Source organism: Haliotis cracherodii, unplaced genomic scaffold, assembly GCF_022045235.1.
Source record: "Haliotis cracherodii isolate W230 unplaced genomic scaffold, xgHalCrac1.p SCAF_6, whole genome shotgun sequence".
Taxonomy (NCBI): Eukaryota; Metazoa; Mollusca; class Gastropoda; order Lepetellida; family Haliotidae; genus Haliotis; species Haliotis cracherodii.
Genome location: NW_027266319.1, coordinates 49473927 through 49590605, shown reverse-complemented (window position 1 = coordinate 49590605; position 116679 = coordinate 49473927). Strand labels below are relative to the sequence as shown.

The 116679-nt window shown below is 40.7% G+C and overlaps 4 protein-coding genes and 1 pseudogene across 4 annotated transcripts; 1 reads left to right on the top strand and 4 right to left on the bottom strand.

Moving 5' to 3' along the window:
* Positions 1–2910: 2910 nt before the first annotated feature.
* On the bottom strand, positions 2911–4752 carry LOC139446475 (uncharacterized). Its single transcript, XM_071227786.1, has one exon. It carries the CDS (start codon positions 4750–4752, stop codon positions 2911–2913), a length of 1842 nt encoding a protein of 613 aa, XP_071083887.1.
* Positions 4753–29705: 24953 nt separating this feature from the next.
* LOC139445067 (PI-PLC X domain-containing protein 3-like) lies at positions 29706–52796 on the bottom strand. The gene is made up of 2 exons (XM_071226146.1): positions 52673–52796; positions 29706–40216 (listed from the first exon to the last, which is right to left on the bottom strand). Exons 1-2 carry the CDS (start codon positions 52794–52796, stop codon positions 39387–39389), a joined length of 954 nt encoding a protein of 317 aa, XP_071082247.1. The 3' UTR covers positions 29706–39386.
* A 1617-nt stretch (positions 52797–54413) lies between these two features.
* On the top strand, positions 54414–90286 carry LOC139446107 (fibropellin-1-like). The gene is made up of 21 exons (XM_071227385.1): positions 54414–54469; positions 56922–56977; positions 57771–57962; positions 61339–61592; positions 64419–64500; positions 66972–67151; positions 68407–68660; positions 70378–70459; positions 70647–70783; positions 73464–73884; positions 75028–75213; positions 78409–78662; positions 78823–78907; positions 79910–80089; positions 81054–81307; positions 82139–82220; positions 83415–83592; positions 85255–85468; positions 87850–88117; positions 88504–88617; positions 90064–90286. Exons 2-21 carry the CDS (start codon positions 56926–56928, stop codon positions 90225–90227), a joined length of 3633 nt encoding a protein of 1210 aa, XP_071083486.1. The 5' UTR covers positions 54414–54469; positions 56922–56925; the 3' UTR covers positions 90228–90286.
* Positions 90287–99048: 8762 nt separating this feature from the next.
* On the bottom strand, positions 99049–102249 carry LOC139446474 (PI-PLC X domain-containing protein 2-like; annotated as a pseudogene).
* Positions 102250–109411: 7162 nt separating this feature from the next.
* On the bottom strand, positions 109412–114874 carry LOC139444720 (PI-PLC X domain-containing protein 3-like). The gene is made up of 2 exons (XM_071225650.1): positions 114790–114874; positions 109412–110322 (listed from the first exon to the last, which is right to left on the bottom strand). The coding sequence occupies exons 1-2, from the start codon at positions 114872–114874 to the stop codon at positions 109412–109414; spliced, it is 996 nt and encodes a 331-aa protein (XP_071081751.1).
* Positions 114875–116679: the final 1805 nt, after the last annotated feature.

The following is a 116679-nucleotide window of genomic DNA, read 5'->3' as shown; positions in this document are numbered from 1 at the left end:
TGTACGATCGACATGGTGCCAGACATCCAGATGTCAGATCGGCATGGTGCCAGTTTGTGTCTGATTTGCATGGTGCCAGATTGTGTCTGACTTGCATGGTGCCAGATTTGCATGGTGCCAGTTTGTGTCAGATTAGCATGGTGCCAGTTTGTGTCTGATTTGCATGGTGCCAGATAGCATAATGTCAGATCGGCATAGTGCCAGACATGCATGATGTCAGATTTGCATGGTGCCAGTTTGTGTCTGATTTGCATGGTGCCAGACTTGCATGGAGCCAGACTTGCATGGTGCCAGATTGTGTCTGATTTGCATGGTGCCAGACTTGCATGGTGCCAGATTGTGTCTGATTTGCATGGTGCCAGATGTGCATGATGTCAGATCGGCATGGTGCCAGTTTTGCATGGTGCCAGACTTGCATGGTGCCAGATTTGCATGGTGTCAGATTTGCAAGGTGCCAGATTGTGTCTGATTTGCATGATGCCAGACATGCATGATGTCAGATTTGCATGGTGCCAGATTGTGTCTGATTTGCATGGTGCCAGATGTGCATGATTTCAGATCGGCATGGTGCCAGATTTGCATGGTGCCAGACATGCATGATGTCAGACTTCAATGGTGCCAGACTTGCATGGTGCCAGACTTGCATGGTGCCAGACTTGCATGGTGTCAGATTTGCATGTTGCAAGACTTGCATGATGTCAGATTTGCATGGTGCCAGACTTGCATGGTACCAGACTTCCATGGTACCAGATTTGCATGGTGCTAGACTTGCATGTTGCCAGACTTGCATGGTGCCAGATTTGCATGGTGCCAGACTTGCATGGTGTCAGACTTGCATGATGTCAGATTTGCTTGATGCCAGATTTGCATGGTGCCAGATTTGCATGGTGCCAGACTTGGATGATGTCAGATTTGCTTGGTGCCAGATTTGCATGGTGCAAGATGTGCATGATGTCAGACTTGCATGATGCCAGACTTGCATGGTGCCAGATTTGCATGGTGCCAGACTTGCATGGTGTCAGACTTGCATGATGTCAGATTTGCATGGTGTCAGACTTGCATGGTGCCAGACTTGCATGGTGCCAGATTTGCATGATGTCAGACTTGCATGATATCAGATTTGCTTGGTGTCAGATTTGCATGGTGCCAGACGTGCATGATGTCACATGTGCATGATGTCAGATTTGCCTGGGCCCACTTGCAGAAAGCAGTCTTAGCGCTAAGATGACCGTAACACCCATACTTTAACATAGGCTTACAATAGTCTTAGTGCTTCTTTGGTTGTGTGGTATCTCCATCCCGCGTTGAATCCATAATGGTTTCATTCTAGTTCTGCCACCTGCACAAGCAGAATCTGCTATCTCCAAAGAAACACAATATTCTATTTGCAAAAACAAAACTGACATCGGCGCAACTCCATATAGAGAAAAGTCGCCTTGGTATGGAGGCATTACCTAAAAAGGAAATGACATTTTTTTCTGATTTAATTTAACTAAGCAATACATCTGCAATGGTAATAACTTAAATAACTTACATATTTCATGCATCTTCAATTCACCCTGGCCAGTTGAAAAAAACTCTTACATCTACCTGTCATTTATTGAAGGCACACCTGAAGCTGAAAGGGATATCATACATTATTTCATATCATTAAACCATAAATTCAATGAAATGAAGACGGACAATAATGTATTTGTCATTTTTTATTCATTGCAAAATTCCTACAGCCTTTCTTACACTGATTTAGATCAATTCCAGCTGCTATCTGAAATAAAACTAGTTTGTGTCTTATGTTTAAAAACTTACGCTATAGTGCAAAGAGTGAAATCCGAGGTATGTGGAAATGAAGTAATAAGCTACTTCTGCGGAAAGGTTATCATATCATTTTGCACTTGTATTGACCCTATATACATGTTAGTACCACTTAGGTTTTGCCACCCCAGGTGGTACCGATATGTGCTCTGGGCCATGGACTAAAGATCGCTTTGTGCAAGTTGGCCCTGATTTGCCTGGTGAATGGTGCCAGAGAACAGGTACACAGAATGATTCATCTATGAATGCCGTACAAATAATCCACAGTATTCCATGTCCTTTTTTGTGTTTATCTACCTTTTGCCTAATGACAAAAAAAAAGTGAATAAGTAAGGATAAGATATTTGATGAACAACTTCTTCACTACAATTAGGAGCGACATTTCGGTGTAGGTTCTAACACCGCTATCAAGCAAGTGAGTGAGTGAGTATGGTTTTACGCCGTTTTTAGCACTATTCCAGCAATATCACGGCGGGGGACACCAGAAATGGGCTTCACACATTGTACCCATGTCGGGAATCGAACCCGGGTCTTCGGCGTGACGAGCGAACGCTTTAACCACTAGGCTACCCGACCGCCCCATCAAGCAAGTGATGTACAGAGAATGGTTGACAAGCATATATATACAGGTATACTCTGTACACTACTTGTTTATTAACAGTGTTAGAACCTACACCCAAACGCCGCTCCTAATTGTAATGAAGGGCTTGTTCATCCATAAATCTTATCCTTACTTACTACTTCAACTTCTTAATGCCTCTCAAAGAAGTTTAAAGTGAATGACTTGTCCATTCAATCCTGTAATGGAGTGTACACCTACTACTACTTTAGTGGTTGTGGACTCTGACTAAAGCAAATGTGGTTCACCATTCCACAAGGGCAACATTTTTTAAGCCTATTCTTGGTGTTTCCCAATTTGTGTGCAGCAACCTGGGGCTTAGTGGAGCCTTGTCACAACCACCTGATCCCAGCTGGGTGATCTATTGTAACACTTGTATGTAAATTGCAAAAGTAGTTCTCAAACAATTGTCTTACAGGATGTGTGCCTTGGAGGGATGGCACCGGCGGAGTCATGATTTGAAAAAAACTTTGCCCGAGTCACAAAATTAACACATGAGTGAATGACACAGGTTGGCAATGAAGGTATAACTTGGTGCGGAGTGGAGAGGAGAGAGAAGTGGTGTGAGGAGAGTGGAGAGGAGAGAGGAGAGTGAAGTGGTGGGAGGAGAGTGGAGAGGAGAGTGAAGTGGTAGGAGGAGAGTCGAGTGAAGTGGTGGGAGGAGAGAGGAGAGTGAAGTGGGAGGAGGAGAGTGGAGAGGAGAGTGAAGTGGTGGGAGGAGAGTGGAGAGAAGTGTGGAGAGTGAAGTGGTGGGAGGAGAGTGGAGTGGAGAGTGAAGTGGTGGGAGGAGAGTGGAGTGGAGAGTGAAGTGGTAGGAGGAGAATGGGGAGGAGAGTGAAGTGGTGGGAGGAGGTGAAGTGGTGGGAGGAAAGTAAAGTGGTCGGAGGAGAGTGGACAGGAGAGTGAAGTGGTGGGAGGAGAGCGGAGAGGAGTGTGGAGAGTGAAGTGGTGGGAGGAGAGTGGAGTGAAGTGGTGGGAGGAAAGTGAAGTGGTGGGAGGAGAGTGGACAGGAGAGTGAAGTGGTGGGAGGAGAGGAGAGTGAAGTGGTGGGAGGAAAGTGAAATGGTGGGAGGAGAGTGGACAGGAGAGCGAAGTGGTGGGAGGAGAGCGGAGAGGAGTGTGGAGAGTGAAGTGGTGGGAGGAGAGTGAAGTGGTGGGAGGAGAGTGGAGAGGAGAGTGAAGTGGTGGGAGGAGAGTGGAGAGGAGAGTGAAGTGGTGGGTGGAGAGTGAAGTGGTGGGAGGAGAGTGGAGAGGAGAGTGAAGTGGTGGGAGGAGAGTGTGGAGTGGTGGGAGGAGAGTGGAGAGGAGAGTGGAGTGGTGGGAGGAGAGTGGAGAGGAGAGTGAAGTGGTGGGAGGAGAGTGGAGAGGAGAGTGAAGTGGTGGGAGGAGAGTGAAGTGGTGGGAGGAGAGTGGAGAGGAGAGTGAAGTGGTGGGAGGAGAGTGGAAAGGAGAGTGAAGAGGTGGGAGGAGAGTGGAGAGTGAAGTGGTGGGAGGAGAGTGTGGAGTGGTGGGAGGAGAGTGGAGAGGAGAGTGAAGTGGTGGGAGGAGAGTGGAGAGGAGAGTGAAGTGGTGGGAGGAGAGTAGAGAGGAGAGTGAAGTGGTGGGAGGAGAGTGGAAAGGAGAGTGAAGAGGTCGGAGGAGAGTGTGCAGTGGTGGGAGGAGAGTGGAGAGGAGTGTGGAGTGGTGGGAGGAGAGTAGAGAGGAGAGTGAAGTGGTGGGAGGAGAGTGAAGAGGTGGGAGGAGAGTGGATAGGAGCGTGGAGAGTGAAGTGGTGGGAGGAGAGTGGAGAGGAGAGTGAAGTGGTGGGAGGAATGTGGAATGTGGAACTGAGAGATATGATGAGAGTGGATTGAAGTGGGGACAGAGGAGTGGAGTAGAGAGGAGCAGAGTGGTGTGCGGAATGGAGCTGAGAGGAGGACGGAGGAGAGTTTGGAATGTAGCTGAGAGGAGCACGGAGGGGAGTTTGGAATGGAGCTGAGAGGAGCACGGAGAGGAGTGTGGAATGGAGCTGAGAGGAGCATGGAGGGGAGTGGGGAATGGAGCTGAGAGGAGCACGGAGGGGAGTGTGGAATGGAGCTGAGAGGAGCACGGAGAGGAGTGTGGAATGGAGCTGAGAGGAGCATGGAGGGGAGTGGGGAATGGAGCTGAGAGGAGCACGGAGGGGAGTGCGGAATGGAGCTGAGAGGAGCACGGAGGGGAGTGCGGAATGGAGCTGAGAGGAGCGCGGAGGGGAGTGTGGAAGAGAGCCGAGCGGAGTAGAGAGAGCGGAGAGGAGCTGAGTGGAGTGTGGAGAGGAGCTGAGTGGAGAGGAGTGAAATCATTTGGCATGTAGGATGAGTGATAATGCACTTAACAATTTCAAAATCTTCTCAAAAATCAAAATAATCATTCCATCAATGTATAGCTTTTTTCAGAATGATAAATTGGACAAGAACTAAAATCTCATGTCCTAAAAAGTTTTTTGCTACTTTATTCCGCTCATGTGGATATATTTGATATAAAAGACACTTTGGTGTCATTCCTTTTTAACACAAAATCCACAGCTGCTTTTAGATCTAAACATCTGTTTGTGTAAATATCATAGAAATATATTCTCCATTTTTACCAGTTCATCACTGACCCCAGAAAAATCAATCAGCATTTAGGCAAACAGCATACCACATCCATTAAAGTATACACTAAATAGGCCTGCTTTGAAGGGCCCAATTGTCTGCTGAGAGTGTCTTTATTTAAGCAAAAACTAGGTCAGCGCTGATCCTAAACTCAAACCAACAATCTAATGATTTGCAGCCATCGGAAATATGCTCAATACGAATACACTCGCGAATGTATCTGGCAAGTACATACGTACCCTGGGTTCACTCACTCTCGTCTATTTTCAGTCGAGCCAGGAACAAGAAAATGAAAATATTGGGCCAAGAGCATTGATCTTGTAGAGGAAAGTATAAATAGCATGGGTTACTTCTTGAGATGGGCGGAACTGTGTACTTACACTGAGTGTAATATATGGGATTTTTAGCTTGGTATGGTTGTATCCACACAGGGAAAATACACAGTGTCACAGTTTGGGTTTTGCATGCTATTTTTTCAAAACCTAGAGTTGTTGGCTGTTAAAGAACATTCTTACATGATCTCTTACAAGAATTGTCCTTTTGGGGAAATAAATGAACGTTAGCTACAAATGTTTTTTCCTTTTCTTTCTGCTTTGAAGTTTTTTTCCAATTCTGAAATTAAAGACTTGGTAGGAAGAAAGAAAAATTATTGTTATTCACAAAATATCTTTCTTCAATATTTCAGAAAAAATTATTTTAAAAGCCATTAAATAAAGTAAGTAATCTGAAAAAAATAAAACTGTGAGTGGAATGTGGAAGTTAGACTCAACATCATACCAATGTTAAACCTTAACTGTCATCCTATTTTTGATGCTGCCACTGCTACTCCAGCTGCTGATATATTCCATGTGTTGCATTATAATCTCAAAACAACCCTGATATTTTAAGTTTGATATATTTTGACTGTCTGAAAATCCAAATAAGAAATCAAGTTGCTGTTTCTAAGATTACAGAAACACTTTAATTAATTTCTCAGGTTTTCACATGATGTTAATACATTAAAGTATTATTTTGTCATTACACATAGCCACAGTTGTCCATTTAAGCCTAATACAAATCTTGACATTACCTGTTGTCTACAAACAAATTCCAAACCACACAATGATAGTTTACTGTACATAAAGAGTCATTTTCTGCAAAGTATAGACTAACAAACACTGGTTTGTGGCATTCCTTTAGCTGCAGATCTGTATGATGTGTAGACATAGATTCTCTTTATGATCTATTCCAATGTATCTATTTTTAGCTGTCAGTCATGTTGGGATTCCCTTTTTTTAATGTCTGAGTAAGTGAGTACGATTTTTACGCCGCTTTTAGCAATATCCTGGCAATGTCATGGTGGGGGACACCAGAAATGGGCTTCACACATTGTACCCATGTCACAGCATGAGGAGCGAACGCTTTTAATGTCTGATAAAGGGCAGGGTAACCTAATGTCAGTTCTATTGGGGCCAAAGTTTAGAAAAGGTTTGAAGCATTCTATTGCTTGTCATAAGAGTGACTTCATTGGACCCGGCAGTCAGGCCTAGTGGCTTGGTTCATTGCCTGTCGTCATAGCCCAAGAGTGTGGGACATTGCTGGTAACACAGATTTGTTTGTTGCCTGGTGATATAGCTGGAATACTGCTGATGTGGCATAAAATAACAAACAAATTAATTACATGATTTATGTAATATTTCAATATTTTCCCCTTTTCAGATAGACCTCACGAAAGAAGCTTATGGAAGGTATCAAGAATTGTTTCTGAGTAACAACCTTTGGCACCTTGGCAACCCTTGCAAGACATTCAGACACCACCTGTTTAAGATTAATTTTATATGTTTTTCAATCCTACAATTAATTATTGTTTGTTTGTTTTTTAATGCCACAATCAGCAATATTCAAGTAATATGACATCGATCTGTTTATAATCGAGTCTTGACCGGACAAGCCCGTGATTGACATCATGAACATCGATCTAGGTAATTGGGATACGATGACATGTATCAACCAAGTCAGCGAGCCTGACCACCCAATGCCGTTAGTCGGTCCTTTAACAAGCATGGGTAGCTGAAAACCAATTCTAACCCGGATCTTCATGGGTAAATTAATTATTACCCTAAGTGTACAGACACATTGTCTCATTTTGACACAAGTCACTAATTACAATATTGAAACCTGGACTTGATAAAAATAGATACCTGACCTAGATAATGACGGAGGCCTGGACTACAGAAGCATGGAGACCTGGACTAGATAAGTACGGAGACCTGCACTAGATAAGTACGGAGACCTGCACTAGATAAGTACGGAGACCTGCACTAGATAAGTATGGAGACCTGCACTAGATAAGTACGGAGACCTGGACTAGATAAGTATGGAAACCTGCACTAGATAAGTACGGAGACCTGCACTAGATATGTATGGAGACCTGCACTAGATAAGGATGGAGGCTTGGACTAGATAAGTATGGAGACCTGCACTAGATAAGTACGGAGACCTGCACTAGATATGTATGGAGACCTGCACTAGATAAGTACGGAGATCTGGACTAGATAAGTATGGAGACCTGCACTAGATAAGTACGGAGACCTGGACTAGATAATTATGGAGACCTGCACTGATAAGTACGGAGACCTGCACTAGATATGTATGGAGACCTGCACTAGATAAGGATGGAGGCCTGCACTAGATAAGTATGGAGAACTGCACTAGATTAGGATGGAGGCCTGCACTAGATAAGTATGGAGAACTGCACTAGATTAGGATGGAGGCCTGGACTAGATAAGTATGGAGACCTGCAATAGATAAGGATGGAGGCTTGGACTAGATAAGTATGGAGACCTGCACTAGATAAGGATGGAGGCTTGGACTAGATAAGTATGGAGAACTGCACTAGATTAGGATGGAGGCCTGGACTAGATAAGGATGGAGACCTGCACTAGATAAGTATGGAGAACTGCACTAGATTAGGATGGAGGCCTGGACTAGATAAAGATAGAGACCTGCACTAGATAAGTATGGAGGACTGCACTAGATAAGTATGGAGAACTGCACTATATTAGGATGGAGAACTGCACTAGATTAGGATGGAGGCCTGGACTAGATAAGGATGGAGGCCTGCACTAGATAAGGATGGAGACCTGCACTAGATAAGTATGGAGACCTGCACTAGATAAGGATGGAGGCTTGGACTAGATAAGTATGGAGAACTGCATGAGATAAGTATGGAGAACTGCACTAGATTAGGATGGAGGCCTGCACTAGATAAGGATAGAGACCTGCACTCAATAAGGATGAGAACTGCACTAGATAAGGATGGAGGCTTGGACTAGATAAGGATGGAGGCTTGGACTAGATAAGTATGGAGAACTGCACTAGATAAGGATGGAGGCTTGGACTAGATAAGTATGGAGACCTGCACTAGATAAGGATGGAGGCTTGGACTAGATAAGTATGGAGAACTGCACGAGATTAGGATGGAGGCTTAGACTAGATAAGTATGGAGAACTGCACTAGATTAGGATAGAGGCCTGGACTAGATAAGGACGGAGGCCTGCACTAGATAAGGATGGAGACCTGCACTAGATAAGGATGGAGGCTTGGACTAGATAAGTATGGAGAACTGCACTAGATTAGGATGGAGGCTTGGACTAGATAAGTATGGAGAACTGCACTAGATTAGGATGGAGGCCTGGACTAGATAAGGATGGAGGCCTGCACTAGATAAGGATGGAGGCTTGGACTAGATAAGGATGGAGACCTGCACTAGATAAGGATGGAGGCTTGGACTAGATAAGTATGGAGAACTGCACTAGATTAAGATGGAAGGCCTGGGCTAGATAAGGATGGAGACCTGCACTAGATTAGGATGGAGGCCTGGACTAGATAAGGATGGAGAACTGCACTAGATTAGGATGGAGGCCTGGACTAGATAAGGATGGAGAACTGCACTAGATAAGGATGGAGGCTTGGACTAGATAAGGATGGAGGCTTAGACTAGATAAGTATGGAGAACTGCACTAGATTAGGATGGAGGCCTGGACTAGATAAGGATGGAGGCCTGCAATAGATAAGTATGGAGGCCTGGACTAGATAAGTATGGAAACCTGCACTAGATAAGGATGGAGGCTTGGACTAGATAAGCATGGAGAACTGCACTAGATTAAGATGGAGGCCTGGGCTAGATAAGTATGAAACCTGGGCTAGATAAGGATGGAGGCCTGGACTAGATAAGTATGGAGGCCTGGGCTAGATAAGAATGGCGGTCTGGACTAGAAAAGTATGGAGACCTGCACTAGATAAGGATGGAGACCTGGACTAGATAAGGATGGAGGCCTAGACTAGATAAGGATGGAGATCTTGACTAGATTAGTATGGAGACCTGGACTAGATAAGGACGGAGATCTTGACTACATAAGTATGGAGGCCTGGACTAGATAAGTATGGAGACCTGGGCTAGATAAGGACAGAGATCTTGACTAGATAAGGATGGAGACCTGTACTAGATAGGTATGGAGACCTGTACTAGATAGGTATAGAGACCTGGACTAGATAAGTATTGAGACCTGGGCTAGATAAGGACAGAGATCTTGACTAGATAAGGATGGAGACCTGTACTAGATAGGTATGGAGACCTGTACTAGATAAGGATGGAGACCTGTACTAGATAGGTATGGAGACCTGGACTAGATAAAGATGGAAAACTGGACTAGATAAGGACGGAGATCTTGACTAGATAAGTATGGAGGCCTGGACTAGATAAGTATGGAGGCCTAGACTAGATAAGTATGGAGACCTGGGCTAGATAAGGACAGATCTTGACTAGATAAGGATGGAGGCCTGGACTAGATAAGTATGGAGACCTGGACTAGATATATATGGATACCTGTACTAGATAGCTATGGAGGCCTGGACTAGATAAGGATGGAAACCTGGGCTAGAAGGACGGAGATCTTGACTAGATAAGGATGGTGGCCTGGACTAGATAAGGATAGTGGTCTGGTCTAGATAAGGACGGCGGTCTGAACTAGATAAAGACGGAGACCTCGACCCTGTTCCACAAAGCTATCTAATAGACTTAGCACTGAGAACTCCCATACATTAACATATTCAATTTCGCTTTGTGGAACGAGGCTCAGGACTAGATAAGGATTGTGTTTGTTTGTTTGTTTGTTTGTTTGTATGTTTGTTTGTTGTGTAACGCTGCACCCAGCAATATTCCAGCCATATGATGGTGGTATGTAAATAATCGGGTCTGGACCAATGTCATGAGCATCGATCCACACAATTGGGATATGATGACATGCTTCAACCAAGTCACCCTTTACGGCAAGCATGGGTTGCTGAAGACCTATTCTTCCCCGGATCTTCACGGGTAGATAAGGATTGTGACTTAGACTAGGTAGGAATGGAGACATAGACTAGATGAATATATAGGGAACAGTTTCAAGGCAGAGAGCCTACAAGACAACAAATCAAAGCTGTAGGTGGAATAACTTTCCTTTCCAAAAGTCCCTTCCATAAAATAATAGCATGGCTTTCTTTAAAGAAACAAGATTTGTTTTTTTGAACATTCCAGAATGGGGGGGGATATGCTTTCAGATGGGAAAATGGGTGGACACGAAAACAAGATTTTAATATTTTTAAGGGGACAGTAAATTGGACCATTGAAAGACAAGAACACTAAAAACAAGGCAGTTTCTGAAATCAAATTTGAGCTTTTTAACATTTTTCAAAGCTCCAGAAAAATTTCAAATTAATCTTTAGGCAACTCAGCATTTCACAAATTCACAAAAAACAAACTGAAACAATAATGGAAAGAAATAGTCCATGGTCTTACAAAAATCTCTAATGCATTCCATTAGCGCCACATGAAAGATCTTCAGGTATTGATCCAACTGGATCATAATTCTTTATTTTATTCTGTTGTTAACCATTTGTGTGAATGTCACTTAATATTTGGCCAAATTATAACATAACATCGCTTCCATCAATCATTCCAGACAGCAACTACAAAAGCAGGAATAATGTTTTAACTGAAATGTCAAATTTGAATTGCCCAGCAAACACTGCCTTGAACCGGAGGAAAGGCCAGCTTCTGTTCCATTACCAACACTCTCAAACATCAGACCAAGCCATTATGCTGCCCTCAAATCAAAGACATGCTCTGGTCATATTCAGCTTTCAAATGCATTTGTTATTCATTTTCTTTTCAAAACAATAATATTAGGAAAATCCCTTGATTGTATTGAAGTACCAAGATGATTTGTTTTAATGTTCATGAGGCATTTATTTTGAGAAAATACAGCATGATTTGATCATGGATTTGTTCTTTTGCAATGTCTTGTGATATGTTAAATATAATGATACTTACTTTGTGATATGATACCTATCATGATACTTACCTTGTGATATGATACTTATAATGATATTTACCTTGTGATATGATACATATCATGATACTTGTGATAAGATACATATCATGATACTTACCTTGTGATATGATACATATCATGAAACTAACCTTGTGATATGATACATATCATGATACTTACCTTGTGATATGATACATATCATGATACTTACCTTGTGATATGATACATATCATGATACTTACCTTGCGATATGATACATATCATGATACTTACCTTGTGATAAGATACATATGATACTTACCTTGTGATATGATACATATCATGATACTTACCTTGTGATATGATACATATCATGATACTTACCTTGTGATATGATACATATTATGATACTTACCTTGTGATATGATACATATCATGATACTTACCTCATGAGCCCCCTGAAGATTCCGGGGTAGAATAGGTCTTCAGCTTGCCTTGAAAGGTGACTATGCTTGTCATAAAAGGCGACTAACGGGATCGGGTGGTCAGGCTTGCTGACTTGGTTGATGCATGTCATCGTATCCCAATTGCGTGAATCGATGCTCAGGATATCAATCTCTGGATTGTCTGGTCCAGACTCGATTATTTACAGACCGCCGTCATATAGCTGGAATATTGTTGAGTGTGGCGTTAAACAACAAACCAATGATACTTACCTTGTGATAAAATACATATCATGATACTTGACAAGGTCCAGTGATATGCTGCACATAAGCTTGTGTTATACTTGCTGATGTGGGGCGGTCGGGTAGCCTAGTGGTTAAAGCGTTCACTTGTCATGCCGAAGACCCCAGTTTGATTCCCGTCATGGGTACATTGTGTGAAGCCCATTTCTGGTGTCCGCCGCCGTGATATTGCTGGAATATTGCTAAAAGCAGCGTAAACCCATACTGACTCACTCACTTGCTGATGTGAATGCAAACCTTCTAACATCTAACAGGTGGTGTGCATCCCAGGAAGTTGAGACTGCCACATCATATCTTAGCAAAACAACATCATACCCATTTTCACTGGTATCTTACAAGTGTCCTATAAGAGAGCTTATTTGGTAAAATGTGGCTTTAGTATAGGTTCTAAATCATGATCAGCGCTTATGTTATATCTTCAAGTATGTCTGACAATATCAAATGGAACACAACCAGCATATTAGGCAGCTGAGTAATTGCCTCTTTCCTCTAATGATAAGATGAAATGGCATGCAACACTTTTAAACTTTAGTGAAAAGTACGAAATACCACTAGGCTAAGACACTAATCAATACAGACTGCAAGCTAAAAGGCTAAGGGCACACTTAAACCGACCATTTGTCTGTTATAAATAAAAAAAAGAATATTTATACTGACAACAGATTTCTAGTTCTTGACGTGTCCTAATCATTGCATGCAAATTGTTCCAAATAATCAATTTCTGTTGGTTCCTTCAGAGGACATTTCTCATGCTGGGACATGAAACCCATGAAAGGTTTTAAAGTTGTACATGTGAGTGACAGCTCTGATTTATCTGTCCCCGTGACGTCAGCTAACCACAACCGGATTGAAACCTATTTTTATAAGGCTTCGGAAATAGCATGACCTAAGTTGTTCAAGTTCTGAAATTCATTACATGAAAAGATTAATGTAATATTGAAATATTACATAAACCAGTCTTAAAAATAGGCATTAACATTAAGGCTGATGTTTATCTTAGAGCTGAAACATTGATATTCTTTAATTGTTAGCTTAAGTGGCATGTTATACTTTCTTTCAATTTCCTGTCATTCTTCATAAAATACCCTTTACAATTCCAGTCTTTCTACATTTCCCTCATCAGCATCAGATGAATTTCATCATATAAAAGTATGGAAGATCACCTGCCCCAAATGTCAGGGAACAGTAAATGTACATTTTTTGAATAGCTTCATGTTAAAGAGACATCTATCAGTATCAAAATAAGGTTGGATATATGAATTGTTTTGTTTTTCATAACATTTCTAAAAACTGACTTGGCTTTGGGGAAAAGAACATCAATATGTATTTATAAGCTTACACATATATACAAGTAAGCTTAATTCTAATACAGCCAAGTGTGATCTCATTTTCCCACATCCCCCCCAGCTCCAATAATGAAGAGTGAGTGAGTGAGTGAGTGAGTGAGTATGATTTTACCCCACTTTTAGCAACATTGCAGCAATAGCACGGCGGGGGACAGCAGAAATGGGCTTCACACATTGTACCCATGTCGGGAATTAAACCCGGGTCTTCGGCGTGACGAGCGAACGCTTTAACCACTAGGCTACCCGACCGCCCCCAATAATGAAGAGATGGGTCTGAAGTCATGGTGACCATGGCTAGGTGTCCCTGAATATCTGACACACTTTGAATGCCTTGAATTTAACTTCTTGGATAGGCATTTAGAAGTTGGAGTTCTAAGTAAGGGGGGCATGGGTGGCCCAGTCGTCTAAGGCGCCGCGATTCGCTGTGCAGAGTTGCGTCCCTTGGACACGCCAGAAACCTATGATTGTGGGTTCGAATCCCGGTTCGCCCCGATTATGTTTCTAGGTTTGTCAGCACCATACCCATGCTCGTGGGTTTCACCGAAGTGGTAAACGTCTTAGACCTGCATCACTTCGGGCTTTCCTCCCACATTAAGCTGACATGCCGTGATATAACTGGAATACTGTTAAAAGCAGCGTTAATCCAAACTCACTCACTCACTCTAAGTAAAGGTAAGAATTTATGGATGAACAACTTCTTTATTACAATTAAGTGCATTAGTACTTTAAGAACTCTTAATTGTAATAAAGAAGTTGTTCATCCATAAATTCTCAACCTTGCTTGTCTTGTATCAGTCTGAATTTGACACACTTTGAATGGCATGTCATGTGCAACAGTTTGAACCTGACACACTTTGAATGTCATGTCATGTGCAACAGTTTGAACCTGACACACTTTGAATGTCATGTCATGTGCAACAGTTTGAACCCTGACACACTTTGAATGGCATGTCACGTGCAACAGTTTGAATCTGACACACTTTGAATGACATGCCATGTGCAACAGTTTGAATCTGACACACTTTGAATCACATGCCATGTGCAACAGATTGAATCTGACACACTTTGAAAGACATGCCATGTGCAACAGTTTGAATTCTGACACACTTTGAATGACATGCCATGTGCAACAGTTTGAATCTGACACACTTTGAATGCCATGCCATGTGCAACAGTTTGAATCTGACACACTTTGAAAGACATGCCATGTGCAACAGTTTGAATCTGACACACTTTGAATGCCATGCCATGTGCAACAGTTTGAATCTGACACACTTTGAATGACATGTCTTGTGCAACAGTTTGAATCTGACACTTTGAATCACATGCCATGTGCAACAGTTTGACTCTCACATACTTTGAAAGACATGTCGTGTGCAACAGTTTGAATCTGACACACTTTGAATGACATGCCATGTGCAACAGTTTGAATCTGACACACTTTGAATGACATGTCATGTGCAACAGTTTGAACCTGACACCTTTTGAATGACATGCCTTGTGCAACAGTTTGAATCTGACATACTTTGAATGTCATGTCGTGTGCAACAGTTTGAACCTGTCACACTTTGAATGACCTGTCTTGTGCAACAGTTTGAATCTGACATATTTTGAATGACATGCCATGTGCAACAATGTGAATCTGACACACTTTGAATGCCATGCCATGTGCAACAGTTTGAATCTGACACACTTTGAATGACATGTCATGTGCAATAGTTTGAACCTGACATATTTTGAATGACATGCCATGTGCAACAGTTTGACTCTGACATACTTTGAAAGACATGTCGTGTGCAACAGTTTGAATCTGACACACATTGAATGCCATGCCTTGTGCAACAGCTTGAATTTGACACACTTTGAATCACATGCCATGTGCAACAGTTTGAATCTGACACACTTTGAATGACATGCCTTGTGTAACAGTTTGAATCTGTCACCCTTATAATGACCTGTCTTGTGCAACAGTTTGAATCTGACACACTTTGAATGGCATGTATTGTGCAACAGTTTGAATCTGACACACTTTGAATGACATGCCTTGTGCAACAGTTTGAATCTGACATACTTTGAATGTCATGTCGTGTGCAACAGTTTGAACCTGTCACACTTTGAATGACCTGTCTTGTGCAGCAGTTTGAATCTGACACACTTTGAATGACATGCCATGTGCAACAGTTTGAACCTGTCACACTTTGAATGACCTGTCTTGTGCAACAGTTTGAATCTGACACACTTTGAATGAGATGTCTTGTGCAACAGTTTGAATCTGACACACTTTGAATGACATGCCTTGTGCAACAGTTTGAATCTGACACACTGTGAAAGATATGTCTTGTGCAACAGTTTGAATCTGAAACTTTGAATGACATGTCTTGTGCAACAGTTTGAATCTGACACACTTAGAATGACATGCCTTGTGCAACAATTTTAATCTGGTGCAAAAATGAAATTTGACGGTGATTAAAACATGGAAACAATTTATTAGGCAATTTATGGGTGGGTGGGTTATGAAAAACTAGTAAACTATTTTGACAAAACTCAATTAGAATGTTGTCATCAACTGTGGCCTAGTGACTTGTAGTGAGATTTATTTATCAATAATGTGGGTGTACAAAATGTTAAATATATTCAAATTCCTGTGATTGACAAAGCATAAGAGTTTGGGGATAAACATTATATGTATTGTGTTGGGGGTCTTGTGTACCTGTTGACGTCAAGGCGGTCTCACAACTGTGAGAGTTCACATAGACAGAGAGCGCTAAGGAAAACTGATATCTTTGTATTCTTACAATGTCGATAAACATGTGTTTTCAGAATTGCAGGTATTAGTGAGAACTTTATGCTTGGATATTGCACACCTGACATCTCCAGCTAAGCCTTCAATTCAAACTATATCTGGAATGCTACAATGGCATGATGGCATGATATGCTTCCATGATAACCGAACCTGCTAGATTTGCAGATAGTGGAGAGGAGAAACAACGAAACTGAAGTTGTTCTCATAAAATATCGATTAAACTATATGAAAAATTAATGGTTATCTGTTTCGGCAAGTCACAAACATAAACTCATAAGAGAATGGAATGTTCATGGATTCAACCCAAACAAACTATTGGGTGGCCACAATATATATATATATATATATATATATATATATATATATATATATATATATATATATATATATATTATTGGTCCACGTAATCAATAAAATACTATGTATCCCGCCTTGAGGGAAATGTAATTCTCAGTGGGAGAATATACGGTACCCATATACCCCACCACGACCAAGTCAGGCTGCACGTGGATTTCTGAGAGGCAGATAGATCCTCTATACCCTGCTTCGAAGCAAAAAGCTGCACGCTTTTTTCCGAGCCAATTGATCAGCTCATTGAACAGTTGTTTTCTATCGATTTTGAATTTGTTTTTTTTAATTCTTTTACAATGTGATATTAAAACATGTCGGTAAGATAAATTCGCACAAGGGTGAAAGCTTGACTTTTATAGACAGTTAACTCCCTTGCCTAGGGAAGATGGTACCGGTGCAACTTCCTTTAAAATATAAGACTTCATATTCAGAATTAACCACTAAATCTGTCCAGGTTACATCAATATAACATATTCTGCAGTTCCCTTTGTTTGATACAAAGACACCAGCTACGCGGGGCCTCGCAGGTGTTATAGTATTGTGTGGTCAATGTGTTTTCGATGAGAATATTACATAAACCTGACCGTCACTGACCTCGTAAATGGGACATAATTAGTATGCTAGCTAGATTGTATAAGCTACCGTGAGTCTCGCTCGGGTGTCATTAGGTATTACATATGCATACACATATAATTTTAATGCAAAGACATTTGGGAAACAGTTTCCAATTTCCGTTTCTTAAGTTTCCATTTGAACATATCACTGCATCTTACAAACTCGTTTTTTGGCTGTGGAGTAGACGAGCAAATGTACTGATTGTTACTTATACAAGAAAGTCGGCAATGTCACTGTCTCTGATACTGATTTAGCCAAATGACTATCGATTGATGTGATATTGAATAAATGTCAAGATGAATTTGTAGAACTATAAATATACAAAAGCAATAATTGTTAGATTCATCCGGTCAATATTCTAAACTACTCGGCAAAGCCTCTCAGGTTTCCTTGTATCCCGGGGGAAATCTTTCCGTTTGCTTGTATTTACAAACCATGAATCAAAATTCAAAATCTTATTTCAAATACATCAACCATTACACTGATAACCATAGCTGAAGAATATTAAACCCTGATATCATTCAACAAATAACAGATGTCTTTATCCCAAATAACACTAAGCACACAAGAAAAAACATCAGTGGGTCTTTAAAACGATTCAAGAATCTGATCCAAAAGTAAACATGTTGACGAAAACCATCCAATCGTTATTCCTCCAATAATAAACACAGCGCAATATTGATGAAGCTATTCCTTTCTGCATGCTCAACCTTGCCTTGCCTCGGGCTCCAGGTTTCTGTCAGTCGGACCGCTCTGTGGTCTCGTGGAAGAGCGTCCGGCCGGTTGAGCAGTAGATTGGAGGTTCGATACCAGACGTTAAAGATGGTACTTGTTGTTACTGGTCGGCTCGGAGTCGGTGTACTTTGTCTGAGAGGGGTATTCATGTTAAACTGCGTCATGGTATCAAAGTGGGCTAGCACTATAAAATCGGCATTAGTCCGGACTAGTACAAGCAGCAACACACACACGCACGCACGCACGCACGCACGCACGCATATCGCTGGAATAATCTTGAACGCGAGGTTAACCCCATTTCACCTCACACAACCTGTCAGTCAAATAACTTCATCATTCAAATTTAAACACAATTTCCTAGCACAATGAAGACACAGAGAAGTGGCAACAGAACAGGCCAACCCAGGCCTAGTGGCTCTAGGGGAACACATTCAACAAGATGAGATTAGTTGCACTAACGTTTATTGGCATCTTGTTTACTTCAACATCGATGCATTATTATTCGTAGAAGGTGAAACAAATTCACAGACTTGATTCCCTGTGATGTCAAATCATTAGAGGTCAACGGACAATTATTACTTGTTGCTATTTCTCTTTTAATTTGTTATTCAACTTAACATTACAAACACAAATAATAATAAAATCAAGACAATGGTTCAAAGTTATTATCCTAGTTCAAACGTTTATAACCTATTTCTGTTCTCTCAACATAAATTTTCGATAGGTCAAAAATTGATTTCTTTGTTGTTAAACGCTGCACTCAGCAATATTCCAGCTATATGACGCCGGACTGTTAATAATTGAGTCTGGACCGGACAATCCAGTGATTGAGCATCCATCATGAGCATCGATCAATTGGGATACAATGACATGCATCAACCAAGTCAGCAAGCCTGACCACCTGATCACGTTAGTCGCTTCTTACGACAAGCATGGGTTGCTGAAGAACCAATTCTATACCGGATTCTTCACGGGTAAAACCATGTGGTGGGCTTCATAATCAGAGTATAAAAAAATGATACAGTCCTCACCAAGTTGGACAGGGTGCATAGTGAATACGGTTTGAGCAAGTTGGACGGACATTCTTCCGTGATGATAAAGAGGGCACTGAACACAATCAGTGTCAGACAAAATAATCCTTTCTGTGAAAAGTTGTTTCTCACAAGAATCTCAGTTGAATATCAGATACCGAATTAATGTCTACATGTTGAAATGAGTCACTTTTATTGCCAAATCCATCATGAGAATCCTGAAGGTCATGTCTGAACTCCAACTTATTGGCTGAATAATAGTCTGTTGGTGCCAGTTGTATTTGGCAGGAACAGTCTGGGCAGAGCTGGGTTCCTATATACACCATGTACATTGGGGTAAGTGAGTATAGTTTTACGCAGGAAACCAAACCAATCAAACTTTAGAGAGCTGAGAAATGCAGAACAACTCAGAACAGAATAGAGCCAAGAAAAGAGCAGAAAAATCAGGGCTAATGGAACAAATTAGAATGAAGAAAAGCAGAGCAGAGAGAAACCGAGAATGGAAATGAGCAAAGTGAAGAAAGGGAAGGCAAATAAAGCATTGCTTCCAAAAGACAGAGCAGCAGGTGAGAAGCTGAACCAAGCAGATGTGAGACACGCAGAGAAAAGCAGATAAAAGCAGAATGATGAAACTACACATCCCTGAAGCTGGCCACAGGTGCAGCAACAGCTCCTTCCCTAGAAGCACTACAAGTAGAAACTGAAGCACTCCCACTGAAACCAAGAAAAGAGCAGACAATATTAGCGTTCTGGAAACAAACAGCAAACCCTATGGGGAAACAAATATGACAAGACAAAAACACCCGAGATGAAGCTCAAGCTCAGAAAAATCTCTCACTAAATCCCAACCCTACTATGACCAGTAGCTATCACTAAAATTCAAACTACCTGGGACAACTGGGCCCAAATTTACACTGATGTGTCCAAGAATCCTATCAACAACAATCCTGGTTACCGGATTCATGTCCACAGTTCCAAACCCCAAGCTTATTTGGCCCCAATGACCTAATGGTCATCATGCACTTAAATTCATCATGTACTTAAACTCATGCCGGAACTACCGGAAGCAAAGGCAGTCATCATATCAGATTTCAAAAGTGCACTACAAGCCATCAGTGGCAGAAACCCAAATTCTAGACCAAACACATTCAATAATATTCTAAACGCATATATTAATTATCGGATCAAGGGAAACAGGTTGATATTCTCATACAGATATTCATGGAAATGATAAAGCAGACACACAGGCAAAGCGGACATGCAGCTTATTCCCTTCAGCAAACAAGAAATCAAAATCAAAATCAAAGCCTCTATAGCCCCAAAATAGCAAGTGCAATGGGACGCAAGTACGATCGGCAGATGGTTATACAAAATTCAACCCAAAATCCACAAAAAGCCATACTCATACTCAAATGGAAGGAAAGCTGAAGGAGCCATCTCATGCATCAGACTCCGTCACACAAAACACTATGACAAGGTGTGTCCATCTAGCAATCCACCGGAATCCATTGCTCACTTGTTACCGGAATGTTAGAGCATGTCCCAGCAAGCGCTCAGTTAAGACAAGAATTGCAGTTACATACGCTATCTGTCGTCGATCTCCAAAAAACAATAGATGCAACAGTGAAGGCCAAACTGACCCTATTTTTCAAAGATGGTCAGCTACTCGAATATATATAAATTGTGAAGCCAAAGAAATTTTATCAATTTCTAAACATGAAAATCAATTATATGAAAATAGAAATCTTATCAAAACAAAAACAGAAATGCCATCTATACTAAAACTCCCAAAGATATAATAGCTTCCTCACACAAAAGAGTCCCAAAGAAGATCCGGGGTAGAATAGGCCTTCAGCAACCCATGCTTGTTGTAAAAGGCGACTGCTTCTCTGGGAGGTGACTAACGGGATCGTGTGGTCAGGCTGGCTGACTTGGTTGATGCACGTCATCGTATCCCAATTGTGTGGACCGATGCTTATGATGTCTATCACAGGATTGTCTGGTCCAGACTCGATTATTTACAGACCGCCGTCACATAGCTGTAATATTGCTGAGTGCGGCGTTAAACAACAAACAAACAAAGAGTCCCAAAGAGTGACAGGTAAGCTGAAATTGCGGAGACAGAAGACGACAGAGGAGAACTATATTCTAACATCTGTCGTTTAAAGAGACTTCAACATATTTAGATTGTTTGACATGTGTACAGTTCGACATTATGGTGAGATCATAACATATTTGTACATGTTTGTGTCACTTATGTTATTACCAACAGGCAATGACAACAACAATTTTGGTTCAAATTCAGATACCCCCTCCCCCACCACTCAAACACTCCCCACCTCCCTCTCCTGAACATGATAAAATCTTGCCACTGACAGAGCATTGCCAATACTTTACTTGTTTGTGTACGACCAAACCTATATAGCTGCTGTTTGTATACACTGAGTTCCTCTATCTTCTATGAACATACATACAGCTGTACCTCTGCTTTGCGGTGTGGTTGCTATTTTAACCAACACATCATGCCCGGTTCCAGAGCGAGGAAAGCCAGTTTGTGCTCAGGCCAATGAGCGTTCACCTTACGCAGACCTTCCAATGACAACTGACAGACTGCAACAGAAAACTGTCATATGCCTACAGTATACAAGGAATTGGCAACATAAAACAAAGAAGAGCGTAACCAAAACTAAGAAACATCATCCTAAATCTGAGAGCACACTGCCGAAAGCATGGAAAAGGCAACACCAAAAGACACAGACCGCAGCCCTCCAAACTGGGCACGCGCAGAACAAGAAAGAATTTGCCCGTCGTGTCTAGAGGATCAACAACCGGCGAGTACCTTTAGATCTTACAGCGGCAATACAACAATACACATCTAGAATATTGGCTCTGTACGATGTACATATACTCGCTGTTTGTTGATCCTATTCATGACAGCTTTCTGTTGCTGTCATTTTTCATTGGTAGGCCGTACATTAGCATATTTCTTGTGCAACGTGTTCCTTGCTGTCATCTACTACACACTGCTTCAATGTCAGGCAACTGTAGGGTGTGCACAATGTCAGGGAACTGTAGGGTTTGCACAATGTCAGGCAACTGTAGGGTGTGCACAGTGTCAGGCAACTGTAGGGTTTGCACAGTGTCAGGCAACTGCAGGGTTTGCACAGTGTCAGGCAACTGCAGGGTTTGCACAGTGTCAGGCAACTGTAGGGTGTGCACAATGTCAGGCAACTGTAGGGTGTGCACAGTGTCAGGCAACTGTAGGGTTTGCACAATGTCAGGCAACTGTAGGGTGTGCACAGTGTCAGGCAACTGTAGGGTTTGCACAATGTCAGGCAACTGTAGGGTGTGCACAGTGTCAGGCAACTGTAGGGTGTGCACAATGTCAGGCAACTGTAGGGTTTGCACAATGTCAGGCAACTGTAGGGTGTGCACAGTGTCAGGCAACTGTAGGGTTTGCACAATGTCAGGCAACTGTAGGGTGTGCACAGTGTCAGGCAACTGTAGGGTGTGCACAGTGTCAGGCAACTGTAGGGTGTGCACAGTGTCAGGCAACTGTAGGGTTTGCACAATGTCAGGCAACTGTAGGGTGTGCACAGTGTCAGGCAACTGTAGGGTGTGCACAGTGTCAGGCAACTGTAGGGTTCCCACAATGTCAGGCAACTGTAGGGTTTGCACAGTGTCAGGCAACTGTAGGCTGTGCACAGTGTCAGGCAACTGTAGGGTTCCCACAATGTCAGGCAACTGTAGGGTGTGCACAGTGTCAGGCAACTGTAGGCTGTGCACAGTGTCAGGCAACTGTAGGGTTCCCACAATGTAAGGCAACTGTAGGGTGTGCACAGTGTCAGGCAACTGTAGGGTGTGCACAGTGTCAGGCAACTGTAGTGTGTGCACAGTGTCAGGCAACTGTAGGGTGTGCACAGTGTCAGGCAACTGTAGGGTGTGCACAGTGTCAGGCAACTGTAGGGTGTGCACAGTGTCAGGCAACTGTAGGGTTCCCACAATGTCAGGCAACTGTAGGGTGTGCACAGTGTCAGGCAACTGTAGTGTGTGCACAGTGTCAGGCAACTGTAGGGTGTGCACAGTGTCAGGCAACTGTAGGGTTCCCACAATGTCAGGCAACTGTAGGGTGTGCACAGTGTCAGGCAACTGTAGGGTGTGCACAGTGTCAGGCAACTGTAGGGTTTGCACAGTGTCAGGCAACTGCAGGGTTTGCACAGTGTCAGGCAACTGTAGGGTTTGCACAATGTCAGGCAACTGTAGGGTGTGCACAGTGTCAGGCAACTGTAGGGTGTGCACAGTGTCAGGCAACTGTAGGGTGTGCACAGTGTCAGGCAACTGTAGGGTTTGCACAATGTAAGGCAACTGTAGGGTGTGCACAGTGTCAGGCAACTGTAGGGTGTGCACAGTGTCAGGCAACTGTAGGGTTCCCACAATGTCAGGCAACTGTAGGGTTTGCACAGTGTCAGGCAACTGTAGGCTGTGCACAGTGTCAGGCAACTGTAGGGTTCCCACAATGTCAGGCAACTGTAGGGTTTGCACAGTGTCAGGCAACTGTAGGCTGTGCACAGTGTCAGGCAACTGTAGGGTTCCCACAATGTAAGGCAACTGTAGGGTGTGCACAGTGTCAGGCAACTGTAGGGTGTGCACAGTGTCAGGCAACTGTAGTGTGTGCACAGTGTCAGGCAACTGTAGGGTGTGCACAGTGTCAGGCAACTGTAGGGTGTGCACAGTGTCAGGCAACTGTAGTGTGTGCACAGTGTCAGGCAACTGTAGGGTGTGCACAGTGTCAGGCAACTGTAGGGTTCCCACAATGTCAGGCAACTGTAGGGTGTGCACAGTGTCAGGCAACTGTAGGCTGTGCACAGTGTCAGGCAACTGTAGGGTTCCCACAATGTAAGGCAACTGTAGGGTGTGCACAGTGTCAGGCAACTGTAGGGTTTGCACAATGTCAGGCAACTGTAGGGTGTGCACAGTGTCAGGCAACTGTAGGGTGTGCACAGTGTCAGGCAACTGTAGGGTTCCCACAATGTCAGGCAACTGTAGGGTTTGCACAGTGTCAGGCAACTGTTGGCTGTGCACAGTGTCAGGCAACTGTAGGGTTCCCACAATGTCAGGCAACTGTAGGGTGTGCACAGTGTCAGGCAACTGTAGGCTGTGCACAGTGTCAGGCAACTGTAGGGTTCCCACAATGTAAGGCAACTGTAGGGTGTGCACAGTGTCAGGCAACTGTAGGGTTCCCACAATGTAAGGCAACTGTAGGGTGTGCACAGTGTCAGGCAACTGTAGGGTGTGCACAGTGTCAGGCAACTGTAGTGTTTGCACAATGTCAGGCAACTGTAGGGTTCCCACAATGTCAGGCAACTGTAGTGTTTGCACAGTGTCAGGCAACTGTTGGGTTCTCACAATGTCAGGCAACTGTAGAGTTTGCACAGTGTCAGGCAACTGCAGGGTTTGCACAGTGTCAGGCAACTGTAGGGTGTGCACAGGGTCAGGCAACTGTAGGGTTCCCACAATGTCAGGCAACTGTAGGGTGTGCACAGTGTCAGGCAACTGTAGGGTTCCCACAATGTAAGGCAACTGTAGGGTGTGCACAGTGTCAGGCAACTGTAGGGTGTGCACAGTGTCAGGCAACTGTAGGGTGTGCACAGTGTCAGGCAACTGTAGGGTGTGCACAGTGTCAGGCAACTGCAGTGTGTGCACAGTGTCAGGCAACTGTAGGGTTCCCACAATGTAAGGCAACTGTAGGGTGTGCACAGGGTCAGGCAACTGTAGGGTTCCCACAATGTAAGGCAACTGTAGGGTTTGCACAGTGTCAGGCGACTGTAGGGTGTGCACAGGGTCAGGCAACTGTAGGGTTCCCACAATGTCAGGCAACTGTAGGGTGTGCACAGTGTCAGGCGACTGTAGGGTGTGCACAGGGTCAGGCAACTGTAGGGTGTGCACAATGTCAGGCAACTGTAGGGTGTGCACAGTGTCAGGCAACTGTAGGGTGTGCACAGTGTCAGGCAACTGTAGGGTGTGCACAGTGTCAGGCAACTGTAGGGTTCCCACAATGTCAGGCAACTGTAGGGTGTGCACAGTGTCAGGCAACTGTAGGGTGTGCACAGGGTCAGGCAACTGTAGGGTTCCCACAATGTCAGGCAACTGTAGGGTGTGCACAGGGTCAGGCAACTGTAGGGTTCCCACAATGTAAGGCAACTGTAGGGTGTGCACAGTGTCAGGCAACTGTAGGGTGTGCAAAGTGTCAGGCAACTGTAGTGTTTGCACAATGTCAGGCAACTGTAGGGTTTGCACAGTGTCAGGCAACTGCAGGGTTCCCACAATGTCAGGCAACTGTAGGGTTCCCACAATGTCAGGCAACTGTAGTGTTTGCACAATGTCAGGCAACTGTAGAGTTTGCACAGTGTCAGGCAACTGTAGGGTTTGCACAATGTAAGGCAACTGCAGGGTTTGCACAATGTCAGGCAACTGTAGGGTTTGCACAGTGTCAGGCAACTGTAGTGTTTGCACAATGTAAGGCAACTGTAGGGTTCCCACAATGTCAGGTAACTTCAGGGTTCCCAGAATGTAAGGCAACTGTAGTGTTTGCACAATGTCAGGCAATTGTAGGGTTTGCACAGTGTCAGGCAACTGTAGTGTTTGCACAATGTCAGGCAACTGTAGGATTTGCACAGTGTCAGGCAACTGTAGTGTTTGCACAATGTAAGGCAACTGTAGGGTTACCACAATGTCAGGCAACTGTAGGGTCCCCAGAATGTAAGGCAACTGTAGTGTTTGCACAATGTCAGGCAACTGTTGGGTTTGCACAATGTCAGGCAACTGTTGGGTTTGCACAATGTCAGGCAACTGTTGGGTTAGCACAGTGTCAGGCAACTGTAGGGTGTGCACAGTGTCAGGGCTCCATGTAAGGAACTTGAATTAACTTGTACCTGGTGCATGTTGACATGAAAACCTAGGTGCAGCAGACAAATCCAGGCTGCACCCTGGTGCCATTAATTCATGTTGTACATAGATGCATTAACTAGTCTAAATAAAACATATCTCAGTTTGACGATGTCAAGCCCAAGATTAGCATGACAAATTACACATAACACAGGGATTACTGATGTAGTATGGTATATATAGTGAAGAGGTATTGAGTGTGTTCCGAGATCAATGTTATGTGGAAAGTAAGGGTTACTCAGATACAAATTTGAATTATTTCTAGTTGTACTTTGTGCATGTAGACATAAATATCAATTAGCATTTTCCAATATTAGGTTGCTCTGGAGCATGCTTTATATAGATAAATCATTCCCTGAATATTCTTTCACTTAGTTGAGTCTAGTCCAATTGACTTCTGTGAGCTATTCACGGCCTTGTGTTATAACTTGACTACTATAAACGTAGACACATGCAACTACTACACTGCATAGCCACTGTATGTACTGACAGAAGATGGAGGAATCCATGTATACAGACCCCAGAAGTATATTGACGATATGTTGGCAGAACTATAGAAAAACATATATCGTATTCAACGTAATTAGCGCCCAGGGTGCTCTCAAAATCAGAAATAGGGGGCTCTTATTAGAATATTATTTTGGTGAAAAAAAGAGAGTTGAAAGATAAATTTCGTGGTTTATGCTGACAGCCTGAAATGTTTATATGCGACAGATATATTTTCCCAAGATCGAATTGCCCATAATTAAGGGTGTATATAACACACGAGTGCATATTATACACGAATAAATAAGTCTTTTGTACATTGATCAATCGGAAGGGGTGCTAATTGGGATTGTTCACTAGCCAATATATTAGTAAATATCGCCGTGGGCGCTTATTAGAGCGGGGCGCTTATTACGTCGAATACGGTACTCTGAATTTATAGATTTTCCTTTTTCAAATGTCCCAAAGATTTGTTTGCATAAGAATTATTACGTTGCTTGTGAGTTTTTGGATATATTTAGTTTGAGTTTGAGTGAGTGGGTGAGTTTTAACGTCGCATTTAACAGTATTCCAGTTATATCACCGCGTGTCAGGTTAATGTGGGAGGAAAGCCCAAAGTGATGCATGTCACAGACGTTTACCATTTCAGTGAAACCCACGAGCACGGGTATGGTGCTGGCAAACCTAGAAACATAATCAAGACAAACCGGGGATTAAAACCAACAATCACAGGTTTCTAGCATGCCCAAGGGATGCAACCCTGCACAGCGAATTGCTTTTGACTGGCAGACAAGAAGAACTACACAGTTTATAAAATAGAACAAAGACATGATGTATGTTCAACAATAATTTATGATATACTATGATATATACATCATAAGACAACAAAGAATATTATATGATTATGTCTCAAGTTAGAGGCAGGTGTTGGTCCTCTTACAGACTTTGACCTACATTTCATTGATATGTACCATCTAAGGTAAAAATCACAACATTTGGCCCATGTCATCAAAATTGATACATACATATATCATAACATTTCAAACTAAACAAATTTGAAAAAGAGGATAAGTGAAAAGACTGACACATTGCAAAAGTTTATTAATATGTCACAATTTTGTCTCAAAGTCTCAACTCAAATGATAAGACAAGAAACATAGAGCTATGTTATATCACATATATACTTAAAGGTGGTCTCTGTGCTAACATTAAAACATGTTCCCTGTCTACAGGTCCATATTGTTCCATGCTTGAAGGAGTTCTTATTGTTGTTAGAGACTGGTCATTTATCATAGGGGGGTGAGGGGGGATGTCCAGAGTTTATCAGGGGATGTCACCTAATAGGACAGTCCCTAGATGAGGGTCATTGAAAATAATACACATATTTGGTTGGGGAGGGTCATGAAAAAAATGGACAGTTTATGATAAAACATAAAGTGTTTTTGTATCTTGTCTTTACATGGAGGGAATTGAAAAAAAGGACAAGGGCATTGGAAGGGTCATCCAAAATATGACATTCATTAGGGGAAGGTAATTTTTTTATGTACATCTGTGCATGGAAAATCTCTGACCCACCCACCCCTGTAATAAATGACCGGTACCTTTAATAGTGTTAGTGGTTAATATTTTCACTTGTCACTCTGACAAAGCTGGTTCAATTCCGCACAAAGTATAACATGCTTCTCTGTTTGCTGTTGTATTCTGCAGTCAGCAACATACAGTTTGTTTGTTTGTTTGTTGTTTAACACTGAACTCAACAATATTCCAGCTATATAATGGCAGTCTGTAAATAATCGTGACTGGACCAGACAATCCTGTGACTGACATCATGAGCAACGATCTACACAATTAAAATATGATATGCATAAAACCAAGTCAACGAGTCAGACAACCCAATCCCGTTAGTCGCCTCTTACAACAAGCATAGTGGCAAGCATGGGTTGCTGATAACCGGTCTGCAAGGGTCAGAGAAACCGATAGTTCATATGATCAGCAACATGATGACACATATTCAACCATGTCACCAAGCCTGTCCACCTATCCAGTGAAGTTGCCGCTGACAGTAGCTAATAAGTGGTGGCACATGGACCTGTGCACAGTGCACAGTGCACAGATCACAAATCAGGTGAAGCTAGGCATCATCAGTCTCAGAGAGTAGTGAGTTGGGTGACCGCATTCAGCAGCGTGACTCCTGAGAGTTTCTAGGGCCTCTGACCTGCAGCACACTGAAGCACATGTACCACATGTGGTGTCTCCTTAGGCGAGTGCCTTTGTTCTAAATGTGCCTCTGTTCACCCAGCAGTGAGTGGGTACCCGGTAGGATGAAATGTTAATTTGGCTGTTAACCTTCTAGTGCCTCACAGGCAGCTTGGGTTGCATATTCCCCAGGGTGCTGAGAAAGAAAATCAAGCGCACACTGATCCATTGACCAGAGTAATAATAGTGTAGTGCTCTGAGCATCCACTTGGTAAATGGAATTTGGCACATCATAAATGCACATGATGGGTGATTCAGGTCATTGTATCCCAATTGCGTAGATCGAAACTCATGATGTCAATCACTGGATTGTCTGTTCCAGACTCGATTATTTACAGACTGCCAACATTTAGCTTAAATATTGCTGAGTGCGGCATTGAACAACAAACACACAAACAAACAAAAAACAAACAAAAAGGGTAAGGATGTAGAAAACATCCATTTAACATACATAAACTCAGAAAGCAACTTGAGGTGACTTGTTTCCTAGGAAACAACATTCTTCTATCTCTCTGCCCTCTCACATACTCCTGTAAAAAGCATTGTTTACAGTTTGTCAGAATGTTCATAAACAAACAGATTGACTTGGAAGGTGTACATTTCAGGCTGGAGGGAAAAGCTTAAAATAACCAGTCACCATTATACATACCACATGTAGCGATGAGCTATATATTGTTATCTTCACATAAATATTTGATGAAGTGATATCTGTTCCTAATGTTACGTATGGATTTCTATTTACTGGGAAGCATGCTTAGGACAAAAACAATAGATGTATAACCTGTACTCATAAATGATACCAAATGATACATTTTCAGAAAAAAAAAAAATGTTTTAAATATGAACCATAGTAACAAACATATCCCAAAAACTGAGTATTGATAAACAGTCAATGAAAAATTGAAAAACTTTCCGAGGAGTGATTTTCAATGAATTTTCCAGAAAATTTGTTTTCGTATCTTATTTTGAACAAATTATTGTATATAGTAGTTTAAATATTATTGACAGTCGAAAGGTTAAATATGCTTTTTAACATCTGACTATGTATTATTCTAATAAAAGAATGACATCACCAAGAGATTTCAAATTGTATGAACACAAACATAATGAGGCAGATATATTTGAAATTTACATAATTTTTGTAATTTTGACTTTATAAAGATTGCATATTAAAAGAGCCTATGGGGCCAATTATCATCCCAAGTTCACACCAGTACAGTGTAAATCCTTCAAGAAGAAGAGATGAGGTTTGTACTCCAGTTTCTGACAGTACAGACAGGATATACCATTAACTCCTTAGTACTTGTGAACAGAGATATCTATAACAAGAGTGAGGGCCTACAGTGACAGTGGCCTTTGTTGCTGTGCAAATTCAAATAATTCTGTTAAATTGCATATTCTTACAGCCTAGGCTGAATAATGAAGAAATATTTTGGCATCGTAATTGAGGTGATTGTCGATAATACCTATTACGTGATTCATATAAAACAAGTGTCAATCTAAAAATATGTCTCTATTAGGTCAATATAAAATAAATTTCCTGAAAATAAAAAAGCTATGATGTAATTTTAGGTGTCAAAATACTTAATGCAAAATGAATACAGTCATTTTGTAGAAAAATAGACACATCTTCATGAACAATATTGGAAATTACAACTGTGTTTGTCAGTATACAAAAATAACATTAGATGTGAAAGACATAGAACTATAGTGTCAGTGAGTGAGTGAGTGAGTGAGTATGGTTTTACGCAGCTTTTAGCAATATTCCAGCAATATCACGGCGGGGGACACCAGAAATGGGCTTCACACATTGTACCCATGTCGGGAATCGAACCCGGGTCTTTGGTGTGACGAGCCAACGCTTTAACCACTAGGCTACCCGACCGCCCCTAGTGTCAGTGTGTATGTTATTACACAACCATACCAAAACTCTATAATTGGTTGAGCTCTCATTAAGATCAGATCTTGTACAACGATACCACCGTCTCTGTATCAAGATACATCAAACACGCCACAGGAGGTTGTATCAGACAAACTCTCAGCAAACTTGGAACAAGCTAAATTAAGAAAGTGTTGATTCTCAACCAATCAGATATCAGTTGCACTCTGTGACTTGTGACAACTAAGGGACACAACTCTGCAGTGACCCTCTAAGGGACACAACTCTGTACCAAACATTGTGACTTGTGAAACAATTTGGTCATTCAACTTTATTTCTTTCAGAAATTTCATGCCATGGCATTTAGAAACAACAGGCTATGAAATATACATAACAATATGGTGAGGTTTATTTCATATTCCATTTGGAACTGTAAGAGTCAGAAATAGGAATATGCTGCTCTGAATGATTTGTTCACTCATTCTGGGTATTTAGAAACCTCAGCACTGACTGGCTAAGAAGGAAATTCCCCTGGCGTCAACTCATATGGAGGATTTGTCGGACCTTCACACTGGGCGGCACCGGATCTGAGTAAAGATCTGATTCTAATGAGATTTTGGTTCAGGATACCTTGATAAGTAATTGTACTGGTGTACATGATGAAGGATATAAACTCAACAGAAAGATGACACACATACCACTTGACTATCCAACTGCCCCAGTAAATGATGAACAAATCATAGTTCATAGTATCCATGGCAACAGAAGATGTGTCTATTTCACATTACAATGAATTTGTAAACATTTGTGATAACTATGATAGATCGAATATATAATCTCTAAAACAACAACCTTGGTACATTCTAGGAAACACTCAACATAAACAGTGAAAGCCCTGTTTAATCATATTCATCAGGCTAATTGTTCGTAAGCACGTGATTTGTGATAATTAACCAACAAAGTGATTGTATTTTTGTCAGTCATAATCATGACAATTATTTTGAAAGAAAATATACAAGATATACAAACCCTTGTTCTAAAGCATTGGAATTGTTCTGGTCAACCTTCAGTAAAGCATTTTATAAACATATTTTGAGTACTGAGCAGTTGTCAGTGAAATATAGATCAAAACAATTGGAGCATATAACAAACATGAAAGATGCAAGAAAAATGAACAGTATATTTAAAATAAAGGATCTAGAACTATTGCAACACACAATGATGGACAAACTACATTAAACATTGTCACTAATATTCCCCAAGGAGCTGAGAATGAAATTGGGGGTACACTGATCCACTGACTTGGGTAATTATAGCATGTGTCTTCAGCATTCACTTGGGACATCATAAATGGACTATTATTATTATTATCATTATTATTATTATTACAGTGTGGTTAATACTGCTCTGGCAGTTTGTTCCTTTAACAGAGAATACATTTATCATGACAATTGTTCTGGGTTGGTTATGAATAAGTCATAACTTTCAGTGGAATTCCTTGCAGATGTACTATATCAGCTCATGTGGTCTTGCAATTTCTTCATCATGTTTATGCTAATTCAGCCAAATCAATACTGAAATAGAATTCCAACAGCCATCACAAAACATGTCCGAAGGCTTCTAAAATTGTGTCTGATCAAATCTAATTTTGTATTCTATCCAATTCCAATTTCTCTGAATAGAACCAGTAATGTCTTTATGTGATCTACATGGCTAACACAAAAGATGACGGTAGTCACACATTTCTTTCTGACCTCCAAGAAGACATGCATATTGAAGCAGATCCCACTGGTGCTGATAGTTGATGTCTTACAAGAAGCACAGCTTACTAGGGCTCAGTATCGCCTTGTATCTTGTGATACAATACATACCACGATAGACTGACGATACCACTGGTATCCCAATACACCAACAAATAGTAAGAAATGATGGAATCACCGAAATACAACTCCAAAGTCTCTAGCTTAATACATTTACTTATTATCTAAAAACAAAAATTGGTCGACCAAAAAAACACCAAGGACAAAACAGTTCTAAATGAAGGGATAGTTATGATATGTAATAATTTCATAGGTACCAGTGTATCATTACAGCCCTTTAGCTTACCCACTCCACTTCAAGGACATTCCCATTACCAGGTTTAAGGACACCAAGGACAATATTTTTGTGCCTGGACGTTTTAATAACCAAGGGCAGGAAACCCAACCCAAAAGCAAGATTCCTGCTCATGTCATCTCCTTGTTTTAAATAATCAAAACAAAATACAAAAATTGTGTCAGTGTGTCATTTTACCGTGCATAGGCAACAGAAAGAATAGAAGCAAGGCATAGAAGGAAGACCAAAATGACACAGATATTCTTTGAGTGCCATTTTCTGGTGCTGGTTGCCATTCCACATCAGGAATTATAAAGATGGCTTCCAGGTTTCCGTTGTACAAAACAACCTTTGCGCTATGACGACGTAAGTCTGTGTTAAAGTATGGGAGTTACGATCATCTTAGCACTAAGATCCTTTGTACAACAGCACCGAGAAGTATAAGTACATGACCAAATGTTAATCATGTTAATTGTGACTGACAAAAATACAAATCAAATTATAATCATTAAAATATTCCAAAACATATCGATATCTCAGACAACCATATGAACATGATATGGAAATGTCCTTATTTACAAGACTAGCGAACAAGTGGTCCTACTAACCATACTCACAACTGGATGTCTATGACTGTACAATATCAGGACGGCGCAATGACCCCACAGCATGATCACAGGCCATGTGACCTACATGCAGACTCCGAAGCCACTAACAATACTGAACACGACTAACACTATATTACAAGATAGTACACAAATCTACCAACACGGCGATAGATGCGCTTCGTCAGTCACCGCCAACACAACATGTGACCTTGTGGAAATTTGGTTTTATAATGAAAACTTGTACCAAGAACAAGATTGTGATGATTGTGATGCAACTAATGCTCCTAGGCACATCTAGTTTGATGTACATACAATCTTGTAAATTTTCTTGTAAATGTCACAAATTTTTATTTGTTCAAAGGATTTAGTGTCAAATGTATGTTTGATTTTTAAGATTAGTGTTGAAATGACAAGAAATTCTTTATAAAAAACGATTGAAAAGCCAAAATATCTTTATGTCAAAGACATGAGCTGACATCAAAAGTTTGTAAAGTTGAACTTTGTTCTGCTGTTTTCAATATCATGGTTGAGACTCATCAGGGAGATAGTTTTGTTCTGAATATGGTCTTTAATCCTGATAATAAATTAATCATCCCTAAAATACTTGAAAATTGTGAAAAAAGACTGGTTCCGATCTGATGTCATTCAAGTCTTTTACGCTGAGTTAATACTTCTCTCGTTGAAGTTCTGATAAGTTCTCCACTGGATGCTAATGTCGAGTGAACCCTGACTGCCCAGTCCGAAAGACAGGTGTGCGGGCTTGAGCCAATCAGATGTCAGCTTTCTCAAACAATTTGGCTTTATTGTCTAACTGGAGTGTGTGAATGGTTTTACGCCGCTTTTAGCAATATTCCAGCAATATCACAGCGGGGGACACCAGAAATGGGCTTCACACATTGTACCCATGTCAGGAATCGACCCCGGGTCTTCGGCGTGATGAGTGAACACTTTAACCACTAGGCTACCCGACCTCGCCTTGTCTAACTAGAGGCCTTGACATAGACAGTGCAGTAAGGGAAGTTTAATTCTGTTTGGCGTGGGAAAAATGAATCCACTGATCATACTGATGAAAGAAATACTTACATAGTTGATTTTAAGATGCAATTGAAAGGACAGGCTGTAAGGTTTCCACAAAACAGCATAGTCACATTACTTTCCATTTGGAACTGCCTGCTTGGGTTCATATTGAGAATCAAAGGTCAGATATGCTGTATCAAATGCTTTGTTTACTTGTACAAAGAATTAAGAAGCCTCCACTCTAATTGGCTGATTAGGAAGTGAAATGGGCGTGACCTATAAGAAGGTTTGTCAGATGGAGAGAGGTATCAAGTCAGAGTAACATATATGCGTTATGATTTGATTCTGATGAATCTGATAAGCTCAGGTCACTGGACACATTTGGATCTAAATGAACAAACTGTGATTTCAGTAATTCATAGCTAGTCAATTGGTCAACTAGTTGATTGTCATCTTTATGCATGTAAATGCCTCAATGGCTATTTTGTCATACAGATGGTCAAGTTGCTCCTAACATGAACATTTTAAGAGCCAAACCTAAGTTTTTAGGAACCAACAGATATCGTAAACAGAAAATGTTGCCAGTTACATTACTTTTAGGTAGCAAAGAGGTGAACAGTAGATACATTTAGGCCGCCACTCATGGATTTAAGTCACATTTTGGCCGCCAAAATTGTCGTTACTTAGAGGACTGAATAACATGATTATATCATGAGTTATAAAAAATGCAAACCAATCCACTTTTGAAAGAGTAATAATGACTCTATTGTGAGTGAGTGAATATGGTTTTACGCCGCTTTTAGCAATATTCCAGCAATATCACGGCGGGGGACACCAGAAATGGGCTTCACACATTGTACCCATGTCGGGAATCGAACCCGGGTCTTCGGCGTGAAGAGCGAACGCTTTAACCACTAGGCTACCCAACCGCCCCTGACTCTATTGTGACCATGGTTACCATGGTTAGATCTTATGACGTTGATAAATTTACTTTTCATTAATCATACAGGGCTTTTTGCTAATGACAAAAAAATTATTTTGATAGAACATTCTACTCAACATGCTAAAGATCTGAATTTCAAAAGACAGTTGGAAATCTTTTATCAATGACCAAACATATGGACCAATCTCGACCCTGTTGTGTAAATGTATCAGAATGTTGAAAATGGTTGATAAACTGGATCAGATGGAGAATGATTTCTAGTGGTAGAAACTAACATTTTTAGTCCATTAGTCCTTATAATGATAACATATAGCAAAGCCCTTAAAAATGGCAAATTTCTACTAGTCCTTAGGATACCTTAACTACTAGGCAGTTTGGCAAGGACTACAGGACCAGTGCCAATTTGTAACGCTGGTTTTGATTGAGAAATCTTCTGACAAACACTCAGCATTGATTTTCTGTATGCATATTAAATCAATAATCCTCCCCCATCAATCAATACGTTCTGATCAAAACTTAAATGCAAGTAGTTGTGTTCATTGTAAAACCTCTCAAAGGCAGTTAGTTGGTGGGAAGCAGTACCACTAACATCCAATTAAAAAGTGAATGGGCTCATCTCATAAACTTTAATGACACATTGCTCGCCTGAAGTCTACAACATCTTCTGCCCTGTTAGCAAAGAAAGTGGTAAGGTAAGGGTTCTTTTTAAGCCAACTTAACAAAGTTACCGAAATGGTAGAAAAATAATTAGACATGTCCAAATGCAAGACAACTCGCCTTTTGTTCTTTCTTAAATGTACAATAATTTTACTGCTGACATGATCAAGGACATAAGTCTGGCGAAAATAAGTGAAAAGGATGAAATACAAGTAAGAATCTAAATACGATTTAAGCCTGTCAGTCAAGCTAATTCGTTCACCATATGTTTACTTATCTAGGCCAAAAAAATCAGCTTGAAAAAGCCGAAAAAGCCCTGAAAACATTCAAAGGTAGGCTTTAGTTACATTTAGTCTTTTCTCTACATTTGGAGCTGTTATAAGTTGAAAACAGGTAAGTATTGAAAAGAAAAGGTCAAATTCTCATTTATTTGAACATGTTTGATGATTATCATGATGATTTTACAAAGGTGTTTGTAGCCCTCATCCTACCCTGCCTTTGGGCAAGCCAGACTGTTGGTGGTCGTGTAACATCTTCTAAATTGTTCCTAAGCATAACAGAAAGCTAGTTGAGGCCATAGCTGTTTGACATTGAAAGTCCATTAACTCAGTTGTCTGCACTGCTGAGAGGTTTTCACAGATTCATTGCAGCACAATTTGATTGCCCGTGTCCTCAATTGAGGTTGAAGTGAGTTGGCTGCTTGATAGAAATTTTCATTGGACAAGCCTTTTTTCACACTTGGCTACTAAAGTGATATAGATAATTAAGTCCCTCTAATCAAGATAATACGATTAAATTACTGGGTTCCTTTAAAAAAAAAAGAAGTAGGTATGGAGTTCTGTGTTGAGAAAATTCAAAGTGATTCAAGATGCACCCTTTTGATATTCATGAAACTTGAAATGTATACTATGCAAAATAATAGGGAATATTTTGTTTTGAGGTGAAACTACAGGAAAATACACTAATGTCTAGCAATGAAAGCAAGTGATTTATGTGTAAGAACATTTCTGAAGAAATGAAGCTCCCAAACACAACATTGACAGTTATGAGGCATGTGACCTTGGACAACACGTCCAAGGGGTGGTATGCCAGGCGTATAGTGTTATTTTTGAAACCCTCAAAGACACTTTATTAGACACATTTAATCATTAAAGAAGCAATAGGATTGATGATGACTTTTGCAATGTGCTGAACGTTTACGTGCCATAGGCATGCTGCAGGTGGACATGCGTCAGAATATTGTTGTCCAAACGCTGCATGTTTTTCAATTCGTCATCGAGCAGATTGTGGGCCCAATACCAACAAACAGGCAATGTTGATGACTGATGTGCTACGGACGCCCAAGGGCAACATGTCCAGCCCAGGACAGATTAGTCAGATCGATGGCATTAAGAAATCGGTTGCACACTGCCCCTCAGATAAGGGACTGGTTGCAACAGGCAACTGGTGAAAGAGCACATGCCAGATGATGCAAAATCGTCTGCACAGGTGACATTTGCGTGCATGACGTTCACGTGTCATGCCACAACTTACTGCACGTCATTTGCGTCAGAGGCGTCAGTGGTGTAGGTAATGTCAGCACTGGGATAATCGACGTTAGGCTAATGTCATGTCTTCTGACAAATCCATGTTAACCCTTGACTTCTATGGTCGAAGGAATAGATTTTGGAGACGTCCTAATGAGCGTTTTATGGACGTTTGGAGGGTGGGTCCATAATGCCATGGGGTGCTATCACGATGACAATGCGCACTCCATACTGTCCATGGCCGAGTCACAGGTCAATACTATCGGGACAACATCATTGCACCATTTGTGTGCCATTTGCACAACATGTTGGGCAACATTGCATCTTTCAAGATAATGCAAATGTTCATCATGCCTAGATTGTGACCCAATTCCCTTACAGCAAAAGATCTATGTCATGCCATGGTGCGCACTCAGACCTCACCTCTCCCTTACCTCCCTCCCTCTGGGTTGTCAGTGGCAGACGTGTATGTCAACGTCAAAATCCACCCACCCTTCTCAATGAACTCGGTGTTGCTCTCACTGATGAGTGGAACAACATGGGGCAAGCTGACATTGGTCCACTCATCATTCCTCAAAGAATTGGTGCATGTCTTGCCAACTGAGGTGGTTTTACCTAATATTAGTGATGTTGGCTGCAAAATGCAAATTTCGAAGTTGGCTCCCGACCACTTTAACGACCTTGCGAGCAACCTTCTCATCACACCAACCATTAGAACCCATTAGATCTGACCGCCTACACCCCAGCAGATATGATCATATCATTTCCATTTGCTAATACCATATAGATCAGAAGATAGGTCTGGATGATACCCACTATCCCCTACTTCTTGGGGCATAGTATTTTCGAAATGGAAACATTGTGTAGAAGATTTTTACTGTACAGACTAGCAGTGACTAGAGTAAATACCCATTTCAGAACAAACACATGACATGTGAAGTATTACCTACAATGACCATGATTACTGTCACAATGGTAATGACAATTCAAATTCAGGTATCTAAATATTTTGATTTGCATCGTTTGTCAAGACCAATTCAATTTATGTTTGACTGATCAATACCAGTGTGTAAAATTCAGAGACATTCCAGCCAGACAGGCAAGACACATAAATTGCCTGTGTGGTTCACGAGTTGCCAGTTCAGACAGAGCTCCACACAGAAATCCAACAGTCTACAGGGTTACCCTGAGTGTTGTGTTTCGGAAATGATCATGACTCTCAAACTAGTTATTACATATCTTATTGACAATTTGCCAAAAGTTAGGAGAGAAAAAGTGTGTTTCAGAATTAATTAGGGTTAATGTTCACTAAAATATAAACAAAAATTTACAATATACAAACATATTTCAATAAAACAGCATTCTAAAGTCTTCTTCATATCACCAACTTTAGGGAAGGTTTGTCACAACAAGACAATATACAAGTCTGTTCTTACAAATAAAAGATATTCGAGTTGAACATTGCACTTTTTCAATGAAACATAAAGAGTGCACATATGGATAGTCATTGTTTGGCAACTAAAGAACAAGGGTACAGAAACACTTTGCCTACGATGCAAATCAGTATAGTTTCATAATGGATCTGTATCACATAATAGCCCCAGAATACTATAGTATTTAATAACTGTTACCAATGCATACGATAACACCTGAAATAATAATCATCTCAACTAAAACTATATCCTAGCTGCAACTATGAAGAACAGTCCGAACCTACTCGAAAGACTGTAGACATCAACTAAGGCCATTATTTCTGAACTAAAAGGATACAGTAAACTATGTACTCTGCCACTCTGAGGATAAAGTATTCCATATGTCTGAGTTCTCCACAATGTATTTCTCTCAGGTCAGTCATCAAAGAAAACCAGTGCACACAGGGCTTCTCAAGTTATCGTGCTCTGAAAACCAGTGTCAGGAACAAGAAAAAAGCAAACATCCACAACATGAGACGTGCGTGTTGGCATCATCTGTTACTTATTCATACCAAGGAGCTCAAAGATAAAGCTTTCTTTTTCGATAAAATCCATAGTGCAGATATTGATGCCATTTGGCCCTCGCGTCTTCTTCTTCAGCCACTGAACAAAGACAGGATCAGCTTTTGCCACCAGATCGTTCTTGAGACTTCCAGAGAAACGGCTGATTATGTAAGTGGCGTCTGGAGTCAGAACGCCTTGGTAGGTTTGAAACGTATTTGCCGGACGATTTTCACTGTGCATCTTCTCAAAGAATTGAGTCATCTTGGCTGGATCAGTGGTATTGGCCCATTGGGACTGTATGCAGCTGGCAGGCCAGAATTGGTCAAAGTCATTCACAACGTCGTCCTGATAGATTACCACCACCTGGAACTTGTTCTGCCAAAGCATGTCCAGGGTCAGGCTTTGCATGTCCGTCTGAGGACAGATCTTGGCGCCAAAGGTTTCTAAGATTACCGACATGAACTGTTTGTGCATGGACTCATTCATGCCATAGAAGTGGTTAAAATCCAAGATGATGACTTCCGTCGGATGTTCTTCCAGATAACCATTTATTTCCTGCAGAGAGGCTTCCACTTTGCTGCCATATAGACAGTGTATGAAATAGGTATCCTCGGACCCTGGCTTCGAGGCAATGCGGAGGTCGAAATAGCGTATTCCAGCTTTTAGTTGATCTGCAAAGGATAAGCTTTGAGTTTGAGACCATTTGAAGATGACATCCTTGGCCATTCCCCCGAAGACCTTGACCAGATCCCGGATGGCCTGAGATGTGTCTGGTCCCACATCCGAAGTCTTATCCAGGTAGAATGTGAAAGAATCATGGGACCCTGAAAACAAAAGAAGTTGGTCAGATCTTGTGTATATGGACATGGACAAATAAAGAGACTTACCACTATGACAAATACACAGCCTTACCACAAGGGCAACTATTCAGCCTTACCACTGGGACAACTATACCACCTACCCACATGGGCAAATATACAGCCTTGCCACTAGGACAAATATAAAGCCTTACCACATGGACAAATATACAGCCTTGCCACTAGGACAACTATACAGCCTTACCACAAGGACAACTATACAGCCTTACCACTGGGACAACTATTCAGCCTTACCACATGGACAACTATACAGCCTTACCACAAGGACAATTATACAGCCTTACCACATGGACAACTATACAGCCTTACCACAAGGGCAACTATTCAGCCTTACCACAAGGACAACTATACAGCCTTACCACAAGGACAACTATACAGCCTTGCCACTAGGACAACTATACAGCCTTACCACTGGGACAACTATTCAGCCTTACCACTAGGACAACTATACAGCCTTACCACTAGGACAACTATTCAGCCTTGCCACATGGACAACTATACCACCTACCCACATGGGCAAATATACCATCTAACCACATGGACAAATATACCATCTAACCACATGGACAAATATACAGCCTTACCACTAGGGCAACTATTCAGCCTTACCACATGGACAACTATACAGCCTTACCACATGGACAACTATACAGCCTTACCACATGGACAACTATACAGCCTTACCACATGGACATCTATACAGCCTTACCACAAGGACAACTATACAGCCTTACCACATGGACAACTATACAGCCTTACCACATGGACAACTATACAGCCTTACCACATGGACATCTATACAGCCTTACCACAAGGACAACTATACAGCCTTACCACAAGGACAACTATACAGCCTTACCACATGGACAAATATATGTCCTAACCACATGTAGAATACATAAAGCATGACATTTTGGTCCAAGCTTTTGTATCAGTAATATTAATCATTCTTCATACCTTTTGTCAATGTCAATATTTGATTACCATTTTTTGTTGTACCATGAGTCATGCTAAAGTCAATTTGTCATGTACATGCATGAAATCATGTTTCCTACAAACTTGGAACCTTTTCACAAACAATGTACCCGAACAAAGAGCACCTCAACTTAAAAATTGTAAAATGTATTCACATACTCAAAAATGAACGTAATAGTCATTCAGGTCAGTTTGTAATGAAAGTTTTTATGTTTGTTGGTTAACGCCACACTCAGCAAAATTCCAACCATGTGATGGCGGTACGTAACAACAGTTATGGGCTGTATGACTGAATCCATACAATCTAGTGAATCTATTAGCCATTCCAGAATAAGAAAAGCTGCCTTCTGATGGCTAATGTTGACTTCTTGTCAGTCAATCCATTAGTTGGTCAAAGTTTGCAAAAGGTTCATCTGTCGTGACCTGTAATGGAATGTCCTCAGATTGTTGTTTAGCGGTAGCGAGAACTAAGATCTTATTTTAATGAGATTGTCATAAACCCGAAGAAGATACTAAGCTAGTGCCAGGAATGCACATATTTTAGCTCCTTGGGTGTTTAGCTTAAAAGACTTTTTTCATTTTTTATCCCACGGACTTAAATCAAGAAATCAATTTTGAATAATTCACCCCGTGCAGATTTTTCAAAACACATGGAATGGGACATTATTACCTGGAAAATCTAGACTTATTCACACAGTTAGCACTGTAAGTTGCGCACTTCCGTTTTATTGTACTTTTGAATATGGAAATACACTGTAGTTGATTCACCTCCTACCCAGGCAGTTTTGAAAAAAATCATTGTTGCTGGCATTACAATAATTATTTAAACATTCTAAGTGAAGGATAAACTCCTCTTAAGTTTTGGTTAAAAAGTAAAACCATGAGCTAGCTAAAAGCCTGCATCTTATCCAACCTAACAACCGTCTAAATGCAAGAAATATCAGAGGAAATAATAAAACATTGGGATACCTTATAGTGGTAACAATTGAGTAAGACCATGTGCAGCATGCACACATCTGAAGTCATGACATGTAAAACTGAACAAACTTTAGTGGCCCTGGTGGCTCAGTGGGTTACAAAAATCAACAACATATGTGAGGATGCAGGTTTGATTAACGTCATGGAACTTTCATTTTTCATTTGACTTTTAGCTGATCAAAACTCAACATTATATTCATATCAAAACGACAATTTATAAAACTTCAATTGTTAAACCTAGGTCTTACAATTCAAATGTACAGCCTCTGAGCAGATCTCACTTGAAAGTTACGAAGTACCTGTCACAGGGTTACTATGAGATAAGAAGATAGCTACAGTACAAAAGGTAGAAGCAGCAGGATTATAATGTACTGTCACTGTCACCTTTTTATAGGAACAGGATTTGAGAAACATGATATCAATAATATTTCAACCTGCAGTATTACCAGGTGTGGTAACACCACCAAAAACTAGGATAATTTGAATTTTTTAACCTCAATACATTGTTATTACTTGTGATATCAATGACTGGATGGTTTGGTCCAGACTCGATTATTTACAGACCGCCGTCACACAGCTGTAATATTGCTGAGTGTGGCGTTAAACAACAAACCAACCAACCAAACCAATCAAAGAACAAAATGGCCCAGTTCTAAGCACCACTGATTGGTGTTAATTTACAGCAAACATAATGCTATAAACTGAGATTGAATCGTTAGAGGGTAATTAATTGGCCAACAAGATGTTTATTTCAATGCTCCCCTGAGGCTAAATGGCTTACCTGCAGCAGCTCAGGGGAGCAATGTGTTAAACTGGATCGCTCATTAACTGGACATCCAAGCTGCTGTTGCTGTCGCACTTTCTAAGCTAAGACGGGTTACTCCTAAGAGACCAACCATTTGATATTCGGTTCGGGAGGGAGAGAATTCTTGAAAAATATAATCATGCTTCAGACTGTTGAAAGAAAAAAGAAATTGCCTGCCACAAAATTTACATTGTTGCGAGGTGTTTTTCTTACAAAAAATAAAAATAAATATACAAATTATCTGGTTTGTAGCTGTAGCTGAAAAAATATGTAATCTCGATAGAAGATTCCAGCCTCCCCTCCGCCAGAATATCAAATGGTCGGTCTCTAAGAGAAGGTAGCCCCATAATGTCTTGGGCCCCATTCCAGAAAGCGATAGCAGTGCTACGACTGTCGTAAATCTATGTTGAGAGTTACAATCATCTTAGCCCTACGATCAGTTTGTTGAACAGAGCCCTGGGCCCACTTGCACAAAGTGATCTTAGCGCTAAGACTATTGTAAGCCTATATTAAAGTACGGGAGTTATGATTATCTTAGTGCTGAGATCACTTTGTGCAAGTGAGCCCAGGGCTCTGTTCAACAAAGCGATCATAGCGCTAAGATGATCCTGGCAGTTATGAATACACAATGCCAATTACACAGTGGTCAAATGTAATAAATGTTCAATTTGGGATTCCCGTTTTGATTGTTACGTCCTGGTAATTAGTGAAACCTTACTTAAGTGAACACATTTGTATTTCAAACTGGCAAAAATGACAGATCACGAGCATTATGACAACGAAGTAAACCCCAAAATATGTCCAACTGTAAAAAAAATAAATTTATATAATATTTCTTTGATTACAATACTTTCTTGTATATTCTTAATATAATACATCCCCCCCCTAAAAACAGAGGTGTATAGATGAGGGTGCATATTAATTGTTTATACAGGCAGAGAATTGATTTTTTAATCCAGCAATAACATTACCACTAGCATGTTAACACAGGAAATAGCTTGTCAACATATCCACAGTGAAGTATGCCAGCTACTCCTGTTACTACACTGGTTTTTTATTTAAAACAGTTTGGTGAATATTTGGTGAGTTTTTAATCCTTAATGTTATTTGATATTCACTCGATATTGATTTTACCATTTTTGGTGATAATGTGTATGAACTATGATGCAGGTCCAATGAATCCACCTCTGGTTCCAGACATTGCAATTACTGTCTTAAAACAAACCAAACAATGACTAAATTAAATTAAGAAAATAACCAAATTATGACCTATAATAATTGAGTGAGTGAGTGAGTGAGTGAGTGAGTGAGTAAATGAGCAGCATTAGAAATTGGCACTAGTCCTGTAGTCCTTGCCAAACTGCCCAATAGTTATGGTATCATAAGGACCAGTAGAAATTTGCCATTTTTATGGGTTTTGCCATATGTTATCATTATAAGGATTATCAGACTAAAACTATTAGTTTCTACCACTGGTGAGTGAGTGAGTGAGTGAGTGAGTGAGTGAGTGAGTGAGTGAAGTTTAAAGCCACTTTAACAGTCCTGTATTTCAGTGGCATCTCAGTGTGCCAGCTCGAAGTAATGCAGGTTTTAGATGTTTACCACTTGGGTGAAACCCACAGGCATATGTAAACCTGGTAACATGATCCAGGTGAAGTGGCTACATCATAAGTTCCTGGCAGACCTAAGACCTCAACTCGGCAGAGCAATTGTGGTGCCTCAAGACAACTGGGCCACCAGTGCCCTCTCAGAACAAAATCCTCAACTTGAAGATTGGCGTCAATGGATAACTGATGAAGACGGAGACTATAGTACTATTATTCAGCATATCCAGCATGGTTAGGCAATTATTTTTTATAGTAGGTTTAAGGATATTGGTTTTGTTCTTACATTGTCTGAAAAAAATAGAAATAAATCTTGACTGCACTCACGAGGTACATGAATATAGCAATTTTAACACCTGAACGACAAACAGATCATATCAAAGGGCTTTAACTCTATCAACAATACCTCAAACTTTGCAGTAAACACCTTGCTATGTATTTTGCATTTTGCATTTGGCAAGGAATCCTCTTTTGAACACAAACTGGTTTGAGTAATATCTCATGCTAATTTGTTTTTTAATTTCCATCTCTATTTCTATACCATTAGAGATGGCGGAATTAAAAATATGTCAGAAAAGTCATTTTATTATATTTTCATTTGACTATGTTGGGGGATCCGTAAACCAATGACGCAGACATTGAAATAAAGAAACACAACAAACAGGGACAAATGATGATAGGTGATCAAACCTGTTTGTTCTTTTTGTTAACCTCTGTAACAGTATATGTAATTCTTAGCTATAAAACCATGTCCGGCTCAGTTGTTGATCACATGCGTGATAGAGGTACTACCATCACTATCGAAACGTTGTCGCTTAGGAAAAATAATGACATGGAAATCCAAAAGTCATAACTGATCCCTGTTATTTTGTTGATAATGAGTGTGTGTGTGTTTGTTGTTTTACCCCACACTCAGCAATATTCCAGCTAGATGATGGTAGTCGAAATAATTGAGTCTCGACCACACAATCCAGTGATTGACATCATGAGCATCGATCCACACACTTGGGATATGATGACATGCATCAACATTTGGAAGTATAAACAAAACAAACGGTGTATACACTTTACGTAAACCCGCTACAGTATGCAAAACATTTTTATGTACATACTTCCATTAACGCCACAAATGTCAATTCTTATAAATAATAAATAAATACATGAACAATAATAACTGAAAAGACTGCTTTTTTAATCATCAACACACGAAAACTGCAGACAACAATACAAAATCAGTGACATCATTCAGCGTATTAATGCGACACAAGCACCCATTCTATTATCAGCCAATCAGGAAACAGTAGTCTGTAAGAAGCGGGGAATAAGGGATTTATTATTCCGGGGCAGAAATCCATGTGCACCCTGCTGTTTTCGTGGCAGAGTATAAGGGATTTATTCTCCTGCTGAAAAATGTATTTCCCTCCTTGGCCGGATACATCATATTTGATTACGTACAAGGGCAAGCATATCAGGGTTAAAATAAATCCCATGTGCCCTTGGGTCATATCACGTCACAAGGCAACAGTGTATTGTTTCTGTCATTCGGACGGCACTGTTGATGTCATTTGAATCTCATTGTGACGTGAGGTCGGAATGACATCACACTAGAAACGATGTCATCACTTACAATTGTTAATGTTATTTGACAAATTGTGGTTCCGCTGCTGTTGCAACTTGCTATCCTTATAGGTAAACACTAAAATTCATCTCTGTATGTAGACATCTAATTTAGTAACATTATATTTGTTTTCATGTCATGCTTTGTTTACGACACTTGTGCCTAAATCCGGCAATTAGACACTTGTGTCGTAAACATGGTATGACATGAACACTCATATAATATATCTAATTATCAAGATCACGTGAACCAATCAGATTTCATCATTCTGACATGGAGGTATGATCATTTGTTTGTTCGCCAGCGTGTAACATGTACGACACTGCCTAGGGACAGATTTTGAGTTGTCATTGAAATATTGATTGTAGTACAGAGGCAAGGTCACATATTTCCATGACACAATACTGTGAAATATTCCCTCCAACTTGTATGTTCCTTATCATTCTAAACTGTGCCATGTATAGAAATTCTAACATGCATTTTTCATGAGACCTGTCTTGGGATATCTGTGAAACAGGCTTATAATTGAAGATTATAAATACTATTTCTGTCATGTAGGTTGATTGTTTATAGCATCAACACTCATTCAACAGTCAATAATGCTGAGCCAAATTCACCTGAAGCCACAAAAGCCAGCCTACCAACAGCTTTAGGTGATTTATTGCAGGCCTGTGATCATGATGATTGATTGGACAATTACAGTATTGACTATTTGCCTGAAAACATCATGCTTTATTGATACTAATTGATACATCCATTAATGATAAAATTCATAATTATTCATAAAATAAAGCATGATAAAGTATAGCAGATGGCATTTAGAAATAGAAAACAGGAGACATGATGCATGAATGCATAATAATTAATAAACTAATGTTTTTTGTTAGCTTTAACACCATTTCAATCATTGTAATATGCAAGTTAATGTTGCTTTAAGTTACAGTCAGCAATATTTCTGCAACATTTCTGCAACATTTCTGCAATTTCATATTGGGCCAGTAAATAAATGATTCTGGGCCAGGCAAACCAGTGGTTGAAGGAATAAGTAAGGATCAACATGATCAATTCAGTCAGGGTATATGATAAACACACTGACTTCCAAGATCCTCACTGTTGACTCTTACAAGCGTGGGTACTGGGAACGTATTCTCTCGACAGGGATTATTTGATGTTTACTACTCCTGAAGATATTCCGTAAGTAGAGTCTAGACCCGACAAACCAGTGATTGATATTATGAGCAATGTCACACGATGTCAGAGTACACTGACACGCAATCAAACGAGTTACCAAGACTTGACCACCCGATCCATTTAGCCGCCTTGTACGTCCAGCACAGGCTGCTAGGTGCCTATTCTAATGTCCACGGACATGGTTACAACAACTCGTGTTGGGAATCAACTTCTACAATTGTGATCAATAATTTAATTTTTCAATCAATCGTGAATAATTTATCGACAGTGAATGTTGACATGCTCTGGGCAGTTGATAATAAATTTTACAGATGTGTTTCTATGTCAGGTTAAGATACCAATTAGCTCTCTGTATTAGCCAACCCGTGAAGTTCTGGATTAGAATAGGTCTTCAGTAACCCATGCTTGTTCTAAGTGACTATGCTTGTCGGAAGAGGTGACTAACTGGATCTGGTGGTCAGGCAAGCTGACATGGCTGATGCATGTCATCATATCCCAATTGCGTGGATCGATGCTCATGATGTCCATCACTGGATTGTCTGGTCCAGACTCGAATATTTACAGACCGCCGTAATATAGCTGGAATATTGCTGAGTGCGGTGTTAAACACACACACATTATCGACAAAATAACAGGAATCAATTATGCATTATGCATTATCTTTACATGGCCTTTCAGAAGTTGTAGTATCAGTGAAGACTGTTGACTTATGGATTTCCATGTCATTTCTTTCCTAAGTGACAACTTTTCGATACTGATGGTAGCACCTTTATTATGCAAGTGATGAGCAACTGAGCTGGACATGGTTCTGTAGCTAAGAATTACACAAACAAAGATGTAATAATGACAATCACTGGATTGTCTGGTCAAGACTCGATTATTTACAGACCGCTGTCATATAGCTGGAATATTGCTGAGTGTGGAGTTAAACAACAAACAAACAAACAAACTGTATAAACCCTTGTGAAATAATATCCCCAACCTTGGCTTACAAACTTATGCCAGTTAACCTGTAATTTATCATTGTTCATAGCTATAGGCCAGGATGCTGTTGTACAAAACAACCTTAGCTCTACGACTATCATAAGTCTATTTGGAAGTATGGGAGTTAAGATCACCTTAGCGCTAAGATTGCTTCGTACAACAGCACCCTGAGGACAATGTTTCACTGAACAGAGAAAATTCTATCTGCAGTGTTTGAGTGAGTGAGTTGGGTTTAACACCGCTTTTAACAGTATTCCAGTTATATCACGGCGTGTCAGCTTAATGTGGGAGGAAAGCCCGAAGTGATACAGGTCTCAGACGTTTACCACCTCGGTGAAACGCACGGGTATGGTGCTGACAAATCTAGAGACATAGACATCTAGATTCGAACCCACAATCATAGGTTTCTGGCGTGTCCAAGGGAGATACATATTGGGTAGGAATTACAATCCTATGTGACAGTGAGACGCTGAGTGCTGTGCTGTCACAAACTTCTTTCCAAAATACACTATGAATAGAAAATTGTGCTTTTCTTGTCCAATAACATGTACACATCGTTGACATTTTAATACCCCAAGTGATGCTGGTCTCAGACGTTTACCACTTCAATGAAACCCACGAGCACGGGTATGGTGCTGACAAATCTAGAAACATAATCAGGGCGAACTGGGATTCGACCCCACAATCATACGTTTCTGGCGTGCCCAAGGGACGCAACTCTGCATAGCGAATCGCGGCGCCTTAGACAACTGGGCCGACCAGTTATCAAAGATAACTGCTGTATCGTTTCACAGATATCTACGATATGATCGATACTTACATACACACTATACTAGAATCATCAGTTTGTGAGATCGTGATACGCTATACAATTAGATAGAACAGGAACTAATAGTTACCTCTTGTAATGTTTGTTTCAGCATTTTAGTCATAAACAATGATTTAAGAATGCCAAATGATCGACAGCTTGTGTGTAATCGTTTGTAGCCAGCGCTGAACTGTAGACAAAGTTTTTCAGTACCATGTTTCTGTCTTTTTTGTTATCAAGGGAGTAACAAGAATTAAGAAATTGACTTCAATATGTTTTTTTATGGAGATATAAATGTAGAAAACGGCTTGGAAACCATGTTTATACCTCCATCAATGCAAAACATATTGAAGTCAATGCTTATACATTAGTATGCCAGCAATAACATCTTCAAAGACTTATTTAATCATTACAACATGAAAACTGTAGACAATATATATAAGTCAGTGACGTTGTTCAGCACAATACTGCAATACAAGCCCAAAACCATTCGAAAATCAGCCAGTCAGGAAAAAGTCATCTGTAAGTGGGCATGGCTTTTTTTTTATATGTGTTTTTTATTAAATATTCGTAAAAATAAATTTGCTATGTTAGCCAATCAAATGCTATGGAATCACTTGCAATTTATTCATTAATACAATAACCCAAAATTAACGAAACTTCTTTCTGAAATACCAGGAAAGGTATTGGTGAACCAGCATAGTTTTAAGAATTGCCTTATTATGAGGACACTTTGGGCCAGTTTGTAAGCCTTGACTTTTGATGATACTTACCCTTATTCATTTGCCAAAATATGCAAGAGAAATGAATTTACCTTGCGCAATAATACAAATGAAATATTTCCAACCCAATTGTGTAACAACACTGCAAAATTTTCAGACTGTGTACTTATATTTCTTTACAGATATAATCTATACATTAATATAATTCAACTACAGTGAATAATACGAAAAGGCACTACATCTCCCCCATTCTACCATGACTTTGGAGGTTGTCAAATCACAATACATCCCCTTTGATTGAACAGATGATTTGACGGCCGCATAACCACGGAAGCTAATAGTCATAGCTTTTTTACAGTTTTCAGTTATTGTCAGACGCATATTCAAATAATTATATCTACAATTATAGGTTACAAAATGCAAAGTTGTGGGTACTACAAAACTCAAAGGCAATACATTTCATGCAGAAAACATGATAGAAATCTACAAAGAGAATGTATTTTCAGTTTCGGAGACAACAGAGAGCTTGGAATTTGGCGCTTTTCTATATACAACTGTGACATGATATCTTTTGCGTCACAATGAGTGAGATGATGTTATAATGGTGACATGAGGTGTAGAACGAATGCTTAACCACACTGAATTTACCATTTGAAACCTCACACCGCACGTCCATTTCCAAATTCAATTTAGTACAGATAAATCTACAAGTAACTTAGCTCTACCTTGAAAAAAAAGTACAGGTATGTTTATCTCCTAGTTGTAAACTTAGGCACGTATTGCTGATGTCAGCTGAAACACATGTTACACACTTGAATAGCACATGAACAGGTGCAAATTAGAAATCACCTGAAAGCAGAATTGTTTTCCCAAGAGGTCCACTCACTGGTTTAAAAATGCCAACTTTACTGGACACAATTTACTAAGAATATATTAAATAGCCAAAGAAAACTATCAATACCCAATGTGAATGATAACGTGAGTAAACACTCATAATGGCTCAAAACATTCCCCATTCATTACATTTAACCACAGATATATGGGGATGGTAAATATCCTGCATTAGGAATAAACATTGTATTTAGCGAGCCTTGGCGAGCTAAATACATCGTGTTTATTCCTAATACAGGATATTTACCATCCCTAAACACACAAGCGTGATAACCTCTTTATCATATAATGTCATTCTTCAATTCTGTGCTTGAAAATCGCTTCCCCTCACTCACAAACATTACCTAAACATTGCGAGTTTTCCTGGAATGCGCGCATTAATATTTATTACGTCACCGGGTAGGTGATGTGTCAGTCGGACAGTGACAGTAGCCAATATAGTTCAACTGAAATCTGTTTCTTATACAGTGGCGAAGCAACATATACGCAAAACAACAATTGTTTTAACTTGCCTTTCGCGACAATCCATCGGTCTGTCCGCTAGAGTAACTGCCCTTTGTCAAAGGGAAGCTACTCTAACCCTAGTCTATGAGACATCACGGCCAGTGATTGTTCACAGTCGGCCTGTTCTGTCATAACGTTAAGAAGTATAGTCAGATGTATACACAGTGCCAAAACGAAACAAGGTAACAATTCATACATATTTCGCCTAAACCAAACTATTTTTATTTGTGGAAAAGGTTTCAAGCCGCAGAGGTCTACAAGCACAGATATGGCTTCTGATCCCGCTTGGCTAGGCCTAGTGCCCTCGCAAAATTGTTTCGAAATTTATATCTCCAAAGTTGCCCAAACTTATAAAATTCCTTAGTTACGTCGCAGTTCGACACTGACTTTCAGTATATAAGACTGTTTTTTTTAATAATTGTATCAATTATCCCTGTAGTTTATCCAGATTCACGATGGTTAATTCTGGCTCGATCGCCGAATGACAAGTGCGACTCCATGTTTGTTTATAAACACTGAAAGTAGTCCCTACTTGACCTTTGATATTTGCATCTCTATTCGCATATGACCCCAACGGATATCGTTTTTATCCGTTGGCTTTATCCTGCCGAGAAACCTACCCATTATATGATAAACATCGATATCTAGTAGTACAATTATTGTTTAAAATATTAACCTTGATCTTCTGCCTTTTAGGATACATTGGTCAAAAGGATTTTTATTTCCATTTTTTTATACAGCCACATATTCCTCTCCTTTAATCATCAATCTATCATGCTCGTGAATATTTGAGACTTTTGTTTGAAGGATCATAAAATCACAAAGAAAAAAAAAGATTAAAAGCTTCATCCTATTAAAACGCTTTTCGTTATTCATGAATATATCCTGTCGGATTATTCGAGGTTAGTTATTAGATTCAACAAGGAAGTCCAAGTATTTTAGCATATACAATCAGTCTTTCAAACCCGTAGCGCCTTACGGCTGATCTTTAAGCATTCAGTTGAGACATGACAGGGGAAAAAACTCATTGGAATTGATAAAACGGGCAAAACCCTTACCCGGCATTTATGCCACTTCTAAAATTACACTTCGAATAAATAAATCTGATCACCACACGTCGCCCGAGGATGATCTGATCAACGTCATGGCGTCAACAGCGAACTGATTTGATCAGCGTATTATCCTACTGATCGGCAATCGACACTGCCATGATAGGCTAGCTGCCTCTTTAACGGTAGCGAATGCGTCCATTGGAATTCGTCTGCTAGAGCTAGGCTAAATCTGAACCGCCATTTAGAAAAAAAACCGTATAAAGTACCTACCCGGTATCGCTAGTTCGTTCAGGGGAGTTTTATGTAGACTTTCGGGTAGATGCTTCATCCAATCCGGGTTACCAGGGTATAAGACATTTTTCGGATCGTTTTTAGTCTCCGTCACCCCTGCCATCGTCTTGATGATGAGAACTTCCGGAAATCACGCACCTTCAAAATAGAGTGATCTCCCCTTGGACATAGCTTTACCCTCAGGCAAGGCAATCGATTTTCCCAATTCATGCTCTGCATTCATTAAATTGATGTTATGGGGAAACTTGATACAGCCATACTGGTTAACACCAACGTCATTGTGAAAAATATATAAGATAGAATGGTAATCTGATAGTCTTATTAACTTGTTATCTTTTAAATGCAATCAATGATACCAAAAATAGTCGGTCATGTACGCATGCAGTCTATCTATAAATTGATTTATTTATTTGATGGATATCCTACACTCTATTAGTTATCTGTGTGTGTTTTTTTTCATATTTTTTAAAAACAATATCGTTAAAGGTTAGTGTATAAATGACGCACGTTTCCATCCTAAGGCTTAGTTTGTTTCATTGCACACGTATTTAATATTAAAGCCATGAATCCTGATTCATAAGCGCCGTTGCATCTCGAAGAGTCAGAGACTCTTTAGAGAGAGAGAGAGAGAGAGAGAGAGAGAGAATGAGAGAGAGAGAGAGAGAGAGAGAGAGAGAGAGAGAGAGACGTTTTTTTTGTGAGTCTGGGTGTTCTTCAGTTTCAACTTGTTTGAGATAATTCACGTATTTTATTTGCGCTTCCTACGGCCATGAGTTACACATTATGCACAACTGCTGTACAAAGCCATATAATCTATTGATAATTTTGCGTGTCTCGTCGGAGGTTAATATATTTCTCTGTAATCAAGGCTTGTTACTCAAAACGAACAGTCACATGAACATTTCTGATAACATGTTAGCTTTAGTAGTGAATATGCTTGATCTAAATCGATTATTTTAAACGTGAGGAAATGGTTTTGACAACCGTCGCGGTTATTTTGAGATCAAAGGATAGCGTTTGTTTACCTAAGTCAACATATTGATTAAGTGGCGGTTATTCATTAGTGCGTACACGTGACTTATGGGAAGAAACACAGAAAATTCTAATTTAGGATAGAGAAACAATCAAGATGCGGAAATAAACCAAGGGATAGGGCTGACAAAAATGGCGAATAGTAATTTGTTACAGATATCCCACAACTGAAAGCAAATCACACCACGAAAATAGAACAGCAGTCGCACAAAGGTAATCAAAACGTTTCTAGGTGGAAAACATTCGGCTAACATAGCAAATATAAGGTCCAAGACACCACTATGATACCCGTATCAAATACATCATCATCAAATAACCATTTCATGTTTGTTTCATTTTTAGCCACCAACACACATGGGTGTGTACTTTCTTTTTCCCGGCAATATAGTTCCCAAGTCTATCTCATGTTTGTCGTAATAGCCGGCTTAAATGGGAATTGGGTGCTAGACTCAGTGACTTAACTGGGTACGTTTTCACCCTGATGACGGGGATCGTTGTTCATGCTCGTTGAAATGCTTACATGCTTATATTGCTGGAATAAAACAATATTCACTCACTCATTTTTTACAACCTATTGTCTTTCCTAACGATTTATTCCAGCCAATGACCGTATATATCGTAATCTTGAGAACTGTACATAGTTTATATCAGAAACGAACGTGACGAACTTACATCAGATGGCATTTCACGGCGTTATCAGCTGACGTTACGTGGCATATTTTTTCGCCTCCAGCACAGAAAAAGGTAGGAATTCAGCACCATTGTGGCAAATCTGTGAACGACCTTAAGTTTATTCTACGATGAATGTTTTGAAATCTGTAAGCATATTGCTAAAGACATCAGCGATACAGAAATTAATTAAACAGATGGTAATTTATTTTAAAATTTAAGAAATCGGTAACTAACCAGGAAATTTCCTTTTTTGTTTTCCATTTGAATATAACACGTTCACCGAATTCATTTCTTTATGTGAATGTAGAGAAAATAATTACGAAATAAAACGGTAGATAGAAGGTCTTTGGGTTCGAATCCAAGAATTACACATGTTCCTACATGTGTTCGTAGGTTTTTTCGGGTGGCCCAATCGTCTAAGGCGCTGCAATTCGCTGTGCAGTGTTGCATCCCTTGGGCACGCCAGAAACCTGTGATTTATTGTTTCGAATCCCGGTTCGCCCCGATTATGTTTCTAGGTTTGTCAGCACCATACCCGTGCTCGTGTGTTTCACCGAAGTGGTAAACGTCTCAGACCGGCATCACTTGGGACATTCCTCCCACATTAAGCTGGCACGCCATGATATAACTGACATACTGTAAAAAGCGGTGTTAAACCCAACTCACTCACTCACTGTGGTGTATACCTATGATTTGGGCCATCTAAGACTTTCATACTAAACAACAGACTGACTCGTCACGTGTGACTGGAATACCGATAAGAGGGTCGTTAAACTCCAATTAAAGGTATATTTAAATGATAACACTTTGGCGAGATCAACTCTCGTTTTGAAAAAGTAAAATAACATAAAAAAGGACGAACTGTTAAAAGCTTCCATTTTCAAACTGTGAACTCAAGAATGTATATTAGAAATATAATATACTCGATAACATATTTTCAAAATGTTATTATTGTTTTGTTACTGTCCCTTGTTTTTTAAAGAAATCAATTGACGTTTAGTCGCCGCTATCATATTTTGTTATAAACTTTTAAACTTTTTTATTTAGGCCGAAAGGTTTTTGCTCCTATGACAAAGATTCAACGCTAAGCCCAGACTGACCGCACTGCTTTGATGGCTGAATACCGCAGTACACCAGTCTACCTTAGATCCTATGAAAGTTTTATCAGAACACGATAACATGACCAGTTCATCGACCTGAGTGTACTACACTTGAAGATACCGAAGCGTGCTCTAATGACATTTTATGCATTTAAAGCATTTTTCTTTATTTTATCAAGATGATATTTTTTCTCAGCGAAAACAAACAGATTTATCTCATTTTAAACAACACCCACCCCATTACCGGTAACTTAAAGAGTGACTCAATTTCGTTTTGTTTCATTTGAGAGTGATTAGTTGCGCAATACAAGCAACATGGATAGACCAGATTCTGGAGATGAAGTCGTTGCCAGAATCCGCTAACAGTGGGTTCGAACTCCATTCGCATGATCCCCGGATTGTCATCAATATTTTTGTGTGTGTTGGTTTCACTACGTTGGTACGTGGATACGACATAGATTATTTCTAGCATCCTTGCCTTATCAAGGTCACATGCCGTTATACAACTGAAATACTGTTCAAAACGGCGTTATAAATCAACTTAATGGTCGATCTAAATAAACCCAATCATATCGTGAAATAAACCTAATTATACCGCCATCGATTTCCTTTATTATATCACATTATGTATAGGACAAAACACGCTCCTGAGGTTTTGGTTGAAAGTGTAAAATCGCGAGTGAGGGAAAAGGTTATACATTTTCAATCAAAACGGAGAAGGCGTGTTTTATTCAACTTACGAACAGACTAAATGCAAGATATGCCAGAAAAAAATCGACATACCTTATAATGAAACAATACAGTGTATCGCGATATAAAAGAAATTCGCTCAAAACGTGCGAGAGAACAAACACATGTGCAGCATGGACCAGCTGGAGTCATTGCATGAAAAACTGAATACCTGTCCCGGTAGCTCAGTGGGAAAATAGTGGGTTACTAAACTTAACACGATATGTGAGGTTGCAGGTTCGATTGTTCTCATAATATGACTTTTAACCAATCATCAAAAACAATTGTCTTAACATTAAGAGGCAAGTTTATAAAACGTTAATCGTAATCAATTGAAATGTATTCATCAGGTCCCGGGCATTGTTGATATTGCCTGCCTTGGAAGTTTATCAACATTTAGAAGAACCTTCTGTTACTGTAATGTGACTTCGTCAGAGGTTTATAACTCAATGACGAACCCCTCTACCTGGGAGGTTTTGCAACACTACACTCGTAACGCCTCATCTTTGCAACAACAAAATCATTCGTCACCACTCACATCTTTCCGTAAACTACAAGACGATCAATCCGATTATCCCGTAATGACACGACCGGAACAAGAATGGAACCAAAGTTTCTTCAACGAGTACATATATAATTCATAGCGAAAAAACAAACCTTTACCATTTCATGACATCTCACCTCTCACCCCTCAGAAAAATGTGGACCATCCCGGTCGTGGCCCTAGTCGCCTTCGCTTATCCGGGGCAAGGTAAGCTAACTATCCAAATACGTCTTTAGATAATTATATACAGTTCTGAAGTCTTTGATTGGCGTTTAGATTGGTGGACCGTGGAAACAAGTAACAAACTTCTGTTGATAACAACTTACCTATTTCGTCTAACGACAGGCTTCACACATTTAAGATATAGCACATGACAATTGAATTAGTGGACCTGCATTACCCGCACAGTCGATAACAACAGCAGGGGTGGGCCTGTTATCTGTGTGTTCACTTGCTCTCGAGCGACCGGATCGGGTTCTAGTTGGAAACGTCATGCTACGAGTACGATGGGTAAAGCATTGCTTGAGTTTTCTCCTGTGAAAAGGAAACTTAAATCACTTCTTATAGGTGAACATCTTCAGTGTCTGTGTCGAGGTGCATGGACAGAAAACCCAGGACACGAACGTTTCACGCTCCACGCTAGTCCCCTGTTCAATAACGGAAGATACCCATTCAACATGCTTTCACATAATGTACTACTCCAAAAACGACCACCCAATTAGTTCATATTACTATTGCTATCCTGTCATGCCATGCCATATTCTTTCACATTACTTTAGTTAATCTACCCATGGACCCTAAATATAGAGTATTTAGTATTAAGTGTCCGTGATCTATCATGGCATGACAGATTAACTATAGTAATGTGAACGAATCGGGTGGTTCTTAACTTGTTTTTAGTGGTATATTTCCTCAAAAGAACAGTATCACAAAGGCCACCGCCAAACATCTAAATGTTAAAAGTGCCGTGAATTCTGTTTATGTTTGTGGTGTTGTGTAGTTGCGTCCAATCTGGACTGCACGTTCGAGAACGAGACACTGTGCGGGTACACCGTGGAGATTGACCACACCCCTGGACTGTTTGACGTCATGCAGTGGAGGTGGGGCGAGGCGGTGGAGAAACAGAAGTACTACGACATCAAACTGCTGGCCTTTGGGCCTGATGGCGACCACACCACTGGAGCTCCTGATGGTAAGGAATGGGTGGGTTGGTGAATGGTTGAGTGAGTGAGTGAGTGAGCTTGGTCACAGTTGATGTCTGTCAGCTTTTTACCTCAACATCCCAAGTTCAGACAGTGCTGGGAGATGAAGAAACAATGCAGGATGCATTGTGACATCCTCACGGTGTCTATAAATACGACCCTGCTTCTATGAGATCGCGTACACGGTAATTGCATTGATTCCTTGGAAGAAAGACTTTCGTGCGTGGACTGGTGGTAAAAGAGTTTCGTCTTTCAGTTCCGGTGAAAATGGATTATCTGCCCGTAGCCAGAACATGTACACCAGCCCGCCATTACACAGCTGAACTACAACAGAGAGATCATTGGCTTACTATTGTCCGATAATTGAATATATTTTATATATATTTGAAAATAGGTTGTTTGGTTTAGTAACGTATGCCGTCATATAGCTGGAAAATTGCTGAGTGCAGCGTTAAACAACAAACAAACTTACGTCTGCAACTAAAGGTCAAACGTCATAGGTCAAGCTATTTGCGTCTATGGACGGGGAGTAGAGATAATGTACAAGAAAAGAACTGCCTTGACAGGATGTTTACAGAATGACAGGTAAATGATCCAAGAATGATTAAGTTGAAATTGTTAGGTTTGTTTTGTTTTGTTGTTGTTTAACGCAGCACTCAGCAATATTCCAGCAATATTACGGCGGAGGACGACCCGTGAAGATCCGGGATAGAACAAACCATGCTTGCTGTAAAAGGCGACTATGCTTGACGTAAGAGGCGACTAACAGGATCGGGTGCTCATGATATCCATCACTGGATTGTCTGGTCCAGACTCGATTATTTACAGACCGCCGCCATATAGCTGGAATATTGCTGAGTGCGGCGTTAAACAACAAACCAAACCAAACCAAACCAAAAAGGGCTGGGGACACCAGAAATAGACACAATTTACTCATGTGTGGGCTCGAACCCAGAACTTTGGCGAGACGAACGAAATTTAACCACTGGAGTGTCAGTGAGTTTTATTGCAAGTGAAATAATATTCTAAAATTTCCCTCTGTTACCCATTAAATGACATGCTTGACAAATGATATAGTAATGATATACTAAATAGCCGATTTCAGTGTGTGCCAAGTTGTGTTTGTTAGTTTTCTTGGTGGGGAAAGTGATAAAAAGTGCTTTTCCCGCATCACTCTTGTTTTCATAAATAACGCACTACTCCCATGTGCCCGGGAAACATTTAACTTATTTAAAGTCTGAGCATGTCGCCATGAGAACAAGCATCTGATAGATAAGACATACATGATTCAGTTTACAGATAGCGGTCATTGCTTAGCACATACATGTAAAATACATACTTTCACTGGCTTCATGGCAACAGAACTTGTCTGCATTGTTACCCGTCACCATGCTAGGCGATAGTTAAACGAGAACCAACATTGATTTGATTTTGTTGTTCACCTCGTGGAAGTATTATAATTTTCCTGTATCCACCATTTAGCATTAGCCAATGTACAGTCATGACAAACACAACGACCTTCAATTATTCGCCAATACAGGTTAAGTGTTGAGAGGACGCGTCCAATTCTTACAGGGGTGTTGGACTTTTTGTTTTGAAAGGAATTGTTCTAAGATCACAGAATTTAGTGTGTATCATCCACTCAATTTACAGTCCTCTTGAAAATATAGTTTATATAACGAAGTTAACAGTCATCTCCTGATGTCGAATATATTTCACTCAAGTTGCACGCTTTGTTTACACGATATGAAATGTACTCGTCCACGCACAACTGTCGTCTGCTCTTGATAATACGCATGCGTTGACACCTATGATATTCAATCCAACACCGATGCCTGGTCCCTAGGCACATTTACTTACTGCTATATGTGAGTATGATGTATGGTATAATTTACTGGACAATGTATGATAGATATTTAAACCATTGATCCAGGTGAAGATGAGAGAAAGCAGTTTCCATTGCACTGAAATGATCATCTAGAAGTTCGTTCAACAGTATGTAATGTTCATAGCGGAAGAATTATTATATATATAATAACATTTCGAGTCCCAGTCATAGGTATTGGCCTGACTTAAGTATTGCAATATATTGCAATAATGATTCATGTATTGCGATAAGTACCATGATATATTGCATGCGTTCTTCCATCTGTAATTTGCTATGAACTTGAATAAAAACCTTACCATGCACATTTTTGACAATTCGTATTAGTCCGCCATTTTGATAGTTGTTGATTTGTCACAATGCAAGTGGAGCTAATCGCGAATAGTTTCGCTTCTTTGATCACAGGAATATGTCGCTAATTTCTGTATATCATAATTTAGATTCAACTTGTCACTTACGTAGACTTTGCCAACAAGGTGACAAATGCATGATTTAGGAAAACGCAATTTACCCGTATTTTTCAAACGTATTGTGATACGTATTCATTCGTATTTCATATCATGGTTTACCGGCAATACCGCGCACCTCAAATTTGTGCAAATACAAGAATGTGTTTTCCGATTGGTTTGCGATGTGCATTGATGCTAAAGGAGGCGTAAAATTAACGCACAATTAATGAATGAAACTGGATGGGTGTTACATACATGATACGATACAATGTATTATTCTGGTGTGTTTCACTCATTTTCACTCGTAAATGATCATAAGATAACATACATTTTTTAAAGGTATATGCATATACAAGATTTATGAATTATTCATTTTGGTCGTACGTAGATATATTACTAATATTAGGGATGATCGTAAACCATAATGTGAATTGATATTTTGTTAGGGCGCATTAGAAACTGAAATTTTCATCTATTCGCGACAAATAACATCCATGTATGCAGTGTGAGAAATGTTTTTTTCATCAGCACTAGCCGGACGGGCTAACTAGATATTTTTACTAGCCATTTCATATAAAAATAACCCCTTTCACCCTACCAAATAGTATGACAATTCCGAAGAAGCAAGGGAGAAATTATTTCAGATTTCAACAAGGTTAGAGTGACATTTTCAGTCATAATGAAACAGGTTTCTGTCACTTGCAGAACTAGTGTAAGGATTTCTGTCACTTGCAGAACTAGTGTTAGGGTTTCTGTCACTTGCAGAACTAGTTTAAACGATACATTATTCTTTTTAGAAATTGTTTTTTTCAATTGAACATTTTCTATTTGAGAAGAGGGAGGAAGGTTGGTATATTATGGATCCATAGGTAGGAAATTAAGTCAGTCAGTCAGTCGGGCTATCTAGGTTTCATTTTCACTACCCAGGAAAGAAAAGAAAGTAGCCACGGGCTTCCGGACATGCGGTAATTTCGCTTTCTGCCTGTATGCATTAATATAATAGTAACTATCTGCTTATCTGTTTGATCCAAGGTCACTTCATGTACGCCGTGCGCCCTATAAACCCCCACACCAACACCACCCTTCTTTCCCCGCCCTCCTCGGGACGACTTTGTTACGTACAAATGTTCTACCACATGGGGTCCAAGAGTCTCAACACCATGACCTTGTATATCATCAAGTACGGGGAGAGGATCAAACTGTGGTCAGTGGATGGCTCGCAGGGCCGGTCGTGGAACAGGATGCTTGTAGACATTGAGAAGTACACGGAGTTTGGCGATTACCAGGTAACTACTTCATGGACGTTTTGGGTTCGACCATTAGATATTTTAGGGGGATGTGTGTGTGTGTGTGTGTGTTTGGGGGGGGGGGGGGGGGGGGGGGGGCTATCGAAAAAAATAAATTGTCCTTTGAAAAATTAATGATGCTTTAGACTGTTGAAAAAAAGAAATGGTCTGCACAAAAAATATAATATCCTCATCGTTTTATTTTTGTTTAAAATATCTGTTTTTGCAGCTGTAGCTAAACAAATTCTCATCTCAAGACAAAAGTCCCCCCCCCCCCCACCACCACACACACACACACACACACACACACAAACACACACACCCATTAGAATATGAAATTATGAAATGGTCGATCCCTTCTTAAACATGTTAGCGATCTTAGGGCTGAGACTATCGTAAGTCAATGTTAGTTTGAAAGCCGCCGCCCTAAGATCTCTCTTTTGAACGGTGCCGCTTTACCCCTTTTTCATCTTAATGTGTGTTCAGATAACAGCGCTTATCTTATCTATTTATAAGTTGATTTCAATATGATTTTGCGTTAACGGAGTTATTCACTTGATGAAAACGTGTGTGCACACTGTGGAAATTACCTCAAAGTACATAGATTTTTATGTTCAAAACTTATTACAGTTAATTCTTATAAATAAGAAATAAATACGCCAAGAATGATAACTTAGAAGACTGCTTAATTGATCATTAATACAAAAAGATGTGTCAAAATAAGAAATTCAGTGACATCGTTCAATACAATAATGCAACACAAGCCCCGCCAATTCTATACTCAGCCTGTCAGGAAAATGCCATGCAATCACTTGCAATTTATTTATTCCACGAACTACGGTAAATACGCAATCGATAAGGTTCAAGTGTATCCTGTTCGTCCCGATTATGTTTCTGGGTTTGTCAGCACCAACCCGTGCACTTGGGATTCACTAATACGGCACGTTTATACGTTTTCTATAAAAAAAAAAATCGAAAAAAGACTTTTTCATTGGTGTTTATAAAGTTTACACACCACCCCAAGTTGTTATAATGGAGGCCGTATAATACTGTTACAGTCTGGAAAAGGTCTAAGTTCTCTGGAAAAGTTTTCTGGGAAATATCAGGAATATTTACGAAGAAAAACGTTGGGAACATGCATAAGACCTGCATCACAGCAGGCTTTCGTCCCAAACGCTGAAAGGCTGTGATATAACTGAACTACTGCCATGCGCGTCCTAAAACATAACTCACTCTTGTATAAACTGTGTCACATGAGCATGGACGAATTAGGGATGGAATGTGCCATCATTCGGAACAACTTATTCAACCTACAATCAGCTGCAGAGATAACTCAGTTACCTCCGAGCAATGTCAACATTTAAATTTAAGCTTAAAGCTGTCGTATCGAGGCAGGGATTTGGTTAAAGTCGTTTGTCGTTTGCTTCAAAATAGGCTTCAAAATACAAGGTTACGAAAACCTATGTTTTATTGAACTATCAAATACGTAGCTCTAATGGATGCCTCGATTCATTACATAGGGTACTATTGTATAGACATCGTGATACTTGACTGACACTACAGCGACGTGTAAGTTGTTAGCATGGTAGGTTCCGATAGTGATATCGGTACCTGGTTCTGTACATAACTGGTGCGGTACTTCGTGATAGACCCGTGAAGATCCGGGCTAGAAAAGGTCTTCAGTCGTAAGAGGCGACTAACGGGATCGGGCGGTGAGGCTCGCTGACTTGGTTGATGCATGTCATTGTATCCCAATTGCGTGGATCGATACTCATGATGTCAATCATTAGTTCGTCTATTCCAGACTCGATTATGTATAAACCGCCGCCATATAGCTGGAATTTTGCTGAGTGCGGCGTTAGACAACAAACAAACAAAAAACATCCACCCCAAAACCTGACTTCACACCAATTCTTGAGTATCAACAAATCATGTTCATACAAGGTAATCGTAGAAGTTAGAAAACCTGGAGGACAGGCAGACATGGACACAGGCAGTTGATGCGTCTGTGAAGATTATACAACATTACTTAATGAAAGATTACACAACATTACTTGATGAAAGAATACACAACATTACTTGAAAGATTACACAACATTACTTGATGAAAGATTACACTACAAGTCTACAACATTACTTAATGAAAGATTAAACTACATTACTTGATGAAAGAATACACAACATTACTTGAAAGATTTCACAACATTACTTGATGAAAGATTACACAACATTACTTGAGTTGTTGAAAGATTACACAACATTACTTGATGAAAGATTACACTACATTACTTGATGAAAGAATACACAACATTACTTAATGAAAGATTACACAATATTACTTGTTGAAAGATTACGCTAAATTAATCAGTGACAGATTAGACAACATTACTTGATGAAATATTACACAACATTACTTGTTGAAAGATTACACAACATTACTTGATGAAAGATTGCACAACATTACTTGATGAAAGATTACCCAATATTACTTGTTGAAAGATTACACAACATTACTTGTTGAAAGATTGCACAACATTACTTTGATGAAAGATAACAACATTACTTGATGAATTACTACTCTATCCGTGACATAAACAATGTTTGACCCGACGTTCAAGTATCATGATACGTATTGTATTAATTTGCTATCCAATATATCCTTCATGTTCTCGGTCAAAATGTATGTGTATCGTTACAATGGGCACACTAAGCTCAAACATTTAAGCGAAAGAAACACAGTATATCAATATTTACTTTTTTTACGGTTTTCTGTCAGTGCCCGTTACAACCGGTATTAATTGTTCCTTGTACGTTGTTGTGATTTAGATTGCCATTGAGGTGAATGAACCGGACGACGCTTACTGGACTGTAGGGTACGCCCTGGACGATATCAAGGGGATCGAGTGTAGTACGTATCTGGTTCAATTATTGCTGTAATCTATATCAACTCATTCACCAGAATCCTCGCCGTTCTAAGGAGGCGTCGACTTCAGAAGCAACTGACACCTCCATCAGTTAAATGACCCTCACTATCAGTACAGCTGTCTGTGTTTCTAGACTGACACCTTCACCAGCTAAATGACCCTCACTATCAGTACATGTACTGTCTGTGTTGACTGACACCTTCATCAGCAAAATGACCCTCACTACCAGTACAGCTGTCTGTGTTCCTAGACTGACATGTTCATCAGCTAAATGACCCTCACTCTCCGGACAGCTGTCTGTGTTCCTAGACTGACACCTTCATCAGCTAAATGACCCTCACTGTCAGTACAGCTGTCTGTGTTTCTAGACAGACACCTTCATCAGCTAAATGACCCTCACTATCAGTACAGCTGTCTGTGTTTCTAGACTGACACCTTCATCAGCTAAATGACCCTCACTATCAGTACAACTGTCTGTGTTTCTAGACTGACACCTTCATCAGCTAAATGACCCTCACTATCAGTACAGCTGTCTGTGTTTCTAGACTGACACCTTCATCAGCTAAATTACCCTCACTATCAGTACAGCTGTCTGTGTTTCTAGACAGACACCTTCATCAGCTAAATGACCCTCACTATCAGTACAGCTGTCTGTGTTTCTAGACTGACACCTTCATCAGCTAAATGACCCTCACTCTCAGGACAGCTGTCTGTATTTCTAGACTGACACCTTCATCAGCTAAATGACCCTCACTCTCAGGACAGCTGTCTGTGTTTCTAGAATGACACCTTCATCAGCTAAATGACCCTCACTATCAGTACAGCTGTCTGTGTTTCTAGACTGACACCTTCATCAGCTAAATGACCCTCATTATCAGTACAGCTGTCTGTGTTTCTAGACTGACACCTTCGTCAGCTAAATGACCCTCACTATCAGTACAGCTGTCTGTGTTTCTAGACAGACACCTTCATCAGCTAAATGACCCTCACTATCAGTACAGCTGTCTGTGTTTCTAGACTGACACCTTCATCAGCTAAATGACCCTCAGTATCAGTACAGCTGTCTGTGTTTTCTAGACTGACACCTTCATCAGCTAAATGGCCCTCACTATCAGTACAGCTGTCTGTGTTTCTAGACTGACACCTTCATCAGCTAAATGACCCTCACTATCAGTACAGCTGTCTGTGTTTCTAGACTGACATCTTCATCAGCTAAATTACCCTCACTACCAGTACAGCTGTCTGTGTTCCTAGACTGACATGTTCATCAGCTAAATGACCCTCACTCTCCGGACAGCTGTCTGTGTTCCTAGACTGACACCTTCGTCAGCTAAATGACCCTCACTCTCAGGACAGCTGTCTGTGTTTCTAGACAGACACCTTCATCAGCTAAATGACCCTCACTCTCAGGACAGCTGTCTGTGTTTCTAGACTGACACCTTCATCAGCTAAATGACCATCGCTATCAGTACAGCTGTCTGTGTTTCTAGACTGACACCTTCATCAGCTAAATGACCCTCACTCTCAGTACAGCTGTCTGTGTTTCTAGACTGCCACCTCCATGAGTTAAATGACCCTCACTCTCAGGACAGCTGTCTGTGTTTTCTAGACTGACACCTTCATCAGCTAAATGACCCTCACTCTCAGTACAGCTGTCTGTTTTTCTAGACTGACACCTTCATCAGCTAAATGACCCTCACTATCAGTACAGCTGTCTGTGTTTCTAGACAGACACCTTCATCAGCTAAATGACCCTCACTATCAGTACAGCTGTCTGTGTTTCTAGACTGACACCTTCATCAGCTAAATGACCCTCACTCTCAGGACAGTTGTCTGTGTTTTCTAGACTGACACCTTCATCAGCTAAATGACCATTGCTATCAGTACAGCTGTCTGTGTTTCTAGAGACACCTTCATCAGCTAAATAACCATCGCTATCAGTACAGCTGTCTGTGTTTCTAGACTGACACCTTCATCAGCTAAATGACCCTCACTCTCAGTACAGCTGTCTGTGTTTCTAGACTGACACCTTCATCAGCTAAATGACCCTCACTCTCAGTACAGCTGTCTGTGTTTCTAGACTGACACCTTCATCAGCTAAATGACCCTCACTCTCAGTACAGCTGTCTGTGTTTCTAGACTGCCACCTCCATGAGTTAAATGACCCTCACTCTCGGGACAGCTGTCTGTGTTTTCTAGACTGACACCTTCATCAGCTAAATGACCCTAACTACCAGTACAGCTGTCTGTGTTTTCTAGACTGACACCTTCATCAGCTAAATGACACTCAGTATCAGTACAGCTGTCTGTGTTTCTAGACTGACACCTTCATCAGCTAAATGACCATCGCTATCAGTACAGCTGTCTGTGTTTCTAGACTGACACCTTCATCAGCTAAATGACCATAACAAAATGACTGACACCAGCTTTGCTGATGATATAAATTCCGTTTCAGATCTGCCTGTCGACTGTAACTTCGAGAAGGATCTATGTAACTGGGAGGTTCAGTCCAACACCTCCGTGTTTGACCCCATGAAGTGGTCACGTGGGAAAACCAGGACCAAGACCTGGTTTGGAATGACGGACACGATGAGGGACGGACCACAGAATGATCACACAACTGGCACCAGTCACGGTAAGCCTGGCCAAGCACCACCCCTTGTACGTGTGAGGATGAGATTATGTGTCACAATGTGACGTCGGAGCCTTCACATATTGTACCCGTGTTAGGAATTGCACCTGGTTCTTATGCGTGACGAACTTTAACCACTAACCGCAGATCCCTGGCCTTACAAAATGTCGTATCAAAATGTTACCACTAATTGATTTCAAGTTTAAAGATGATAGTTCTAAACCACAATTTTACTAAACATCCACAGAAACAGCCTACCTACCTAGCCACCTACCTACCTACCCAAACACCCACCCACCCGTCCAACCACCCACCCGTCCAACCAACCACCTACCTACCTACCTGCCTGCCTGCCTGCCTGCCTGCCTGCCTACCTACCTACCTACCTACCTACCTACCTACCTGCCTACCTACCCACCCAAGTCAAGTAATGATTTAAACAAAGTCACCTTTGTGTTGGTATTACCACATGAAAATGTTTCACGGAGGAAAAAAACCCATTAAATCTGTGAATCTTTGAAGATCTATCTTTGGTGTAGTCACAGACCATAATATCACATGCAATTGTACCTCGGCGGTCTATTAATAAACGTATTACGTCTTACACAAATGTAGGGGCAGTCGGTTAACCTAGTGGTAAAAGCGTTCGCTCGTCACGACGAAGACCCAGTTTCGATTTCTGACATAGGTACAATGCGAAGCCCATTTATGGTGTCCTCCGCAGTGGTATTGCTGGAATATTGCTAAAAGCGGCGTAAAACCATATTCACTCAAACGTCTTTCGTCGCATGACCAACGATTTGCCAACACGTTGCAACTAAACACTCTCCGCATGGGATAGGTGGGACTGAAAGCTCAGCCGATTCATAGACAGGTTTTGTACTTTCTACAGAGTATCATAAGCTGTCCCCTTTCCTTTTAATTTTACACAAAATCATTGATAAACGTGTGAGGTTCCATTATGTTTCCTTCCAAAACACACCGAGGATTCCTGTATTTTATTTTCATTATGAACGTACAGCCAGCCTGTGAAAATCATGGGGAATGCGGGGCAGGATCGGTCGTCAGTATATCGTATGCCTGTAAGACCTGATTGAGATTAAGAGGTCACTATGGCGTAGGACTTCTTTATACTATCAACCACTGGTTCGTCTGTTCCAGACTTCGTTATTTTCAGCCGACGTGATATAACTGGAATATTGCTGACTACAGCGCATGCCACCACTCACTCACTCACTCACTCACTCATAAATTGCAGGATATTTCGCCTATGCCCTGAAGACGCTGGCTGGCAATACCGCCACTGGACTCGTCAGCCCCAAACAACTTGAACAAATGTGTCACGTGACCTTCTGGTACTACATGAACGTCACCACGCTGCGAACTCTGGAGTTCCACGTCCGGAAAGACGGCATGGACTTCCAGGTGTGGAACGTGAGCGGTAACCAGGGCAACCAATGGAACTATGTGGAACTAGACGTTGAGACTGTAGCCGAGAAAGGGAGTTACGAGGTAAAGACGACAATCGGATGTCGGATGGTGTCGAGGATGAAGGACACAAACGTTATGAATATGTTGTTTTAGTTCAATCGTTATTGTAAATATTATTTCGATGATTAGTTTCCAAACGGGTGTTCGAAATATGATGTGTTCAATCATTGAATGAAACCTCACAACATTCATGACATGTCGGCCTCCCATTCTGGCGCCAGGTATTTGATTTCTTTACAGTTTTTTTATAAATTTTGTCATTTAAGGTTTTCAGCAATATTCCGATTACAAGTGCATTCCTCATACTTCCATGTCAGAGTGATGAGATCAGATTGGTCCAATTGATCTTGATAAAATACAATGTATCCCACCTTGGTGGGGAAAAAATGTCTCAACAGTAGAATAAATCTATTATACCCCTCCACGAGCAAGACAGGCTCCACGTGGATTTTGGAGAGGCAGAATATATCCCTTATACCCCTCTTCGAAGCAAACAGCTGCAGGCTTTTTTTCCGAGTCAATAAAAGTCACGTGACATAGCACAAGTTAACCTCATCTCAATCGAACAGCTGTTTTCTATAAAAAAAAAATGTTTTAATTCTTTTACAATGTCATATTAAGAGATGTCGGTAAGAAGAATTCGTTGGAGCAGGATCACCCCCAACGAGAGCAGCATAAAACCCCATGTACCCCTCGTGATACTGCTACAACTTAAAACAGATTGCTATTTTACTCTCCAAAATTTAGTTGGCAGGCACGATATAACGGAAAAACATACTCAGAGCGGTATTATAAATATAACTCACAAAGGCTGATAGCATTGCTTAAAGTAACTTTTACAGATCTATTTACAACCCCTCCCCCCAAAAAACCCCACCACCAACAACAAAAAACAAAACAAAAACTAACTGCAGATCTATCCTGGCGTTAGTGTCCTCTGGTCAACATATCCTTGATGATGTTCACATTTTTCTATTTGAATTTAAGATAAGACGTATCAGAACTGGTACCCACCCATCTGTAAAATCAATATCTAAATGCAGTTACTATCAACAATGCAAAATAATGCGTAACGCGGATTGATATCCAATCACAAACCTATCTCAGTACAAGTGAAATATATTAAAAGTTAGATGGCACAACAGATGAATTAACCGTGGAACATTTCTCATACTGAACGATTCTGTGAATGAAAAAAAAGAGGAAATATATAGAGGATGAATACCATTTGACATGTGAACATGTTTATAACTTAGCAAGCAATATTTACAGCGCCAGTACATTGATAGACTGACATTTGTCCCTGAAATCTTATTTAAAAAAGATGTATCTGCGAAATAAATAAAAAAATAATCCAAATGGAGCCCGGGAACAATCCTTAATTACAGGGCTGATGAAGCAATCTAATCTAGACTTGCCAAATGATTCTAGACTTAATTTGGACTCTTTTTGTAAATATACTCTCGGGTCTAGGAGACAGACTAATGCACTGACTATCCCTCTGTTGAAACAATTGTACATCTCATTAAATCCACTCACAGACTATATAATATTACTATTTCTAGCTAAAGTGTTTACACTTGGAAACTCAATTACGTTCTGACATAGGGTATACATGAGCATTTATCTTCGTTGAATGTACTTTTGTAGCATGAGCATGTGGACTTTTATCTGAATAACTATGTCTGTCCGTCTGTTTGTCAAATCTTTAGTTGCTCGCCATATGTTTACGTTCCAGCTGGTGTTCTGGGCCAAAGAGCCCGTGGATAGCTACTGGGCGGTAGGATACGCCATTGATGACATCAGGGGATACAGATGCGGTGAGATTGTTAAAAAACAACTTTGACATTTAAAAACAAGATTTTTTTCTCAGAATAAGTAGACTGTGTAATCAGTGCCATCTAGATGGTAAGTAATTTGGTAATGCAGATCCGTAAATATTTTTTCAAATGGTCTCAATGTTGTATGATGTGTACCTTATCTAATGTACACTTTTTTACACTACAGCCTGTGAAAATAACCCTTGTAAAAACGGAGGGGGTTGTATGAACCGTTTTAACAACTACACCTGCGTCTGTCCCAAATACTTTGAGGGTCAAAGCTGTGAAATAAACACCAACCCATGTAGAGATTATCCGTGCAAGGTGAGTTTATTGCTTGCGTCTAAATTTATATTGTATCTGGAATCGAAGCCCGTTCCCTTAAGCGGTCGGAGAAGATTGTAAAGTCTAAGTTAAAGTGGGAGAGTTCCTGAGGTCGTAGTGCTATGGTCGCTCAGTACGATGATTATCTTCCTACCTTTCCGTGACCCTCCCATACACTCCCAAGCAGCCATTTTGTCCGACCCATACCCAATTTTTCGTTATAAAAAATCTGTTTAGTGTACGGTAACTTTTCCGACCCTATGCCAAAACATTTGGAGTCCAGCCAAACCCTTTGGGGAAGCATACAAGCTAATCCCATCACATTATAATTAGCTGTTTTACTCCAATACGATTCCTGTCTGCATGAAGTCTGGGGACACCTCCATGTGAGGTCACGTCAGGTGAACACGCTAAGCCAATCAGCGTCGAAGCTTCATTATTCTCAAGAAAGCCAAGCATTCTAACAGGCCAATCTGATATCTGTATCTCGGGGTTTAACGTCGCGTTTTAAAATTATTGCACTTAAGTATTATTTAATCTATTGCCTTTATGCCGCACACTGACGTGGATACTCCACTCAGACGCAATATATTGACAACGAGTCGACCAGTTCTTGTTTTATTATCTTAATGTCGAGCGCCAGGCAGCTAGGGTAGCAACAAGTACAAGTAATGTTGTTTGGTATAACACGGCCAGGGGATTGAACCACGAAGGCAAACACTCTTTCCACTGGGCCACAGAGGCCGTCTCTGTATCTCGAAAGCGAACTTAAATATAAATTCCGATGGTAGAAAGTATAGCGCCATTTTATTGATATAGTTGTGGATATTTCATATTTCCTGTCGTTTCGTAGCACCGTGGCACATACATCCAAAAAGTGTCCCAGCGTCGAAATATTTAAGTTCTAGGTGGGTTTTCACTTGTACAAATTTTGACATTCCCGAATCGAGGTAATAAAAAAGAAATGAAGCTGAATCGTTTTAGAGGGAGTGAGTTGGGTTCAACGCCGCTTTTAACATTATTCCAGTTATATCGCGGCGTGTCAGCCTAATGTGGGAGGAAAGTGATGCAGGTCTCGGTCGTTTAGCACTTCAGTGAAACCCACGAGCACGGGAATGGCGCTGACAAACCGAGAAACATAATCGGGGACAACCGGGATTCGAACACACAATCAGAGGTTTCTTGCGTGCCCAAGGGACGCAACTCCGCACATCGAATCGCGGCGCCTTAGACGACTGGGCCCCCGAATCGTTTTAGAAAGATGGCATTTGATTGGCTCCAGAACCCAAACAGCCTGATTTTGGATCGGGCCGTCAAAGTTCGCTCAGAGTTCACCTGACGCGACCGTGAATAGAGGTGTGCTGAGATCTTAAAGTTTTGTTCGTTTGTTTGTTGTTTAACGCCGCACTCAGCAATATTCCAGTTCTAAGACGGCGGTCTGTAAATAATCGAGCCCAGACCAGACAGTCCAGTCCAGTCAGGGAGCATCGATCTACGCAAATGTAAGATGACATGCACCAACCAAGTCAGCCAGCCTGACCACCCGATCCCGTTAGTTGCCTCTTACAACAAGCATAGTCGCCTACTTAGTACAAGCATGGTTTGATGAAGACGTAATCTGACTCGGATCTTCACGGGTGCACATCTTAAAGTAGAGTGGGGTCGTATCGGAATGAAAAGTCTGATTTTAGTGAGATTGATTTTGCAAATTCGTCCTTGGTCGAACGGAATTCAGTGGAGTTGTGACTACATGTTTACATCACAGAAATACAAACAATAGTACTTGAAGGATCTATGTACCAGCAGCCTTAGAAAGTCGTAATGACTACAGGTGGTCCAGAAGACTAGTGCAAAACCTATTTGAACAGAATAGTAGCACGGACCACTGGTACAAATAGCCCTCAAAATGATTGAGGACTACCATTATAAGAGTGAGTGAGTGAGTGAGTATGGTTTTACGCCGCTTTTAGCAATATTCCAGCAATATCACGGCGGGGGACACCAGAAATGGGCTTCACACATTGTACCCATTTCGGGAATCGAACCCGGGTTTTCGGCGTGACGGGCGAGTGCTTAAACCACAAGGCTACCCGACCGCCCCCTACCATTATAAGAAGGGCGTTGAGGTACTCTAGTGGATAAAGCGTTCTATTGTTACACCGAAGGCCCAGGTTCGATTCCCCACATGGGTACAATGTGTGAAGGCCATTTCTGGCGTCCCCCACCGTGATATTGCTGGAATATTGCTAAAAGCGGTGTAAAATATAACCCACTCAGTCATAATAAGATTTGTATGTGTCCTCAGCGTAATTTAGTAGTCTTGGGTTAACTTGGAAGGCTGTACCAGTATGTCCGTTACAAAATAGAGAATCTCGCCCGAGTGACTTTTGATATCAAATATATCAACACGAGTTGATAAAAGTGGTTAAAAAACTTGCGGAGGAGTATTCCATTTTTATCAACGAGCAGTGATGTCACTTTGATTGTTACGTCATGGTAACGATGACGTCACAATGGTCTGGACAAGCCTTGTGATGCAATTTCATTGCAGCGATAGCTACAATGCAGATATCACTTGATCTCACCCAAGCAATATCTCCCGTGGGAGCCAGTTTTGGGTGATAAATGCGCACTGTCCAGTACATTTGAAACTTATATATTATTTGTATGATCTTTTTAGAATTTCGCTACCTGTAACCCGGTAGGCGACAACTACACGTGCGATTGTTACCCAGGCTACACTGGTCACGACTGCGACCTGGACGTGGACGAGTGCGCCAGCTCGCCCTGCGCACATGGCACGTGTTTAAACCTGTATAACTCCTATTATTGCTGGTGTGAGGCGGGGTATGAGGGAGACCAGTGCAGTACAGATATAGACGAATGTGAGTCCACACCGTGCCAGAACGGCGCAAACTGCACCGAGGGCGTCAACTCCTACACATGCGACTGTCCCCCGGGGTTTACTGGCAAGCAGTGCGAGATCAACATCGATGAATGCGCGTCGTCCCCCTGTCAACATGGCGGCATGTGCTATGATGAAATCAACACATACGTCTGCATATGTCCTCCAGACTATGCCGGGGTATTATGTGAAGTCAGTAAGTAGATTTCACAGGTATTTCACGCTTGTACAATCAACTGCATCCTTGAGTCAAATTAAGGTGTATGCGCAAAGGGTTACTTTTTATCTCCACTGGGCATATAGTGATCACCTGTTCTGTCAGTCCGTCTTTCTGTCAGTTCACATTTCGTTTCCGGAGCATAACTTGAAAGCCGTTAAAGATTTTTCATACAAACTTGGTACATGTATTAACCAATGGCTAAAGTGGTGCCTTTTGCTATTTAGGGATTTTAGAATATTATTTTTTTCCATTTCCATGGCAACAGGTCCATAGTGGTGTGTTTGTCTTTACCATATCTCTAAATCTAATGATTCTTACATGAAAATATTGCACGCACAAAGGCTAGGTTGTCAACTGGTGCCTTTTGCTATTTAGGGATTACAGAATTGATATTTTGTCTGTATCATGGCAACAAGTTTGACTTTGACTCTGTTCATATTGGTGTGTACCTGACCTGAGTACAATGTGTGAAGCCCATTTCTGGTGTCCCCCGCCCTGATATTGTTGGAATATTGCTAAAAGCGGCGTAAAACCGAACTCACCCACCCACCTGACCTGAAATATAAAGTTCCTAATCCTAATTCCATGGTATTATTTTTATACTGCTCTTGTATACGGACAGACAGATTAGAAAGAATTTATCTCATCAGGTTGAACTTTCTGTCAGATGATTTGTTTTTTCGACTATGTTTGGGCCAGGGGATTGGTCATCTTCTGATGACTCTTGTTATTATAAAGACGACAGGCAAACTTCAAGCAAACACTTCCCCAAACCCTTAAAGTCAAGTAAATATTTTGGGCATATTTGCATCCATAACCGTAAATTTGGCCATTTGAACAACGCGTTACTGGTCTTCTTACTCGGGTTTTACGATGTATTTAAATATAGCAGTACCCAAAATTTCCGAATTACGTAAAACGTAATATATAGATATTAGGATGTTTCTCTAATTTGAAATACTGAAATGTTGTCAAAGCGGCGGAATACCTCATGCGATAGATGCTGAATCATCTCACAAAAGGCAAACGACAATCATACTATTTTTATGCATGAACATTGTAGAGTAGACACAATGTGTGGGTATTGCATTCCAAAGAGGGTATTTGTATTTTCAACAGGAAACTTGATGGATTGTGACTTCGAGTCCGATTTCTGTGGCTACCAAGTCTCCACCACTGACCCCAGCAACGACACTGACGCATTTGAGTGGGTACGCGGTCCCCTCTCAGTGCCTGGCTTCTTCGGCAGCAGCCGCATCCTCTTCATGGGCCCCTCCGTCGACCACACCACTGGCGAGACTGACGGTATGCACCTGGTGAAATCCCGCGTGGCAAATCAAGATAAAACGCAATGTGGAGTAGATAGGGTGCAAACAATTGTTTTCAGAATTCCTTCAGTGTTTTTGCTCACTTTCTATATTGTTTGTTTGTTTGTTGTTTTACGCCGTACTCAGCATTATTACAGCTATATGACGGCGGTCTGTGCATAATCGAGTCTGGACCAGAAAATCCGGTGATTGACATGACGAACATCGAGCAAGTCAGCGAGCCTAACACCCTATCCCGTTTGTCGTCTTTTATGATATCACTATACATTGAAAAGATATCATGTCCACAAACAAACAAATAATAAGTGTATTGATGAGTAGATGTAGGGAAATCGCGTGCGACGAAAGTGGAGTGGTCTCAGCAATGTCAGGAATGTGTACGTGTACGCGGAGAACATCGTGTTAGTACTGGTTAAGAAATACAATGTGTTTGAGATTCCATTCCCATTTCTAGATTGAATCAACACAGGAAATGGTGCTTGTTCTGCGAGATGGAACAACGTGTACATTCTGCCTCACATCTCCTACAGTGGTAGATAACGCATCTCACAGACATTGGTTACAATTGGGAAAAGCTGGCAAGCTACTTGTACAGTGATGTACATTCAATTTGGGTTGTAAAGTAGATCTCAGTAGAAATCTTCCAGAACGAAAGTAAAGACATCTGTATACATGCATCTGAACCTGGGCCATAGATAAATGACTCTCCCGGGGGAGCATTCGTCCGTGTGGGCGATAGTACTAGACTTGATCTGCATGTCTAAGCTCGGCCAGTATTTATTAGTCTGCCTCGTGATATACAATAGGAAGGACATTCCGCGTATCTGTGGTCTCCGACATGACACCAACACATTGAGGAAGAAACATGTGCCCACATTTGCCTAGATTTTATTTAATAATGAACCTCGTTCCAATCCCATTGTACCAGGTGATTTGTCTGGCAAAGTTTATTGCTGGGTCCGGAAATTGCTTTCAAAACGCAGAATATGTTCATTCCCCCTAGCACTGTTTAATACAATCAGTGGCAGGCATACTCGTTACTGAATTGATGTTCCTTGTATGGAGATTGCTGACCGGTAGCCTGTCCTGATAACCACCACTGCCAGTAGGTTGTATCGTGGTTATTAGTCTCCCCTTGCTGGTGTGTCTGGAAGATGTAATTGTCTTGAGGTCAAGGTCGACTTCAAGGTCACGGAAGAGTGTTCTCACGCCGCCTGTGGCAATATTCAACCATTATGACTGCATTGGACACGAGAGAGTAGGTGAATTGGGTGTAAGGCCTTTTTGAACAGTATTTTAGTTATGTCACAGGGTGTCAGCTTAATGTTGGAGGAAAGGAACGAATGATGCAGGTCTCAGACGGTTACCACTTTGTTGAAACCAACGACCACGGGTATGGTGCTGACAAACCCAAACCGAGAAATATAATCGGGGCGAACCGGGATTCGATCCCACAATCATAGGTATCTTATGTGCACAAGAGACGCAACACTGCACATCGGTATGGGACACAAGAAACGAGCTTTACACGTTGTTCCCATGTGGTCGAATGTGTGTGTGTGTGTGTGTGTGTGTGTGTGTCCGTCCGTCGTGCGTGCGTGCGTGCGTGCGTGTGTGCGTGCATTAAAGCTGTTCCAATCTTACAAGGATCCAATGATCCTGGCTTTCAATTCCAGATTAGCCATAATAGGGATGCTATGTTTGTCAGCATCATACCAGTGCTAGCGGGTTGACTAAAGTTGTGGACGTTAAAAGACTTGCATCACTTCGAGTTTCAAATCCGCATTAAGCTGTCCTGCTGTCAAATAACCGTAATACTGTTCAGAGCAGCGTCAAACCTAACTCGTTCACCCACCCACTCTGCTTGTACCTCACTCACAATAACTGTGACGTGAGTCTTTCATTGCAAATATATATGCTTTAGATCTAGGTTGTAGCTAAAACCAACACATTGGAACTTCCAGTTTACCCCAGACCTCAAATTCTTTATCGGTTCTCTATATTTCCTCTCTAATTTAGCGGGCCTGTGCACTGCCATGAGTATTTTATGACATTACGTCTTGTCACGTGAAGATTCCATTTATCCAATCAAGTGTGTAATTGTATCGTTAACCGGAATGCATATTTTATAGCGAGCACACCCACCCATGTGGCATGAGGATCTGCGATGCCCTGATGATAATTTGCGGCGAGACAGTTCACTCTGGTTTACGATGGGTGCGGTGAAATATCCATCTCTTTTGACGAACATCTTCTTTAGACTTGGTTCTGATTGTCATTGATGTAATGAGTCGATGTATTATTCTGTGGGCAATGTTTGACGTTCGTGATTCTCGTTAACTGATATACCTTACTTGCCCTCGGATCGGAAATAAACATCGATCATACATGTATGGATAGGAGCGGCAACGGGTCATCCGTTTGATGGTTTACATTGGTAGATTTTTATACACTAGGCTGTGATAGAACATAAAACAAACATGATAGCAATTACATTAGGGACCACGTGACAAGTAACTGTTGTGAAAAATACGGTTCAGATCCAGCTTTCTGAGAACGAATCTTGTACGTCTTTAAGCAGTGACTGAAAATATATTTCTTAAAATTCCATTCTTAAAAAATACTCAATGGCTTGGTCCCCATATTATGTGGATTTCGGTGCAGAATAGGTCCCCAGTACTAAAACTTGGCTGGCGACTGATGTAGGCAGTAGACGATCTGGAGTATGTGTCCTGGCGCGCGGCGCGGATCATTGATCTCGCTATTATCCATTAGATGGTTAGAATCTCAACAGTTACAGTACGTCACTCATGCTTTGTAGTATACACGTGGTGGTGGTGGTGGTGGTGGTGGTGGTGGTGGTGTGTGTGTGTGTGTGTGTGTGTGTGTGTTTCGCATACGCCCCCTTTTGGACTCCGTGGGGATCTAGTTTCATTACGTCATCAAATCTCGTGAGGCAGGAGAGAATACGTGATCACAGTGTAGTTTAAGCTAGCTTAGGTATGAAATGGGCAGTTCATTATAAATATTGCACAAATTGTGTTTAAAGCTTAATTGGGGCTTGATGCACATGTGGTCTCCCTCTAAAGCCGTTTGAGTTAAACGCACATACAACTATGAAACTGCTTATTTTGTTAAAAGAAGCATGTACGGAGAATGATTTTTTCTGCAGGAAACGCGACGTACGCCAAGCGCGGCAACGCTAAAAACGCAACAACGACGTTGTTGTCGCCCCTGATGGAGGGACGTCTGTGCTACCTGGAATTCTTCTACCACATGGGCACCGGCGCCCTCAACACCCTCGACGTCTATATGATCAAGGACGGCAACAGAAACCTCATCTTCTCTTCTAATGGATACCAAGGCTTCGAATGGCAGAGAGCAATGCTCGACATTGAAGAATACACCGAAACAGGACGATACCAGGTGAAGACTTCAGTCAAACAATAATGAGTAGCCAAACTAAAATATCACACTAAAGTTTTCCTTAGAACGTTATTTAAGTCTTTGAAATTGGTACTATATTGTGATATGACGCCATATAGGTGTTTTATGAAATTGAATGTCAGGTGTGTTGTTCTTGCAGCTGTCTTTCGAGGTTAATGAACCAGATGACAACGGCTTCCTCTCTGTCGGCTACGCCATCGACGACATCAAGGGGTTTAACTGCGGTAAGAATTCGGTTAGAAGGAATAAAGGTAGAATTGGACCCCAGCATGGGTTTGACGTAAAGGTTGCGAATTTGGTACTTTGATCACCAGGCCTACAGACTCAAATCCGTTACCTGGCTCTATTGGTTATGATAGTAGCTCAGCGTCGGTGGGCAGGAGTTTTTACACTGCTTAGTTTGAAGGTATACAGAAAGTCGTAACACAAGGGTTTGCGGAGCCCATCTTTATACTTAATGCTATTAACTGATATTGAATGGGACATGTGTGGGAAATGTTTTTCCATATACCGACACGATTCTTATTTTCAGTGAATTTTTAGAAAAAATGATTCAATAACAATTCTGTAAAATTCTTATTTATACTACTATGAACCGACTGAACATTGCCTTACACACGGTGTGCATTTTCAAATCTATTTGCAGTCGATGTCATCCTACATTATTTGCTACATTGCTAAAAGAACCTTTATGTTGTCTTACAAGTTCTCATCATTCATTGGCCGACCATGAAAATAGAGGGGCAATCTCATTAGAATCAGATCTTAGTTCTCGCTCCCGCTAAACAAAGATCTGAGAACACCATATTACGGGTCACGTCAGACCGACCTTGCGCGAACTTTGACCGACCAATGGAATAACTGATAAGAAGTCGATATTATCAGAAGGCAGCTTTCTCATGCTTTACGGCACTAAATTCAAATTCGAAACATATTTTGACAAATTCTGAAACTTGAACAAAAGAACATTCTTGAATGGTTAATAGATTGTCTAGATTGTATGGATTCAGTCGTTAAGCCCGTAACTATCGTTACTATCGTTACAGTTTTAGAGTTTCGAGGTTGCATGATTAGAAATCATATTCCGACATTTCCGGTGTCCCCCGTCGTGATATTGCTAAAAGAGGCGTACAACCACTCATTAAAAAAACCCTGTACCTGTATATAATGAAATGTGTATTAGTCAAAAGGAAAGAGTACTCGTCATCTAAAGCATACATCTGCAGATTTGTCTCTGGACTGTGACTTCGAGAACGACACATGTAACTACATCATCGAGCGAGAAGACAATTTCTTTGATCGCATGGAGTGGAGACGGGGCCAGGCTGTTCTGGAGACCATCTTCAGTGACATAAAACTCCTCAGAAACGGCCCCAGCGGCGATCACACCACTGGGAAACCAGACGGTATGTGCTTTCATCTGTATGTACCTAATATTGGATCAGGGATTTATCAAAGATTTTATACTGTGTGCGTCTGGCAGGCAATTTGGGAAAAAATATTTATGTTCAAACTTAGGATTTTGGGGGGAGCTCAATTTTTTTAATTCAGAGTTTTGCACATTTTACCATTATATTTTGAGATTGTGTTCAATGCGATAAAATAGAACTGTACTAAGCGATCTTAGCGCTGAGGTGGTCGAAACTCCCATTCCTTAACCTAGACATACGACAGTCGTAGCGCTAAGATTGTTTTGTCGAGGGAAAGGATGGCATGTCGGGACATACGGTAACGTGAAAACAGTTCATCTTTACTTAGTTATTCGAGCAGCATAGTGCGATCACGTAACACAGGTTGTTTATGCAGACTCCTTTCAACTTCTTTGCACAAAAGCTGAACAGTCGCCATATTGTTTTCGGCGAACATAATAACCTTAGTCACCTTAAGGGTGGGTGGAATTAACCATGGGGTTTGTATCTTCACTAAGGCTTCCTTACCTCATGGTGGTTTCGTGGAACAGTATCTGAATCGAAGTCGAAGGTTAAAATTGTACGGTTTACGTTCACCTCAGCGCTGAGGTTGTTTTGTGGAACGGGCCCTTGTCATAAGTCATAGCAGGCTATCTATTGTTACTGCTGACAACATATCAGCGATAAACCGAACCCTTATTCCCCAACAATGATGCGTCACTGCGTCAAGGTTTCTTGAAGCAACGTTCATGATACTCCGTGTGAATATACTCTGCCATACCTATACGAATCCAGATTAGGCCTCCACCATAATGTGCTTTTAGTAAGAACCAACTAAATGGGGTCGGATGGTCAGGCTCGGTGACTTGCATGATTGCCTGTCATCGCGCACCCCAGGGGCGTGCATAGTTGCCCATATTAACCGTATACAACCTTGATACACCGTTCCTGTATGTTGTAGGCCACTTCATGTACGCTGTGAAGCCCATCAACTCCGGTACAAACACGACCCTCGTGGCTCCACGGCAGCGTGACCAACTCTGCTTCATCCAGTTCTTCTACCACATGGGGTCTCACTTCCTCAACAACCTGGAGGTGTCCGTCAGGGCCGAGAATGAGACTTACATGGTCTTCAACACATCCGGTTACAAGAGTGATGGATGGGACAAGGCCCTCATCAACATCGAGGAAGAAACACGAGTGGGCAAATATGAGGTGGGTGAAACATGTGCGTTGGCAGCCATATTGGATTGGTACAGATTCAGTTTTTACACGGACGTAGTAACCTTTCATTTAACAGGAAAGTTTCAATTTAATAGCATTTCCTGTTTGCGTTTAGATCATTATTTATGTTAAAGGCAAAGTTTAATTTTGTTTGTTTGTTTGGTGTTTAACGCCGCACTCAGCAATATTCCAGCTATATGACGGCGGTCTGTAAATAATCGAGTATGGGCCTGACAATCCAGTGACTGACATCATTAGCATCGATCTATGCAATTGGGATACGATGACATGCATCAACAAAGTTAGCGAGCCTGACCACCTAATGCCGTTAGTTGCCTCTTAGGACAAGCATAGTCACTTTTTACTGCAAGCATGTGTAGCTGAAGACCCGGATCTTCACCGGTCCGATGTTTAATTATTGTACGTGTACCTACCAAACAACCTACATGTAAATGCTAAACAGCTACATTTGGTATAAAGGCAATCTTCAACTTCTACTTACCTTGTATATATTGATTGTTTATGGTCTCAACACTTTCTGTACTTGTACTTTTATAGATGGAATTCGAGTCTATTACATTTCATATTTAATTTTAATAAAGTATAGGAAGTAAATATTTAATAACCACGCAATAAATTGTGTAGTTGTAATGGAATTGAAGAGCAGGTAGTCTGAACTTGACGTTTCTTCCCACAGGGTGCCAATAAAACTATTCCAATAGAATTTAATCAACGAGGAGTTGACGTAGTGCTTTCGCCTGAAGCCTGTTTGTACCCGAACAAATGTAGACTATGCTGAATAACAAAAATTCTCTTGGGCAGATTGCCATCTTCGTGGACGAACCAGATGATATGTTTTGGTCCGTGGGTTACGCCATCGATGACATCACAGCATCTCCATGCCGTATGTATTTACATATGAACTCTTAACATGCTACTGTGACGTTCTCGTTCTCGAGTGAGTGAGTGTTTAGCGCCGCTTTTAACAAAGTTCCAGTCATATCACGGCGTGTCAACTTGATATGGGAGTTAAGTCCGAACTGATGTAGTTTGGTGAAAGCCACGAACAGCCGGTATGGTGCTGACAAACATAGAATCATAATCGGTACTCAACTAACGCATCTCATCCTATCCAATATAAAATGAGAAATATATAAAAACAGTTCTGTACAAACATTAGTCTTTCTGTATCCGTGTAGAGAACTACATATCTCAACCTTAAAAAACTCGAATAAATATTGTAAAGCAGTTTCACAATAAAACTTGACCGTTGTGGTTGTGACCATCTCATCTAATTCGCCGCAAGGGTTGTGTCCCTTGGGCACGCCAGGAACCTATGATCGTGGAATCGAATCCCAGATTCGCCCTGATTATTTGGTTGGTCAGCTCGTGGGTTTCACCAAAGTAATAAATGTATTAGACATGCACCACGTTAGGCTTTCCTCCAACATTAAATTAACATGCGATGATATAACTGAACACAGACCAAAGCAGACTCACTCACTCACTCACTCACCATTATTATGATGATGCTCCCAAATGAACGTTATTGAAATCGGTCCCAAGGACTATATAACATGTCGTAATTAACTTGGATAGTATGGTCAGACACGGTGCCTTGGTCGATTGCGTGTTAGCCTACCCCAACGACGTATGATGTTGCATATAATATCATCTACTGGTTGGTCTGGTCCAGACCGTGAAGATCCGGGTAGGGAATATGTCTTCAGCAACCCATGCTTGTCGTAAGAGGTGACTAACGGGGTCGGTTGTCAGACTAGCGGTCATGTCATCAGGTTGACCATGTCATCGTATCCCGATTGCGTAGACCGATGCACACATTATACCCCATACGGGGAATCGAACCCGGGTCTTCAGCGTGACGAGCGAATGCATTAACCACTTGGCTACCCCGCCGCTCCTAAAACAACAAACAAGCATCGTGTTGTATGGGGTTTTGAATAAACACCCTCTTAGAAACACAATACATCTTCAACTGTTTTTGATAACCTGTCGAATCCTCAGTATTATAATTCTAGCAATTACAACATTGCAGGCGTTAATTGGAAGCTGATTACTTGTTTTGCTTGCCTTGCAGTGTGCGCCAATAGCCCCTGCATGAACAACGCCACCTGCACCAACGAATACTACAGCTACACCTGCACCTGCCCCTATCTGTACTCGGGGAGGCACTGTGAGACAAGACTCACCCCCTGTGACTACTCCCCATGTGCACATGGCAGCGCTTGTGATAACCAACCTGGAGATAATTACAGGTATATGATAATCTGATTTGTGATAACCAACCTGGAGATAATTACAGGTATATGATAATCTGATTTGTGATAACCAACCTGGAGATAATAACAGGTATATGATAATCTGATTCGTGATAACCAACCGGGATATAATAACAGGTATATGATAATCTGATTCGTGATAACCAACCTGGATATAAATACAGGTATATGACAATCTGATTTGTGATAACCAACCTGGATATAATTACAGGTATATGATAATCTTATTTGTGATAACCAGCCTGGAGATAATAACAGGTATATGATAATCTGATTTGTGATAACCAACCTGGAGATAATTACAGGTATATGTTAGTCTGATTCGTGATAACCAACCCAGATAATTACAGGTATATGATAATCTGATTCGTGATAACCAACCTGGAGATAGTTACATGTAACTTATAATCTGATTTCTGATAATCAACCTGGAGTGATAATCAACCTGGAGTAATAATATACAGGTTACTTCTAATCTGACTTGTGATAATCAACCTGGAGTAATAATATACAGGTTACTTCTAATCTGACTTGTGATAATCAACCTGGAGTAATAATATACAGGTTACTTCTAATCTGACTTGTGATAATCAACCTGGAGTAATATACAGGTAACCTATAATCTGACTTGTGATAATCAGCGCAGTGATAAATATATGTCTGAAACTGGCGATTATCAACCTGGCGGTTCATACAGATATATTACATGACATTGTACTTGTCATAATAGTCTTCTCATTAAATATTGTTAATACATCGGAAATGAAAGTTTTGTTCCCTTAAAGATATTAGTCGAGGTATAAACTGTTATCTTTGAAAATAATAGGTCGAATTCTGAGAGAGGCCTTGTGCTTGGCAACGGAATTCAGAGTATTACCGCTTATATTTCCTGGGGTTAAGTAGCAGTGTTCATATTAATCGCTCTGGTGATGTTTGCTATGAACTCCATGTTTACATAGGACAACCTAAAATTCATCTTGTGTGAAGCCCATTTCTCGTATCTCCCCAGTGTGATATTGCTGGAATATTACTAAGACCATATTCACCCACGTTGTGAGAAGTGGATAGTGCAACACAAGGCTTGTGTTGCTTTTCCTGAATATTGAATTTTTATTCTCATCAAAACAATCTGCAAAATTATATGCTCAACCTGTCAGTTAATTCTGTTTTAGAAGTGTCTTTCAACTGTCTGCAGGTTGAACCATAATCTTAACCTATATGTGACAAAGCAGGGCTGGAATTAATGATTTGGTTAATTTTGTCCTGAATTATGCTTTTCAAACTACCTTTATTTCTTTTTACCTTTAGGCTTTAATCCTATTCTATGAAATTTATGAAAACATGATATAAGAATACTAATTGGTAATGGGTCTCACCTGTAGTCTACTTTTGAATAATTTCCTTGTTACTTTCAGCCACGGGGCCTAGTGGATAAAGCGTTCGATCGTAACGCCATCCGGGTTCGATTCCCCACATGGGTACAATGTGTGAAGCCCATTTCTGGTGTCCCCCGTCGTGATATTGCTGGAATATTGCTAAAAGCGGCATAAAACCATACTCACTCACCTACTCTCTCTCTACTTTCAGCTACAATTCTAAGGGTCTTTGTTTTGATCAATGTTTGTTTCATATTCTTAGGTGTAATTGCACTGAGGGCTGGATGGGAAATGATTGCGAGGTAGAGGTTGATGAGTGCGAGAGCAACCCCTGTATGAACGGCGCCAACTGCACCGACTTGTTCAACGGCTATGAATGTGTATGCGAGCCAGGGTGGTACGGTACACATTGCGAAATAAACATCAACGAATGCCTCTCCCAGCCCTGCCAGAATGGAGCAACTTGCATTGATGAAGTATGTACCTGGAAAATATGTAATGCTCTGAAAATGACGGGTACATCTCATTTTCAGTGGGCACCATAGTGAAGATGACGGTGCGGATTTTAAACGAAACTCGAAAAAAGTGGTGCTACCTAGTCTTCCCCTACCATAAAACATATTACAGATAATGGCAAAGCTAATAAAATCGGATTTATTGCCTTGCGGTCAGATGCATACAGAACAAATATTCTAGATTTTGTATTGCTTCATTTGCACATACTTTCCATCACATTATATGGAAAAGAGGATTCAGTTGCATCCAACAGACGCAGAATGACCCTCAATTTTTAGACTGATGTCTTTCAACACATTGAAAGGTCAACGTAGTCCAATCTTTCAATTTTCCCACATTTAATACACCGTTGAAGTGTGTTAGATTGTTTGTTTGTTGTTTAACGCCGCACTCAGCAATATTCCAGTTATATGACGGCGGTCTTTAAATAATCGAGTCTTGACCAGACAATCCAGTGATTGGCATCATGAGCATCGATCTAGGAAATCGGGATACGATGATATGCATCAACCAAGTCAGCAAGCTGACCACATGATCTTGTTAGTCGCCTCTTGCGACAAGCATAGACGCCTTTTACAGCAAGCTGGGGTTTCTGAAGACCTATTCTAACCTGGATCTTCACCAGTGTGTTAGGTTGACTTGCATGGCACTAAGATGACTTCATGGAACACAGTCAAGTTCGATAATCAAAACCACATTCTTTTTTATGGCGAATCCACTCTCTTTCTGATGGCTAGTCGGTGCTATTTATGATGGCTGATTCACTCTCATTATGATGGCTAGTCCGCTCTCTCTACGATGGCTAGTCCATCTCTATGATGGCTAGAGAACCCTCTCTACGATGACTTGTCAACTCTATATGATGGGTAGTGTTCTCTCTGTTAATGGCTAGTCTACTCTCTCTAAGATGGCTACTCCATTCTATATGGTTGCTGATCCACTCTCTGTGATGGCTAGTCCACTCTCTCTAAGATGGCTAGTCCACTGTCTGTGACGGCTAGTCCATTCTCTATGATGACTAGTCGACTCTCTGTGATGACTAGTCCACTCTCTGTGATGGCTAGTCCACTCTCTCTAAGATGGCTAGTCCGCTCTCTGTGACGGCTAGTCCACTCTACGAGGCTAGTCCACTCTATGTGATGCCTAGTCCACTCTCTCTAAGATGGCTAGTCCGCTCCCTGTAACGGCTAGTCCACTCTCTGTGATGGCTAGTCAACTCTACGAGGCTAGTCCACTCTCTGTGATGGCTAGTCCACTCTCTATGATGGCTAGTCCACTCTCTGTGATGGCTAGTCCACTCTCTGTAAGATGGCTAGTCCACTCTCTGTGATGGCTAGTCCACTCTCTGTGTTGGCTAGTCCACTCTCTGTGTTGGCTAGTCCACTCTACGAGGCTAGTCAACTCTCTGTGATGTCTAGTCCACTCTCTATGATGGCTAGTCCACTCTCTGTGTTGGCTAGTCCACTCTCTGTAAGATGGCTAGTCCACTCTCTGTGATGGCTAGTCCACTCTCTCTAAGATTGCTAGTCAACTCTCTCTAAGACGGCTAGTCCACTCTATATGGTTGCTGATCCAGTGTTTTATTCATGTCAGTGGCACCCTTTATAACCAGCGTTAATTCGCTCTCTTTTGTGCGCATTAACAAGTTTTCACTATTCAAGCAGCAATGTCAGATAGACTAAAGTGGACACTGGCGGCAATCTCATTAAATTCGGACATTTTACTCCGATACGATACTCTCTGCGGGAAGGTCTGAGGACACCTCGCGTCAGGTTAACTTTTGATCAGCCAATTAACGTCGAGGCTTCTAAATCTCGGTACGAGTGCTCGAAACATTCGAACGAGCACTTCTTATTTGGGCATATCTAAAACGAATGTACAACATGAAGCCGCACAAGGGAATGTGGCTATCTTATACATCCATGGGCTACTACCGATGGTATATCTGTGTTCTGTGATGGTTTCATTTGCTGAGCTCGACATTGCCCTATCGAGGTGGATAAGAAATGAAGCCGATTCGTGTTTAAAAGCTGACAATTGATGCGACCTTCTATGGGTGTGTCGTTCGATCTTGACACAGAGCGGTACCGTATCGGAATAAATTGGGGCGGGTGTACATGGACATTATTAGAGTAGTAACGACAGGAAATAACTACGATCAACGGAGACTCTCAGATTGTTTATTATCGTGCTCAGATGGCATTGGCCATTGGTCATTGCCCACACTATGCACCTCTGCTACAGTTCGACGAGTTTTCTGGCTACAGTGATATACCTATATACCTACTACTATATGACACAAGCAAGGCCACTGACTGTTGTTTGCTTTCATCTCCCGTAGGTAAACTTCTACCAGTGCGAGTGCGTTCCTGGCTACTGGGGTGTATATTGTCAGTTCGACATCCAGGAGTGCGATTCCAATCCCTGCCTGAATGGAGCGACGTGCGTGGACGACATCAACTTCTACTCGTGCAAGTGTCCACCCGGCTACAGCGGCGACCACTGTGAGATCAACATCGACGAGTGCGCCAGCAATCCCTGTCTCAATGATGGCATGTGTTATGACCGTGTGAACAGATTCGACTGCTACTGCAAGCCAGGCTACACCGGTAAAACTATACGGTCTAACATTAATAATGAGTTAATTTCTTTATGTGGCAATCTTAGAAGCTGTGGTATCAATGGTCCGACGTGTGGATTTCTACTTCTATATTCTCTCAAAATGCAACGTTTTGAATAGTTGCTAGTACCTTGGGTGGTCACCAACTGTGTAGGACATGGTTATATTGAAAAATAAAATTATGGAAATAGCTGAGACTACTTTACTGAAGATTAATAAACAGAACATACACACAAGGCTGACAGTGTTGCTTGGGCTTGGGTACGATAACATGAAAACAGTATTCAATTTGCCGACTCCTTTCTTACAATATACATATTTTTAAAATAAAAAGAAACAAGTTATTCGTGTGTGATTGCATGGTATTTATTACAGGGTCCTCTTGCGCTCGAAACGTTAACGAGTGTTGGTCGTCTCCCTGCCTGAACGGGGCCACCTGTGTGGACATGGTGAACGACTATCAGTGCTCGTGTGCTCCAGGATATACAGGTACAGGGTTGAAATGTCTCTCTTCTGGTGGATTTGTTGATGTGGAATGTTGTCATGTTTGTGTTAATGTAAAAGGGAAAAGAGCGATGGTTTTACATATAAAGTGTACAGTTTAAGGACGAGTCCCACCGACCCGAGTACCAGAGTTACCCGTCCCAGCCCAGCCCTAGTACAGTTCCATGTACAGTCCGTGTACAACTCTTCTTACGACAGCTTACTGCTTGTACCTTAAGTAAAAATAATATAATATATACTGTGATTGATATCTGAGCTGTCAATACGTTTTTCTCTGTCCACCCTGACAAGTTTCCAATACGTTATAAGTTGCATCTTGACTTATGTCATACTTACCAAATACAATTCCGAACTACTTTCATAGGCTTATTGAACTTGTTCTCCGAGTTGAATAAATGCAATATTGATCCGTTACCATATGACCTGTGACATGAAATCCTGAGCTACATGTACATCTTAGCAAATCAACATCGTCTTAGCCTGTGGAAGAGATTGTCGTCTTTACTTAGTTAATCCTGAACCATTAATGTCAATATCCCATGTCAGTCCAAATGGGATTATATTTATGGTTGAATATAAAAGGCACCAAACTCTTTGATGTCATAGCGAGGGCACAATCTGTCAGTAGGTCAGGTTTGTTAAGTGACAGATATACATATCTTATTGGTTATACTTTGGTAAATAATGTTTTGAGTCTCAGAAGCAGGTTGAAAAAAATCTGATAGTTACCATATTTAAAACCCCTTTAATCAATAAAACCACAGGTACTATTTGATTTCTTAGAGTGAAATATGAGGACAGAAACAGATAGTCTATAAGGCCAATGTTGTACCTCATGTTCGTCTTCCCATGGAGACCCCGATGTTATGCCTCATGCTTGTCTTCCCATGATGATCCCAATGTTGTACCTCGTGCTCGTCTTCCCATGGAGACCCCGATGTCATGCCTCATGCTTGTCTTCCCATGGAGACCCCGATGTCATGCCTCATGCTTGTCTTCCCATGATGATCCCAATGTTGTACCTCATGCTCGTCTTCTCACGGTGATCCAGATGTCATGCCTCACGTTTGTCTTCCCATGGAGACCCCGATGTTGTATGCCATGTTTGTCTTCTTGTGATCACAGTGCATTACGTCTAAGATTGAGTCGGCACAATATATGATATCCTGGCTAATCGTGTCTCGTCATGCCCTATTCAGGGAATTTGCTATTTACGGAGACCATAAAATAGATCTCTGCTATTACTAATGTTATCATCCAGCGGTTTGTCTGGACCAGATGTGAGAATGGGTTGGAATCTATCGCATCGGCAGACAAGTTACAGACCGCCATGATACAGATTTAATGTAGTTTTAATTGTAAACAAAGTTCGCTCACTCAGTCCAACATGTTCATCTGCAACCTTCTTACATGTATACTGATCTGTTTCAGGAACCCACTGTGAGACTGACATCGATGAGTGTGCGAGCGCCCCCTGCAGGAACGGCGGAACTTGTCACAACGAGGCCGGGAAGTTCAAATGTGACTGTCCAATCACCTGGGCCGGCGAACAATGCGAAAAAGCTCTTGGAGATTGCGGCACTGACCCTTGCTAAACCAAGATCATTGTACGTCATTTCACGGTTTATCTTTAAATACTAAATAATAAACACATTTTACTGGTTCTGGTTGGTTCATTTATTTACAGGAACAGTGAAGTGGCCAAGTTAAAGCGCTCGCTCGTTATGTCGAAGCCCCGGGTTCGATTCCCCACATGTGTAAAAAGTGTGACCTCCATGTCTGGTGTACCCTGCTGTGATATTGCAGAAGAATTCTTAAAGCTGAACAAAACCGAACTCTTTCATTTATTTACAAAAACCTCATATGCAAGAGCACTGTTAAGATATTAATACTTTCATTCTTTAGAATTTACACTGTTACTGTCATGTTGATTGGCCGAATGGATGGTCACGTGATCACACGAGCGACTAATGGGATCGGGTGGTCAGGGTCGCTGACTTGGTTGATGCATGTCATCGTATCCCAATTGCGAGACTCGATGCTCATGATGTCAATCACTGGATTGTCTGGTCCAGATTCGATTATATACAAACCGCTGGAATATCGATAGCTGGAATACTGCCGAGTGCGGCGTTAAACAACAAACAAATCACAGAGCGCTTTTAAATCGTCCACACTTTATCCAATTCAAACCATCTTCCCGAGGAAAGAGCGTCCACTGGCCTATTTATCAAAGTCTAGTTTCCTTGGCTTTGATTCTGGATACGCTTGCCTCGGTGAAGATGATAGAAAAACGTTCTAAACAACCACATAGGTATTGGATGCCGATCTAAGGCCATGTAATTCGCTTTACAGAGTTGCTGAATCCTTGTATGGTCAAGTGTTTCCACATTTCAGTTCGCCAAAATTATTATCTTTGGTTTGTCTGGACCTCATTCCTGTGTCCCCCATAATGGTAAACGTCTAGTACCTGCATCACTTTGTCCTTTTCCCTCAAATTAAGCTTACACTGTGTGCTATCACAGAAATATTGTTGAAAGCGGCGTAAAACCCTACTCACTGTCTCACTAAAACAACTGTAAAAAAAAAACTGAAACGTAATGTGAGTGAGTTAGGTAAAATTTAACGTCGCATCGGCATAATTTCAGCCATGTAGCGACGTGAAACGTAATGTGGACTACAGTACAACCATTTTGACAAGTGGTGTTAAAATAAACTCCAGAAAACGTTCAACTACCACCCAACATGAAGCAGTTCATGTGTGAACGATGCATTATGTAAGGTTTAATTAGGAAACGGCATTTGGAAGTATACCTTAAACGCAGGAATTGATCTGCACTCATGGTGGTATGGCCTTTTGCTTGCACTGAAAGAATACTTATTTCTTCCATTTCAACTTATATTAGCATCTAAGACCTGTTTACTTGCAATTATGACACAAAGAGAAACTAGTTAAACAGAATTATAGTACTATTTGAGTGGTATGGATGGGCATTTCAAAGTAGTGTTCTTTTTTAAAACTACTGCTAGTAATGAGGTGAGGTGAGGTGAGGTGAAAGGATGTTTAACGCCGATTTTATAGTGCTAGCCCACTGAAATACCGCTGTTTAATCGTTTTAAAGATATCTTGAATTGAATTGAAGATATCGTGAATGGAATTGGAGATATCTTAAATACTTATAATTGTAGATATCTGCAATAAAATTTAAGATATCACGAAATGAATCGAGGATATGGTGAAGCTTATTGCTGATATCTTGAAAAGAATTGCTGATATCTTAAATTCGGTTAAAGATTTAAAATATGATGAAAAGATATCAAAATGTCATGTTTTGCTATATCAGTAATTCGATGCCTGATATCGTGAAACTAAATACAGATATCAATAAATAGTTATTGATATCTTCAATTGTTGCCATTATTTAAGACTTCCGCTTATTTATAAATATCTTCAAATACTTCCGTCTGTTAAGTACTGTGGGTAATGTTTTTAACCATGGCGGAATATTTCTTCTCACTGGGAGAGCATGTTTTCAAATTGATCTCTGCTGTGATAGTCAGTCCCCTCAACTCCTCCGCGAATTGCTTGGCGTGCTGTTGAAACTGGTTCCTGCACAAGTTGGGCCGCCATTTTGGAGCCTGAAGAATTTATGGATATGTAGCCAGACCGGAAGTATTTGAAGATATCTTTGAATCATACCCAGTACTTTTGGGGACTGGAATAATTCTTTTGCCGTTTCTTCGTGTTACTTAAATTATATTACAGATATCAACAATTGATATAAAGATATCTTCACAATTATTAATATGTTTTATTTGATTTTTTATATCAGTAACGGTCAGAATTAATGATATCTTGAATTGAATTATAGATAATTATCTAAAACGAATTACTGTTATCTGTAATGCATTTGTGGATATGTATAACTTATTTCAAGATACCTTGAACGTATTTCTAATATGATTACGTACAGTAGAATGGTAGTTGTTTAATGATATCTTAAATACATTTAGAGATATCACGAAATATTTCATTGATATCATATTAACATTTTAAGATATCAGTAATCGTATTTATCAATATCATCAATGAATTCAAGATGTCTTTAATTATTTTTTTAAATCTTAAAAACATTATTGATATCTTTAAATAGAATACCGATATCTTTATAACAATTGAAGATATCAGTAATTCCTTAATATATGTGAAAACGGCTTGCCATGCTATAGGCTATACACACGAAGTTTATTATCATTTTACCTGTAAAGGTACCTTTTTAGGCTAACCACAGTGTCATTTTAGGATAGGCTAGATTAGGTAAGTAAGAAAACGTACAACCTTATGGATAACAACTTCTGGTTTATTGCATAAAGCGACGTTTCGCTATAGATTCTTACACCGTTATCAAGCTGGAGTGACAACAACCAAGTGATGAGAGGTATATGTGCATGACATGTTGTGATAAACAGCAGATTAACATAGACAACAACCAAGTGATGAGAGGTATATGTGCATGCCATGTTGTGATAAACAGCAGATTAACATAGACAACAACCAAGTGATGAGAGGTATATGTGCAAGCCATGTTGTGATAAACAGCAGATTAACATAGACAACAACCAAGTGATGAGAGGTATATGTGCATGCCATGTTGTGATAAACAGCAGATTAACATAGACAACAACCAAGTGATGAGAGGTATATGTGCATGTCATGTTGTGATAAACAGCAGATTAACATTGACAACAACCAAGTGATGAGAGGTATATGTGCATGTCATGTTGTGATAAACAGCAGATTAACATTGACAACAACCAAGTGATGAGAGGTATATGTGCATGACATGTTGTGATAAACAGCAGATTAACATAGACAACAACCAAGTGATGAGAGGTATATGTGCATGTCATGTTGTGATAAACAGCAGATTAACATAGACAACAACCAAGTGATGAGAGGTATATGTGCATGCCATGTTGTGATAAACAGCAGATTAACATAGACAACAACCAAGTGATGAGAGGTATATGTGCATGTCATGTTGTGATAAACAGCAGATTAACATAGACAACAACCAAGTGATGAGAGGTATATGTGCATGTCATGTTGTGATAAACAGCAGATTAACATAGACAACAACCAAGTGATGAGAGGTATATGTGCATGTCATGTTGTGATAAACAGCAGATTAACATTGACAACAACCAAGTGATGAGAGGTATATGTGCATGTCATGTTGTGATAAGCAGATTAACATAGACAACAACCAAGTGATGAGAGGTATATGTGCATGTCATGTTGTGATAAACAGCAGATTAACATAGACAACAACCAAGTGATGAGAGGTATATGTGCATGTCATGTTGTGATAAGCAGATTAACATAGACAACAACCAAGTGATGAGAGGTATATGTGCATGACATGTTGTGATAAACAGCAGATTAACATAGACAACAACCAAGTGATGAGAGGTATATGTGCATGTCATGTTGTGATAAGCAGATTAACATAGACAACAACCAAGTGATGAGAGGTATATGTGCATGTCATGTTGTGATAAACAGCAGATTAACATAGACAACAACCAAGTGATGAGAGGTATATGTGCATGTCATGTTGTGATAAACAGCAGATTAACATTGACAACAACCAAGTGATGAGAGGTATATGTGCATGTCATGTTGTGATAAACAGCAGATTAACATAGACAACAACCAAGTGATGAGAGGTATATGTGCATGTCATGTTGTGATAAACAGCAGATTAACATAGACAACAACCAAGTGATGAGAGGTATATGTGCATGTCATGTTGTGATAAACAGCAGATTAACATAGACAACAACCAAGTGATGAGAGGTATATGTGCATGTCATGTTGTGATAAGCAGATTAACATAGACAACAACCAAGTGATGAGAGGTATATGTGCATGACATGTTGTGATAAACAGCAGATTAACATAGACAACAACCAAGTGATGAGAGGTATATGTGCATGTCATGTTGTGATAAACAGCAGATTAACATAGACAACAACCAAGTGATGAGAGGTATATGTGCATGTCATGTTGTGATAAACAGCAGATTAACATAGACAACAACCAAGTGATGAGAGGTATATGTGCATGTCATGTTGTGATAAACAGCAGATTAACATTGACAACAACCAAGTGATGAGAGGTATATGTGCATGTCATGTTGTGATAAACAGCAGATTAACATAGACAACAACCAAGTGATGAGAGGTATATGTGCATGTCATGTTGTGATAAACAGCAGATTAACATAGACAACAACCAAGTGATGAGAGGTATATGTGCATGTCATGTTGTGATAAGCAGATTAACATAGACAACAACCAAGTGATGAGAGGTATATGTGCATGACATGTTGTGATAAACAGCAGATTAACATAGACAACAACCAAGTGATGAGAGGTATATGTGCATGTCATGTTGTGATAAGCAGATTAACATAGACAACAACCAAGTGATGAGAGGTATATGTGCATGTCATGTTGTGATAAACAGCAGATTAACATAGACAACAACCAAGTGATGAGAGGTATATGTGCATGTCATGTTGTGATAAACAGCAGATTAACATAGACAACAACCAAGTGATGAGAGGTATATGTGCATGTCATGTTGTGATAAACAGCAGATTAACATAGACAACAACCAAGTGATGAGAGGTATATGTGCATGTCATGTTGTGATAAGCAGATTAACATAGACAACAACCAAGTGATGAGAGGTATATGTGCATGACATGTTGTGATAAACAGCAGATTAACATAGACAACAACCAAGTGATGAGAGGTATATGTGCATGTCATGTTGTGATAAGCAGATTAACATAGACAACAACCAAGTGATGAGAGGTATATGTGCATGACATGTTGTGATAAACAGCAGATTAACATAGACAACAACGGTAACAGGTAACAAGCAGATAATTGGATGAAGCCAAATGGACAGTAGGAATACAGTGATTTACATTCTTTTGATATATGGCATTTCCATAGTCCTATCATTCGTATTAAATAAATGAAGCCAGAAAATCAGTTTTCAAGCATTCCCGACAGTACTGCCCCAAATTTTGTTTTCACCTTGGGGAATATGAGACTACCAGTCAGGCATAGCCTTTGTTGGACTTTGTTGGACTTAGCTTTCCCTCACTATAAAACAACATCTACTCAAAATTAAGTTGAAGTACGCGCGATGTGTTCATATGACTATACTTAATCGGTCGTGTCTGGTGGGTATTGCAACACAGCCTTCCAGTTTTGGATGTTCTTGTTTTGAGCACTATATAAATGGGATCTACAGAGTTCTAAACTACGATTCGCCATGATTCTGTTTCTTGGTTTGTCAGAACAATGCCATCTTAGTGGTTAACATGTACTACCGGCATTACCTCCTGTTTTCGTCCAATATCAAGCTGACACGCCGTGGTGTACTGACTGTTCAAAGCGGCGTTAAGCCACACTCAACCCGTGAATTGGTCTTCAGCAACCCATGCTTATACCATCGTAAGGGGCGACTAACGGGATCGGGTGGTCAGGCTCGCTGACTTTCTTGATGCATGGGATCGGTCCCAAATGCCTGGATCGATGCTTATGATATTAATCACTGGGTGTCCAGTCTCGATTATTTACAGACCACCGTCATATAGCTGGAATATTGCTGAGTGCGGCGTTGAACAACAAACTAACATATCTTGATTTAACTGATCGTCGTACATATCAGCCACGCTAGTCACTTAATAATTCCTAATACATTTAGACAAGACCCGTGAAAAACCGGTTTAGAAAAGGTGTTCAGCAACCCATCCTTGCCGTAAAAGGCGACTATGCTTGTCGTAAGAGGTGACGGGATAGGGTGGTCAGGCTCGCTGACTTGGTTGATGCATGTTATCGTATCCTAATTGCGTGGATCGATGCTCATGATATCAATTACTGGATTGTCAGGTCTAGACTCGACTATTTACAGGTCGCTGGACCTACCGTCATATAGAAGGAATATTGCTGAGTGCGGCGTTAAACAACAAACAAACAAAGAGTCCCAAGGAGGGACAGGTCAGCTGAAATTGCGGAGACAGAAAGACGAAAGAGAACTATATTCTAATGTCTGTCGTTTTAAGAAGACTTTAACATGTTTAGGATTATTCATACACTAAAGCTTCTCGACCGTGTTGTAGATTGGTCTATAGTATACAGGTACCTTCGTTAAACAACCTAGTACGTTTGCCTTATCTAAATAAGAGAAATTCACATTACTTGCAGATTTGGTTATACTGTGTCAGTGAAGACAAAAGTCGTACGTACATAGGAATTATTTGAACTATTCTGGTTTGTTATTACATTGCCTGTTTGTTTCTTGCAGTAAAGAATCACAGCTCACGCAGCTAAGCATTACTGTACGTCTTTTGAAATGCACGTTCGCTGTCCCTAGTTCTTATCAACAGTTTATGAACTTGGTTCAAAGCCGAATGTACTTGCTATTTCCCCCCATTTCGTTTCAGCAATACGCACTCCAACCTTATCGATTTTGTACTATTCCATGACCCGTTTCCCAGAATGTCAGCACTGACATGGTGGCCTGCAGCATCTGAAGTAATAAAAAGACTTCTAAGGCTCGTTTGACCTTTTTTCTGGCCATATCCCCAGAGGCCATAGCATGCATCTGCACTGGTGTAATCCCACTGAGAGATAATTATCATTACTACTGTTACTAGTGCTTCATTTGTGATTTAGTCCCGTGAAGATTCCGGGTCTTCAGCAACCCATTCTTGTCGTATGAGGCGACTAACGGGATCGGGTGGTCAGGCTCGCTAACTTGGTTGATGCTCATGATGTCAATCACTGGATTGTTTGGTCCAGACTAGGTTATTTACAGACCGCCATCATAAAGCTGGAATATCGCTGAGTGCGGGGTTGAACAACAAACAAACAAACATTTGTGATTAAAATGCATGTCATATGTGATTGTCTTGTCCTTGGAATTAAGGACTTTGAACATAGGTTCACGACAGTTCCTCAGATTCTTTAATGTGTGAGTGGCGGGTCCTACCGGTGGTGCAAGGCATGCGTACCCTTTTCGCGAACACCTGGTGTCAGTGAGCTATTCATATAATTTTCACTGCTATGTTTCCTTTCACGCCTATTGGAATCTGTCTCGGCTGATAATCGAATGGGTGAGTGAGTGAGTTGGGTTTAACACCGCTTTTAACAGTATTAATGTGGGAGGAAAGCCCGAAGTGATACAGGTCTCAGGCGTATACCAGATCGGTGAAACGCACGAGCACGGGTGCTGACAAAACCTAGAAACATAATAGGGGCGAACCGGGATTCGAACCCACAATCACAGGTTCCTGGCGTGCCCAAGGGACGCAACTCTGCTCAGAGAATCGCGGCGCCTTAGACGACTGGGCCACCCGTGCCCCTCACCTGTTCATGGTTTGAGTTGGGGGGTGTTCAGCGTTAATTAAAAATCGCGAGGGCATTATTTAATAAAGTCAAAGATCATAGAAGCTTAAATATCAATCACAATGCACTTAAAGGGTTTTTTTTCATTAAGTGTTTTGAGACCTATATGATGTCCTTAAGAAATATACGCTTATAACTAAGGTATTTCTAAAAATAATTGAATATGAAAATATATCTTTTTGAGATAATCATATTTTCACATTCAGATTTTTTTTACATGAAACTGTATTTACAACAGTTTTGAATCAACCTGTAAAATAGGTTAGTCACATAATGTCTTTACTCATTGAACAAGACACTTGTAGAGATTGAACGAGCGCTTCTCCTTTTGCACGGCGACGTACCTGTTGTCTGTCTCAAATGTCTGCAGGCGTTGCCAGATTTACGTCAAAGGTTGACGTAGGGATCTCAAGGACGTGACGGCCCAGGGGTATACTGGTTGACGCCGGAAGCTGGACGAGAGGGCTATCCCTAATTAACTTTCTTGGTTCATGATGGTAATACAACCGTGACCTCTACAGTGACGACGCTCGAATACACTGCAGCTCTGTGGGCACACTTGAGGAACATGGCAGCAATGACGCCCTTCACGTCATTGGTCCTTTCTTTGAGCTACTTCCTATATTAAGGTGGTTTTGATGTGGCGGTATCCATGTCCACACGTATGCCGTTTCTGTGGAGTATCACTGGAGTTAGTATTTTGCCAATTAAAATAGATAGATTATTTCGTGGCATTTCCGTGTTCGACCTATCAAGTGAACAGGTTTATTGCTTGTTTTCGTTTTTTTTGAGATGCCAACGACATTGATGGATATATTTGCGACAGAGGTGTCAGTGGCTTTCATATCATTGTTAATGTTGTTAACAGCGTTGGCTTTGTATAGTTTGGTCTTGCTTTGCATTGATGTACATTTGAGAAATGTTTTACTCGGCCCCCTTTCTTACATTCACTGTACCATATATGCTGTTGCTATGCACTTTCTTCACGTGTAATGCCTCGATCGTAGTTTGTCTTTGGTTATACGTTTCTGCTTTCTGTTGTCTAAATGATCCTGAGATTTTATTGTTAAGCCCAATAACTATATGAATAAAATCTGCCAAGTCTACCAGACAAATATTAATTCTATATACACATGCACAAAAGTTAAGCGCCACCCACCATATTTGTGAGCTGTTACTTTTGGCACTTAATGATGACTATTATAACGAGATGTACGATTGTTATAAGCCGTATATGTAAACCAAATGTGATGCAAAAGTTGTCCCAAAGCAAGTTTATCTTGTGTTCCAAAAGAATATGAGCAGAAAGGAATTTTACCAGAAATTGAAGGATTAGAAAACATTGAAAAACTTTTTTTGTCATGTAACAGTCATGATATCAGCAGGTCATATCAGGTGTCACATAGACACCCTAGGGAGTGCAGAATCTATTGCAAGACAGAAACGTCAGTAACGTGTGTATGATCCACGGACATTGACCACAGCTTCAACCCTACGCCTCATACTCATTACAAGTCGTTGAATGCTTCTCTGAGGCAAACGGATCCATTCTTCATGAAGTGCGGCTTCAAGTCCAGCGAGATGATCGTATGAACTGGGGTATCACGATGTCTGATTTTCCGGCCAAGAATGTCCCAGAGATGCTCAATCGGATTAAGATCCGGACTACAGGCCGGCCAAGGAAGAGTGGCAATAGCAAAGAGACGCAAATAAGCCAAAACTGTGTGGTCTAGCATTGTCGTCCATGTAAACAGGTCTTGTCTGAAGAGGATGGTTGTCAAAATGAGGGACTACCAGTGGACGAAGAACGGCATCTTGGTATTGTTGGCCATTCAGGTTTCCACGAATTGTCACCAGCGGAAGTTTGCAGTCGAAGGAAACACAACCCCATATCATGACAGACCCCCCGCCACATGCTAAGGTCTTCTGGATGTTCCTTGGTGCAAAACGCGTGTTACGTTGCCTCCAAACACGTATTCGGACATCAACAGTTCGTAGCAGCATTCGACATTCGTCAGACCAATGGATCCTTCTCCAGTTGGCCAAGTTCCATCGACTACGGGCACGAAACCATATCAGACGATTCCGCATGTGCTTCTCAGTCAGTTGAGGACGTTTAACTGGTCTTCTGGCGTTATAACCAGCCGCTAGGAGGCGGCGCCTTACGGTCATTATCGAGAGTCTCTGATGGGTAATCCACTGCAGTCTTAAATCTGTTGAAGTGGCAAATGGATTTCGTCTGACTATCCTGTAAAGACGTCTATCCTCTCTGTTAGAGGTCTTTCTTGGCCTACCAGACCTATGCCTGTCATTGACATCATTGGTTTGACCATGTTTTACAATCAAACGAGTGATAATACTGTGATGACGACCCATTTGTCTTGCAATGGCCCTGCATGACATGCCAGCATTTGTCATGACTGTCACTTGCCATCTTTCAGCGTTCGTTAACTTTCTCCTCACCATGGCTGATTTTCAACCTCTATTGGGAGGGGAATCTCACACAGGAGCAAAATGCAACCACGTGTCTGAAACTTGAATTTCACTATTTATAGGGTAGGGGAACTGCAGCAACACGTAAAGCTCGCTTTCCTTGTATCTGAACAAATTTGGGTTCATGAAACTATGGAAGCCTAATACAGTCATACATCATCATATTTCGTATTTCTGATTCCCACACGTAAAATCAAGAGACTATGAATATGTTGGCGCTTAACTTCTGTGAATGTGTATATATTCCCCCGGGACCTTATTCTTCACCCAGTTGACAAAAGTTTCCGTGGCAGTGCGAGCTAAAATACTCTTCAGAGAGCAAAACAAATGCATGGCAATTGTTCCTGTATCCGGTGTCAGGCACCCTTACCCAAATTATATCCGGGCAGTCGTTTTTTCTCGGTGTAATTTGTCTCCAGGAAATCAACCAAATATTCCTTACTGGGTGTATTGGGCCAGGGAGACTGAATGACATTCTTGTTCCAGATCTTTGGAAAGGTGGCTGCGTTAAATGTTTTTTTGATAAATTAGTAGAATCCGACCGGGGTGGTTCCAGATGTTGGCGAGAGTGAGACTCCATAGTATGTATTGGTAACCATTCACCGGAACCAGAAGATCGCCAACTGTGTCCTCTATCTCCCATAGCAACCGGTCATGGTCTGATGGCTCCATGTTGTAAAAATGGTTCATGTCCAAAATGGCGACCTCTTTCGGGTTGTCTTCGAAAAAGGTCTTTATGATCCCACGTGAAGATTTGACATTGTCGCCATAAAGCCCATGTAAAAAGTGGAATTGTTCTGTGTCGGGTTTCTTGCACACACGTAAATCGAAATACCGTATCCCCGCTGTCAGCTGATCCAACATTGCCATGCTTTGATTGGTTGACCATCGCTGGATGATTTTTGGAACCTAGGATCTGGATACATTCTGACTCGTCTACTGACACGCCAGTAGAGAGCAGATGTAAATGAATTATGCGAACCTTGAATAGGCAAACAAAAAGTAATTGACATAACAAGAAGAAGAATAAATGTTAGAGCTTAAAAAACAAAACATACGTTTCCTCACATAAGGCAGTGTTTGGCATATTTTGATTTCAAAATGGCTGATATAGTGTTCATGTCAGGGGTTTGGGGTTGTTGTGGGATGGTAGTGGGTGTGGGTGTGCAGGGATTTTGTATCAAGATTTGATATGTTTCAGCTATAGCCACATAACCAGATATTTCTTTATTTAATAATATGAACCTGGATGATATTTTTAGAAAAGCACACTACAGCGATGTGATTTTATGTGGCAGGCAATTCCTTTTTTCAAAGGTCTGAAGCATATTTATCTTTTTCAAGAATTTCGGGGACAATCTATTTTTTTCGATAAAATCTCACACGCCCGTGAAGAAAATCTTAACTTTTCCGTTAAAACCCGGACTCGAGCCATTGAAAGAGACTAAAATAAAAATAAAAGTATAATTATTTACACGGCATCATTTAATTGATGATGAAAGTCTTTCCATGGCCTATAAGTATATTTAACATGCCTTCCTTCCTACCTGGTATTGCAAGATGAGCGAGCGGGACGGTTGTGAGATGGTCGGGTAGATTACTCATCTACTTTGAGTACACAGCGTTCCACATTGTCACACTTGTGTCACCTGTAAGTAACAGGTAACAGTTCTACATATGATTGGTTGCTAAGTATGATGTTGGCTCCTGAGCATGCTGTCAGGTTATGATTGGCTGCTGTATAAGCTGTTAGCTAGTGACTGGCTGCTGAGTATGCTGTTAGCTAGTGGTTGGCTGCTGAGTATACTGTTAGCTTGTGACTGACTGATGGATATGCCATCAGCATTCAAAATTTATAGTGTATTGCCTCACCGTAATCTTTGCGTCAATAAAGTTAATTTTACGTAATACATTGCCAAATATACACTACTGATAAAAAAATCGAAAAAAACCGAGAAATGTATTTGAATTTCAATCAGTTATGGTACAACACGCCGAGAGGCAATCACGTGACACTTGGGATGAAGTAACAAAAAGCACTTAAACACATCTGATGGTAATAACGGTCACTTCTTATACAAACAGATGATAAAAGTCTGATTAAAAGCTTCCCTAGGACGTAAAGACATTGCTATTTGTGTGACGTCCTCGGGGGACACAAATCCTCATCGATGACGTAAGCCTCCCTGTGGCGTCAATGGGTATGCGGCCCAACTCCTCCAATAACGTACGTCCAGGGTGTTAAACGCCGCACTCAGCAATATTCCAGCTATATGACGGCGGTCTGTAAATGATCGAGACTGGACCAGACAATCCAGTGACTAATATCTTGAGCATCGATCGACACAATTGGGATCGATGACAATCATGACATGCATCAACCAAGACAGCGAGCCTGACCACCCGATCCCGTGAGTCGCCTCCTACGACAAGCATAGTTGCCTTTTACGACAAGCATGGGTTGCTGAAGACCTATTCTAGCCCGGATCTTCACGGGTCATCAGCTGGTGTCATCATAGGCGTGACAAAGCAAATACAGGTAGAGATATTCATACGCGTTGAGGCGGATATCAAGTCATTATTAGTCAGAGATGTTTTGTGATGTGAAACATTTATTGGTGATTTTAACACCTATTGCTCTTTTTTCATGCATACGTATAGACAAATGTTTCAGGTTGAGACGGGGCGGTGGGTAGCCGAGTGGTTAAAGCGTTTGCTCGTCACGCCGAAGGCCCTGGTTCGATTCCCTACATGGGTACAATGTGTGAAGCCCATTTCTGGTGTCTGCAGGAGCGACATTGCTGGAATATTGCTTAAAACGGCGTAAAACCATATTCTCTCACTTAGGTTGAGCCACATTTGGAGTCGTGAAAATAATATTAAATAGATTTAAATAGTGACTACAATGTATTATTTCTTGCTTTTTCCATGTACTTTCAGACTGGCTTAAATCCCCGACTTCGCGAAATTACAAGAATCAAGTTCATTTTTGTCAGTATCCATAACACCCGGGATAGAACTAATCTTGAGGCGACTGACTGGATCGGATGGTAATTCTCGTTGACTTGATTGATACCTGTCATGGTATCCCAATTGCGTAGGTCGATGCTCATGATGTCAGTCACTGTATTGTCTGGTCCACACTTGATTATTAAGATACCCCTGTCATATAGATGGAATATTGAGTGCGGCGTTAAACAAAAAAAGAAAGATATTAAACCAATTCGATAATCATTAGTTAGGACATTTTTAGACACTTTACGAATTGTCATACATTGGAAGGAGCCCCGTGAGGGACACAGGCTGTAAAAGACCTTGCGAACACAAGTAAATGTCTCGTAAACACGGGATACCTGTATGCACGGCATAGCAAGTCGTAGTAAAGTATCTCATGCGCACTAAGTGAATTTTGTTTCCCTTGTCCACAGCGGGACTTTACAGGAAAACTAAAGGAGAACTGTACGGGAGTACTGATACACACTCGGCCATAAGAAATAACCTGTTTGAGGTACCTCAGGGGATTTTACGAGCGTTTCGCCATCAGAATGCGAACTGAATAAAACATGGTTAATATGCCCAAGGTCAGGTGGGGGTGAAATTAATGATTATAGTGCTTATATAGCAACGTGCATACACGTGTGTCTGGAAGCTTGTACTAGTACGGACAAATGCCGATTGTTATTTACTTGAAAAACAGTCAAATAAGTCTTCAATGTGTTATATCAATGATATCAATAGTACATTTAGGGCAGATATTATTGAATTTATTTAAAGTGACCATGTCGCGGTTTTAAATACAATATATTGTGTGGAATAAACGACACAAAAATGTATCATAAATCTGTTATATGTTTCTACTGTTAGAATGTGTCATGAACACCATCCAAAAACACCATTCATTGCCTACTGGCAACAACCTCGTGTGTTAACATAACACGCACAAATCATCAAAGAATAACCGCTAGTCGGCGTAACGCGAATTATTATTTTCTGAAAGTCGGCGTAACGCGAATGAACCGTGTTTCCAAACGTTGCAATATGACTCAAACTTGTTGAACGCAAAGTACACACCTTACATCTAGGAGGGTTACTGATTACTAAAACACAATGAATGTCATTGCAAAAATTAGACGTGAAGATCCGAGGTAAAATAAGTCTTCAGCAACTTATCCTTTCCATAAAAGACTAAGCTTGCCGTCAGGGGCGAATAACGGGATCGTTCACTTGCTTGATGCATGTATACCAATTGTTCCGGGTGGTGGGGGTGGGGATGGGGGTGGGGGTGGTGTAGGGGTTACTTTTGGTCGTCCCGCCTTGGCCGATCACGTGTTGACCTATGCTATTCAAACCGACCCCATAGTCACGTGATGGGTGCTGGGCGCTACTTTGAAAACTCTGGCTACAGCTGATCGGGATTCCCCTGCCTCAAAGCGGCCTATGACATTGTTTCTTTGCACTTCTATTTATCTTGGCATGTGTTGAACAGTCACTGTTTGATTGACGCAGGTGCCAGGCATTCAAAAACCCTGCACTTTAATACCGGTCATAGTGCCGCAGCACGTTCAGTGCGTGCAGCTCCATGGCCCCTTTGTTCATGTACTGGGTGCGTTTTTCCGATTCGTACGGGTTTCCAGACTAATGGTTTGCATGTCCTTGTGATCATTTTGATCCAGGAAATTTGTCATTGACACTCTAACACATTAAACCTCTCCATTTTGACAGGATTTATTCAGCTCAGTCGGCTACAGGCCTATAACACAGAAGAACAAGAACAAGAACGTTTTTTACATGCTGAGTTTGTGATGAGTATAACTTAAAATCCAGGACAGCTATAGAGTTAAATATTACGTAATTTAGGACTTTAAGAAATATATTCACACATTTGAAATACATCTTTTTTTTTACGACATGACTTTCATCTTCGATCTCTAGGATTTTGTATTGAGACCAGCTACTTCTTCAGCCATATCTTCAAAACCTGATTTTATTTAATTGCTATGAGCCTAAATATCATTTTAAAAATGTATTTGCAACAATGTATTTTTTTTGGCTTACAGTTTTTTCAAAAGTCAGAAGCTCATTCATTTTTTTCGAGCATTTTCTGGGACATTTGTTATGGATAGAATTCCAGTCTTTCTGCCCCACCCCGACTCTCGAATATCAAACATGTCGGTCCGTAGTAACGAAATATAGATCGAAAACTTCCGAAACCCTGTTACATCTGTTCACAGGGTGTCCTGATCCTAATTGTGTTATATCTGTTCACAGGGTGTCCTGGTCCAAATTGTGTTACATCTGTTTACAGGATGTCCTGATCCAAACTATGTTACATCTGTTTACAGGATGTCCTGATCCAAACTATGTTACATCTGTTCAAGGGGTGTACTGATCCAAATTGTGTTACATCTGTTCAAGGGGTGTCCTGATCCAAACTATGTTACATCTGTTCAAGGGGTGTCCTGATCCAAATTGTGTTACATCTGTTCATGGGGTGTTCTGACCTAAATTGTGTTACATCTGTTCAAGGGGTGTTCTGATCTAAATTGTGTTACATCTGTTCAAGGGGTGTACTGATCCAAATTGTATTACATCTATTCAAGGGGTGTCCTGGTCCAAATTGTTTAACATCTGTTCAAGGGTAGTCCTGATCTAAATTGTGTTACATCTGTTCAAGGGGTGTCCTGGTCCAAATTGTGTTACATCTGTTCAAGGAGTGTCCTGGTCCAAATTGTGTTACATCTGTTCAAGGGGTGTTCTGATCTTGATTGTGTTACATCTGTTCACATGCTGCCCTGGTCCAAATTGTGTTACATCTGTTCAAGGGGTGTTCCGATCTTGATTGTGTTACATCTGTTCCCATGGTGTTCTGATCTAAATTGTGTTACATCTGTCCAAGGGGTGTTCTGATCTAAATTGTGTTACATCTGTCCAAGGGGTGTCCTGATCCAAACTATGTTACATCTGTTCAAGGGGTGTCCTGATCCAAATTGTGTTACATCTGTTCATGGGGTGTTCTGACCTAAATTGTGTTACATCTGTTCAAGGGGTGTTCTGATCTAAATTGTGTTACATCTGTTCAAGGGGTGTACTGATCCAAATTGTATTACATCTATTCAAGGGGTGTCCTGGTCCAAATTGTTTAACATCTGTTCAAGGGTAGTCCTGATCTAAATTGTGTTACATCTGTTCAAGGGGTGTCCTGGTCCAAATTGTGTTACATCTGTTCAAGGAGTGTCCTGGTCCAAATTGTGTTACATCTGTTCAAGGGGTGTTCTGATCTTGATTGTGTTACATCTGTTCACATGCTGCCCTGGTCCAAATTGTGTTACATCTGTTCAAGGGGTGTTCCGATCTTGATTGTGTTACATCTGTTCCCATGGTGTTCTGATCTAAATTGTGTTACATCTGTCCAAGGGGTGTTCTGATCTAAATTGTGTTACATCTGTCCAAGGGGTGTCCTGATCTAAATTGTGTTACGTCTGTCCAAGGGGTGTCCTGAGCTAATTTGTGTTACATATGTTCAAGGGGTGTCCTGGTCCAAATTGTGTTACATCTGTTCAAGGGGTGTCCTGATCCAAATTGTGTTACATCTGTTCAAGGGATGTTCTTATCCAAATTTTGTTGCACTGGTTTACAGGATGACTGTCGTGTTCCTAATTGTGTCTTATATTTGTAAACTAGATGTCCTGGTCCAAATTATGTTGTAGGTTCAAAAATTACTTGGAATAAAACTCAACAATTTCATGCCAAAATCGCATCCTATTCGTCCTAACTGGCGCGTGTTAAGCTTCATTTCAAGTAATAGTAAACAAAAGTAAGTGTGCGGTGCGTTTGTACGTGCGTGTGTGCGCAGTTCGAGAAAATGTCTCAATAGATATCATGATTTACACAGCAGTTATTCGTGTTGAGACACAATGAATGGGATGGAGCTATTCCTTATTGATACAGGCTTCAGTTCTCTCCCAAAACGACGACAAAATGAATCCTACGTTCACTTAAATGCGTGAGTCTGAACACTACACTCAACTCAACAATACTACGACAACATCTCCCAACATACAGTCAGATTTAACCCACAGCTGGACACTCAGAATATACTACAAATGTTAAGTAGTGAAATAAATGGTCACTTCCTCACTTTTGTTCCAGAAAATACTTCATCAAAGACAAAATATACAACTTGAAAAAACACCACCCCATCTCCAGCCACTTGACCTTTATATAGGTAACTACACAGACAAGAATTATTTCATTACTTTATTTTCAAAAACACATATATTTAATATGATGATGGAAGACAAACAAACACGTAGACATATAAATACGGCAAAATAAATATGTGTTAAATAGCCAGCTGAATAATCTCATCGTTTTGAAGTGTTGTAAAAATGTGACGTCAAATCAGTGTTTGCACTTTTAAGAAAAGCTGTTCAGACCTACACTCGTGAATGTTTCGGCACTGTGAGATACACAACACATAGTTGAGCTCAACTAACACAATACAGACACACATTGTCCGGGCGCTTACTCAATCTTAAGCGATCAACAATCAAATGTACGGCAGGTTGCAACTTGTCTCACAATACGTGAGTGAGTGAGCATGGTTTTAGCAATAGTCCAGCAATATCACGGCGGGGGACAAAAGAAATGGGCTTCACACATTGTACCCAGGTGGGGAATCGAACTCGGGTCTTCGGTGTGACGAGCGAACGCTTTAATCACTCGACTACCCCACCGCCCCTGTCTCACGATGAGCGGGGCCCACGTGGCACGGTAGTCTAAGACGCCGCAGCTCGCTCTACTAGGATCCGCTGACCATTGGTTTGAATGCTCCCTATCAGCACCATGTCAGCACCATGCCCATGCTCGTTGCGTAAATGTTATGACCAGCGCCGCTTTGGCCTTCAGAGCCGCGTATGGACTTATATCACTGAGTCACAGCATACGTCATGTCCCACTGACGTTATTATGAAACCATGTAGATATTTCAACATATATACGTCAAAGACGTCATAATTACAAGACGATGGTCATCTCTGGGATATGTTATAGTTTGATGCCTGAGGCTGAGATTCCGATGTAACCTAAAGGTATGTGATGATCTATCTTGACCTCTGACGTCTCACCATATCATACAGCTCGGCAATACCACTAGATCAAAGAAACCGTGTGTAGTGGGAGTATCTACACCTTTGAAGCTATTCTGCCGAAAAGGTGTGTTTCACAGAGCTATACGCCTGGTTCGTATCGAGATTAAATAAAACATTCAAACAATGCCCATGCAAACTTGTAACATTTGTAACTTTTGTTGAAAATTAAAATTCGTAAACTTGAACAACATTTGCGAAGAGACCACAAAGTTGAAGATCTGGGTTTCGATTTACAGACCTTCTGGTTCGAGGCTGGCCTTTTCCATGTGACCAAGGCATGACAAGGAGCCATTTGGGGTATGATTGGAATACATAATTTTGATGCCTGTTAAGCGGGAATGGAATTTCATTATTCTTCCAAAACTCTTCTTTCAATGGTCACAAAGCAGTCGCTCTAACGGGTACCACGTCTCTGGTTCGATGACAACTCTCTTGTAAATCGCTCTAATCCTTGACCATTTGAGATACGACACTACTTGTTCATATGTCTACATCCAGATGAAAATAAATAATCTTGGCCTCATCACAGGTCATTTTCACTATATTGGCTCATGTCAAATGTCAAATGTGGTCATCTTTACTTTAGGTCATTTAACAAGGGGAGTCTATTTTTTTAATGAACTCACAATTTAGCATGTTGATGGTCACTCATATTCCTTGGCAAAAATGTCCTCTTCAATCTCTTCCCGAAATGACCCCGAACTTTGACTGTTAATCCCTATGACTACAGGAATAAAATCTGCCATTTCCACAAAGTCTACAAGGCAGATGTTGATCCTGTATTCACCTGGGGCTTTATTCTTCACCCAGTTGACAAAAGCAGTCGTGGCAGGGCGAGCTAGAACATTCTTCAGAGAGCAACACAAACGTAGAGCAATTGTTCCTGTGCCCGGTGTAAGGCAACCTTGCCACACGTAGAAAGTATATCCGGGGGGTCGTTTTTTCTCGGTGTAATTTGTCTCCAGGAAATCAACCAAATATTCCTTACTGGATGTATTGGGCCAGGGAGACTGAATGACATTCTTGTTCCAGATCTTTGGAAAGGTGGCTGCGTTAAATGGGTTGTGATAAATCAGTATAATCCGACCGGGGTGGTTCCAGATGTTGGCGAGAGTGAGACTCCATAGTTTGTATTGGTAACCATTCACCGGAACCAGTAGATCGCCAACTGTGTCCTCTATCTCCCATAGCAACCGGTCATGGTCTGATGGCTCCATGTTGTAAAAATGGTTCATGTCCAAAATTGCGACCTCTTTCGGGTTGTCTTCGAAAAAGGTCTTAATGGTACCAAGTAAGGATTTGACATTGTCGCCATAAAGTCCATGTAAAAAGTGGAATTGTTCTGTGTCGGGTTTCTTGCACACACGTAAATCGAAATACCGTATCCCCGCTGTCAGCTGATCCAACATTGCCATGCTTTGATTGGTTGACCATCGCTGGATGATTTTTATGACAGCTCCGCAGCAAGAAGAACCCAGGTTCTGGATCGATTCTGATTGGTCCACCGCCACACCAAGCGATGGGTCGAGTGTAGACGTGAACGAATTGTGAGAACCTTGAACAGAAAAAAAATGGAAACTAAACATTTATGAAACCTGCGTTAACATTGATTGCTGTTATAACCTGCAAATCATAAAAATTATGGGAAGTGCAAAAAAGCATTTTATATTAATCAAGCTAAGCTTTATGCAGTTGAATCGCTATTTACATGTAGCTATAGGACCCTCTTCCCTATTGTAGCTGTAATATGTCAGATTGATTTTGCTCGGGAAATGAAAAGTTAGAATAACCATGATATCCTTCCGTCGATTGTGGTTTCAGTAGAGATGACAAGGTCGAATAAATATGATCGTTATGAATAATAAATGATAGATAAATGAATTAATGAAGATTCAAATAGACATCAAGACAGACAGTTATACACATTATCCATGGTACCGTAATTTATGTATATACTGTCCGTTAGGTTAAATGATTATTTATCCATTTTTTTGTCATTAATTACATGCAATTGACTAATTTATCTTACATATATCATATCCAATTCATCAATCACTTTTTCATTTATCAAACTATCATTATTAATTAATTCATTAAGTAGCAACTTACAATGAAATTATGCTAAAAACATGTTAATCTAAATAGGCCTTATAAAATGTAAAGTTTAAAAACAACAACACACTTCATACCCGAGACAACCGTTTCAAAAACATACCTTAATATGTTTTCAAATTACAACCAAAGTGAAACATAAATTATTTATAATACTACATTCAATTTGTATCTACCGGTTTTATTCATTTATTCGTATGGTGGGGTAGTCTGGTGGTAAAAGCGTTCATTCACAATGAGACTGTAATTGCAAATTAATCGTACTTGGTCGAACGGAATTTGGTTGACTTGTGACTACATGTTTACATCACAGAAATCCACACATTAGTACTTAGGATATACACTCTTCAAAACAAAAAGGAAACGCACAGGAAGTAACCTGACTACACAAAAAATCCGGTATATAAATTGGATATATGTTATTGGATTTGGTTGGTTGGTTTGTTGTTTAACGCCGCACTCAGCAATATTCCAGCTATATAACGGCGGTCTGTAAATAAGTCTGGACCAGACACTCCAGTGATTGACATCATGAACATTGATCCACACAATTGGGATCGATGACATGCATCAACCAAGTCAGGGAGCCTCTTGCGACAACCATAGTCGCCTTTTACGGCAAACATGGGTTGCTGAAGACCTATTCCACCCGGATCTTCACGGGTCATGTTGTTTGTCTGTTATTCGACAAACGGTGCGTCAAAACGCAGTCATTGTCGATTTGCAATGTCTTAAACGGCATTATTTTCACATTTGTTAAAAAAATCTTATGTAGGAAAACAGTAAAGCAAAATGCAAAAGCAAAGAGGAGAATCGCAATCTTCTGTTGCACGCCACTTCAACCACAGCGCCATTTGCCGCCTTTGGGACAGACACACACAGTTCAATACCACTGCAGACCGTCCAAGAACCGGCCGACCAAGAGTTACCATCCCTGCACAGGCTCGCTTCATTCGACTGTTCCACTGGGGGCCATATCCGACACCAAGAGGTCTGACATGGTTGTGGTTCAGGGACATTTGACAGCAAATCGCTACATGAATCAAATTCTTCAACCTCCCCTTCTTTCAATCATTGACCGCCAGAGGGAGCTGTTTCAACAGGACACAGCTCGTGTCTACCTTCAGACTACCTTCATAATGCCAACATCAACGGCTTGCCCTGACCTTCGAGATCTCCAGATCTCAACCCAATCGAACACCTCTGGGTTGAACTCGATCGAAGTGTACGTCAACATCAGAACACGCCGCAGACCAACAACTGACCAACGCGTTACAAACAGAATGGCTTATCCACTTATCCAGTCAGCGCCGAGGAGATGCAGACCCGTGATTGCTGCCACACGAGATGCTGAGTTCAGCGCAACCTTGTGGTCTTATGTGACATGACAATGAACAGTCTTCATTGTCTTTGTACAACGACACCATGTAACTATCGAGCTCCAAAATTTCATATTTGTATCTATGATATTGAATTAAATATATCGACTTTATTAGGTGCAATAAATTTACTAAAAGCTGCCTGTGCGTTTCTATTTTTGAAGATTTTATGTACTTATTTATGACTACAGGTGGTCAAAAAGACTAGTGCAAAACCTATTTGAACAGAATAGTAGCACGGAGCACTGGTACATGTTCCCCACAAAATCATACCAAATGATGGTACTTGTTGTTACCCTCTCTGGCACTCGACATTCAGGGGGTAAAAAAAGAACTGTTTGGCCTGGAGTCATTACACTGTGTCTGAGGGGGGGGGGGGGGGGGGGGGGGGGGGGGGATTTATGTCAAAACTACGGCATGGTATTAGTTGGCCTGCACTATAAAATCGGCCTTGGTCCTGACCGGTACAAGAAGCCACACACACACACACACACACACACACACACACACACACACACACACACACACACATATATAAGTGCATAAATCTTGACCGCGACATCACGTCTTTTGGCAGATATTTCTTTGGATTTGAAAAAACAAACCACATCATGACTCTTGCACTTCCGTGTAGTACATATTTAAATCCTACTGTAAATTCATCCTAAATATTCACACAAGTTTATATGTTCAAAGTTTCGTAAAGCCTTTCACATACAAAGATCAATTAAAATTACAGTTAGGGAGGTGACGAATTCTTCCTTGATAGCGTTACGTCACACACATATATGAAATACCATCTTCAAAGCCACTAATTCTCTAGGAAGTATCTTTATATGATGGATGTCGGGATGGCTAATCTGTTACATAATCCAGGATCGGTCTGCGCATGCGTAATTAAACTACGTATGTGACAAGAATGCAGTCTCATGTGTTGTCAACAGATACCGCGCGCGGTACGGTCAGAACACGGAAGTGTTTATTTAAAACAAAATTTTAAAAATAACTGAAGTAAATTTCAAAGAATTTCTCTGCAACAGACTAATATTGAAAATGACAGGTTTTAGTCATACTGCAGGATGATTTAATATACATTTATTGATCTAATTTGGCATACGCACTGTCATTTGTCAATGTTACAATTACTTTTATTCTATTCACATCGAGTGATATACGTGTGCCGTGCAGAAAGAGCTCTCTTATCTATTGTGGACGTTGAATTTCTCAGTTTCAGCACATCAAGTTAAGTGTTGCAAGTCGCGCCATGTGAACATGCATATGTTACTGTCAATGTGTAAAATCACTGAAATTTTCAGTTAGGCAATTTACAAAACGCCAAAATATTTCAGTCATTATATTTAGTTAGATTGACTAAAAGTATGAAGAAGTTCCAAAAGGCTTAAAAACATCACAGTCGAATAATTACAAAAATGAAAAAATAGAACAATCATACAATGACTTTCGTTTTCTTCTAATCCTATCATGTTCCGTCACTGGGTGATGAAATATATCTTAAAATGTTAGGAATTCGTGATCAAAATATAATAAACGGAAAATATAATTGTAAAATGACTGAAAGATTTTAGCGTTTTTTGTAAGTTGCCTAATTGAACATTTCAGTCACTTTACACATTGACTGTAACATATACAGCCTGTTTACGTTTCATGACGCAAAGACAAACCCTTCACAACACATCCCGACTTTCAGAGTGGGCTCTGTGACACACAAACCGTGCTCACGCATATATTCAGTTGTGCGAGGACATTGCGTATGTGTCCTACCTAAAGCATATTTGCGAAGCCACACCTCGTTACTTGGTTTTGCCATCGTTCAATACACCCGCGAAAGGTAGAATATAGGTCTTCAGCAACCCATGCTTGCCGTAAAAGGCGACTATGCTTGTCGTAAGGGGCGACTAACAGGATCAGGTGGTCAGGCTCGCTGACTTGGTTGAAGCATGTCATCAATCCTAATTGTATGGATCGATGCTCATGTTGTCCATCACTGGATTGTCTGGTCAAGACTCAATTATTTACAAAACGACTCATAAAGCTGAAATGTTACTGAGTGCGAATTTAAACAACAGACAAACATCATAGTTCAATAGCTAACGCGTGTACACGGAAAGATGCTACGCTGTATATTTTTCATGAAGTCCTACATGACTCCGATAACAATAAGAACAAGAACAACAATAACAATAATAATTATAATGGTGATGCTATTGGGCCAATAGAATACACACACATAAATAAGAATAATAATCATCTGGTTAATGTTAGATCGAGAATCATGTTAACCATACAGGTACAGAATAATCAATAACGATCAATGCGATCACTAAGGATATATTCGTGTGTCACTCAGCAATAGGCAATGTAGACAAAACTTATTGACATCAAGACAAAACACACTGAATTAAACGCCAGTAGATGGTCGTAGTTATGCTCAACCCTTCAATGTTAACATTGAAAAGCTAATCATACAATTACGAAAACTTCTCAAATACAAATAATCAATATCAACCAACCTGGTATTGCGAGGTGGCCGAGGGGGACTTTAGTCAGACGCTCAGGTAGATTCCCCATCCAGTTTGAGTAGTCAGCGTTCGACATTTTTAACACCTGTTATCACCTGTAATAAGAAGCTTAAACCTATTCCTGTGACTCCAACAGCATCAGGTATGTAATGTGTTCACGCCAACATCAGATGGAATTATAAGGTCACATATTCCCTACCAGCGTTACCGCACCAGACAGTCATATAACTACACGCATTGCCGACACGCCTCGAGCAGTTTACGTGCGCGTTAGGGGCAGGATTTATGGCTGGTCATTAAGATGGCCACTTGGTGATAACGATCACGCGCTTGACGTTAGTAAAGCGGTAATACCTATCTATTACATATAAAACAAAAGTGATTTCGGCGACTCATGCCTCGAGCGCCCTGTTCGCAAAGGTGAAGCCAATCCCAGTCTATTGACTTTGAAATTATTTTACTGTTTGGTCTTATGCATCGATCTTTAATCTTCTTAAACCTGAGTCATAAAGTGATCAATGATGAAGATTTGTTTGTTCACAGCTATATAACCGTACACAGCCATATAACAACTAAACTGACGTCCAAAAGAAAGTACACCAAGATATGATTGAAGCAAGGCGAAAACATATTGGAAGGAAAAACATATTTAATTGAGAGTGGCGTTTTAGCATCACGTGCACACTCTGATAAAGAAAAACCTTTACCAGTAATAATGACAAAACATACCGAATGAGATAATTCACATTGCCAAAACAGACTTATAAGTCACTTCAAAGTCATAAATCACCGGTTTGATATTGACCATGTCCATCTCGTGCATCATCGCAGGCCACACCACGTCGCCGCGTCAATGACGTCAAACGCCTGATGACGTTAGCGGAAATCCGTTCGAGGAAACATCGCTCAAGGTCCTGACGGTTGACTGGTGTTACTGGTCCCCTTCTGACTTGGCTGCCAAGATGATCCCGCAAATGGTAAATGGAGTTCATGTCAGAACCTAGTAAATGAATTTACTAAATAGGAAAAATCTACACAATATCATAACCGAGCCTACCAGAATTACGAACCATACCAGTAGTTTATTGGGTCCTATTATTATCAGTGAAGATATAAAAGTCATCGACAGTGGTGTAATTGATTTTGATAGTAAAATTAGCGACCATAGGGGACCTTACATTGAAATAGACACTGGTTTGCGAACAAAATTAGCATATAAAAGAGAAATTTCATGTTTTAAAAACGGTGACCATGATAAACTCAATTCGCTCATTGAAAATACTTGCTGGAATAAATTATTTAATCAAAATTCAAATGTTGATGAAGCATGTAATCTGTTCTATCAATACTTGAATAAATATGTTAAAATGTGCATTCTAACCAAAGTAGTAACCATTCGTCCAAAGGACAAACCTTGGTATGATTTCAGTTTAAGACGAGAATCAAGGATAAGAGATAGATTAGAAGGCTAGAAAAAGTAAGAAGGAAAAAGACATTCGGGCCTATAAAAATCAGAGGAACAAAGTAAATAACATGAAATGTCACGTTAAAGAACATTTTTTACTGAAACCTCGATGAATTGCTATCAGAATTGCATGCAGAAAACAAACCCTCTTACTGGAAAGTTTTACGTTATGTTGTGAAGAACTCTGGCTCAGCTAACAACATAACCGCTCTTAAAAAGTATGATACGGACGAACACCCGACAATTTTTACTGATATTAAAAAGGCAGAGAAACTGAATAAATATTTTCAATCTATATCTGATGTCCACGATACAAGAACAACTATGCCCGACTTTACATTTCGTACAGAGACAGAGATGAACAACATAATCATATCTAAAAAGGAAATTGAAGACATAATACAATGTTTGCCTCT

Excerpts from the sequence above, each read along its gene's own strand:
- LOC139446475 (XM_071227786.1), bottom strand. The coding sequence starts at position 4,752 with ATGATTTCACTCCTCTCCACTCAGCTCCTCTCCACACTCCACTCAGCT.
- LOC139445067 (XM_071226146.1), bottom strand. The coding sequence starts at position 52,796 with ATGGCAGGGGTGACGGAGACTAAAAACGATCCGAAAAATGTCTTATAC. Across the intron at positions 40,217-52,672 it reads GAACGAACTAGCGATACCGG|GGTCCCATGATTCTTTCACA; the intron begins GTAGGTACTTTA and ends TTTTGTTTTCAG.
- LOC139446107 (XM_071227385.1), top strand. The coding sequence starts at position 56,926 with ATGTGGACCATCCCGGTCGTGGCCCTAGTCGCCTTCGCTTATCCGGGG. Across the intron at positions 56,978-57,770 it reads CTTCGCTTATCCGGGGCAAG|TTGCGTCCAATCTGGACTGC; the intron begins GTAAGCTAACTA and ends GGTGTTGTGTAG. Across the intron at positions 78,908-79,909 it reads CATCAAGGGGTTTAACTGCG|ATTTGTCTCTGGACTGTGAC; the intron begins GTAAGAATTCGG and ends ATACATCTGCAG.
- LOC139444720 (XM_071225650.1), bottom strand. The coding sequence starts at position 114,874 with ATGTCGAACGCTGACTACTCAAACTGGATGGGGAATCTACCTGAGCGT. Across the intron at positions 110,323-114,789 it reads CGGCCACCTCGCAATACCAG|GTTCTCACAATTCGTTCACG; the intron begins GTTGGTTGATAT and ends TTTCTGTTCAAG.